At 48.9% G+C, this 142,831-nt stretch overlaps 3 protein-coding genes across 3 annotated transcripts in view; 2 read left to right on the top strand and 1 right to left on the bottom strand.

Moving 5' to 3' along the window:
- The window catches only part of VEPH1 (ventricular zone expressed PH domain containing 1), a 53,146-nt gene extending 7,308 nt beyond the window's left edge, over positions 1–45,838 (bottom strand). The window contains 13 exon segments of the mRNA XM_050308741.1: positions 2,331–2,465; positions 4,269–4,408; positions 13,015–13,403; positions 14,176–14,385; positions 19,093–19,199; positions 19,201–19,311; positions 23,538–23,747; positions 24,827–24,993; positions 38,155–38,329; positions 41,655–41,870; positions 42,360–42,640; positions 44,354–44,520; positions 45,785–45,838. Of these exon segments, the coding sequence (XP_050164698.1) occupies positions 2,331–2,465; positions 4,269–4,408; positions 13,015–13,403; positions 14,176–14,385; positions 19,093–19,199; positions 19,201–19,311; positions 23,538–23,747; positions 24,827–24,993; positions 38,155–38,329; positions 41,655–41,870; positions 42,360–42,497 (1,998 nt within the window). The 5' untranslated portion in view covers positions 42,498–42,640; positions 44,354–44,520; positions 45,785–45,838.
- Positions 29,501–34,090, top strand: PTX3 (pentraxin 3). Its single transcript, XM_050308732.1, has 3 exons — positions 29,501–29,668; positions 30,150–30,677; positions 33,477–34,090. Exons 1-3 carry the CDS (start codon positions 29,521–29,523, stop codon positions 34,088–34,090), a joined length of 1,290 nt encoding a protein of 429 aa, XP_050164689.1. The 5' UTR covers positions 29,501–29,520.
- A 14,233-nt stretch (positions 45,839–60,071) lies between the features above and the next one.
- LOC126636356 (lysosomal amino acid transporter 1 homolog) lies at positions 60,072–142,227 on the top strand. The gene is given in 11 exon segments (XM_050308446.1): positions 60,072–60,086; positions 60,741–60,820; positions 60,822–60,894; positions 61,147–61,241; positions 62,881–62,944; positions 62,947–62,997; positions 63,639–63,732; positions 64,471–64,493; positions 64,666–64,698; positions 64,700–64,852; positions 141,988–142,227. Coding segments are annotated over 11 exon segments (921 nt in total).
- Positions 142,228–142,831: the final 604 nt, after the last annotated feature.

The following is a 142,831-nucleotide window of genomic DNA, read 5'->3' as shown; positions in this document are numbered from 1 at the left end:
GAAATCTGGGAGCATGCACATCTGGAAGTGCTTTGCTTCTGGCACATCTTAAGCCCTGTTGGATAAATATTTCTCTGTGGCACGAGGAGGCTGCCCAGTGAAACACAGCGTGCTCTGTGCGAGCCAGGTACTCGCTGCAGTCCCGGGCCGGCCTCAGGAGTCGCGGACGGTGATGAAAATCTGAAAACATTTCTCAGAATTTAGTCTGGAATAAGGCACTGATGTAATGGATTTTTCTCCAGGTTTGAAAAATGCTTTAGAGTCCACACTGGGAAAAAGAGTAAATTAATATGTTCTGGGTTAGACACAGGAGCAGAGGGCAAAACGTGGAGTGATGGCAGAGCAGTGCTGCAGCACCGTCATTCCTGCTGAGTGCTGGGGGTCAAACCTTCCTCACCTGCTCACAGAAACTCATCATCATCACAGAACAGCTTGGGTTGGAAGGGACCTTACAGACCATCCAGTCCAACCTTCCATAGACCAGGTTGCTCAAATTCCCATAACACAATGCATAAAACTTAATATCAAACATACCAGGCAGGGTTGATGCCGCATCGGCATCGTCAGATTCCAAAACATTTCCAATTAAAAGTGCTGCACTTAACCAAGCAGCCACCCCCCCAGCATTTCGCTTCCTGAACTACTGGCATTAACAACTACAATAATTTAGTCAGATAATTCACAGTATTTGAAGTGCTGTTACAAATGGGAAGAACTTCTGCAAATGACAAACTCAGATTAAGGCAGAAGCTGAGCTTGTCAAGCGGAGTTAAGGACTAGGCCATGACAGGAATTTCCCAGGCAGATTTTTTGGGAATGTAAAAGCCAAAGAAGACCTTCTTTATGGCAATCCTAGACCTCATCCCCAGGAAACTCTGGCAATGCACTTCTCTCAAAAAGCTGAATGGGAATTGCACTAGAAACAAACTCGGATTCTTATCAACAAACCAACCCAAAACAAACTCGGGTTCTGTGTCAACAAACTAAAGCAAAGCAGAAAGCAAATCCAGCAGCAAACTGTGGAGCCCCAGAGTGAGCTCCCTGAGCCTCTCCCCGAGGCAGATGTGTTCCATCTGCCCGGCTGTCCCAAAGGCTGGTGGCCAATCCGAGCTCCGGAGCTCCCCAACCCCGATTCAACCCGCGAAGATCGGGATCTCATTTCCCAGCTCTGCTATTTTGGGAACTCAGAGATACTCTGGCTGTCGTGGGGTGATGAAAGTTCCCAAAATAGGCCAGACACTTGTATCTGAGCACTAACAGGGTTATGCAACCACGTGCTGGAGACTAATCCCGTTTCCAGGGTGCTGGATGTGTTTTGTAGACTCTGTGTGTCTGGTGCACCACATCCAATCTGCCCACGAACCTGCCATGAAATCTTCCCTAAGCTCTTTATTCACCCCAAGCTCCTTCACACTCCACCAGCTCCGGCTGTTGACGAGCAGATCTCGGCACGGGGCTCAAGCTAAGCCAGTGCTGAGCAGCAAAGCTGTCCTAATGCCTCTGGATGAGTCAGGCTGGGATTTCAGCAGCAGCTAAAATGCTTAGCACGAGCTCCACTGTGTCGAAGCAAAACTGGCCCCAAAACTGCTCTCAGTCATGGGGGTCCCCCACCCCTCTGACCAGCCACAGCACGAGCTCCCACTTCAGCACAGCGTTATCCTGGGGGTTCAGAAGGTGTTTCTAACAAAACTCCTGGCTTCAAATCAGCCACAGCCCCGATGATTTAATCTTATTCCGTGAGACATCTTCATGCCCACAATATTCCGGGAGAGAGTATTTTAAAATCACGCTTGACAAGTCGTTTCATCCCGTTGAGCTGGATGGGGACGCTCAGGAATAAATAGATATTTGTTTTACAATCCTCCAGCTGCCTTTTCCAAGAAGTCTGATTAATAGCTTTGGAATAGCACTCGCTGAAATCCCGGAGACAGTAAACAGCTTTGAGCAAGTAATCTTTGAAACTGAGGGGGGCAAGGAATGGCACACGTGCAGGCCATCATTTCCATAAGATCCAAGGCCCTGTTTAACCAGGTGAACTTCCCAGTGGCTGCCCAACACCCCACAGTGGCAGCTGATCTGAACCTCGAGTTGGAAGCTGTGAGCAGGAAAAAAACCCATGGGCAGCATCCCTAGTTTTCATCAGCTCTGGGAGCAGTTCAGGTGGAGAACAAGCCTGGAGATCTGTCAAATGACAGCACAAAACCCCCCTGTGCACCCTCTGTGGAGCAAGGACTCACTGTAGTTACTGTCAAGGTCTTTGCACAGTTGTTCCAAAAGGCAGGGCAAAGTCCTTTTACCATTTTTTCCGTGGGAGGGAGATGAACTCTTACCTTTTGGTGGGGGAACGTTGACTGGATCATGGCAGTTTCGAAACTGTGCGTGCCCTTGAGCTGCGTCTTCTCCCACAGGGCCTTAAGGACCTGCACAGAACTGCTCTGGATGGACAGGGGTTCTGCAAACAAGCTCTGGAAAGATGGTGAAAACAGGAGGTCAGGCACTTTCTGCTTGCCCATTGACAAAGAACACCTTGGCCTTGCCATGAGAGTACCCAGGGACTGGTTCAGCTCTGGGTAAGGAGTTCTGATGGATCAATAGACACACAATTAGATACACCCTCAAATATTCCATTTCCTCTGGGGCTTTTTAAATGGATTGTGTGTTCCATGTCTTTGAGGTCTGTGGCTCACCAAGGATTATCTCCCAACCACCACTACGCAACTTGCACGTCATTTTTGCCTTGAGATGCTCATCTATCACCACATGAGCAGCACTGGCCTCCAGCAACCAGAGATTTTGGGGGTGTGCGTCTCTTTGGGAAGACGTGGCATTTACCAGTCAGTGGGAAGAGATGCTTCACTCCAGGTCTGTGTATGTTTGTTTGGACCTCCTCCAGCTCTCGGCCCTTGTGCAGGGAGGAGTTAACAGGGCAGTGTTTGTGCCTGCACTGGACAGACAGTGAATGAGCTCAGCACAGGGCACAGGGGTTTTGAGCCCCTGCACATTCACAGAAGAAGATGAAACCTTGCTGGGTTGGGTGCTCTCCCCTCCAAAGCTCCCTCTGCCAAAGGACACAACTTTCTACACCTGGAATTATTCTCACAACTCAACAATTCTCACAATTCACCGAGTTCTTCAGTTCCAAACTGCCCCCAAAGTCCACGGAACGAGGACACTGTGGCTGAACAAACATAACAGTTCTGCCTCCACTGTACCTACTACGTGACCTTGGAGTTAAAAAATGCATTTACATGAGGAGCCAAGTGGAGAGCTCACACACAAATCTGATTTTCCACACTGCAGCTATTTGATTTCACAATCTGAGCAACGTCCTTCGAACGGAGGGTTCCTGGATGGACGTTCTGTCTCCTCTTTCTAAGCAGCCCCATCAAGCCTAATCCCGCTGTCCTGCACTAATAATTTCCCAATTTCCATCCAAGGGTTTCGAAACACCATGTAAAAGTCCTCACTGATATTTTTTCAAGTTAACTGACCAGGGTTTTTGAAAAGCATTTTTTTGTGCTTATTTCTAGGAATACACACAGGGCAGAGCCACCCAGGGCTGTTAAATTCACAGCATCCCTTGCTGTGGATGTGTTACACTTTGGATAAACCCTTGGTGTTTCCAAGGCTGCTTTAGGGTGGGATGAACTGGAAGAACAGTAGGTTAAAAAACTGAGCCTCATATTTTAACTCAAACCTCACCTGTTTCACCTTGAAGTGGGATTGTAGGGGTTTCTCTTACAGTTTAATACTATTTGTAACCTATTAGGAAATCCCACACCTGTCCAGATATTGGGCTGGATTTGGAAACAGTATTAAACACGAGAAAATCACTTTAGGGGAGGTTGAACAGTGCTGACCAGACTGACAAATCCTGCTCAATCAAAACTTGTGCTCTAAAATATCCCAGTGGGTTCTGCACCTCCAGCCTCCTCCTGCAGCCCGGGGGTTGGTTCTGCTGCCCTGAAAATCCACTGCTGGACGCTTGCAAGGCACCTGGGACCCACTGGAAGTCTTGCCTGAATGAGGACAATGTGGTTTGGTCCCACTTTTTCATCCCCAGCCAGCTTGAACTTGGGGCATTAATAGAAATATAAAAACTCATAAAGTGCAAAATCACTTCAGCCCAGCAGAGTGACTTTCAGAGGCATCACAAGGGTCACAAATGAGGTGAATTAGAAGCATGTTCAATGAGATTAACGACTGAACATTTCTTCCAAGTGCAGCAGGGACGCCCCAGAGGCGCCACTGGTTTGTGTCCCACGCACCTGCTGGAAGAGGAACATGATGTGGATCCACAGTGGAGGCTGATGGCTCACCAGGGTGAAGCTGGATTTGCTGTACAAGCAGTAGTGGCCCTTCAGGGCACAGCTGAAGAACAGCTTTGCTACACAGCTCCTGACGGTGTCTGGGGAGAAACACGAAGCACATTAAAATCATTAAAAATGAGAGAAACCAAAGCCCACCCCCAGGGCACGTGTGGCCACACAGCCTGTGGGCAAACAGCTCCACTCTGGGGGTCCCTCCTGGGCCCTGCTGTGGCTGTACCCCCAAAGCAGGACCCAAACTCAGTCTAATCGGGCTCCTTTATCAACTTCAGTAGTGGTATCATTTTATAGCCCCTTGGAACAGGAACAAGCAGCTATCCAAGGGGAAGAGGCATGGAAAAGGAAAGGAGGAGATCCCTAGATGATGCCCTGGATGCCAGTGCAGGAGAGAGCTGCACCCTCAGCTCACTCGTGGGGAGATGGGGCAGGAAGGAGGGAGAGAGCCAGGACTGTCCGGGCAGATGGGGCAGGAAGGAGGGAGAGAGCCAGGACTGTCCAGGCAGATGGGGTGGGAAGGAGGGAGAGAGCCAGGACTGTCCCGCAGCACCCACAGCGGGGAATCAGCCCCGAGAAAGGGGCCAGGCTGGGCAGGGCCTGACTCACAGCCTCGTGCTGCCCTGGTGAGTCACTGTGAGGGGACGGTGCAGGAATAAAGTGCTGTCAGAAAATTTCCCAGCTGGAAAAACGAGCTGTGAGCTTTCAGAAAGCGTGGCTGATGGGGGGCGGTTCCCGGATCTGCAGACCAGGAGAGTGGGCAGCGAGGGGGGCTCAGGGCACAGGGCAGCCTGGCTGTCCAGCCACACACCAGCTTGAAACACTTGGGGTTTTAACATTTTCACCTGAGCAAGATGTGAAAGCACAGGAAAGGAATGAAATAAATGCAGTATTTCACAGGAAAGCACAACATTGGAGGAATGAGTTTGCCAGAGGTACAGAGGGATGGGTCGCCAGAACAAAGTATCAGTGGTCAGACTGTCACTGAAAATGCAGAAAATTCAAGACTGGGCAGTTGGAATCTGCCAAAAATGCTACAGAGAGGCCAGATGGCTGTGAGGGTGGGAGAAAAACCAGCCTGGGATGCTCCAGCCTCTGGTAACAACTAAGAGAAGGTGCCCAGTGCCAGGTGGGACTGGGAATCACAGAATGGTTTGAGTTAGGAGGGACCTTAAAGCTCACCCAGTGCCACCCCTGCCATGGGCAGGGACACCTTCCACCAGCCCAGGTTGCTCCAAGCCCTTTCCAGCCTGGCCTTGGACACTTCCAGGGATGAGAAGGAAAAAGGTGCTTTTAAAATCACTGCAGTATTTACAAATTGCTTGTAACTCAGTGTAATGTGCAGCTTAAGATACATTTTTGGGCTTTCCTAGAACACAGGTGCATAAATGGGCTCAGTTCTAGGTAAGCAGTGATCCATGCTTCTCCCAGTCCATCGTGGCAAGTTCTATAAACACTATGGACCAAATCCTCATGGATTTCAGAGATAAGGCAGGAATAATTCAGCATAAAAAGGCCTACTCACAACAAAACATTTTTGGTAGGAAGAACAAAACTAAATCACTTGCAGTCTTGAGTTAGCAAAAAAAAAGGTAAAAAGAAACCAATCCCAGCCTGGGAAGGTGGAGAAAACTCAGTTCCCTGAATTTCTGTGTAATTCCACTACATGTAGCTGCTCACCCTGAATTCACCTGGTAAGGAAAGATTAATTGAGTCCCAGGAAACTTGCAGGATATCAGTAAGATACAACACACAGCGTCCTGTCACCAGAACACACTTGCTCTGCAACTGCTCCCCCGGCACAAGGCACGTCCTGGCGAGTGCTGCTGATCCAGTGTTGACTAAAGGCCCTTTTGATGTGATTTAAAGCAATGAAGTCCAAATTATGGCCAAGATGGATCTGCAGCTCTTTAATAGAAATGGTCAGAAGCATGTAAGGGAGAGAGGAAGGGAAAATGAACTGACTTCCCCCAGGGGATTGAGCCTATTATATTGGTCTACATTTAAGCTACGTTTTTACAGGCTTCAGAAACAGTTTTGTACTTTAAAAACTCCTGTCAATTCTAAATCCTGAGAGCAAATTTGGAGCAGGGTTTTTATGCCAGTCTGTGTTTCCCTGTGTAACCTGTCCCATCTGACCTGAATTAGGATTTATGGAAACACCATTTATTCCATCCCCTGGCTCTGTGGGTGTAACAGCACTTCTGCACTGCCAGAGGTCACAGAGGTGGAGACTGAGGAGAAGGGAATGGAAAAATCCCAGAGACAGACTTGCCTTGTGGCTGTTTGGGGTGTGAGCTCTGGAGCTGGACGATGGATACGATGGCTTTGCCTGGGCCAGGACAATCCCTGGCACCTGTCAGTGCTCCAGAACCTCCTGCATGGGGAGGGAAGGGGGTCCCAGCCTGTGACCCCCTCCCAGGTGGAAAGGAGGCCAGGCTGGAGCTGCCCTGGCTCAGCCAAGGAGGGTTTATGGGGTGAAAATCTGTGTGAGGAGCTGAGATCTCGTTTGGACTCAGCAAAGGAGAGGAGTTCATGGCTCTGCTTCACCTCAGCAGCAGCAAAGCCAAACCTGCAGCTCAGGGTCTGGGTAACACCAAACAGGCACAACAAGGGCCTGTTTTATCCAATTGCTTGGAATTATCCCTATTGACGAGCTCTGGGCATCCCTCCATCCAGCAGCTCCTCATCTCAGCATCCCCCAGGCACTGGACCTGCTGCACCCCCGTCCTGCTCCCCTGCATCGCTGGCAGCACCAGCTGGGGACACCTGGGAACATCTCTGTGAAGGGAGAGTCCATAGGAACGTGGAATGGCTTGGGTTGGAAGGACCTGAAAGCCCATCCAGTCCCACCTGTGCCATGGGCAGGGACACCTTCCACCAGCCCAGGGTGCTCCAGCCTGGCCTGGGACACTCCCAGGGATCCAGGGGCAGCCACAGCTTCTCTGGGCACCCTGTGCCAGGGCCTGCCCACCCTCCCAGCCAGGAATTCCTTCCCAATATCCCATCTACCCCTGCCCTCTGGCAGTGTGAAACACTGCCCCTTGTCCTGTCACTGTCTGCCAAGTTCTCCCTCAGCCTGGCTGGGCTTGGCTTGGCTTGGGAGGAGAGTCCAAGTAACACAGGAGAAGGATTCTAGAACATGAACACGTGAACAGCAACACAAGACACAAACCCAGCCCACACAGGCACCAAATGCCCAGATGGCTGGTCAAGACCCCAAGGAAATGTTCCTCGGTCGAGAAACATTCCCATCTCCTGGCAAGTCTCTGAATTCTAGCAAGAGGATAAGCAACAACTTGTTTTTCCTACAGGAAACAAGAGGATATATGTTGCAATTTTAAAGTTCACAACTAAGCGGTTGTGCCTGGGGAAAAAAAAAAAAAAGAACAAAACAGAACCAGAAGAACGTCAGTAGAGCTGTTAATTGTTGCTTATTCCAGCTCAACACACTGTGCTGAACCAGGAGGGTACAGAGTCACTGGTTCTGGGAACAATCAATGCATTATTTGATTTGCATTGGTAATCCTTCACTGTTAAATAAAATCTGTTAATAGGAGTAGAAGTATGCTCATAAATTTCCTAAATAGAATCAAACCCACACACAAACATGGAAATAATAAGAAATGGATATGACTTTTTAAATTTTGGTCTTAAGCTTTTCAGCTTCCTCAGTTTCCTTTGCCTGATCTCTCCAGTTTGGGTCACACAAAGTATGCAAACAATAAATGCATTTATGGGAGAAAAGGGTAATTTTTAGAGCAGCCAGCTTCAAGAAATGCTGATTTACACTGTTTTTACCACTGCTAGCTTTGTGTGCATGCCTTAACTCTGTCCAACAGACTTCACCACTCATCTCATCCCACCCCCTGCCACGGGCAGGGACACCTTCCATTGCCAGGCTGCTCCAAGCCCCACCAAAGTCCAAGTGCTCCTGTTCATGCCACCACCCAGCAGGAGTCTCCCAGGTCGAGCCCATGTGGGACCAGCCTGTTCCCAGTGCTGCTTCCAGAGCAGATGTGACACACCCAGGTCTGTCACCACCTGCGTGGGGGCAGCAGGTCCAGAGCTGTTCCCCTCACGCTCCTGGGGGGGTTTCCTGGTCTGATGAGGATCCCCAGGAGCAGGAGGGCCATCCCCAGTGCCAGAACACGTTCCCACTGCCTGCCCTCACGGGTGGGATGCCTTTGGAACACCAGTCCTGCAGCAGTCCCTGCCAGCTCCTGTTTGCTGTGGCCCAGCAGCCCCAGCCCCGCTCCCTGGGAATGCTCTGTGATCCCACTGAAGGACCAGAGGCCCATCTGTTCCAAATCAGCGCTGGGCTCGTGGAATGCTGGAATTCCTCAGGCCGGTGCAGGGTGAGCACTGCAGGGGAGCAACGAGCCTTTCCATCCACACCGTCATCTGGTCCCCATTACCTCCCAGTACCCCATAAAACATAATAACTACCACGTTTAGGGCCAGCACGCTGCAACCTGTTTCCCCTGCTGCCTCCTCCTCTTTCAGCATTCTGTCATTAATCCCTTGAAATGTTTGCTGGATGGATTTCCTCCGGAATGGCACCGAGGAGCCAGCAGTGACTGCTGGAGAAAGGCTCTAATGCTTCTCACTGGAGCACACTGTGTTTGAATGTGGCTGCAGTGACAGAGCGTGGAACGATTCCATGGTCTCCCTGGGCTCTATCCTTTCTAAAAAAGGCTGGGCAGGCTGGAGATGGCAAACCCCTCAGCATCATCCACACACAGATAGGATCAGGTGCTTCCTTCCAACAGCTCACTGGACACTCAGAGCTCTGGGCTGTTGGCATTAATGGGGGGGTGTTTTTATCCAAATTACCTAAAAAGCAGCCAGAACCACAGTGGAAAACATTCCCCTCATTATAACCAAACCCAGCAGCCGTCCAGGTCTGTGTCTGGGAATCATCTGCAAGCAGCCCCTCCCAATGGCAGGGTACACATGGCCATGGATCTGATCCACCATCCCGGTGCATCCGGGAAACAAGAGTGGCTCAGAAGCCCTCTGACCTGCAGGAGGTCCAGGTGAGAGCCAGCAATGCTGGGGCAGGAGGGGGCTGCAGTTGCTCCAGAGCCCTGTGCTGCCTGCAGGGACAACGGGGGCCACACCAGGTAAAACTTGGAGGGCTCAGTTCCCTCCTGGATGCTGCACCCCTCCCAAAACCAACACCGGCAGGTCTGAACACCAATAACCACAGAATCATTAGAGAACCACGGGATGGTTTGGGTTGGAGGGACCTTAAAGGTCACCCAGTGCCACCCCTGCCATGGGCAGGGACACCTTCCACCAGCACAGGGTGCTCCAACCTGGCCTGGGACACTTCCAGCCATCCAGGGGCAGCCACAGCTTCTCTGGGCACCCTGTGCCAGGTCCTGCCCACCCTCAGACCAGGTAATAACAACACCTGACACAGGAATTCCGTCTTGCACCAAAGCCTTTCAAAACAACTTCAATCACCACCAGCCCCATCTCCCCAGAGGGGTTTGGGAGAAACAGGAGGGCCTTTTGGAGAGCACTGGATAAAACCAGTGGAGAAACTGAGGGACCTTGACCTCAACCACAGGGACCCCAGTGCCACTGAGGCAGCAGAAATCCCACCCAGTGCTCACTGAACAGCCAGAACCAACCTTGGGAGCATTCAGGAATTTCCTGAGGCACAGCCCAGGCCTCTGGAATCTGCAGGGTCCTGGAGGTACCGATAAGATACAGGATCACAAACCATCTGGAAAAATATGGGCTGATGAAAACTATTTGCTTAACTCCATGAAAGCTGAAGGGTATGACAAATATGGTGGGGTTTTTCCCTTTTTTTTTTTAGGAAAAGATCCCGAGGATTAAGGAGATTATAGTGATGAACACGGTGTAAAAGAATTCCTCCAACTGCTTAAGGAATGGCAGAGATGTGGATCTGGGCACAGTGCTTCAAACTAAGCAGGAACTGACCCAAACCATCTCCACCAAAGCTGAAACAAGCTCAAATAAATGGATTTTTGTGGGTTTGGGTTCCTCCTTTCTGCCCAAGCTCAAATCCCCTCTCTGACTGCAGTGCTATCCCCCAAAAATTCACTCATACACGTGAGCCTGGGGAGCTGCTGGAGCTCCTCTGCTCTTTAAAACACCCTCAGCTTGGCCATTTTCTTAGGGCAAGGTCTCCTGGCCAACAGCCCGGTCCTAACCGTGCTCCTGCTGCGGGATCATCACCCACTTCACACCTCTCCTCTGCCCAAAGCACATCCAGCCAAACCCAGCAAATATTAAATGAGATAACAGAGCTGACATGGCGATTTTTCAATGTCTTTATGAGGCATCTTCAAACTGTCACAGGCAGTTCACAGCTCCACCCTGACAGTTCTTCACCTGCATCCCCTCAGAGCTGTAAAATCCAACACTTCAGCTGATATTACATCAACTGGGACGTATCATATAAACCCAACGGAGCTTGTAAGTCAACAAGGGGGCTGAAAATCACAGCTTGTAAAGCACAAATGTTCTGTGAGGGTTAAGACCTGCACGGCAAATGCCTGACTCGACTGTAAAAAAAGCCAATTTGCAAATCACAGACAATTTTGCAGAGCAGAGGAACCGATTTTGTGTGCTCTGAATTTGCTTCTGACAGCTTCAACTGTGTGTCCTCCAGCACCTGTACCTGGGCAGACCATGAGCCACCCTCAGCTGATGCTCTGCCATCTGAGACACTGCAAATCTGCATCAGCCCTCTCTTTTCCAGACTGAGGAGTCTCCATTTCTCTTCACATGGAGGTCTCTGATTTTCTCCTTTATCCTCCACATTCAGGCCCCAGTTAATGCAGACAACAACAGCCCGGTTTGGGTGGGAAGAGACCTTAAAGACCAGCCAGTTCCAAGCCCCTGCCATGGGCAGGGACACCCTCCACTGTCTCATCAGTGCCCAGACCTGACAGGGTTCCTACATGATGACTCTGGATGCACCCAAAGGCCCTCTGTCCTCCCCAGCACATCATCCTTTGGAGATGCCACCCAGCCTGGGTGCTGAGCAATGAGGAACTCACCCCGCTCCCAGACAGTCTGCCCCAGTCACCACCACCAGAAACGGGAGCAGGGGGGGGAATTCTGGTTAAGGGAACTGAACTTGGCCCATCATCACTTAGGAATTCTTACCAGTGACACGAACACTCCGCTGAGCTCCGGGAGCTGCCACTTGAAAGCCCAGGAAGGGCCTGACTAAGGCAAGGCTACGTGGGGAACGTGCCCTCGCCCCCCTCGCTCACCACGGGGCTGGTTCCTTGCAACACACTTTGCCCCTGGTCCCTTCAGATGCTCTGTTTCGTGAGGGATTGCTCAGCAGTTCTTATCTTTCCACATTTTTCACGGCTTGCATATCAAATGTCCAGCTCAGACTCCTCCAGAACCAACAGAAAATTAGTCAGCTGTGTATACATGAATATTTTCTGATTTTTCTTTTCCCCCCAAACGTCTTATTGAAGAGTGAACCACAGATTTGAATGGGCCTTGTTAGAGTTTGGGAATCGCTGAAATCCAAGAACTGCAGGTTTTTGGAGTGGTTTGTGCAATATCTGGAATATTGTCCAAGCTGTCCCCCCGTGCATTGAGCCAGGCTGCCTTTCTTCAGCAGATTTAGAATGAGTCACATAAATCTCCTGCTCTGCACATGTGTCCCTACTCAAAGAATTTCCCTAAGAATGCTGGTTGAGGATTTTCAGGAAATTACAATAGTTTGAATGAATTTGGAAGCAGTCACGTGCCTGGGATGTATCATAGTAGGCACTGCAGAAAGGAAGCTGAGCAGTACCTTTAAAATATTCAATGTATGGCATTTGATTAATGCAGGGTCATAACACTCTGCCCTTCAAAAGGCAGACTGTTCACTCTCATGTTTCCACTGCCATTTGATGAAAAAAACCCAACCAAATTATCATAATTCTACCAAATAACTATTTCAGTCACTAAACCTGGGATTTAAGATATTTAGGAAACTCTCCAGAAGCATAAGCTTTCAAAATATATATAATTATATTCTTTTTGTGAGTGGAAACTGCTTTTCCACTTCTTGACCACTGAAAAAGTAAGGAAATAAATATTTTATCAACTTAAGTTGCTATTTGTTGGAGCTGAAACTATGTTGTATTAGAAGATGATGTTTTAAAGGACTGAAATTAATTTAACTTATGGAATCAGATACTGTTTGGAATCAACCCTTGAAGGTTGGGCTGTAAATAAATAGCTCAGGGCCACCAGTGAGTGGTTGGATGCCCAGAAATTCAGGTTAAAGGGGATAGGCAGGAGGATCCCAACCCAACCCATCCCAACTCAAAGTACTCCCTTCAAAGAGGAGGAGCACCCACAGACCCATCTCATCCACCTCCCCCCCAGCCTCACAGAACCACCTCCCCCTCATCTGCAAACAAACCCCTGCCCTTGGTGGAAGCAGCAAACACCAAACAACCCCAGGGATGGGGGGATGGGATCCCACCCACCCCAGTGCCCGGGAATCTCATCCTGTGGAGCCTCCCAGGGCTTTTGTGTCTGGGCTGGAGTGTTGTTGGACAAGACTGATGTTCCTCCCCGTCCACAAGGCCCGTGCTGCAGAGTCTTTGCTGCCCCTTTGCCTGAGCCCTGAGAGGAATCTCAGTGGGGTGTCAATGAAGTTCTTGGAATGGGAAAGGCTCATCCCGCTTACCTTCGATCACACACTGCTCAGGGATGGGAATTTTCCTCCCCATCTCCGCCACATATTCCTTCACTTTACCCAGGTTTTCCTTCAGGTGCAGGTAGAGCTTGTCCTGGTATTCCACAGGTGCTGCCTCTGCACTTCCTTCCAAGGCCTCCCCCGGCGCGGATTGTGCCCAATCTGCCGATTCGGGGTCATCGACGCTCCGGTGCGAAACCAAGGAATCTCCCAGCGGCATCGCCGCGGGATCCGCTCCCAAGGGCGGTTTCTCATCGTCCTGGCTGATGTAGATCTCGGGGAAGGAGATCCCAGCAGGGACCTCCCCGCTCTCCTCGTCCTGCCCCCCCTCCGAGCTCGCCCCCTTGGCGCGCACGGCGTGCAGGGCGAGGCTCTTGGACCTGCAGGGGGGTAAGGAAAGGAGAAGGGGTTTGGAACACAGGTAGGGCACCAAAACCACCCCAGACCCCGCTCTGCCCCTGTGCAGCTGCCTCAGAGAGCCCAGCCTGGGACTCACTCAGCCAGAGATCTGCTGGGGAACAAGCACTTCAAAAGCCAAGCTCAAGCCACAGCTTTAATAAGCAAACTAAACCATATCCATCTATCCCAACATCTGCATTCCATGGGGGGAGCGAGGGAACCTCTCTGCAAGGATCTTATAACCCCAGGAGTGGTGTGTTTGCCTTGCTGATCACACCAGGAAAGTGCCAGCCAGCAGCACTTCACTGGTCCAGGGCTCAGCCTGCAGCTCATCCTGCCCTGCACCCACGTGCTGGGCTGGAGGGAAGAGTCAGGAGGGTAGAAGTGACTCAAAGGGCAAAGTGGGTTGTCCAGAGAAGCTGTGGCTGCCCCTGGATCCCTGCAAGTGTCCAAGGCCAGGTTGGACGGGGCTTGGAGCAACCTGGGCTGGTGGAAGGTGTCCCTGCCCATGGCAGGGGGTGGCACTGGATGGGCTTTGAGGTCCCTTCCAACCCAAACCATTCCAGGATTCCATGATTAGGAAATACCTCACCCAGCCTTTGAACTCATGGACAGGAGACTTGGTTAAAATCAGGCTGATGATGCCCATAGGGATCGTGCAAATGGACCAAATCCTCAGTGTTTGGATCATTCCATGGCAAAGCTGATATCCATGAAGCCCCTGTCACATTTTACAGAGTTTGACAGATTTACCTGTTAAATCTCATATCCTTCCTTTCCTCTTTGGAAACCTGGCCCAGGCTGTATCTCCTCACTGAGCCAGGAGTGCTGTTGTCAGCATTTATTTTCTCTTCAAAAGCCTGGATTTTGACTTGAAGCTTTTCCTCTCCTTCGTTTCCACCCACGACAGATTTGAGGTCATCCAGTGGCACAGCAGGTTCTGTTTCAGTGTCCTTTTCCACCCTAAGGAAGCAGAGAGCAGAGATTTAACCCTGGCCCACTGTGGTGCTGCTTTTCTGCCTGTGCCCTGTGTCGTGGATCTGGTAAAATAAAGATGTTTCAGCAGAGATTCCCTTAGATTATTTCCAGGACCATCTTCTGGATGAATTTCTCTGATGGACCAGAAACACTGAGCATCTCTGCCAACCCTGGGTTAGAAACTCCACGGGCTGTATCTGCATAAGCAAGCTCTTCCTGATTGTCCATTGTGGAAACTCAAACCATTCTCCCCAGTTTGCTAAACACTCTGACTTATTACATAATTTTTCACAAAGCAAAAGTCAAGCTATTTTCAGAGTTTATAGAACTCTGTGGTTTTAAATGTTTGACCAAAGTACATGAAGTTCTTACCGAATTACTGCACTCTGAGTAAGAAAAATGTAATTTAAAACTCAGCAGAAACAGGCTTGGGAAAAGTTCTAAGCAATGCCACTGTAGTTCAGGAAGGAGAAAATCGAGAGTTAAAATGAACAGGACAAGTAGTTTTGTTTTAAATTTGTTATGTTAGTCTTAAAATCCAGGAATTAAGGATTCTTAGAATGGTTTGGGTTGGAAGGGACCACAAAGCCCATCCAGTGCCATCCCCTGCCACAGGCAGGGACACCTTCCACCTGCCCAGGTTGCTCCAGCCTGGCCTGGGACACTTCCAGGGCTGGGGCAGCCACAGCTTCTCTGACCAAAACCTGTGCCAGGGCCCCACCACCCTCAAACTAGAGGAATTCTAGAGAACTAAGGGGTCCTGGACAGTGTTTACTTTTTAAACTCTACCCACAGCTTTAAACCAAGTTTGTTTTGTTTCTGACCATTTCTTTGTTTGATTTTCTTTTTTTTCTTTTTTTTTTTTTGCTATGTTTCCTGATGAACAAACATCTGAATAGCTAAATCTGTAAAATCTGGATATATAAAACCACCAATGAGAGTTTTAACACAGCACTTCCAAAGCAGCAGAGTCTCCACAAGTCACGCTCACAGTCGGGGAGCCCATTAAAAAAACCTCCCCAAACTGCAAATTACCAATTGTACAAAGCCTGTTTTTAAAGAAACAACCAGAAATGCTGCAGCACAAAATGCACTTTTTCATTTGTTTTGATAAAGGCAGTTCAGGATATTTCTCTGGGGAGCTTGGCAAGTTTTGTCTTGTTTTTAATTTAAGCAAGATCTCATAATATATTAACACTGAGGAGCACTTGAAAAATATTCTTCTGTAATAAAGAACCTTGATATGACCTTTGCTAACAAATCTTTCAGGGGATGTAGGACAAGATTTAATTTATGGGGAAGCTGTCACTCCGAGAGAACTCCCAACACTGCTCCCATTGTGGGAGCTGAGCACTGAGGAAAACCTCTGTTACATATGGAAATACATGGAAAGCCTCTGCTCACAGAGAGGGGATTGATGGACTGGTGGGGTTTGTGAGTGACAGACCCGGCCCAGGCAGCCCTGGTGAAGTTTGGAAATAAAAACGGTGCTTTAGAACAGCACCTCTTTGTTCCGGTGTTCTCCTGTCGGGCTCCGCCGCCTTTGGGAAGGGAACACGAGGAAATACTTCTCCTAAAGGATCAGGGAATTGTTAAGGTTGCAAAAGACCTCAAGGAAACACGTTAATGAATCCCGCTTTCCACAGGTGGGGCAGGGAGCAGTCACTCCTCAGGGTGTGCAGGGTGCAGTTCTCGCTGCCTGCTGCTCCTCCAGCCACCACCTGGTTCTCGAGCCTGGTGGTGCCCAGGATCTCAGAGCAGGGATCCCAAGTGCCCATCCCTGGGGACCATTTGCTCTCCCATGTGCCAGCTTTGCACTCACACCAGCCCCTCGGGAGGCCAAGAGCTCAAGCCCCACGCAGGAGGCTCAGAGGGGGCTCCGTCCCACGCCCAGGGGGGTGCCTGGCAGCCCTTCCTGCTGGGCCCCCCTCCCAGCCCCTGCAAAATGAACCATTGTTTGAGATCTTGGCAAGAGGCTTTGGGGACATTGCTGAGGTTGCTGAGCAGGATCAGTTTACACCCAAAGCTCAGCCTGTTTTCGAGATGCACGAGCTCGTGGGGAAACCACAAGGACCTGCCCTGAGAGAGGGCACCAGGCTGCTCATCACTCCATGCTTTGAAATTCCACTTCAGAGAGACCCCAGGGCACAGGTCACCGGTTCAAGGGCGGTACATGAGCATGAAGGACATTTCTGCAGACCTGGAGACCATGATCAGCATCAGAAATTGGGTGTTTATGATGGGAAAAAGAGCATCACAAACAGAGATTGCTAAAAATACACTCGAGGTGGGGTTGCTGCCAGGGCTTCACCTCTGAGGGGATGGAGGCAGCAAGAATGGGTTAAGTGTGGGTCCTTGTGGTTTCTCACTGGACAGACATAATCACAAATCACCTCCTCAAACACGACAGAGGTTTGAAGAAGGCAAGTGCTGGAGAAATGATCAGACTGGTTTGGGTTGGAAAGACATTAAAGCCCACCCAGTGCCCACCCCTGCCATGGGCAGGGACACCTTCCACCAGCCCAGGTTGCTCCAAGCCCTGTCCATCCTGGCCTGGGACACTTCCAGGGATCCAGGGGCAGCCACAGCTTCTCTGGGCAAAACCTGTGCCAGGGCCTGCCCACCCTCAGAGTAAAGAACCTCTTCCTTGTGTCTAACCTAAACCTCTCCTCTTTCAGTTTAAAAGGTAATTTCATGCAGCCACAACACTGAGATGGGCAGCACTGGTGGAGCCAGTTGTGCTCAGTTCTTACCCAGATCCAGGGCTTGGAAGTGTCTCCAGATTTCCTTCCTTGCCTCCCTTTAATTGACTATATTATGCTCCTAGGCTGGATAAGTCCATTAAAACTCTGTATGTTCTTAAAAAGCACCTCTGAGGCTGAATAACTTGCAATGTTGTGACAGTGAGGGGCACCAGAGCATGGCCTGGTTTTAATTACGCTCTGCACTCCCTGCATGTAAAACTCCCTGTGTCCAACCACCCCGAGCCAGCCGTGGCTCCACAGAAATCGGCTTCCTCTTATGTAAACACACGAGTTTTGGAAGGAATGGTTATAATCCAGCCACACATCTTAAAACCCTCTTTCCCTTTCACAGCACAAATACTCTGCATTGCTGCTCTTTCTAAACCTCTGAGTTCGGTGGCTGCAGCAGCTCCAGGGCTGGGAGGGCATTTCCACGTTGATGTCTGCACCCGTCCCACTCACCCAGTATAAATCAGAGTAAACTCAGCTTAAATCAGCAGAGAACTCTCATTTTAGCCCTATCTGATTGAGCTGCTCCTTTGCTGAAATAGGCTGAGACAGAAAACCTGAGAGCTAAAAACTGCAACTGTGAAAAATCAGGGTTTGTTGTGATCTCTCCCAGCCACACTGAGACAACACAAGGAACCAGGGGCACAGAGGGCTGGGGAGGGAATCAAATTTAAAAGAAATAAATCAACCAATCAATAAATAAATAAAATCAGGGAGCAGATGGAGAATAAAAAAATCATCTGTAACCACACTCACAAAGATGATGAAGCTTCTACTCCTTGGCAAAGCAAGTCCTTAACAGAGGGAGTTTTAGAGAGAACCAGGGAAACACAGCAAGATTTTAATGGAAACCTTCTCTCGTGTTTAACTGTGGGTTTTATCAGCTCTACAGATAAATGTTAAGCACAGAAGATAATAAGGAGTAGGAATATGGGAATATTTTAACAAATAAAGTAATTTTTCAGCCACAAATTGAGGGGCCGTGATGGGTTGTATAAATTATTACTGTGCCTCAATCCCTGCCCTGCTCCTCTGCAGTTCCCAGAATACATGACACCCCTCTGGTCCCTTCAACAAGTGACATCTGGCCTCCTCTCTTCCCCAGTAAACTTGGTTAGTTTGGAACAAGTGTGTTGTTTCATGCTCACTCTGTTATCTCCACTTGGCTTTGGCATCATCTCCAAGGGAATTTTTCATTTCAAAATGCCGAGGGCTCCTTTCCACTGAGGCCTTTCCCACCAGGTGAAGTTTGAACATTTCCCACAGCCCTGCAGTAAAAGGAGGGACCCTCTCCTCGTTCCTTTTTCATTTTTAACTCCCTCCAGGACACCAATTCCTTGTTTCTCCAATGAGCTCAGTGTTTTGGCTCCAGCGCTCCCAGCCTGGCTCCAAGGCTGTCCTTCATGGTTATGGCTTTTCTGACATCTGGGTTACATTTTTCCACAGAATCACTATTCCTCTGTGCCCTCCTGACCTGTGTCAGTACACACAGCTCCAATTATGAGTCCCTCCCTAATTAAAAGTGACTACCCCTGTGTATTTAAATAACACTAATATTCTTACCCTGAGGAACACCACAACGCTCCCAGCCCTTCAGCCTTAGGATACACACTCAGAAGCAGCTGAGTGAGCAGAACATCTCTTGGTAGATGCCTGAGAAATTTTTTTCCCAGCCTGTCCTTAGGCAAACCTTTACCAGGGAGCCAAACCAGTCGTTGTTCCCATCACCCTCAGTGGGTACTTTCCAGAAAAACTCCGTGATAATCGAGTAGCCTGACTCCCCTGACTGAGTTTTGCCTGAAGCTTCAGTGTACTGATCTGAGATGTGGCTTTTTTCTTGGTAATTTGAATAGATTTAACATGAATTTCTGTTGCCTCACCCAGCCCTGGAGGGCCTCTGTGTCACACACCCACTGAGGCTTTGTCACACCAACCCCACCTGGCTCCGGGCGCGCTGTCCTCGAGCTGCCGGACCAGGAGCTTGGCTATGGCAGTGAAGCTGTTGCTCATGCGATAAATGTCCCTGCTCTGGGTGCCCAAGATGCTCGGAGAAGGTGTCGGTGAGGCTCTTGATTTCCAGCAGCAGAATGTGGTGAAATGAGTGCTCCATGTTGGCCAGCTGGTTCACCAAGTACAGCAGGCAGGTCCTGGCTGTCTCCTGGGCAAGGCGAGGAGATAAGAATGGTTTTAAACACATTAATTCAGTGTTTGCTTGTGCAGGGAGGTTTGTGTGGTGCTGCCTGAGTCACTGTCCCTGGGGAAGAGTGGCTGCCCCACGATAACCAACAAAAAGGCAGTGCCTCAAAGACAGTTTATTTGTGTGTGCTGCTGACGTGACTTTTGTTCCTCTCGGTATTACCTAACCCAGCCTAACTCAGTACATCTTGTCTCCTCCTCAGACCTCGAGCCAGAGTCCCTAAAGCCCCTTTGAAGGGCCCTACATTCTTCTGGTTGGTAGGTCAGCCTGGCTCAGGGATCAGGGCACCAGCAGCACTGAGCTCCCCTGTCATCCGTGCTGAGCCTGGCTCAGCTACTTCACCAAATCACAGAATGCTTGGGGTTGGAAGGGATCTTACAGCCCATCCAGTCCCACCCCCTGCCACGGGCAGGGACACCTTCCACTGACCAGGTTGCTCCCAGCCCCGTCCAACCTGGCCTTGAAAAGAAAAGGGCCCAGAAACAGAGTGTAGGGAGGTGAAGCTGTGGCTGCCCCATCCCTGGAAGTGTCCAGCGTGGATGAGCAGTGAGGGGCAGGAGCTGAGGGGTCTGTCAGCATCTCCTCTCCCTAATGGTGAGAGGTTAAAGTACCTCATAAATCACAGGGGTTCTCTCCTTCCATAGCATTTAGTGCGACCCCAGACCCAGCTGGGTGAGAGCACAGGGGGCACTCAGGCAGGACACGGCCCCAGAGTCACCAGCAGGGCAATTTATGGAGGACAAAGTCAAGGTCCTTCAAACAGAGCTCTGCTGGGCCGGGCCAGGACAGGGATAAGAGGGAAAGGAGCATCACAAAAACACACCAAACACATGGGGGAAGGGCCAGATCCACCCTGGGCTGGGCTGATGCAACTGGAGGAGCGTTTTCCTCAATGGCCTGAAAGAGGTTGACTTTTTGGTGCATCGTCACCAGTTTGTTTGAAAGACAATCCTCCCTCCAAGAGATAAACACAGGCTCAATTAACATTTAAAACACATTTTCTGTTTCCTAAACAAACTGCAGCAGACAAACTGGAGGAGCAGTTTTGACCATTTCCCTGTCACTTTGATCCAGCTGGAGTGTCTCCAGCCTTGCTGAAATGCTGCTACTCGCCTGGAGTGAGGTAAAAGAACAATAAACTCTGAGTAACATAATATGTAACTGTTATACAAAACAAAATTGCAGCAAAATAGCTCAACATGAAAGCAGTCATTATCCCTGCCCCAACTCTTATCCAAAAATTCTTCAAAAAGCCTATCTGGATGTACTGTTGTGATTTTAACAATGCTTATTTGATGTATTCACGTGGGTTTTTTTCATAAGCAGCCCTTGCATTTTATGGCATTACATCTGCCAGAAGGTGAAGATCTAAAACACAAGCAATGAGGTGTGGCAAAGTGTTGTGCTTTAGCTTATAATCAGGCTCAGGAGACTACGGAAAGAGATCACAAGGCTTTCAGAAGTTGCTTAAAACTCTCAGTGGGTTCAAAACATACAGTTAAGGGAAGAAAAAAATACATTCGAATGTCCCATTGCCCCCTGCCCCAAGATGGTGTTTTGCTTTGCACAGATTTATGGTTAAGGGACGAGTTCTGATTTCAGCCTCACCCCTGAGACCGTCCCTGACATCAGCAGAAGTGGGGGGTGTAAACAAGGGGCAACCTTTAGAATAAAGGGATCTCTCTTGAGCCAGGGCTCTCATCTCTCCAGGGGTCCCTCGGCACTGCCAAGGTGGACGGAGCGGCTCAGTGGCAGCACAGGAGGTTGTTTTTTGGGAGCCAGCAGAGAGGGTTTGCTGCTCACACCCACAATCCATACCACAGAGGGCCAAGCCTCAGCCCTTGCCATGTCTCTTCCCCAGGCAGACCTTGCAGTGAAATGAAAATCAACCCCTAAAATCCCAGCGCTGCCATCACCGTTCCCTTCCCCGCTTGTTTTGCTTGGCCGGGGAGGAGATGCCGAGTCACGTCCAGGACCCAGCGGCATTTCTGTGACACTGCCCCGAGACAGGGGAGGGGAGAGGGGCAGAAGTGAGCAGGGAGGGGTTCAGGAAGGCACTGACACGAGGGGGAGGGTGAGATACGAGAGCAGCAGCAGCACTGGTGTGTGCAGGGACCGCTCTGCTGCCTGGCCCTGAGCGAGACCAAGGGAGCGCAGGGTGACTGAACTCTGCAGTCACACCTGCAGATCAGAGTATTGCTTTAAGTCTTCCTCACTGCCCTACAGGAGTTTCTAAGACCTGCCCAGCTTTGATGAGGCCAGATGTGTCTGTGCCTGTCTGATGGCAGGCTGGCTGCCTGCACTGCAGTGAGTGATGCCCCCGTGCCAGGGATCCACAGCATTTCCTTTCAGTCACAGACTCACAGGCTGCTTTGGGCTGGAAGGCACCTCAAAGATCACCTCATTCCACCCCCTGCCAGGGTCACCTCCCTTAGACCAGCTTGCTCCAAGCCCTGTCCAACCTCGCCTTGAAAAAGAATCATCTCCTCCTAAAGGAGAAAGGAACACCTCCATGGCTGACTCCTGAGCACAGGTGAGACCACAGAATCATCAGATTCTGTCATCGAGGGATGGAGTGAGAAGAGCTTTGAAGTCCTTTCCAACTCAAACCACTCTAGGGTTTCACCACGATCCATAATTCAGAAACACTCACAGCTTCCATCTTTTCAGGAAGGTTCCCCCTGTGCCACCCTTTGCCTGTTGCTTTTCTCTACGTTTCCAAGTGCGAGGTCCCCTGGGTGTCACTGCAAACACACGACAAGGTGCCATTTCCCTGGGCATGTGGCACTGGAGCTGCAGCCTGCTGCTGAGCCAGCAGCTCCCGACAAAAATAACACCCAGGACACAGTGCCAGCTCCTCCACACCTACTAGAGGTGAATTAATCACTGCAGGCTGTGTAGCTACGTGTACCCAACAAACCAACAGATTAAAAATATTAGGAGAAAAGATTCCTCGAATCATGTCTTTTGTAAACTTTACCTTAGGCTTTAATTTCCAAGAATATATGAAATACAACCTGGCCAGTGGGTTCCCTGCTTGTTCTTGGTATAAAACAATGACAATAACAACAAAAGGCAAAATAAATAAATTCAGCCCCTTTGAAGTAACAAACACGGCAGAAATGGAGCCTCAGAGACACTCAGATGGGAAGGGCTGGTTCCACATGCTAAAACACAGAATTAAACCCTCAGTTCTGGTCCCAGCTGTGCTCAGCTGAGGCTTAGCTGCTTATAAATTGTAAAGCTTCTAGGAGATGCTGACTCCTAAATATTAAATGCAGAATTAAACACGGTCACCTGCAGCTCTGATAAAAGTCAGGCTTGCTGGAGGGATGGAAGTAAACAAGGAGGCAACAACAAGCTGGATTTGGCTCCCAGTCTTCCATGGGATTTTGGCTTCTCCCCCCACACACAACAGAAATGAGATTTACAAAGCCAAACCAAATCTGGTTTTGATTCTTACGAGATATAAATTTAATTGTGAATGAAGACAAAGCTCAAGATCAGTAGAAACAGCACAGGCAGTGTCTCCCTGTGCTGCACCCACAGTGACCAGACCCCCATGGCACGGCCAACACACACCCAAAGTGAGATCCAAAGGGGGAAGGGTTGGGATTATTGCAGCGAGGGGAGAGGTGTGGGACATCCCTGAGTGCCAGTCGAGCTGTGGCACAGCCACAGAGCCAAGCAGCAACACCCAGCCCCAGGATTTAAGGGAATGGCTTTGAGAAGGGGCCAAAAGGAACTGTTTTCTCTGGGGGCAAAGGCTGCCCTGGGGATTCTCCAGGGCTGTCACTGATGGGCCCACAGCTTGTCTGTGACTAAACACCTTCTCACAGAGGCCTGGAGGGACAGGACACAGGGAACAGCTTCAAACTGACAGAGGGCAGGGATAGATGGAATATTGGGATGCAATTCCTGGCTGGGAGGGTGGGCAGGCCCTGGCACAGGGTGCCCAGAGAAGCTGTGGCTGCCCCTGGATCTCTGGGAGTGTCCAAGGCCAGGTTGGAGCAACCTGGGCTAGCAGAAGGTGTTCCTGCCTATGGCAGGGGATGGAATGGGATGAGCTTTAATGCCCTGGTGGGACAGTCTGGCTACTTGTGAAAAGAAGACATTCAGAAGTATCATTTTACACAGGATTCAGAAAAAACACCAACCCCCAAACCAACTTCTGTTTCCAAACTCACCTCATCAATATGCCCAACAGCTCCAAAGATCTTTGCTGTTTGCCCAATCAAACCTGGGAAAGTCTCCCCAAGCTCCTTCAGCGTCGGAAGGAAAGGGGCCAAGGCTGTTGGTTCGTAGCTGGAGAGTTCTGTGAGGATGTTTAGAATCAAATCACTGTGGTTGGGGTCCCTCAAATGCCCAAATAAAAAGGGTAAACACTCTTTCAGCACCTATTAAAAAAAATCAGACAGAAACAAACTGAATACATGTATTTTAATTGGGAACACAAATAACCCAGAGAGACTTAACCAGGGTGATAAAAATAAACCACTAGGCTTTGATTTAATAAAATAGTTTTCCACCCTTGCTGACCTTTGCACAGAGGTCAATCCAAGTTCAGCTCGACATATGGAATAAGGGTAAGCTTTAGCCTTGAAATATGGCAGTTATGCATAAATAAGTAAGGAAATGGCCAATTGTTCCAAAAAAAAAAAAAAGACCAAAACCCCACCCTTACATTTCCCTCGCTCCAGGCCAGACTATATTTTATGGATTAAAACAACAGAAGACTCAGCCTTCCCCAATGATACTGTAAATTAAAGGACTTGTAGAAACTTTTGTTTCCATAGGAAAGTAAAGAACGTGACAAGGTCAAGAGCTGCAACAGAGGGGAAAGCAAAGGGCAAGATCCTCACTGCCCGAAAATATGCTGTGGGTGAGTTGTCATTTCTTGTAACAATCCAATTTTGGGGGGGGCTGAGGCTTAAAATCATCTTACAAACAGGATGGAGTGTTTACAACTATGCACTGAGTAATTAATTCTTGTGTAAACACACATGCACAGTAATGCACCTCAGATCCAATGAGAGCTACATCTGTGTGAAAGACATTTCAACACAGAAGTGGGGCATAAAACACCCCTTTCTTCTGGTTTTTCTTGTTGAGGATCATCAGTTCTCATCAGTTCCTAACTCATTTTAATCTTCCTTGACATGTATTTCAATACAGCTCATGTTCTCGGACAGAAACACAGTTATGGGAATTCACACTCAGCTGACGGAGGAAGAGCCAAAATCATTGAAAACAAATGGTTTAACCCAAACCTTTTGGTCCAGCAGAGTCACTGTTACGTTCTCATTGTGACTAGATGGAGAATTTGGAACGGAATCCCAGAATTTCGTGGAATTAGCGCAGGAAGTCGCTGTCTGCCTGTTATAAGGACCCCTCACTGCGGCACAGACCCCACTGAGTCATCCAAACACACGAGCCCCTGCAAAAGGGGAGCAGTGAGCCACCCCCAAGCGCTTACCCCAAGTTCTTTGTTCCTGGCCACGGCCTGGAGGAGCCTGAGGAGGTGGTGCTGCTCAGCCTGGTCCAGCTGGGCCGTCAGTGCCAGCAGGTCCCGCAGACGCAGCGCTATCGGCCGCGGCTGCTGCTCGTAGAGCGCGGGCAGGACACGCAGCAGCATCGAGTTCCCTGGGGACACAGCAAGGGCAGGGGCTGCTGCTGGGCAGTGCCCCACACCTGCAGAGAGCCCTACAAAATCTGCACGCACCCACACACTGGTTTTTAAGAACAGCAGCCCCTGTTTGGGTTCAAAGGACCTCTTAAAGATCACCCAGTTCCTCCCCCTGCCACGGGCAGGGACACCTTCCACTATCCCAGGTTGATCCAGGCTCCAACCTGGCCTGGAAGGATCATCTGCACAAAACTAGGGGGGCATAAAATGCACTGTAGAAAATTATATACTTGGCCAAGAAGCCCAGTAAATAACCTAAATAGAATAAACCTGGTGTAACAGAAACGTTAAAAAAAAAATCCTATTAATTATAATTTTATTTCTCAAGTGCAGGGTCATGAGGATGCTGCTTAATGAGCCTCCAGATTTGGATGATGCTCTGTTGAGCCCTAGACCAAACTAACTGTGATTTCAGTTAACAAAGAAAGGAGAAAGAGAGGGGAAAGGGAGACATAAAAGCTCTAATTCTCCTTTGTTGAGATTCAGGCTTTCACATGAAATAGGTAGCACACGGAAAGAATAGTTGGTTATTAAGAGAACTGAATATGCACTTGCAGAGAAATAGTTAAGGATGCCATTTCCAGGAGGAGAAGGGAGCCAGGGAGAGTCAACTGCAGGCAGAGCTGAACCCTCTCTCACACAGTTCCTGAAGATGTCTGTGCATAATTCAATTTGAAGGCCAGGCTCATACCAAAATCCATAACCCCCCAGTGCTGTACACGCCTGCCTCCGTGGATTTAAGTTTCACTTGAGCAACATATGGAAAACATCTGCCTGTTGCAACCTAGTGTGGCTCCTTTCTGCAAAGCCTTGGAAGTGCTCTCGGTCTCTTTGGATCGGTTTCCAAGAGGAACTGCTCTCTGGCCTGCTGCTTTTTCTCCCATTTAAACCTGAGCCGTGTAATTTGGGAAGATAAGCAGATCTGCTCATGGATGGCAGAGAAAGGATGTTTGGGTTCAGGTTGGAGCACGTCAGGCTCCTGCCAGAGACACAGAACGCACCCCAGGACACGGCTGGGCCTTGTAACGTCCCCCCTGGGCCAAGAAACGAACATAATTCATTGCAGGTTCAGACAGCCGTGAGTCAAACAGCTCCTAATGACCCCTCAGGGGTCCTTAACCTTGGGGGAGTGTCTCCAGCCAGCCACACTTCTGCATCCTATCCTGCCTGGAGAAGCCCTGGCTCCTCCCTGAAACCACTCTGAGCTCTCTAGGCAAGGTCAGAGCCCACCTCTCACCCCATGGGCATGGCAGGTTTGGGTCTTGTCCTGTTCTATACACAGGCACAAAGGCCAGTGGCCAAGGAAAGGGGCTGGTTGATGAATGACCCTAAAAACCTTAGCAAAATGCTCTGTTCTGGCCATTTTCTACCCACGTTCTCTGGGCAAGCCTCTTCCTGATGGTACAAGTGAATCCATCTGAAAAGTGTCCCCACCAGGGCACTGTGGGCACCGATCCACCCACACTGAGAACCTGGATCTCAGGGAAAGGCTCTTCCCCCAGAGGGTGGTTGGCACTGAACAGGCTCCCCAGGGCAGTGGGCACAGCCCCAAGGCTGCCAGAGCTCCAGGAGGGCTTGGACAACGCTCTGAGGGACAGGGTGGGATTGGTGGGGTGTCTGTGCAGGGCCAAGGGTTGCAAAAGATGAAACTCCCCTATTCCTGGACAGGCAAAAGTCACCTCAGCTATGGAAGTACAGTGGGAAGGAATTCAACAGAGAGCAACAAAAAAATAGCAGCTTTAAGCAAATACAGACACTAAAAGCTGAGCCACGCTATTGCCTAAGCTGGGATGTCACAGATAGGAAGGGAACTGGAAAGTAAGACTAATTATTTAATCTGGGAAAACAAGCCTTTGAAGTGTCGGGTGTATCGGGGCAGTGATGCAATTGGATGTGACACAAGGTGATGGATTTCAGCCACAGAGCCTCTCTGAACAAAAACCACTTTGTGCAAACACAGATTTGGGCAGTTTCCTGCAGCAAACACTGCTGGGTTTATATTCACTAACCAAGATAAATGAAAAGCAAAGGCAATTTAGGAGCAAGCCCATCCCTTTGCAGCGATATTGAAGTGACCTCACTGACAGGGAATTGCTTTTAACTGGATAACCTGTGTATACACACGTGTAAACAATCCCCCAGACACCACAGCTCGTGTCTGTTCTCCACTGAGCTCCTGAAAGGTCATTAGGCACAACCCAATTGGCTGTTCTTTGGTGTTTCCATGTTTGAGTTAGCTAGCTCCGAGTACCTCTTGCTCTTTGTTTGTCACACCTTTTTTGTCTCTGAGGGATTTACACACACAGCTCATCAACCTTTTGATTCTCAGATATCAGGCAGCCAGGGGTGATGTTGTGTATTACAAATAATGCACTTTTCCCCGATCTTGCTTCATCTGTCTCACTCTAAACCAAGAGCCTGAAAACATGTTTGTCGTCTGAGAATGGAAAAACATCCTACTCAGCTCCTTAATTACCTTCCTTCCCTCTTCCATCCCCACCTCCTTTACCCCCAGTACTTTCCAGATTAGATTTTCTCAGACTTTCCAACAGACCACACACTGGGTGAATTATGCAACTCAGGCAGAAACCAACCTCCAGTTGGGGACAGTCAATGGTTGCAGGGCAGGCAGGAGGAACCACGAGGGCGTGTGGTGGTGCCAGCCCAGCCCATCCCACACCCCCTCTTTTTGGCTGCCCTCCCTGCACCCAGAAATGGCAAAGGCTGCCCTGTGCCCCAGCTCTGCTCTGCCCATCCCAGCAGCACAGGGAGCCTGGGAGCACATGGCAGTGTCACACGGACAGAGGAGCTCTCAGTGACACCAGCTGTGTCCAAAGTGGGCATTCAAAGACAAAGCCTGTGCACCAACAGTAACCCTACCTGAAAATCCCAGCATCACTGAGGCTGGAAAAGCCCTCCCAGCCCATGGATCCCCCTGTGCCCCATCCCCTCCTTGTCCCCAGCCCAGAGCACTGAGTGCCACGGCCAGGCCTGCCTTGTGACACCTCCAGGGCTGGGCACTCCAAACCTCCCTGGGCAGCCCCTGCCAAGGCCTCACCACCCTTTCCAGGGAGAAATTCTTTCTGAAAATAATTATCACCTCTACTTTACCAGACTTCTCAGGTTTCTAAAATATTGCTTTGATGTTGCTATTTATTATTTACATTCAGGAGAGCAGCTATTTATTATTTACATTCTCAGGAGAGCACCTGGAGGACCCACAGTGGTAGGAAACCCCATATCATAGAATGAGAGAAGAGTTTGAGTGGGTTAAAAGTCATCCAGTCCCACCCCCTGCCATGGACAGGGACACCTTCCACCAGCCCAGGTTGCTCCAAGCCCCATCCAACCTGGCCTTGGACACTTCCAGGGATGGGGCAGCCACAGCTTCTCTGGGCACCCTGTGCCAGGGCCTGCCCACCCTCCCAGGGAGGAATTTCTCCCCGATATCCAAGGCATAGGTAGCCCAGGTTTGCATGAGCAAAAGCAGAGACACAAATGATGAAAAGGGAACACAGATTGCAAGTTAGATAGAGTTACATGGGGTTCCTTTTTTGCTATTCTCTGGATAGTTCATAGGCAATACATAATTTGTACCACATTATCCCTCACCTCACCTGAGAAATGCACCTCTGGAATGATTCATGACCCACTGAACTGATAAGATTATGGAATTCAAACCAGATTAACACCAATAATCCTTCCACTACATTAATGTCTCATCCAAAAGCGCCTTGTTTGGCCTTTTCAAAGGTGACAGACACAGCTCTGATCCTGCAGTTGCTGATTTACACACTCCCAAAACCAGATCCAGCACTAACAGATTATCCACATAGTTATGGGGGGTTAGGGGTAATTAGGGCTGGAAAAGTAGAACTCTAACAAGTTGTCCTTAAGAGTTCCCTTTTATTGCTTTTAAAGCAATAAACTGTGAGTATATAATAGAACTTATTCTCTAACATCACGTAGCCATCCCAAAAAGCTGCACTATTTAGTTAAACCAGCCACGTGCCTCCAAAGCAGCTCCAGGTACGTTTGTTTTCCTCCCGGTCCCCTCCCCAGCCCTGGCACACACCGAGCACAGACTGAGTTTGCAGGGAGCTCTTTCTTCCCTTCCCGGCACAGCCAAGCCCGGCGGTGAACTCCGAGCGCTTCCATCCCTGCATTGCTGCACGTCCCAGGAATCCGCTCCCGGGGGGAAGCGGCGGCCCGAGGAGCGGCTTTCCCCTGCTTTTCTCCCTCCACGAGTCAGCACATCCCCCAGTGGAACCTGGAAGGCTGGGATTGAGCAAACTGCACGCCCCCTTCTCCTCTTCCCAGCCAAAAGCAACAGCCCCGGCGCTCCGGTTACAACCCTGGCACGGGCGCCGCTCATTCATTCGGGCTGAGGCGCTCGCAGCATTTATTAGGGGCTCCCTCCCAGCCCTGCTGAGCCCCAGCGCAGCTCCAGACAGCCCAGGGATCTCCAGGAAGCAGCTGGGAGAATGCTGCCCCAAGAAATCCTCTCTCTGCTCACGCTCTTCTGTGTTCTCGGGGCTTCTGGCTCCCCTCTGGACGAAGACAACGACTACGACCTCATGTACGTGAACCTGGATAACGAGATTGAGGCTCCAGCCCCTGCTGCCGAGGAAAGTAAGTGAATTTAAACCAAATTTGTGGAGATGCAGAATCGCGTTCTTTGTTGCCCAGCTCTTGCAATAGTTATTATTACAAGCATTTTTTTTGCAGAGGGAGAAGCCTGTGCTTGTGCCAGCGGGTTATTGTGGATAATAGTGCTAAAGCACTGGGATGAGGTGCCTTGGAATTTGCTTTATATTCTTAATTTTTCAGCTTTCCTGCAAAAGACTGTCAATGACAGTTTTAGAATTGCTTTAAGACACGCTATTTTACTTTTCCTTTTCTGCATAGAGAGAAATGCACTGACCCCCCCTCAAGGCAGGGGAGTTGGAACTACATGGTCTTTAAGGTCCCTTCCGACCCAGCCCAAGCTGTAATTCCGTGATTCTGTGACTGTCTGGAGCACACAAGCCTTGCCCAGAGCCAGATTTTGTCAAACTCCTTCTGTTTAAAGCTAAGTACAAAGGAACAGCAACATCTGTATCTTCCCTTCCAGCTGCTTCGTGCGACTGCCAGCGGGAGCACACCAAGTGGGACAAGCTGTTCATCATGCTGGAGAACTCGCAGATGAAGGAGAACATGATGCTGCAGGCGGTGGACGAGCTCCCCAGGCTGGACCTGCAGACCCTGAGGGCAGAGCTGACCCAGCTCACCACCGACCTCGCGGGCTCCTTCGCCGCCACCCTCGACAAAGTCGCCTCCCACATCGTGTCCCAGGTAGAGCAGGTGCTTGTGAGGACCAGGGACCGAGCTGAAGAGGCCAAGAGGCTTCAGGAGTGCGAGCAGGGAAAGGTGGTGGAGCACGTTCTGCAGCTGAGCCACAACCTGTCCGTGAAGCTGGGCTGGCTGGAGAGCGCCTGGCTGAGCAGGGCTGAGGAGCAGGAGACAGCTCTGCAGCAGGATAAACTGGATGCCACCAGAGGGGACAACCTCATCCTGACCTCGCTGTGGAAGGAGCTGCAGCAGACCCGGGCGGAGCTGAAGGTGTCGCAGCAATGGGCAGCTCAGCGCCTGCTGCCAGCAGGTGAGTCCACCAGAGCTTCTCCAGAGCTCCCTGGGGGTCTGTCCAAGCAGGGACCCCACAGACACCCTCCCGAGCACCTTCCTCTCCACAGGACTCCAAAGAAACCTCGGGAACAGCAGGGCAGCTTTAAGCAGTCTGTGCAGAAAGGGGGGAAACCCATTAACTTCTGGGAAAAAAAGGTGCTGAGCTACTGAAAGGTGGGATCAAAGCAGGGCTTAATCCAAGTCCTTACACGGGGTAAAGCCAGCCAGGGTCCCACCTCCAGGCTCTCCCAGGTCAAAACAGCTCAGCAAACATGTCTTCAACATCCAAACTGTGCTCTCACACCTTTTACCTGCCCAGCTGGCAACACCCCTGGCTGTGCATCAGGGAGCTCTCCTGTTCTCTCCCTGCGTGTTCCCACTCCTTCCTCTCCCTAAATTAACACCTCCTCACCCACTCCAACTGCCCAAGAGCAGAGGGCTGATGTCAGCCAGCCAGGCACACCTCCACAGCAGGGAGGGCACACCCCCTGCACCCAGCTGTCAGGGCAGAGTCTTTCCTCTGGATGGATAAATTAAGAACACTGGGGTGGTGTTTTGGGGGTATTCTTGCCCTTCCAAAGCGTTTGCACTGCTCAGCAAGCGAGGTGACCACAGAAAGATGAGCACATGCCTCAAATTCCACATCAGTTCGCTGTGCAGTGCAATGAGACACCCAAAAAAGCGACTTGGCTATGGCAGAGCAGCCCCTCATCTGGGTGAGACGTGGGTGCAGAACTGCTACAGGCAGGTACATCTACACTGAATATCAGTGAGCTGTCACTACCTGGCCTCTAAGAGCTGGTTAATGGCTGTGCTTTCCACAAATCTAAGTTATTACAGTTTAAAAGCCCCACAGAAATCCACAGAGTCCTGTGGGAGTGGGTGTGTAGCTACACCAGCCTTGCCAGAGACCTGCAGCAGCATCTCCTGAGTGAGATCCTACACAGGGGAGCAAGAAGGAACAGCTTGTAACTGCTAAACTTCCACAGACACAACACAATCCACATCAAAGCGCTTTATGACCTCACCTGAATCCGTCCTTTCATGTAGGACACCCATTCAGAGCTAAAGTAAATGGCTTTCACTCCCTTATCACAACACCTCAGGAATCTCTGTGTACTGGGGGTAGATCTCACAGCATATTCCTCTTTTCCCCAAACACAAATCTCCTGCCTTCCAGAGCATGATCTCATTCCTTATCTTCTCCTGTAGCCCCACCAGCCTCACTCAGCTACTCTGCACTAGGTGAGAGCAACAAACCCGGTCCACACCGAGCACCTCATCAGTGGAAATTCACTTTACTTCCACTGGTTCCTACATGGTTTTATATAAAACCTTCATATTTTTCAATTTAAAGGCTACATTTTAAGTACTTCCAGAGCCTCTCTCCGGGTTTAATTTTTTTTTTTTTCCAAGGGAATTTTTTAGCAACTGACTTTAATTTCTCTCATCTTGAATTCCTGCCAGCCATATTCTCTAGGGATTTTCTAATCACACTTTTTTGTTCTTTGCTGAGGCTGGTTTTAATTTTGTTTAGGCTTTGATAATAAAGCCTGAAAGCCCGCTAATTAAAAGCTTTTTCACAATAGTGCTCCTAAGTAGCGTTTTAAGGAGCATCCCCAGCAGTTGCTTCGCTGACCCTGCCCCTCCTCAAAAGGGCCAGCGGAGAGAGGGAAAATCTGCTGGAAGCCGGAGGAAAGCAGCCCATGAAATACCAGAGCAGAGCAATCCTGGGGGCACAAAGGGCTCCTTCATGCCCTGGAGCACAGATTTCCACTCACGTTTTAGGCATTTCAGACCCTCCAGCTTCTTTAAACGGGAAATGAAGCGGCTTGATTGGAGAAGGGGCTGGTTCTTCCCCCGTGTCACCTCGGGCATTAAGCTATGTACAGCTCGGGAACAGCGCATAAGATACCAGAAGTGTCTTGGCCTCAGTGATCATCAGCTGCTTTTCCAAGTTTCACTGATTCCTGTCAGTGGTTTTAACTAATCTAATTTCTATTATCAACACAGTGATTAATGAGACGTGAGAGATGAACTGCTTTAAAAATACGCGTTATCTTATACATTTCCCACATTTACCCAGTGCCCAAATGTTGCTGACCAAAAAACCCTAAAGGCAGGGTCAGGACAGGGAATCATTATATTAAATAAATGAGCCCATCTCAGCATGTTCCTGCTACTTTTTGGTAGCTCTTGTCCTCCCCTGCTGCCCAGTTATCCAGGAGACAACCCCAGGACACAGCCCAGCAATCCCCTCCTCCAGCCACAGCCTCCACTCTATCCCGGGAATGCCACGGCACTCAAACCTGCTGCTTGATGGCTCACTGACCCCAGCCCCTCACCACAGGGTTATTTTCACTATTTAATACTTAAAAAGAACTCAGAGGCTAAACCAAGGCCTAAATGGCCCCGAGGGAGGGTCACTGATTTAAGTACCCAGTTTAAGGCTGATTGCTTTAGGTGAGGCAGCAAAAGAGCTGCTCTCCCAGGAGGCAGAGACCCTTGGGAAGCACAGTCATGGAACAGTTTGGGTTGGAAGGGACCTTAAAGCCCATCCAGTGCCACCCCTGCCCTGGGCAGGGACACCTCCCACTATCCCAGGTTGGTCCAAGCTCCGTCCTGGACGCTTCCTGGGATGGGGTAGCCACGGCTGGGTGACCTCAGAGGTCTTTTCCAACCTTAACAATTCTATGCTATATCAAAGGTCCCACCTGTGCACACACAAACAGACCAGTCCCTATTTACCTGACGCCGCGTTTAACTTCCCCACCAGGCTGCGAAACCGCCCTCCTGTTCCCCATGCGCTCCAGGAAGATATTTGGGAGCGTCCACCCGACCGCCGGGATGACCCTGCGCTCCTTCACCGCCTGCGTGTGGATCAGGGTGACAGAGGCTCTGGACAAAACCATCGTCTTCTCCTACGGCACCAGGTTCAACCCCTACGAGATGCAGCTGTACCTCGGCCGGGGCTCGGCGGTGCTCGCCGTGGGGGGCGGCCAGCACAGGGTGGCCGCCCCAAACGCGGTCGTTCCCGGCGAGTGGGTCCACCTGTGCGGCACGTGGAGCTCGGAGAACGGCTCAGCGGCCCTGTGGGTGCAGGGGCAGCTGGCAGCCAGCGCCCTGGACGTCGCCAGCGCTCACACCATTCCCGACGGGGGCATCCTGCAGCTCGGGCAGGAGAAGAACGGCTGCTGCGTCGGGGGGGGCTTCGACGAAGCTTTGGCCTTCTCTGGCAAACTGACTGGGTTCAACCTGTGGGACAGGGTGCTCAGCGCCCCGGAGATCGCGGCACAGAGCGGGGAGGGCTCCTGTGGCACCAGGGGCAACGTGGTGGGGTGGGGGGTCACGGAGGTGCTGCCCCACGGAGGAGCCCAGTACGTGTCCTAAACCCTGGCACGGCAGCTCCTGCACAGAGAAGGGAACTCCCAAAGAGCTGAGCGCCAGCACTCCAACCAAACTGAGCTGTAGGAGCCCATGTCCCAAATTCCCAAGGATGATCGGCATTGCAAGTTTACAAAACGAGGCCCTGTGGAGAGATGGGGTTGGATCTCTGCCTGCTGTTCTGGGAAAACCCTGGAAAAAGATCCCACACGTCAAGGCATGACATTGGAAAAGCTGTTCCTGAGGTCTGGCAGCTCGGTGTTTCTGGTGTCTCAGAGTGAGGGGCACTGTGGACACTTGGGAGTCAAAGGGTGCTCCCAACAGCCCTGCTGAGGGAAACCTGACCCTGCTCTGCAGAGCCCAGGGGTGGATTCCCCATCCCTGCCCAAGGCCAGGAGCACCCTGGGGTAGTGCAAAGTGTCCCTGCCCATGGCAGGGGTGGGACTGCATCATCTTTAAAGCCCCTTCCAACCCAAAGCATTCCTGATTCCATGATCTTCCAGGCTCCTCCAGCCCCTGGGCTCTATAGCATCAATGTGAATTGTACAGAGGGACCACCTAAGTCAAGAAATGTGTTATTAATCGTCGTTAGTCATTTGTAGACTATAACAAAACTAGCTCCTTGTTTAAATCATTATTTATGCCATGGATTGATATCAAAGTAATATTCCCCATCATAATCTGATGTTACATTGGGAGAAAATGCAGCTGTATTATATTGTAAATGGACTTTGTGATAATTTTATTGAAATTATTTTTGTAAAGTTGTTCTGTAAATAAAGGTACTTTACTAAACTAAAACTCTCCATGCTTCTCATGAACCAGAACTCTGAAACTAAGTCCCCATGTGGGAATTTTCCCATGTTTTGACCCATACAGTTTTAGCTGCCAAGAGAAAAAGAATATAAATAGTGACATCCCACAGAAACAGAGGGGTCCTCCTGTGCACTGAGTCGAGGCTGTGCTAAGGCAGTGCTTGGAGGCTGAAGGAAGGGTTGGTTTGGGACATCCCCAAATAAAAATCCATCAGTTCTCCCCCATAATGCTGCCCTCTGAGGTCAGACTCAGTTTTCAGGTGCATTTAGACACCCAGAGTCACCCAATCCTTTGCTGCTGACGGGAGGTTTGTCCAAGGAATTGCTGCTCAGGGCCAGTCATTTTCTCCTCTCACTCTCACAAGCTCATCCAAACCCCAGTAAAAGCCCAGGGCTGGATACAGAGCACAAGCAGCAGGTGCAGAGCCCAGACAGAGGGGTGATTTCCACGTGCAAACCAGAGCACAGGCAGGGGGTGATGAACAGCCACTCACTGGATACGGAACCATTTACAACATCAACAGCACTCGCTGCCTGCTGAACCCTCTGACCAAGCCATCACCAGGAGTGTCTCGTTCAGAGCAATTCTCATTTCCCCTGGAAGCAGCCCATCCTTCTTCTCTATTCCCACGTTTCTCTGCCTTTCTCATTCCCTGCAGATGTCCTGAGAACACACTTGGAAAAACCTCCTGGCACGTTGCTGCTACAGCTCTTCCTGAACACCACTCCAGGTCCTCGTTCCAGGACACAAAAACGGTGAGGAAAAGCTGTGACAAGGTAAATTCCCCTTTACTGTGCAATTCAGGGGGGTTTGTGCTTCATACCCAAAGTTACGTGACCTGCTCCAAATTTCTGGCAGCACTGTTTATTTAAGGGAAAAATAATTGCTCTGATTGCTGGAATTTCTCCTGTTACCCTGTAATAAAACTGGATCTAAGTTACAAATGCTTAGTAGCAAACTGGACAGAAATCCCTCACTAAATAATATCTGTGAATAACCTTAACAACAGAACAAAGAAATATTACCTGTGGTCATCTGCTGGCAGCCAGAAAACAGATCCTCAGTTACAAAAACACTTCAGGTCCCAATATTGTACAAGGGCAAAATCACTCTCAAATCCCCTTTCCATACAGTTCCCTCCATTAAATGGAAACAAATGTCCATGAAACGCAACAGAAAAAAGGAAACTCCTCCAAAAGATCACCAGAAATCCTTCCTGGCTGCTTTTCTTACTGCATCTCATACCTGAAAAGCTTTGCCTGGGAAGGAGCCTTCTCCTATCTCTGCTCTGGTTTGGCAGAGGGCCAAGGGCAAAGCCAGTCCTTCCATTCTCCCTGACTCAGCCGGAAAACTTTCCTCTTTCCAACTGCTTTGCTCTCCCTTTGTCACCTCTGTGGAGCAGCAAAGCTTTCCCACAGTCCAGCACCACAACTAACTCACACTTCTCCCCTTCCTTCTTCACTTCACTCCGTTTCTCTTGGTCAGCAGTTGGGCTGTTGGGAAAACACCAAGTAAATAATATTTTGGGGAGTTTGGGCTCCGAACGTGGAAGAGCCACCAAGACCCTGCTCTTGCACTGCCGATGGAAAGCAGAGGAGTTGGCAGGTGGGGAGCCCAGCTCTGCCCTCTCTCAAGACTCTCTGCTGGATGCAGCATCCACCTGGTGCCTCTGGAAGGTGGAGCAGCCACGGGACTCTGGGATCACAGGGCGGTGTCGCTGCTGTCCCCTGGAAGAGGGAACAGCTCCGTGGGAGCCCCGGTGCCGGTGGGAGGTGCGGGCACGGGGCTGTGGCGTGTTTGGGAGCTGAGTTCACTGCAACAGAGCAGTGAAACACTCCTTCCAGAGAGCCCTTTTTTAGTTGAGGAGATAAGAACCTGACTGTGCAGCCAAAGAGTTGCCCCAAGTTATCACAAAATCCAGCTGGCTCCAGCGCCCGCGGGCAAGGGGCCAAAGCCGCTCTGCCCTGGTGCCACGAGGCTCAGCCCCGGCTGGGCAGCCCCACAACGAGGCCCTTTGTCTCCAGAAACTGCTCTGGAAACCCCTCCTCAGCAGCTCATCCTCTCCCCTCAGCACACAGCCTGGAAGGGCAGTTCTGAGCCCGCTGCTTTTCGTGCCCGAAACGCGAATTCTGCGCAGAGCGATGGAGCCGCTCTGCGAAACAAACCCTTGTGCCTGCTCAGCGCCCTCTCCCCGCCTGGAATCCCCAAACCCGATATCCACAGCAACATCTGCTGGTGGAACAACATAAGTACACGACTCAGCCGTGCTGAAACCTTCAGCTGTGCAGCGCTTTTCCCAAACCTGTGGCTGAATTGCCTCTATTTCTTTTATTGCTGCCTCTGAGTTACAGTGCACGAGGGCAACACATAAATACTGATGTCGAGTCTTAAAAGAATATAATAAATAATAACTTAATAAAGAATGCACACATTTAGTTTGAGTGCTTAACATCTCCATAACAATCTTCTTTTAATAGCAGTAATTAGCGGTAACTGTCTAATTATTACCCACACTTGAAGGAAAACAGTGGATTTACTCCTGCAGTAGCACTGTACTACAACAAATAGCTGGAACTTTATTACTTAAATTAAATTGGATTTCCTTTTATAGAAGAAAGAATATTTTTGGCTTTTCAAACCACAAAAATAAAATGTAAGGAGATTAGCAACAATGTTCTATATAAAGCTAACAATGTAGGCAAAATTAAAGAACCACCACAAAGCTCTTCTATCTTACATCTGACTATTTTGCCACAGAATGGGATTAATTTCATCCCCATTTCTATTTTGGAGGCTTGCCAGGGACACTAATAGAAAGGATAAGAGCTCCAGAACTAGTGCCTCGTATCATGGCTGATAATTTGAAGTCCATTAGTCAGGAATATTAACAAGAACAGCTGGATTTCCTGCCCTGGGGGTCACCCAATCCATAATGAAACCTCCACAGCCAACAAGGTTCAGTAAATTCCCATATTCCTTGATAATCTGTTATTAGAGTGTGTCCAAAGTGTTTTATCACGTTTATAGGTATTTCCATATGTCTGCTTTATACAAACACGCCTCATATTTCTATATATAATGTGTTTGCTAATGGTTATACTCGGGGATCTTGGAGGCCTTTTCCAACCTGAAGGGTTCCAGATTTCAGGGATTCCGGATTTTTAAGGATCCCATACCGTGCCCAGAACACATCCTAACTGGTGCAGTGCCGGGCACAGCGGAGGACTGAGCCCCAAAAATCTCCCCGTTCCTACCTTGGAGGACGCTCCTGACGATGGTGTCCGTGTGCTCAGCCAGCAGATCCACCTGGGCAATTGCAGCCAGGGACAGGTAACTGGACATGTTCCTGCACAGCTCCTTGTTGCCCCTCTGCAGAAACTTCACTGCCACTGGGACAGCCAAGGCCATGACTGGGGGGCGGTTGTAATTCTGCAAAAAACCAGCAGCAAGCGGTGAAAAAGAAGCAGCTGAAAAAATTAATTTGAAAAGTCTCGTGCTGAGCAGAGGAGGAAGAAGAAAATTAGAACAAGGGGAAAAGAGAAAAAAAAAATAAAACCACACATCAAGGAAGGTTGTGTTCTGGTTGCACCACTGAAGGGAGATGTGAGAAAGAGCACATGAAGAGGTTTAAAATTATTGCACTGGGAAATGTTCATAATGCACCTGCTTTTTGTCTTCTGCTAGAAGAGGAGCAAACCTGATATGAAGTGCACTAATTAAATGTTAACTGCTGAACAATTCTAATGGGACCTTCTGTGACTGATGCTCTCTGAGAAGACACCAGGAGCTGTATCCATCCTCCACACAGAGCAGGGAATTCTCATCCCAAAGCGTAGGAAACACCTTGGAGCAGTCACTGCCAGTGAGTGCACTGGGACACTTGCTCACAGTGCAGTAGCTTTGGTTTTGATCATTAATTATCCTCTCATAGGTGAGATCTCCATTTTTTTTTAAACTCACTGAATTCCAGGATAGTTTGGGTTGGAAGGGACCCTAAAGCTCATCCAGTCCCACCCCCTGCCACGGGCAGGGACACCTTCCACTAGCCCAGGTTGCTCCAAACCCTGTCCAGCCTGGCCTGGGACACTTCCAGGGGTGGGGCAGCCACAGCTGCTCTGGACAAGTCCAGCAATTTCTCTGAATCCTTGAAATTTTTCAGGATTACAAACTTCCCTTTCCAAAAGGGCACCAACCTCAAAAAATCTCAGGATACACTTGGGTTTTGACATTCAGGACAGAAAAGGGTCTTCTGCTACTATTTATACACAGGAAATCTTGTGTACAAGCTACACACATCACCATATATTCCCCCTTAAGTTCCCACACAACTGCCCTGGGAACCAGTAGAGTGTTCTTGTGTCACCAAGGACCTGCAGCCTCTCTGGAGCCTCCTTAAGCAGTGCCTTCCTCTCCTCTCCACTCACTTTTGAGCAGCCCTTTGAAACTGGAGCACATCCCTGGTTTTGAAAATAACCCTGCAATATGATTATATTTAATTAGCCTCTGAAATCACAGGCAACCACTGGAACCCAGATGTTGCAGGAGGCAACAAAACAGTGCAAAGCAAGGCAGGCCAGACTTTCTGGACTTTCCTTCTGGAGCAGCACTTAAAAGACTAAATTTAGACTGAGGAAAACCAAATCTGTTACTCCTTATTCCTCAGAATTTAAGTGGCTCTGAGGATTTTTCCTTGAAAGAGAGGCCTGCCAAGCTTTGGACAGTCCCTTTCAGAGACCCCAAAGGGAGAAAGGGCTGCAGAAATGTCCTGATGTCATGATAGATCATTTTGGCAACTTCCATGGGACCAAAAACTGTGTCTTTAACAAGAGAAGCCCTTAAAATAAATCGAGCTTTGTGCAGCAGCATGTTTAAATCAACATAATGCCTCGTTATGTTTGGCTGGGAGGCACCACTGAGCAGGAGCCAAATGCTGCCTCCAAGTTCTACTCTGCTGCTCCCCACAAAAGAATGGGAAGATAAGGTCTGGCCCTTGTACTGGGATTTAAAAGATCTAAGAGAATTCCAAAGAACAGCTCTTCCCCCCTCCCCCTTCCAATAAAGATAAAACACTTAGTTAAGGAAAGGCTGGAATTCTGCTGGAAGCAGAAAGGTTTCATTTGTTCCATGATAAATATTGGGGCATGAATTACACACTCAGAAAATGGGAAGGTGATAATAAAGACCACATTTCAATATTGTGATCTAGTGATGCTTGCAAACCTCAGGGACCTCCCTGCTGTTCATATCAACAGAGACCTGCTGGGAGAGTCAGCCCAGCTGGCAGATATTCATTATCTTCACCATAGCTTCAACCATTGCTCACATATTATAAAAAACTCTCATTTTATGCCTTCTTTCTTTTTTTTTTTAGGCAAAGGAACTTGCTATTAACAGCTCTCTTTCAGGGAGCAGCAAATGTACTTTTACATCCAAGTTGTGGCTGCCCCTGGATCCCTGGAAGTGTCCAAGGCCGGGTTGGACGGGGCTTGGAACAACCTGGGCTGGTGGAAGGTGTCCCTGCCCATGGCAGGGGGTGGGACTGAGTGATCTCAAAGGTCCCTTCCTACCCAAAGCATTCCATGATTCCATGAACCACCTCATTTCATTTCAGTTACTTCACAAAAGGAGGAATCTGCAACTCAGTGTAGTCCCCAAAACTCTGGATATGAGCTGGCTTGGTTTAGCCACAGAGTGAAAGTTTAGAGCAGCCACTTAACGCTTCAGTGTTCTTCTGAAATCTGATTTCTAAAGTGCCACGAAGATAAACTGGGATTTCCCAACATACAGTCTCTCACCTGGAAAGTTTAAGCTGTGGTGCTGCTGGTTACTGTCTCACATCCAGGGACAGGAGGAAAAAGGGAGACAACCAACCCCTCCAGGAAGGCATTGCCCACCTCAAAGTGTGCTCCCCACCAAATCCAACCCCTCCAGAAAGGCACTGCACACACAAAGTGTGCTCCCCACCAAATCCAATCCCTCCAGGAAGGCACTGCCCACCTCAAAGTGTGATCCTTACCAAATCCAACCCCTCCAGGAAGGCATTGCACAAAGTGTGGTCCTCACCAAATCCAACCCCTCCAGGAAGGCATTGCCCACCACAAAGTGTGATTCTTACCAAATCCAACCCCTCCAGGAAGGCATTGCACAAAGTGTGATTCTTACCAAATCCAACCCCTCCAGGAAGGCATTGCCCATCTCAAAGTGTGCTCCCCACCAAATCCAACCCCTCCAGGAAGGCATTGCCCACCACAAAGTGTGATCCTTACCAAATCCAACCCCTCCAGGAAGGCACTGCACACACAAAGTGTGATCCTTACCAAATCCAGCCCCTCCAGGAAGGCATTGCCCACCTCAAAGTGTGATCCTTACCAAATCCAACCCCTCCAGGAAGGCACTGCACACACAAAGTGTGGTCCCCACCAAATCCAACCCCTCCAGGAAGGCATTTCCCACCTCAGAGTGTGGTCCCCACCAAATCCAGCCATTCCCAGAGGCAAGTGGAGGGATCACAAACCCCTGAAGCACCACTGCCCCTCAGAGGACGTGTGACTGTGCTCTGTATTTTCACATTTGGGGCCAAGCCCTCGATTTTCAATACAATCCCTGCCGTGCACCCCAAAGAGCACAAAGGCATCCTAAAGGCACAACCCCAAAGAGCACAAAGGCATCCTAAAGGCACAACCCCAAAGAGCACAAAGGCATCCTAAAGGCACAACCCCACCGTGCGTGGAGGGCACCCCCAGCCGGGCGTTACCTGCAGGATGCAGCTCGTGATGTCCGAGGCGATTTTGGCGTGTGGAGCGTCCTCATCCCTGCCCGAGGGGCTCAGGTTGTGCTCCAGGCAGGACTCCCAGAGGGCCACGAGGGCCGGGCCGTGCCGCTCGAGGGACGAGGTTTCCCTGAGGGCCGTGGTGATGCGGGTGACGCAGATCTCCACCACGGCCTGGTCGTTGTCGTTGCTCTGGTAGTCCTGGCGCCAATTAAAAGACATTTCCCCATCAATCCCAATCAAGGGCCTCACAAAATTAACCCAAAGACACAAAGGTTTTGTAACAGTGTCCATTTTCCCACTTCCACCTTTACAACGGACGTTTAGTGGGGTTAAACACAGAAATCAGTTCATCCCACTGGTTGAGGTCCTAATTCTCATTACTGTGAAGGTATGGATTATGCAACCTCATGTGAACCTTTAATAGGCTTTAAATAACTATTTAGTGAAAATTATTAGAAAGATGAACTCGAAAAAGCTTTAAAGGAAATCCAGCTGGGGGGGAACTGCTTTTTGTTACCACATTTTTACATCTTACACTTTTCTCTTCAGGGTTGGGTGTTTTTTTTTGTTTTGTTGGTTTTTGTTTGTTTGTTTTTTAGAAACTTAAATTGTGTATGTCCCTGTTCTGAATATTTTATTCATACATTTAATCTCGTGACAAAGTGTCCTGGTCGGTGCTTCACTTACTGCAGCTGAACTAATTATCCTGATTTGCTCCAGAGCTTCGGAGAGGCTGCCTTCGATCTCAGCATCCTCCAGGGAGAAGAGATCCCCCGCCCGGGAGAGGTCCTTGTGTGCCAGAACCAGCCCCAAGAGCTGATGCATGGCTGTGGCAGCCCCCCCTCCCAGGGCACCATGGGCACCAACAGCTCAGATGGGGACAGGATGGAGGCAGCCCTGGGGAGCAGGGATCAGGTGAATATGAGGAACAAATCCCGGGTGGGTTTCAAGACTTCCTTGGCCCCAATCTAAAAGAAAGAAAAAAAAAAAGAGAGAGAGAAAAATCAGCAAATGCATCGAGTGTCATATGTTCCAGTTTAGCAAAGGGTTTTAAATGGTGTGTGAAAGCTTCAGACAGGATCCCCTGAACCAGGGACATCCTGAAACACATACACACAAAGTGCATCTTGAAGGACCTTTTGGAATCATAAAATCCCAGAATTCTGGAGGAGACCTTTAAACCCATCTTGTTCCACCCCCTGCCACAGGCAGGGACACCTTCCATTATCCCAGGTTGCTCCATCCTGGCCTTGGACACTTCCAGGGCTGGGGTAGCCACAGCTTCTCTGGGCAGAACCTGTGCCAGGGCCTGCCCACCCTTTGCCTAGAGATTGTTTTGCCCTTCAACACCAAATAGCTTGAAATGAGCTAAACAATACACAGCTTAACAAATAAACCTGAGCTTTTTCCATTTGAATAAATATTTCCCGAGCAGGCTGGTGCCTGGACCAGCTAATAAGGGTTCCAAAGCACCTTTCCGTGGTCAGCAGCAGAGCAGAGCTGCAGGAGGTGGGGGAAGCCCCTTCCTTTGCTTTGACTCCAGAGAGCCATTATTGGCGAGATGGAGAAGATAACGACTCTTTGTTTAGCAAAAAACAGTCCCTTTTGTTGCCAAAACGATTCCTGTGGTCTTTTCACCAAGCAGAGAGGAGCTCCTAAGGCTGCAGAGCCCGAGGCACACGGGGCTGGATCCTCCTGGCAGCCCAGGATGGCACAAACCACCCCCCAGCCCAAGCGCCGGGGATGCTGCGAGCTCACATCGGCCCCGTCGCTCCCACGCTCGGCGGGTCCCGAGCTCAAAACCAAGAGCTCGAAAAGCCGCGGGCACAAAGCGATGGTTTTACCTGCTCAGGGTTCCCCCGGGCCATCCTCAGTGATGGGGAGAGGCGCTCCGGGGACACAGCCCGAGCCTCGGCTTTGTCCTCCCGCCACCCCGGGGCAGCATCCGAGGGCACAGCGGGCCGAAAGCTCCGGGCTCGGGTGGCAGGCAATGAACCTGAGGCTGCTCATTGCGGTGCCAGCAGGGAGGCACGTCAGGAATGCAGAATAAAGCAGCCTAAAAGTTCCCCGTGGCTCTGTCAGGTGACTGCAGGAACCCGAACGCAGAGGGGCCTTATCTCTGAATGAGCTGCTCTGTTTCCAGGGCTGAACACAAAAGCCCACTCCACTCGAGGGCAGTTGTTTTTAACAGAGAAAACAGAACTCTCTGTGTTGGTGAAAGCTATACTTCCCTGGGAAGGAGGTAAAAAAAACCCTCAGTGAGCTCAAGCTGCTTGAAAGAAAAAGAACAAGTGAACAGACCTGCTACAGAGGAGGATTTCTGGCCAGAGGAATAAATGCTGTCGTTCTGCAAGCTTTACACGAGCACAAAAGAGGGGCTGAAGCTGGCTTTGGCTTTTAACATCACCCTCAGCAGCAGCACAACAAAACGTGCCCACAAGATGCAGAGAAACGCTGCGGGAAGGAAGATCCACTGAACCTTCCCTTTGCTCAGCTGCTCTGAAACGCAGCAGCCCCTTCCTCAGGAGTTGGGCTCCACGGTCCTTGGGGTCCCTCCCAGCTCAGGATATTCCATGATCCTTGGCCTTTGGCAGGCTACACTCAGCTCTCCACCTGAACAGACATTTTGATGTGAGTTTTATGGACAGTACTAAGGACAGGGCAGAAAATCGTTTACTTACTGTGAGCTCTTTGAAATGGAATTACAGCAAATCTTCTTAATGCCTACGTTGTGCTGCAGTGCTGAAAACACTTCCCTTGCACAGGCATTGAAAGGAGAGAGTTGTTCCTTCAGCATCTCCCTGCTCACTGCAAGGTTGGGCTGTTTGCTCCTAATGGGCTGCTGGCACTGGGGAGAAGGCAAAACAATCACGTGTCTTATAAAATATCATTTTTACTTACCTTTTTTTGTCTAAATAGTCAGTCTGGATGATAAAATTGCTTCAGGGTGGGGCTCCTGAGATGTCCCATCACTCTGAGGCCACATCACCCACCCCTTCCCATGGCCAAAACACAGGGAACAAAGCAGCAACTCCAGCTCTTGGAACCACCTTCAAGTCATCACTGTGCAGGAAAAAAGCCTCAGTGGATAACACAGGCCATTTCCTCTGGTTCCTGGTGCAGTCCCACACCTAATTCAAAGGTTTGATCAGATTTTTCAACACCTCCTTTCCCTTTTCATGAGGAGCTGAAAGAGCCACACGTTCCCTGGGCCCTTGAAGCTGCTCCCCTCCAAGGTGAGAGTCTCCACTTGCTGCAGGCACAGCATTCTTACCAAAGCTCCTTATCACAAGCAATCACAATGAAAGGCAGCCTGACAGGTTTCAGGGCTTGAAGGGACTGAATTGGTCTGTTTGCAAAATAATTCCCCCAATAATAGAAGATTAACAATAAAAATTCCATGTAAAAGGGCCCTTGGACCTAAGGGCATCCAAAAGCCAATTGAACTTTGAGCTAAAAGGCTGAGTTTCCCAGTTTACCAGGAGCTCAGGACCTGCAGAATGACATTAGAAGGACAGGAAAAAATATCTTTTAAACCAAAGTGGAAGGGAGAGGATAAAAATTTTTATATTTTCAGTGAAGGAGATTCTACACAAAAATAATTATTTTCCTGAGCTTCCAAAAGACTTGAAATGTAAATGTGGCTGCTCAGTTTTATTTATTAACAAAATACAACCTTTCAAAGGACTGTGCAATAATGTTATTAATCTAATTCCATACTAAGCAACATAAATCAGGGAAACCTTCACAATATTTAAGGAATTTTAGGGATCCCAAGCCATTGGAGTTCATGTTTAGTGACCCTCACAGGATCTTCTGGTTTGTTCACCTGCTGGAGTTACAGTGAGCACAGGGATAGTCAGGGTAAGATTAAAGAAACACTGAAGAAAGGAATCCAAAAGGTCTAAAGCGAGCACCAGGCTCAAAAAAGGGAACTTGAATTACATGGGAGAGGAGAGTGATCTGAGAATTCCCCTTAAATGGAGAGTTTGGTGTCAAAGGATTGGGAGGCCAAAGGTCCTGCTTTACCGTGGGGATCTTGGGCAGAGCAGAGCCCAGGGCTTTGACCAGCTGTGAAAAGGAAAAGGAAGCAGTAAAATGCACTTCCTTACCTCTCAGACACCTGTCCATGCTCAACACACTGCGTTATGGGAAGGGCTTGGCATGCCTTGGAGGAAAGATCCTACAGGAAAGCAGAAGAAAAAGAACATGAGTGACTCTTTGCCCTTTTGTTTGGATTCCCATCCTCCCAGAGGGTGGGGAGGAATCTCTGCAACAACTGCACATTTCATTTTATTTTCCTTTTCCATGAATAGGAGGAAGATTAGAATCCTCTCCGAAGAAAGCTTGGAATTTGAGGTAGAATTCCCTTCTCTTGAAATTCTCCCTTCCCATCTCACAGCAAAAATCTGTCCTGTGGAATTTCTGTCTCAAACAGTTACAGAAGTTTTAATATCATCAAGACTGTTGGATACTTCCTTCCCCTCCTCCCCTACACCCACCCAGGGGGAAAAGAAATGGCCTGGATATATTTCCCAAGAACATTCACAAATGCAATTTATGGCCAAAATATTACAGATATTTCAGAGAACCTTTCCCCTCCACGTTATAAAAATAAATCTAATTATTAGTGTTCTTGAAAAGCATTTACTCACTAAAATAGAGCATTCTTCCAAAACTTGGAAATAAAGTCCTCACATTTTTCAGTGAAAGAAAAGGATTAAAGATTATATTGAAAGAGCATCATTTTCACACAGGGTGAACAGACTGCAGCAGTTCCCATGGGATCAGCTGCATATATTTAAACTCTTCCCACAAGACAACCATTGTTTCCTACAAGCCTCTCTGGTTTTTTTTCTGTCATGACAGGTTTCCACACTTCATGTCTTGAAATCCCACGGATGCTGAGCTGGACCAGACGATGACACAAGAAATTATGAAGTTTACTAATTAGGCTGGGGGTTAAAAACGGGGTTTGTTAATGAAACACCTTGCTCAGTCCTGGAGCTCTGGGCTGACCTGCTCTCAACATCCAGCTCTTGCACACAGGGAAGCAGAGTCCTCGTGGAGGAACTGCAAAGCAATCAGAGGAACTGCACAGCCTTTTGGGATCATCCCTCCCTCCAGAGTTCCAGGGCTGTGCCACCACCACAGTCTGGAGTGAGTTCAGTGCCCTTCAGGTGGGTGAATAACTCCCCCTGTGATAAACTGCCTTATCCTGCAGGTTTTGGGGGGCAGGAGCTGCTTGAAGTGACGCAGATTTCACACCTCTGAGGCAATTTTGGCTGCACAATCCATGCAGAACCCACTGATGCAGAGGGGGAAGAAGGGACTTAGGAACTTCCCAGCTGCTAATTTTGCAAACAGATAACTGGATCGATTTTTTTTTTGTAAATATCTACTTGACAATTTATGTGCTGCCAGGACAGCTTCCTATAGTTTTCAGCACATAAGGAATCCCAAAGGTTTCTGTTTGCCTGCTGTTCCAGCACACACCAGTGCTACACATAACACTTCATAAGACTTAGGATTTTTTAACATCAGGAGGACAGATTTGTAAGAGTTCCATGCCTAAATGCCTTAATGATATTAAAATATTTCACTAAACTAAACAGCACACTGCCAAGATGGAATAAATTGCTTCATAACAACCACCAATTCACTCCCTGTCACGGTGGTGCTGTCAAAAGCTGCTCAGTTTTAAGTGTTGCTTAACAGGCTTTTATATCTGTGACATATTTTCAAGACTGCAGAGATGTTACAGAAAAAGAACTCCTTACAGCATTTTACAAAGGGAATAATATGTATTTCTGTCTAAAGGCTGAGGGAGGCAGAGCGTGAGGGACCACAGGGTAGGGTCAGAATACAGGAACCCTGTCATAAAAATGCCACTGGCAGTGAAAATTGGACCAGAGCAATAAATAAATAAATGCACAACCACTGAACCTCAAAGTCTCCTGAAACAGCAGCCACTGAATAATCATTGAACATCCCGAAGTTCCTCCCAGGTACCTGGGAATCCACTCCAGTGTCCCTCCTGCTCACGATTCAATGGGACCAGAGTGTCAAAGTCCCCCAGAGTAAGACATCAGTTGTACAGCAGAGGGGACAAAGTGCCCCCTGAGCGAGGGCAGGGAAAGGAAACCCATGGGAGCCCCAGGATGCTCCAGGAGCGCTGCAGGTTCCTGTCCAACTGTCACACACACACACACAGGCACTGCCTTCCTTTCCGTGGCACTTCCAACAGCACTAATACATTTCCACATCCAACAACCACAGCTCTGCACTCTGAGAAAAACCAGCAACAGTCCCACTGTTAATGACTCTGTTTCCTCAAAACCCTCTTCCATTATTTAATACCTGGATCTGCCGCTCAGCTTCTTCCCCTGCACTAATTTATTCATCCTTGCAAACGTTACGTGAGCACACATTCAGTTGTTCGTACCTCTCAGAAGAGAAACCCCCGAAAAACATTAATAATTGAAGGCAAATTGTCGCTCTTTAGAGAAATCCGGATCGGATCCACTGCAGTTGTCAGTGCCCCTTCCATCCCCCTGCCTCTGGAATGTGAGGCTGCTGGCACAGCCCTGTCAACCCAACCGTACAGTCTATTCAGTTACCCCGGAGTTGTCATGTGGAATCAAGCAAACAAATATCTCCTCTCCCTTTCCCCCCGACTCCGGCACTCCAAAACAGCTCAGGACTAATTCCTCACCCAGCTCCACTCCAGCAGCAGCTCCAGTGAAAATGCTCCCAGCTCGGTATGGAATTTGAATTAGTTAAAAGGATTTATCAACAGCCAGTGGTTACATTCAGTTAATTAATAACCTGCTTAAGAGTAACAAGGAAATTGCAGAAGTTAATATTACTTATGGGGCCTCTTCCCAGAGGTGGGGAGGGGGGAAGGCTGGACCCTGTCGGTGTCTGTGGAGGAAGAGGAGCCAAAAGAAAAGTCAGGAAGCATCGGGACACTGGAGGGAACGCATCCTTTCACCTGACACTCCCAGGCCTTCAGCCAGCCCTGCCCAGGTGGAGCTGCCCAGGTGGGAGCAGTGCCCAGGACGTGTCCACCTCCAAAGCTTGGCAGCTGCAGTGCAGAGATGACTTCTAAGTCACTCCATGGCACTCTGCACACACCTGACTGTGCTCCCCTGCCACGTGAACCGTGCCTGGATGCTTCTCCCCTCAACTTCCCTCTGATAAACAAATCCCAGCTTCCCAACAAGTCAGCCTTAACTCAGACCTCCCCTACATCCCAACGGGTCCTGTCCTGGGAGGGCACAGGAGCAAAGCCACCCTGGGAGTGCCCCAGCACTGACATTTTTCTAAGAACAGCCAAAGAAATACCAAACAAACCAACTCACAACGGCCAAGCGGAAGGTCAGGCACTCTCAGCCAACTGCTGGGAGAAAGGAAAGGCTGTTTGCCCAGAGATAATGAGGAGAAATGTTTGTAACATTCTGGTTAGGGCTTTTTTTAATATTAAAAGAGCTTATAAACCACACAGGTTTAGGAGATCTGCTCCACGGAATGCGCAGGCAGACACACGAGGCCTCAGCTTGGATGGCAATTCCTCCAAATAGCTCTTTTGCTCCTGTTTGTTGCACCACAGCCTCTAAATCAAATACAAAATTAATGGGGGGTGAACACATTCTTTTAATGATGTTAAGTCCTTGCTGTTGTTCTTTAAGCAAAATGCAATTGGGTGTTCTCTACAGCTTGCCTTTAACTTAGTAAGTACAGCTGGCTCCTCTCCTTCCCTTATGAGACTGTACAAAAATGGAGATAATGGTAGAACATAAATATTCTCACTCCAAAAATCCTTTTCTGAACAAGAGATTTTAAAATAATAAATTCCAAAGGGCAGCACGATCTAGGAGAGCAGAAATGAGAGGCTTGGATTTTACCTCTGCATCCAATAACTGCTCGAGTAAGCACAGAGCAGGAATTAAGAGGTTGATTCCTTTGCTCACTGAAAGTCTCCTTTTGACTTTATTAGCAACCAAAACTGCCCAGAGAGGTTGTGGATTCCCCAGCCCTGGAAGTGTCCAGGGCCAGGATGGATGGGGCTTGGAGCAACCTGGGATAGTGGGAGGTGTCCCTGCCCATGGCAGGGGTGGCACTGGATGGGCTTTAAAGCCTCTGTTGTAATAATAAGACAAACCAAGATATTTGGATAATAAAAAGACTCACACACGTTTTTCACCAGCTGAAAAAGGAGAATTGGCTTGATGAAAATAGTTTTTCCCACCCTAGAAAAAAAAAAATAAACTGGTTTTAGCTTTTAACTTTGATTATTGTAGCTGCAATGAATTACACCCTTTGTAAGGAAAGCCCTGAAAATATTTATTTTGTTAGACTCTTAAAAACAAACATCTTGTTAGGAAAGAGACACGCCATTGTTCTCCCTCTAACTGGTGAAGAGAAACAGAATATTCCATATTCATTGCCTTTCACCAAAATGAGTCATGTTATCTTCCACCCAGACAAAGCACTTTTAACTTTAATAACGACAATGCTGACAGCTACAATACTGCTCTTGCAGAAGTTTGCTTGTAAATAATTAACAATTGCTGTATAATGACAGAGAGGTTTTTGATAGCTCTATTAATTTCACAGTCAGGCTGGAGTCTCTTTAATTTAGGGTATTCACGAAAAACCCACCCCCTTCCCACCCTACCGACTTAAAAGGCTAAATGGAAAAAACAGGTTTGTGTCCCTGCTGCTTGTCTGGAGGCCAAAAATCTGCTGTATGCCAAGAGTCAGCCATGGGAAACTAAGGAGAAGGCAAAAATCACAGATCACACCTCCAAATGGCTCAGGTTTGGCTAATCATTGTCAGGCTCTGAGGCTGAAATCTGTGGGGCAGTAAATGAGTTTAAAATCCTGCTCTGTGCTGTAGGATGTGGTGGCTGTGGCCTTGTCAGCACAGGCTGGGGCATCACCCATTGATGTCCTTTAAACTTAGGACCTTGTGCCAAGCCAGACAGGGCTGAACAGTCCCCTAATCCACTCATCCTTGAAATCAGGCACATCCCTGGCTCTGCTGGGATCAGCCAGGACAGGAACACCTGGGGGACCAGGTAAAGCTTTCCCTTGTCAGCAAGGTCTTTGTGTCTCATGCCTTAGAGTTCCTCAATTCACATCTTTTACAGGCAGCAGGAATTTCACCCAAGAATTGTAGAACTGCATGCAGTGTTCCCTCTGTCATGACAGCAGATCCCACAATTTGATCTCCCACCCCCCTTCAGATAACACATCCCAGTGTTTCCCTTCCTGCCAGAATGAAATATTTCACTCCAGAAAAAATATCAGAGCTTCTCCAAAGCTCGCTGAAATTAATGGAGGGATTCTTATTGCCATTGCAGGGATCTATAGTCTTTTATTCTCCCAGCAGGTAGTTCCTGATTTTACCTTATGCTGTCCCTGACAAACAAGTGGATAATGCCACAGACATTGATGAAGTAGTATTTGATTTCTATAGGGCCAGGTGAAAAGAAGCATTTCTAGGCCATGCATTTATAGAATCATAGAATCATAGAATAGATTGGGTTGGAAAAGACCTCCAAGATCATCAAGTCCAACCCCTGATCCAACTCCAATTACTATATCATGGCACTAAGGGCCATGTCCAATTGACTGGCAGCAGCCCAATATTTAGTGTATTTGCATAGTTTCACACACTGAGTGGATTATTCAGGATTGTAACCACAGCCAAATAAAAAACGTTAGATGTCAAACTAGCATTCCTATCAAATTTTGTATTAACTACTAAACCTATTTTAGAATCACAGAATCCCAGAAGGGCTTGGGTTGGACCTTAAAGCCCACCCAGTGCCACCCCCTGCCATGGGCAGGGACACCTTCCACTCTCCCAGGTTGCTCCAAGCCCTGTCCAGCCTGGCCTGGGACACTTCCAGGGATGGGGAATTCACAACCTCTCTGAGCAACTATTCCTCATTTTTTCCCCCCCATGCTAAGCATTGCTCATTCTCCAGTTATTTACAAAGCACAGCAATCTGGTTTGACACTTTCAGAATAAATGTTTACTTCTAAAGGCCAAATCCTGTGCACCGGACAAAGTCAAAGCTCCTGCTGAAATTAAAAGAGGTTTTCCCTAAAAGCTCCGGGATTTGACCCAAGTCTCTGAGGAGCCAGGCCCTCCCCCAGCCCCGCAGGGGATGGTTGGGCAGGTTTGTAGATGGGCACTGCCTGGCAGCCCTACCTTCTGCAACACCCAGAGCTCACTGGCAGCTGCAGGGCTCCAGAGGCTCATCTGCATCCCAAAACACAACATCTGCATCCCAAAACACAACATCTGCATCCCAAAACACAACAACATCTGCTGCACATCCTGTGGATAAAGGACGTCAGGAACAGAAAAACTTTGGATACTCATTTCTTCACAGCCACTGCTGGTTCGGAGATGGTTCCAAAACACTCATAAGCAACAAAAAAGGCCACTTCAGATGCTCCACGGTGTCCCCTGCTGCGATGGACAAACTCAGACACACCCAACCTCTTTTCCACCTCCACACACGCTCTCCCATTCCCGTTTTGCATATCAGATAACACTTTCATTAACCACCTGCATCATTTTCCGACTGAACCGCATATTTTATTACTTCAGGCATCCATTCCCATTCGCTTTGCTTTCCACAGACAGACAGGGCTTTCTTAATTGAGCTGCATAGTTTATGAACTGTGCTAATTGAGCTGCAGAGCTCTGCTGCCGCCGGGGTTTTATACCCTCAACCAGGAGGAATATCGAGTGCTGGGCTGGTGCCACCGCAGCCACAGGCTCTGCGAGCTGAGGAGCACTCGAACAGCTCCGCTGCATTTTTCACCTCTTAAGATTCCTGGATGTTTTTCCCAGCTTTGTAACACCCAATGGGGTCAAACCCCGCGCTTGGCTTAAGCGAGTTTTCGTAAGGACAGCCAGGACGAATGAATTAAGGTGGTGCTGGCAGCACAAGTAACCCTCGTGCTCTGTCCCTGGGAGCAGAAGGCAGGAACACTCACCCCACGGGAGCAAAGGCAGCCACTCCCACGCAGAGGAAAAGCTGCCCGACTGCAGGGACTGCTCCAAGCACACTCCCAGCTCCTGGTCGGGAGCCAGGAGCCTTTGAAAGGGTCCTGGAGGCAGGAGGGAGGATAAGGAACCACGAGGCTGTGCCGCTCCCAGCTGCCCCCAGTGAAGAGCTCAGCAATCAGAGCCCAGGCTGGCCCTGCCCAGCATCCAGCTGCTTCTCCCCCTAATTAAGTCTATAGGCTAAGAGGGATTATTAATATTAAACACCCAGGCTCTGAGGCTGCTAATGAAAGCAGCTAATCCGGACCAGGGATCCACACTGGGAATGAACACAGGGATTTGTGTTGAACTCCAAGGTGCTCACACCCTCCTGGTGCACGGGTTCTCCTCTTGGCTGTGGGGAGATAACACAGGAAGGCACTAAAACCCACTAAAACATCTGTTCAGGTGCTTAACAAGCTTTCCATTGTTAATGCTGCACCTCAGATGAGCACAAGGCTGTGGAAGAGGAACATAACTTCCACCAGAAACTAATTTCGTAATGGAATCAGAGCTAAGCAGCAGCAGATATTTGGGAGCTTAAGGAAACCAGTCAGGGAAAAAACAGAAGAGAGGCAGCACCCCGTGGGATAAGTTATTTAAATTAATTAATAACAGCACTCGTGTGGTATGGAAATAGCTTTCCAGGCAAAGGTTTGTTTGTTTGATTTATGGAAGAAAAATCTTTATATAAATAAGAGCTTGAAACTGTAGAAATGTAGGTTTGGAAAATCCTCGAGGTTACCTCACCCATGTCCTGGTTCTGATTTTGCTTTCCTAAGCAAAGCTTTTCAACACCTCACAATCAGCAATTTACCCACGAGCCAGAGACTTCTTCCTACTCCATTAGAAACAGAGGACAACAGATCACTGGTTTGTCCTGGTGTTTGACTTTATGGTTCTGTGCTCTCTCAAACATCTCTTCCCACTTCTCACTCTGCTCACATTGTCCTGTCGTGTTCCCAGTGTGAAAACAACTCCCTGAATTTTCCAAACCTGTTGCAGGGAAACCACTTTTCTCTCACAACCTCAAAATTTAAACCAATATTCTCTGCAACATTAAGATGAGATCCAGTCCTTTGTGCCCAGACTGTGGTTCCCAGCTCCTCCCCAGCAGGTCTGAATTTATCAAATCGTGGGGTGTACACGTGGCATTAAACCCAAGTAATAGAAAACTCAGTGTTCACCTTTCAAGTCCAACTCAGCAGGAAGCCAAATCAATTTTGCTGCCAATTACGTTAGGGACGAATAGGAGAAAATAGAAAAAAAAAAAATCAGATAAATGTGTTCTGAGATAAATGGTGTTTCAGAGAAGTTTAATCTTGCCTTTCGAAGGTGCAAACTCATCGTGTGCATCTACGTGGAGAGCTCTGCACAACCCCTGGAGGGCTCCACACCAGGACAGTCACACCATCATCTAACTGGATTAGGCTTTCCTTTTTTCCCTCAGCAGGACTCGTGGGAAAAGACAAGAATTTAGGCTGGGGCCTGAAAATCCCATATCCAGTCTCACTGACCTTAACCATACAGGGAATTTTCTCCCAATCATAACTTAGATTGGCCCTTTAGCCTACCTTGTTGGGCTGTAAATTGATGTTCTCTTCTTAGAAGGACCAGAATGAAATAAAGACAGCATGGAAAAAAGACTGAAAGCCACAGGAACTAGAGGGAGATCCCAGGAACTTAAGAAGTGTTTTTAGGAGGTACCTGATCTTCATTCAACGGATTCTTGAGCTTACCTTGAACCATACGAGTAACAGTCTCACCTTTTCATGATTTTTTTTAATTATTCATTGTCCCATTTCACAGAGGTTGGAAGGCACCTCCAGTGACCATCAAGCCCAAGCCTCTGCTCAAAGCAGGCCGAGCCAGAACAGGTTGGTCAGGGCCACCTCCAGTTGGACTCTGAATCATCTTCGTGGCTCTTCACTGGATTTGCTTCATATTCCTGTCTTTTTTGTACTGAGGAGTTGTTTGTCTCTTAGAAGTGAAGTGGATGTATCACATCTCATTAACAGAAAAGCCTTCCTGAATGTCTTCACATCTTTCTGATTAATTAGCAGCATTTCACCTAAAAAATTATAAAATCTACTTCAATTTTCCAACCTAAAAGTACCTTCACCCACCCTATTTATGCTCCCAGAAAAGGGCTCATGTCACACACATACACCCACCAAGGAGTTTTATATTTTAATAGCAAGGCAACAAAGAAATTCACTTAATGACAAGTCCTCGGACTAATGTATTATTCATTTTGTTATGTGACAGCAGAACAAAATTGTAGCCATAAATATATAATGTTATACACCACTTCTTAATGTAGTTTACATTTATGGAATAATTGGCTGTCTCTCACATTATCCTCTCTTTAGTCACTTCCTTTTTAAGGGGATGTCATAAAGTGCAGCCTGTGACATCGAAGATGTGTTTATTCGGGAACAGACACAGCAACAGGCCTGGATAAAGCTGGGAATTTCAACCTCTATTTCTGGAAAAGTTTCCTAGTCTCTGGAGGTGATTTTCCCTATGTAAATTGGGTTTTTTTACTCCTTTTTCCTTACCATTAATGCCATGCATTTTTAAATACACCCAGGAAGAAAAGGAGACAAGGTCAGAGCCAGGACCTGTGGTAAGGCTGTGTGGCTGCTAAAAATGTTACAAATCCTCCTGCTTTCACCCACCGACAACAAGATGAGTCTCATGGATACAAACAGGGAATTTCACAGTGCCAGACAAACGCTGCTCAACTGCCAAACCCAACCCTGAACCGTTGCTTGAGCAGCAATTAAACCAGAACAATGCAGATACCCCGAGCCTGCCTTTAATCATCCTCCCAACCCTGTGTTAATTAGCCAGGCTGCAGCGACCACAGAAATGATGAGCCTGCGTGAGAATAAAAAGTAAAACTGTATTAAAAATGCAGTAAATTATACAACACTTTTTTTTCCCTATCAAAATATTTTAAAATATTCATGCCCAAGCTTTCCAGCACCTAAAGGGGGCTTACAACAGGGCTGGAGAGGGGCTTTTCAAAGAGCATCGAGTGACAGGACAGGGGGGAATGGGCTCAAGCTGGAAGAGGGCAGGGTTAGGTGGGATATTGGGAAGAAATTGTTCCCAGTGAGGGTGGTGAGGCCCTGGCACAGCTTGCCCAATAATAATTCTTAATTCATACTTTTTAATTCATAATAATTCTTAATTCATACATTTTTAGCAAACAAAACGATTAATGTTAATTGTTTCTAAATTATATCGTTCTCTTTCATCAGTTAGCATTCTACCTTCTGCTGGTTATTAACTCCTCATTTTCCATAACAAGTAGTCCATATCTTTAGTCTTTTTAGTACCTTTTCCCCTCCGCTGGGGTTTTCCCAAGGCAAATACTAAGCCTTTGTTCATCTTCCTCCTTTTCGAAACGTCCTTCCAGCTGTCCAGCCTCACCAATATCTATTTCTTCCCCGGGCTTCGTTCTCTGAAGCCCATCAGGGTCAGTTCAGCCAAACTTGAAAAGTTTTAGGGGTTTGCCCGAGCTCCGCTCTCCCAACAGCATCTTCACTTAACAGCTCTTTTGCTAAAGGCGGGCTATGAATAACTCAGAGCCTCGCGCAGCTTATGATTAATTCAAGGGGCTAATTAGAGGGTTTAATTAAGACCATTAACACATTAGCGAAGCGGTGCAGTTTGCGGCAGGGGGATGGTTTTGGAGCTGCGGGCGGGCTCACGGTCCCGCACGGTCCCGCACGGGGCCCGCAGAGGGCGCCGCGGCCCCGCCGAGGGGAAGGGAAAGAAGGGGAGGGGAGGGGAGGGGAAGGGAAGGGAGGGAAAGGGAGCCGCTCATCCCGCTCCTCCCGGCCCTCCCCTCTCCCCTCCGCAGCCCGGAGCAGCAGCCGCAGCCCCGCAGGTCGGTGCGGCCCCGCTCGCTCCGTGTGTTCGCCCCGCGGGTCCCTCCGTACCCAGTGCCATTCCCGGCGCTCGTCCCCTTTCCTGGCGCTCGTTCCCCGTTCCCGGTGCCGTTCCCCGTTCCCGGCCTCCCCCGTGCCCGTTGTTCCCCCGTGGGACCCCCTTTCCCCGCTCCGGGAGAAGGGAACCCGCAGCGCCGCCGCTGTTCCCGCAGCATCCCCCTCCCGGGGAGGTGATGCCCGCTGGGCTCTCCCGATGCACAAAAGCGCTTCCCTGTGTTTCGCTGGGTTTATTTGGTTTATTACTTTTAATAAGATCGTAGATGCATAGAATCACAGAGTCCCAGAGCGGTTTGGGTCGGGAGAGATTTTAAAGCCCATCTCGTTCCACCCCCTGCCACGGGCAGGGACACCTTGCCTAGCCCAGGTTAAGAGAAGCTGGGATTGTTCCGTGGGAACTGGGATGGGTTTCCAGGTGGAGTTTGCCCGGGCACCATTCACAGTCAGGAGAGTGTAAAAATGCTTTTAGAGGGTAGTTTAAGCCAAAACCCAACGGCCAGGTTAACACCGGGATGTGTTTGCAGGAGCCCTGATTTACTCTGGAGCCCAGCTCCACTTTTGCTTTCCCCCAAGAGTAATTAATGGTGAAGATTGTACAATTGAGCAGCTTTTGGGGGGTTTGAGCTGGTATTAACAGCGATTTAGAGCCCTTGCAGGTGTGCCAGACACACTTATGTGACATCCTCACCCATCACTTGCAGCGTCTGTGTTTGACATCCAGGAACACACAGGGATGTCAGAGCAGGTGGAGAGGCACAGGAGCTGGGGCAAGGCTCCCAGATTCCAAGGAAAACCTGCTTTTCCTCATCTACACTGTGGAGCTGTCCTTAATAAAGTGGATTTCCCTTCTGAACCCTTGTGTATTTCTATTTGCTTATTCCACAGTAGGGTGTTAAAATGGGAAAATGCATCCAAACAAGAGTCTCAAGTGACTGATTCCTCATTCCTAAATATCCAAATATTTACCAAACCAGTTTTATTTTTAGCTGGACAAACACTAAACCTTTGCAGAAAGGGATGATGTCAAGGTTCCAAGTGAACTGTTCTGTGAAAATAACACCTTCACTGGAACTTTCCCAAATGGTAGTAACTGCTATTTCTAAGAGAGAATACAAAGGCAAAGAATCGTTACAGGAACATAAATCACCTCTATAATGTCATTTTATTATTTGGGGGTTTGAACTAAATGATCTTTAAGGTGCCTTCCATCCCAAACCCTTCTCTCTGGTTTCCCAGAATAGCTGCAGGGTTTGGAGCAGAAGAGGAGCTGCAGTGCCTCCCTTGGACTCGCTGCCACCCAGTCCTGGATCTCACTACAGAACTTTTGTATGTGTGAGTCCAACTTTAGTCATGATATTCAGTCATGGCTTTAAAAAACACTTGAAGCCTCATTTTTTCAGACACGGATGTTATATTCATTTTTTGAGGTTTCTCCCATTTTAGTGAGTCTGCTCAGCTGCAGAAATGAGATTACAAAAAAACTTAAAATGTTACTTTCAACATTTTCTTGAACTTTTAGAGTTATTTTCAAAGGTGGTTACAGAGTCTTATAACTTCACCAGCATAAGCTGAATAAACTGAAGATATCTTGCAGGCTCAGGTGATTTCTCAGTGTGTGAATATGTGTTGTATTTGTATTGTTTAATTATTTTAGGTCCAGTGATGACAGTTCTCTGGAGAGGGAGCCAGTGCCTGCAGAAAACTTGTTCCAGCATTTAAAAAACACACAAACCTGAAATGTCATGAAAAGAAAAGTTTCTCACTGACTAGCAAAATAAGTCCCAATTTTGCAGGGAATGATGTTCTATGAAAACAAACCTTGAAACTTTATCAAGACTTGAGAGTGGTTTGATGTGTAATTGTGGTTCCAACCTGGTTCTGCATCCACCTGCTGCTCTAGCACTTGGTTTTTTGGGTTGTTTTTTTAAGCAGTGCATTTGCTCTGTGATTTTTCCCCTTAGTCTCCTCTCTGTGAGGAATTATTACCCTTGAGAGGACTTAAATTATCATGAGAGTGAGTAGGATGTCAGCTGGGTTTTGTCAGCAGGAAGTTTTGAGGTGTAGTAATAGATAATTCTGCATTTTTGTTAACATTTTGTTCGGTTCTTTAGTGCTGAGCCTTCTAAGCAAACATTTCTTATTAATATTTCAGCAGGAACAAAAAAAAAAAACCACCAGAATTATTATAATTCACTACAAGAAAAGATTTTTAGAGGTCTAAGCCAACCATCCCTTGCTTCAAAACTTCACCTGTATGGGACTGTTGTGTTCCATTCTGGGGGTTTTGGGGGCAGGATCACCCTACATTTGCCTTCTGCAAGCTTTTCATGCTTTCCATCTCTCCTCTGGAGTATTAAATAACACAGACTGTTTGTGTTGAATCACTGGTAGGTGTGATGGGCTGACTGGAGTTTAGCAGATTTTAGAGCTCACCTGGCACCTGAGTCGTAAATTAGTTTGTTTTCATAATGTTACCTTGAGATTAGCTGCATGGAAGGCAACAAATATATAAATACTTTATGTAAATATATTTTGTAAGAGTGAGTAGAGTGTTCAGAATCTGGGCTGGTACCTTGAAAGAAAATATTGTGGCTTTATTGGCATCACATTTAATGTGAAAATCAGAGTTTTGGTCTCAAATTCAAACAAATTCCGTGGTTTAGCTTACCCTGTAGCAGATTTCTGGCCCCTCGGTGTCACTGCCAGTCTCATCTAAGACAACCTCAGTAATCTCGCCTGGAGCCTTTTGCAAAAGCTGCTTTTTTTTTCTTTTTTTTTTTTTTGGTTGTTTTATCTTGGATGTGTTCCTCTGCCTGCATAATACAGATATATAATATGCCAGAGAAGCGTGTTGTTCATGTTTGCAAAAATATTTGGTGGTTGACAAATGAGCTTGATGTACTGTGCCGTTGTACTGACTTGACACTAATCTCTGCCACTTAGAGCAAATGAGAATAAATCACCTCTTCCCTCTCATCTCCTGCACCCTGAGTTGTGTGTGTGCACTTGCAGCAGGAGCTGCTCAAGGTTTGTTTCAATCCCTGTCACCAGTCCTGTCGTGCTGGCTCCTGCCAGTTAAATTTGGGTGGGGAAAAGGTCAGAAGCAGCACCTGAGCTGGAGCTGAATCACTTGCTCTTTGGTCACTGGTTTCACACCTGTGGGTAGGAGATGACAAAGCAAAAGTAGGAATGGTCCCACCAGGTAAAGATGCCTGGAGAACAATAGGACTCCAAATCTGTCCCCATGAGGGGGATGTGATTTACTGCACTGATAACGAGGGCTGTGGAAATGAGTGAAGTAAAACCAAGCTTAGGGAGTTGTTGAGCTTCAGAAAGGGGTGTTGCGTTAAAACTGACGTGTTAGTGAGCATGGAACTCATCCAGGTGTGTGTGATGGCCTCAGGTTTGGGATTGCTCCCTTCTCTTCCTCGTGCAGCTGAATCACAGCTCTCCAGTTCAGAGCCTTCACTGGAACTGTCAACTCTCTGTTCATTCCCAGCCCTTCTGTGTGAAATAACAGAGGTTTTTCTTACTGCAGCCCTTGAAAGGCTGGTGTTTACAGCAGGGGGGTGTGAAACACTCGGGGTGCAGTTCTGGTGGCCAGAAAATGCTGTTCCAGTGCAGGCCCCCAGCAAGGAGCTCGTGCAAGTGTTGGGCTGGTGATCTGTGCCCTCTGTGCTGGTGATCTGTGCCCTCTGTGCTGGTGATCTGTGCCCTCTGTGCTGGTGATCTGTGCCCTCTGTGCTGGTGATCTGTGCCCTGTGTGCTGGTGATCTGTGCCCTCTGTGCTGGTGATCTGTGCCCTCTGTGCTGGTAATCTGTGCCCTCTGTGCTGGTGATCTGTGCCCTCTGTGCTGGTGATCTGTGCCCTGTGTGCTGGGGCAGCACGTGGGGAGCTGCACTGACCTCGAGTTCCTCTCCAGAAGGCAAGAGGAGCATTGCTGGGATAGTTCTCCTGTGGCTGCAGTTTGATTCTTCCTTCTTTCACGCTTTGGAAGATGAAGTTCAGAGCCTTTTCAACCTTTTTTTTGCTTACAGTGTTTTACAATTTCTTCTGGAATTTGTTCCAGCCAAATTCACCTTTCCTGCCAGAATGGGAGAGTGCATCGAGCACTGTCCTGTGCTAGGCTGGATTGCTGGAGATCTCACCAACTTCACAGGCTGCTATTTAACAAATCAGCTGCCAATCCAGGTAATCTGCCAATATTCCTGCTTTTTCATTTATCCTTTTCAAGCTGCAAGAGAAAACAGTTCTGTATTCTGCTCACCGATGTGCCATCCACAAAACAAGTCATAATTTCCCAAATATTCACACTGATACTGTTTCTCTGGCAGTGATTTGGTGTTTATCATTCCCATTATGATTATGAAGCGACATTTCCGTGCAGTTAAGGTGTTTCTGACTATTTGTCTACTGAACAAGCAAATGTATCTTCTCTTTCAGATTGTCACTGCTGGTTTTTATGTTAACATGGATCTAATTATGATTTCACAATTTGCCTACCATAAGCTCAAGAATCAGAAGGTGACAAAATGCAAGTTTTTCAATGATTGAAATGTTCTCCAGGATGTAGCATGGTCTTTGCTGACATATTTTCCTCCAGCATTTAAAGGCATTTTTTTCAGAGTGATAAAAAACAGAGTGTACAAATTGTGGTTGGAGTTGTCAGACCTATGGCTTCCAGTTTTCCCTTTCTTGCCCCCTTCCTTTTCTTTTCTGACCCACATATATCTTTAAATATTTTCCCTGCAGTATTTTCACTTTATACAGACATAAAGAAGGCAGCAGATTTGTGGAATCTGGCTCCATATTTTAACTTATTCCCTGTTTTTTGTGGAAGTCTGCAGAAGCTGAAAGCAAGCCTCATTTCTTTGTGGGGTTCAGTTGGCTGATTGAAACCTGACTTGATTTGCTTGCAGCATCGAATATCTTGACATCTTCACGTGTTCTGTTTCAATATCTGCATTTAACAAAACGTATTCAAGGGGGATGAAATTACTCGAGTTGTGCTTCAGAAGACCTGGCAGTGGTTGGAGTGCTCAGCCTGCCCATGAACTACTGTTTTGACTGAAATGGAAGACAGAAAGCTCAGTTCAGATTGGATCAAATCAAAACCATTAACTCATCAATCTAAAAAAAGGAAAAAAAAAAAAAGAAAGAAAATCCGTGGTACAGCAGAGGTAACAAAAAGCTGAAGCAAAACAGATGCCTCCCAGCAGCCTAAATAGGGATAAAGCAGATTCCTTCAATATGGAACTGATAATAAACCTGGAGATGGGTGGGTGCTGAGGGCTTTCCTTCCTGCTGCCTCCTCTGGAGAACAAGCCCAGGCTTTGGTGGGTTCTGACTGTCAGCTCAGGGGTTTGCAGAGCTGGAGAGGGAGGAATTAGACCTTAGAGAGGCTCTTCAGTACCCACTTGTGGAGCAGCTGGACACAAGTGGGTCGGGGTTGCATCTCAGAGTGCAGCCTGTGCAGCTGAGTGGGTGTTGTTTGAACTGCAGCTCTTTGGGACAGGCTCAGTGTCACTTCAGCACCGTTTGTGTCACTGCTGGCAGGCACTGCAGGGCCGTGGCAGCACCTGGCACACACAGAGGATGCTGTGGCTCCAGATTTCTGCAGCATTTCCCACCAGTTTTGAGTGTCCAAGAAGACTTCTGTGAGTCTCGGTAAGGCTTGATAACCAACTAAGCATGGACACAGAGACTGGGCCAGCACCGCCCCTGGATTACAGAAATCTCGGTCACAGAAATGTAAATAAACTTATATCATCCTAAATAAGGATATTTTAGTCTTTCCCATGTCAAATATCCTTGCTTTTGCAGTTTTTAATCAAGATATTTTGAAAGAGACTTCAGCTCAGCGGTTTTCTGTGTATCAGCTGTTATTTAATGATCAATTTTTAGGGGTTAATGCAGGAGATAAGGTGAGCATGAACATTTTCTCTCTGTTCCCTCACTGCTACTCAGTTGTTGCACGAAGCACAACTGTGACAGTGAGCAGGGGTGGGCACAGAGCCCAGGGAAAAAAAGAGGTGGGACTGACATCACTGCCAAGAAAAAGAGACATGAAATTCTACCTTTGCATTTACATATTTGTACTGCAAACAGAAAGCCACCTCAAATCAACAGCAGATGTTATTTTTTCCAGCTAATTTGTTTGTGTGTCATTCCAGGCAGCCATAACCTGAGGAATTTCTGCATCTCCTGGGTCGTGGAGTGTGTGGAGCTCTGTGTGGCACTGCCCTCTGTCAGCTGAGGAACCAGGAGCAGGGCATGGCAATCCCAAGAAATAATGTGAGTTCTTGCTTGTTTCTATTCCAAAACAACAAAACAAAACAAAAAACCCAAACAAACACCCAAAAGTGTCTTGAAAAGTTTGTGTCCTTCAAAGAAATCCGGACTTTTTAACAGTGGCTTAGAAATCCACGTTATGTGGATGTCTCACCCAGAAATGCCCAAATAAAGGAGTTCTAAAATAAAATTCTTGTAGCAGCTTCCTGGGCTTGTGTTCAGTCCTTTGGGTCATCTCTGGGATAATGTGTATAAATCTTGTATTTCTGCTGGTGTGAAGTGCTGTAAACATCCATGTGGAGCCCACACAGTCCCCCCCCCAAAAATCAATAAAAGTGGAAAATCCCCATTGTACCTGCTGCTGTCATTCCAGCAGGAAAAGTTCACAGGCTATTCCAGCAGTTTGATGGCCTTCCTACTAATGCCAGGGAAATAATTGTAATCCAGCAGCATGGCCCAGCAGGGAAGCAGCTTATTTTCAAAACACAGCCAGAGTGAGAAAACTCTTAAGCTGTGAAAAATGAGTATTTTGCTTTCTCCAGACAGGATGATGCATTTTTTTTTTCTTTTTTTTTTTTTTTTTCAGTGGCTGGAGCTCCAGTTGTGACTTTTGGTTTGAATTATTGTGCCTGGGCTTTTTTTAGCACGGATTGATATCAGTGTCAGGTGTCATTTGTGGCTGCATGTCCTGTGTGTTTTACCTGGGCAGCAGATTCCCTCAGCTCTGTAAGAACACGAGTGGGTTTGGGGCTGAGGGTTTTACTCCCTGTTGCTGTAGATGTTGGGTTCTCCCTCACAGTGCAGTTCCCCTGGAACTCAAACCCCACTTTGCTTTTGGGACTGTAAAATGGGAAAGAAAAAATACAGTTGTTTGGGGTTTTTTTCTCCTATTCAGAAAATTTTAGGGAAATGATGGTCTTTGATGGCTGGAAGAGGATTGATTGGCAGAGGGAGAAGTGAAGTATTTACAGCTGCATTTATCAGATGGGAGCAGGAACATGCTTTGTATGATTGTTGTCATGAGCAAAGAACATCTCCCCTTTTCCTTCTCCAGACTATTCCACCTTAAGTCACCAACCATGGGAATAAAAGTTAGAGGTCATTTAGTTTAGAATTTTAGCACAAAGGTGCTGTTACTGTCTTCTATTTTTTTCATTCTTGGTATATTTAAAAAAACCAACAAACACTTCAAAAGACCAGAAGGTTTTCCATTGTCAATTTTATCCAGACAGTTGATTATGGAAATGGTTAATTAATTACTGAGCTTATTCATATCCCCCTCTCTGCCTGTTCCTTCACTGGGATGCCACACTATTTGCAAACAGATCTATTATAAAGACTGATTTCTTCACAGAGTCCTTAAGAACTAGTTAGCATTTGGAAGCAGATTATCCTCGCTGTTTGCACTCCCATAAAAATGGCATTAAGTGGCATTAACCAGAGCTCCAAGAACTGTAACAATCCCTGTATTTGCAGTGATTTGTGCTAAAACTACTAAAGTGAGAAAATTCAGAGCCCAGGGAGAGGTGGAAGAGCAAGTCTTTGAGGGTGTTATATACACTACAGAATGCCAGCATTATCTAGAACTGGTTACTGTGGCACAGAGAAATGTTAAAATAAGTATTTATAAAGTACCTGTTTAAAGAGCATGTGTACAACATTTGTGTTTAGTTCCAAAGAAGGTCCTCAGAAGGCAACTCTTACCTTGCTCTTTGCCTTGGCCATGATGGGAAACTGCACCTATGGACTGAGCCTTGCCTTAAAGATGCCCAAAACCAAATCCTCCTGAGGCCTCTGCTTTGTTCACCACCTTCCTTGGCTCACTGGCAGCTTTGGAGTCTTTTTTCTTGACAGTTTTGTATCCTTTTCCTGTTATAATAGAGATTCTCAGCATAGGCTTGTTAATAAGTGGGTCAGAAACAAAGTGGATTTCTTTTAAAATCACTTTTTTTCCTAATCCCATCATAAAATCTTCATTCTGAGCAATAATTTGTGTGATTTTTATAGTGATAATTCTTGATGAGAATGCAAGTTTATCTAAAATCCCTGCATTGCACAGGGTAATTTGTATCTTGGAGACAATAAGTAGATACTGCAAGTTGGGGGTGCACATTGTGCTGTTTTTCTTAGGTTTGTTGTCTGATAAATGCAAAGAAAACCCCTAAAAACCCAAACATATCAAAACAACCCCTAGACTTCCCTGTTTTTAAATGCAAATACAGAATCACAGCTTAATTTGGAATTGCTGTTGTAGGATGGTGTTCGTGTCAGAGACATGCAATGAGAGTTTGGCAGATTTGGGCTCAGAAAATAGAATGTAACAAAGCAAAGCTGCAGCAGCCCTTAATTTTGCAGAATTTTGGGCAAATTTTGGGCCTCTGAAAACCAGCTCTGCTCTCTGAGTCATGAAGGGCCAGCCAGCTACACAGTTCTCCAGGTTCATGTGCCAGTGTCTTGAAAATCCTGGGCAATCCTAACCCCCTACAGCTGATACATGTTTATAATTAATGTATTCATACCTGATTCCCACAGGATATTAGTTATTGTGCTCAAGAAAGGACAAGCAAAATCTTCAGAGTCACGTTGTGCCTTTGCTTTAAAAGCCTTTGCCCAGGGATGCTCTCACTGGGCATTACTGGTTTGTAGTCACCTGTGTTGCTGCTATGGCTTGGATTTCCACTTGAAAGAACTTAAAGGGGAGATATTTTGATTTTTTCCTCAGGTAAGAACTGTAGGTTTGTGTGTGGAAACCTCTTGGTGCTTCACTCAGACCAGGCTGAAGTGAAGTGATTTCAGCAGTGCTGCAGCACACTGAGTTAATCCATTCCAGATTAAAGGGAAGCTCTTTCCCAGATTTACCTGGAGCTGCTCCAGAAGTTTTGATTCCCAGGCATCAGTCTTGTCTTTCTGATTAAAGGAATTTCACAAGCCACTGAAACGGGATGAGTGACTGGAGAGCCAGACCTGGCCTTGGGATGCCCCCTGAATTCCAGTGTTATTCCAAGTCCCAGGCTCTGTGAGTGCTTAAAACATCCTGCACAAATACCCCAGACTGAGACCAAACTGTGCCTCCTGACCTGTCCTGAAACAAAGTGTGGTTTTATCCTGCATGGGACAGTCTGTGAGCAGACTGTGGGGATTCAGGATTTCATTCCATGAGCAAAGCAGTGACTTTGTTCTGGAAACATAAACCTGTATTTATTTACCCCCCCAAAAAAACCACCTAAAACTTGATCTTGATGACCCTCACAGTACGTTCTGTAGGTATTTGCAGATGCCTTTCTGGGATGTGCTCTGAAAATCAACTTTCTATTGGCCCCAAGGCTCCCCCCACTCCATCCCCTGCCCTGGGATGGCTGTGCCAGCCTGCACATGACAATAATTCCTGGGTTCCCTCTTGATTGGGGTCTGAATCCAATCTTGCTAATAAGTCCTCCAGTTCAAATTCTATGGAAAACAGATGCTCCCAAATCAGGGTGAGGAGCTCTGCAGGAATCCAGTGGAGCACACAGTGTTAGCTGGAGATGGCTGAAGTATTTGTAATCAAGGGAAAACAAAGGCAGACCTCCTGCTTCGAGAAGCCCTGAAGGTAAGGAAGGCAGGGCTTTTAGAAAGAGCTTCATTCCTGTCTCTTGCCAAGCAAGAAAATGAAAATCCGACAGTTGTACATCACTGGAGTCCAGAAAGCAAAGAATGGGATCACCTGGGCTTTGGAAAACAGAGGAATTAACCCCAAAAAGTCCTAATTTCTAAGAGAGAGATGTTTCATAATGGGTATTTGTGTACCAGTCTGTGTTTTTGAGGAGTAGTTGCAGAAACTGCCTAATTCTAGTGGACTTTATTCCTGATTGTGTCCAGAGTTTCATTAGGTGGAAAATAAACCCTCATTTCTCAAGGTCCAGGGCAGGATTAGGAGTTCACTCCCTCTGTGTCTGCTGCTGTTCCTTGGCTTTCAGCTGCCAGGGCTGGCAGTGACTGATTCTGGGAACAAATGGGCTCCTGCTCCCAGCTCCAGTGCAGGATTACCCTGGAGTCTGGGTTTACCAGGGTAACATTCTCATCCCATTCCTCTGGTTGCACAATGAGCCAGTGATTTCCATAAATAATGCAAGTGCCCAATTGTTTGTAAAGCAGGAGCTGTCCTCCTTTTCGTTCTAAGAGGAGTTTCGTGGCATTACACGCTGGAATTATAAATTAGACACATTTTCTTTTCCAGTAAATGTTTCCTTCCCCTTTGCAGCAGGAGGGGGTTGAAGTTTCTCAAGATCCTGAGGAGCTCAGGGTTTAAAAGGGTCTTGTCAGAGATGCTTCATCCAGGTTTGGATCTTATTAGAGCTTTATTTTCTGGGCATGGTTATTAAATATTCCCCTTGCCCACCAGGATACAATGCTACAGATTTTAAAATATTAAATCAGTCAAGGAGCAGTTCTGCCCTTGGTTTTGCAGCAGCCATCACTCAAGTTTCTCTGGAAAACTTCCTCTTTTTCTCTCCATCTCCTGCTCTGTGTCCTTCCTCCCCTGCTCCCTCCAAACCCAAACCACTCTGCTTTGTGTTCAGACAGACAGAGCCCTAAACCAGGATTTTTTTTGCCTTGTTCCCTTTCCTTTGCCATCAGCCATTGTCAGGGCTGTGTTCAGCTCCTCCTCGTGTTCTCCTTTCATGAAGCACAGCCAGGCTGTTCCTCAATAGCCCAAGTTTATTCAGCAGGAGTCTGTACACAGATTTCTCCTGCACCTTTGCAATCCTTTATTGTCCCTCCACAAAACACCACGCTCTGGAATTTAATTATTGTGCTAAAAATGTTCCAAATTCAGCCAGGAGAGCTTCCCAGCCAAACACACAACTTCCCTGCTCTCCTGTAAATGCCTGGCTTTGTCCTGAGTTTTTAAAACTCAGTTTTTAAAGTCATCTCCGTTCTCAAATTGTCCTTAAATACCTTAATTTGGTGGAACAAATTGGATGTGTAGCTCTGTGGCCGTCAGGAAGTTTACTGTGGGACTCCCCTTGCTTGTCTCCTCCACTTTGGGCTGCTCAGATCTCAAAGTTTCCCCCAGAAAGTCAGGCTTAAGCAACAAGTTAGTTCCTGTATTAAGTATTCTTGGTAGGTGAGCATTTTTTAAAAAAATAGAGGCAGCTGAGGGCATTTGCTCCAAAGTATTCTGGAAATGCTCTTTGATAAGCTCCACATAACTTGTGTTTATCATTTATTCACCTTAAAAGCTTGGTGGCCAGGGGTGATGATGCCCAGTGCTGCTCCACAGCCCTCTAAACCTAATTCCATGCAGGAATGAATTCCCTGCTCAACCTCATCCATGACCCCTACCATAAAACAAAGTGGTTTGTATCAAGTTCAAAACTCAAATATAACCCCCCCAAATATCCAGCAAAACATCTGAAGAATTCTGATTTTTTTTTCTATAATTTATTTTATTTAAAGCCTGGCTGTGCTCCTAGTCAATAATTTTACTGGAGAGCTGGACCCATCAGGAAAAAGGACAAGTACATACTTGTTAATTCTTTGTAGATCAGCGCTGTTTCCAAGGCCCTGGTTTACAATGGGAATAAATAATTATGTCTAATTGCACAATTCCTGTTGAAAACAGCATTAAGTGTTGGGTCATTTGTTGTCTGGGTGTCAGTACCTGGAAGTTGAACTGCCTGGACTTTTGCGGGAGATGAGAATTGTGTTTTCTCCTCAGGCCTGGATCCGTTGCCAAGAAGAGTTTTTTGAATAACTTTTTAATAACCTCCCCTCCTTCCCAGCCTCACCCACCCCCCTGCCTTCAGGGCACTGATGCTGGAATGCTGCAGGGCAATGTGTTTTATTCCACATTTTTCCTAGATGAACCTTTTTCCCATCCTTCTCCTCTGGAATTTCACACTTAGGACCCTTGCAATACTGGGAACAAAACTTTAATAAATTACCTCAAAGAATAAACTTCTTGTTAATATTTCACTGAATATGTGTATGATGTGTATAATTCACTAAGTTCCTGAATTACAGGGCTGGGTTTTGATAGATCAGAATGAGCTTTTCATACATTCGTGGGCTGATTGTGAAGCTCCTTCCTCTGAGTTCAGGTAAGTTAAAGGGATTCAATTTGATTTTGTTTTTAAATAATAAAACCTAATAAATAATATTGCTAAATAGTGTATAAATAAATAATAATATTAAATAAATAATAACATTATTTAAAATAATAAAAGAAACTAATGACTTCAACTGATTGCATTTAGATTCCTGCCAAAAGCACTAAAACTGAAGTGCTTTTCTCTGGGAAGGGTTTCTGAGGATCCACCTCAGAGAACTGTCCCTTTATGAGTTTCAGTCTGTACTTCCCCTGGTTTCTGAAGTGAGTGAAGGGTATTAAAAATTAACCTTTTCAGTCCAGGAATTAATCTGCAGTTTGTCGTCCTGGCAGATTTATGTGCTGTACACACGAGCTTAGCAATCCTTTCCTGACTGGTGATTGAAACCATGACTTGTTCCTTCTTAATGCCCTTAGAATTTGTTCTTCCATCACTTCTTCGAAGATTATTTCCCCTTTTATTGCTGCTCTGTGTAATCCTATTTTGGGATGGCTTTTTATCCCCGTTTCAGACTGGTTAGTGGAACAGCCAAATATGGGGTGTAGAATGAAAGTTGCTGTGATTTGATGTGAGGCTTTTGAGGGCAAATAATTTGAATTTTTAAGTGTGAAGCAGTGATAGTTATTTATTGATAGGCCATATATAAGTCCAGGGGTTAAGAAAATGCTTATAGTTGGAAAAAAAATGTTATTTTCATGCCAAAATATTCCAGGTTAGAGGCTGAAGGGCAGATCCTGATCACCTCTTCCTTAATCTCAGGAAAGCACAGCGTGCAGCTCCATCCCAGCTACTTTGATGGAAAGCAAAGTGTCTTAATCTTCTTGATTTATTTTACTAATTCTTCCCTGGTGCTGCTTGTAATCCCAGATTAACGGCATTGTGTGCTAATTTTATTTTTATAACTATCATGGAAATCTCATTAACTAAGGGAAACATCTAAAATGTCCCCAGGGCTTTATTTTTAAACAAATTATCACATCATTTAGCTCAGATCATTCTCTGCTGTCCTCAGAAGACTCTTCCAGGGCTGGAGTTACTCCTGGCTGTCACACTCCTCTCGTTTCAGTAAGAAAACTGTGTTTAAAATCAGAAAAATGTGCTTAATTTGCAACTTCTGGCTGCCTGTTGGGATGTGAGGTTTCCCTAAATTCACCCTCGTGTTCTCACTGACAAAACTGACGTCAGCCCAAAGTGCTCAGCTCTGCAGCAAGGGCTGCTCCAGCTCCTCCAGATCCCAATCCCTGAGTGCTTCCCAGCCATCCTGAGGGCCATCCCATCACGCCAGGAGAGGCAAATCCAGCCACTGCTGGGCTGTGTTTTATGGAAATCTTAACCTAGTAGGGATGACTCACAAATATTGATAGTTTTGTAGTACCTTGGTGACCACGTGGCTGCTTGGGAGATGCTGCTGGAAATGTATGGGATGGAGACAGGGCATTGATTCCTTCCAGGATGAGGGGGGGTCATCCAAACAGCTTTTAAATGATGGCTGTGGAGGAATTAAGACCAGTTTAATCCCACTAAATAATACTCCTAATGATAAACCATTAAAATCGAGTTGACTTTTAGATTCTTGCAATTGTATGAGACAAGGTGATTACCCTCAGCATCAGGATTGATAATCATTAAAATAGATTAAGCTATCGACTGGGAAATAAGAAAGGCTGGTTGTTACCCTGCAGAAGTGCTGGTTTGGCTCCACAGCAGCAGCTCCTCCTGCTCCCTGGACCTTGTGCTGCTCCCTGGAGGTTCAGGGACCAGGTCCTGTTCTTGGTGAGCCTCAAAATTAACAGCTACTGGAAGAGTATATTTTATGTTTAGATGTCTTTGGAGGATGAGTTGCAAACCTAAGGAAGGAAGAATTTTGTCTGGCTTTCTAGAGGGTCACAGGCTTGTACCCTCCCCTGCCTGGATTCCCAGGCTGGAGAAGGTCTGAACACAGGGAAATGAGCTTTTGTTTCCTTCAGCAGCACCCTGAACTTCCTCCTCTTAAAGGAAATCCTTGTAGATATGGCCCAGAGGGAAGGGCTCTGTTCTCCTGAGGAATCTGAACACACAGAGCTGCCCAAGCCACTTATGGGACCATGGGTGGGCCCGAGGTAGCCCCTAAACCCCCCAGTCCACGGGGTTGGAACGAGATGGTCTTTAAGGTCCCTTCCAACCCAAACCCCTCTGTGACTCTGTGATAATGGGAGGGAGCAGAGGAAGCCCAGAAAGGGGGTGGAATGCTGGGGGGGAGGAGAGGGAGGTGTGGATGAGGGGAGGGGAGTCCCCCTCGTCAGAAGTGATCTCTCAGAACCCCATGAGCTTGATGGTAAAAATACCTCCCCCACCAAGGAGAGAAGGTGAGAGTGGACGATGCAGGAGAGCTCTTGGGCACGTTGGAGGAAGAATTGTTCAAAGAGGCTTCTTGGAAAGGGAATATCCCCCTGCAGAGCTGCCTGGGAGGCACCTTGTCCTCTGCCAGAGTCTGCTGTGCCGGGGGGGCCCCGATGAAACGAGGCTGCAGCTCTGCCGTGGGAATATTGAACACTCACTTGTCTGTGCCTTCCACTGCAAAGGGCTTTGTAGAATTGATTACTGCTCTGGCTCAGGTTATTGTGTGACCCTGTAAATACCGAGCCAGGACGGGCATTTTATGATGTCTGACTTCCCTACAATATTTTTTTATTAAGTAAAGGGTAATGGAAATATTGGGTTTTCATCCCTCGCTTGCTTCTTTCCCAACAATTGCCAGTAAATCAAAGTTGCAAAAAGCTGTCTCTCCCCCCCCGTGCTGGCAGAGCTCACGGCAGCCCGGTGGTCACTCACTGGTGAGATGATATCCCCTCATATCTGGGCACTCAGCAGACTCCAGTGCTGATGGATTGACACTCCCAGCTCTTGGAAGTAGTGCAGGGGAGCATCTGCAGCAGAGAAATGCCCATATTTTAAGGTAAGGACCAGCGGCTGCAGCAACACCAATTTGCTGAGGTACAAAAATGCCACGCTGAGAAAGCAAGGAAGTATTTCTTCCCCCTTTCTTCCAGCACCCAGGTTTGTCTGGGCTTGTCCTTCCAGCACATCCGTGGGGTGGTGCAGAAACCCACCGTGAGCCCCTGGCCACGGGGCCAGGCTTGGGCCATCCCTCCCCATCACACACGGGGATGGTTTGACACCTCCTGGGGCAGTTTGGCATCTTCTGTGGGGATGTGATCCCTTCCGGGGAGGTTTGATTTAGCCTGGGGCAGTTTGATCTCTTTTGGGGTGATTGATTTGTTCCTTTTTGGGGCGGTGGGAGCCCCTCCCGTGCCCATCCTGGCCGGGCATCACCGCAGCTCTGCGGCAGCTCCGCTCCCTCATCCCCACGCCCCGGACCTTTCCCAGCAGATGGAGCAGTTGCTGTTCCAGCGCTGCCGAGCCGGGAAAGCCCAAACCCAGCTCCTGTTCTTTTAGTCCTTCACGTTTTCTGCCCGCGGCTACTTTCGTGATGACCAGGAGAGTTAGAACTTGACAGGTTTCCATCTGAGCTGCTGGAGGTGAATCTTGGGGTCCAGGTTACCCCCGACAGCTGGAAGGCTCAGCCTGAGCTCCAGATGTTGCATCTCTGGTGAAATACAAAGGTGTGATTTATTACTGCAAGCAGAGTTAATCCGGTTTTACATTGAGAGTAATATTGTGTTACTTAATCAGATCTCATTTGTTATTTATTGCTTTCCCTCCCTGCGCAGATGTGGATGCCTCACCCTCTCTCCTGGTGGATAATCTCTGTGGTTTTCCTGCTGGGGACCCAGCAGTGCTCCCACCCATGGGATGGAGGGATGGGACGGGGTGAAGTCTTTGCAAAGAAAAACCAACTTTTTGGGTTTTTTGCCTGTTTGTGCCTGGAAACAGAAACTTCTGCAAAGGGTGAGCTCAGAGCAGCTGGGCTGGCTGGCAGCAGGATGAGAGCCAGGGCTTGTCCTGGGATATGAAATATTTGGATATTGAGCTGCTGCTGCAGCAGAAGACCACCCCAAAAGGATGCTGTTGACCCCAAAAGTCACTGTTGCTTGTGCAGGTGACTCTCCCATGCCTACCTGCTGCCTTTTCCTGGTGCTGCCATGGGAGAGGCAGGGTAGGCAAAGCCACTCACAGGATCCTGCTGTGCTGCCTGGACACGAAAATACAGATTTAGGTGCTGCCCAAGTGCAAACCTTGCTGCTCAGTGCAAGAAGAACCTGCAGCACAAGCCCTTTCCTTGCCCCCCCCTGCCCAGCAGCCTTGCAGAGCCCAGGGAGTGTTTGGACAGTCCTCTTGGGCACATGGTGGGGTTTGGAGGGTGACCTGTGCAGGGCCAGGAGTTGTCTCAGCCTTTGGAGCTGTCTTTCCTCCCCACCTTCCCCGTGCCCACACCCATCAGTTCAATTCCCCTAAGCACAACAGGCATTTTATTTTAGTGGTGTTTTGGATCCCGACACAACCCACAACAGATTTAAACAACCCTGGAGGCTGCAGCACCACGTGAAGGTGCCCCAAGCACAAAGCTGGAGACAGGTTTTATTTTAAACCCTCTTTATCCAATATTCCGTTTCATACTTAAAAGCAGGTGTATGATGGGGACATATTAAATGTTGACCTTCCTGCTCAACTCTCCGCTAATGCGATTTCTGGTGGAAAATCTGAATTCTTGCAGCTTTATGTAAAAGTGCTGTCACAAACCCTGGCAAGTTTTCAGTCTGATGAGACCCTTGAAAAAAAAAAAAAAAAAAAAAGAAAGGGGGGATTTTTGTTGTGTTGTAGTTACTGGTGTGCTGAGTGGCTGGGATGGCTCCTGCAGGGAAGGGAGCCCTGACAGTGATGGATAACTCTGTGACTTCTGGGCAACTGCCTGGGCTCCTCCTGCCTTTGCTCTGGGTTTGTTTTTCACCTGGGACCACGCTCAGCTTGGCACATGCCCTGCCTGCCTCCCTCCCCTCCATGGGCAGAGCGGGCAGAGGGGGGTGGGCACTTTCCCTGCAGCCCCCCAAGCCCTGGGCAGCCCCTCAAACCACACAGGAAAGCCCTGAGACACCCACTGTGGGCAAGGTTTTGCTCTCACCAGTGAATTGGGGTACAAGAAGGCTCACTGATTTCATTCAGGTGACCTCCTGGTAGCCAGGAAATGTGTGCTGGGCAGTGAGGATTTCAGGGGGTTGCTTTGGGGTGTTTGAGGTCTTGGGGAGGGGACAGGTGAGTGTTTTGGCCGTATTGCCTGAGTAATAAACCAGTTATAGACATGGGAAATGGCCTGGGAGACTTTGTGAAATCACTTAAAAGGGACTGGTGAGGCTTTAAAAAGGAAAGAAGAGAAAGATGTGGGAAGAGGATTGATGGGAAGTGGAGTGAAGGTGCTGAGACAGAAGGTGTTACCCTTGAGGTTACCCTTGAAGTCATTTTGTGGTTGTCCTTGAGACTGTCCTGTGGTTATCCTTGAGGTTGTCCTGGCTGGACCCCCACCTGGGGGAAGCCCAGCAGGGGTGTCCCCTGGGGGATCCCCCCAACCTGTGGGCAGGGCACCCAGGTTCACCCTCTGGTGACCAACCCCACCAGCAGAGTCACCAGGAAAACACCTGATGCCAGTTCTTCTGTCCCACGGAGGGCAGGTATTTCAGGGCAAGCCCACCTCTAATTAATAGCAGGATTTGTTTAGAGGAATCAATGCCTGTCCTTGACCTCAAGGCACAATTGAAGCTATTACTGCATCACCAGACCCGAAATGAGCTGTGATACATGAGAGGCAAACCACTGATATCGAACCCAGCAACACAGAGGAGGATCTGTTGTTCCATCCAAGGAAAGCTGTGTGGTTGTACTTAAACACTCCCCCTGCCAAAGGCTGCAAGGCAGGACTTTTCCATGGCTAATTAAGGGGGGAGCGTGGTGGAGGCTGAGGCAGGGCACAGCATCTCTCCCAGGCAGAAGAAGTTGTTTTGGAGTGAGGAGCTCTGCTGGGGGCGATGAAGATGATTCACTCACTGGATGCTGCAAGTAGTGGCTGCAGGAATATAAGAAATAAACCTCAGATATAAATGGGAGAGGGAAAGGTAAAAGTGAGGTAGAAGACCTGGGCTCTGTGGTGGTGTCGCCCAAGGCACAATAATCAGTGAAAAAGCAGAGGGTTGGACCTCAACATCCATCAGAGATTCATTTAGGTTGGAAAAAGCCTCTGAGACCTTGGATTCCAACCATTCCCCCAAGCACTGCCAAGGCCACCGCTAACCCCTGTCCCCAGGTGCCACATCCACGTGGCTTTTGAACACTTGGCACCCCGTGCAGCCAGGATTCAGGGAATGCCTGCAGTGGGAGCAGCAAACCCCGAGCTGTGACAGCAGGCTCGGCCTCACAGCCTGCTGCTAATTAGCGGCAAGTTTGGAGGTCTCCTGGAGCACGTGGGTAACCAATATCTGGGAGTGATACAGGGCTGTCAATGATGCTTTTATGTTCAAAAAGGCCTGCACTGTGCTGTGGGTCAATGGGAAGCTGGGAGGGGTGAGGGCTGGTCAATACTCATGGCCCAGGGTGTGCAGAAATCTCCATAATACAGCGCTGGGCTCTGCAGGGACGGGAGTGCTGAGGGGAGGCAGCTCCACCCCGGGCACTCACGGCTTTGCTGCACCATAAACATCATCATTAGAGGGGCATCTTTATGCTTTCCTGTTGTTTGCTTGAGAACAAAGGAAAACCACCCCAAAAAAAGCCAAGTATTAGGAAAAGAAGGAGCTCTGCTGGTACTGGTGTGTGCCCTCGGTCAGGCTGGTTCCCTGTGAGGGGTCCCTTCAGTCACTGGCATTGTTTCCATGGGTCTGTCCTATATTCTTGTGGGGTTGTCCAGAAATTCCCCCCCCCCCCAGTTCTGTTTAAATTCTTTGTTTGTTTTAATAAATTCACTTCTATAATATAGACAGACATTTCTTGCCAGCTTTGCACTGCCTGTATGAACTCCCTGGTTCCATTAAGGTGGTAGCAAGGGGCACAGGGGCAGTTTCCCTGCCCATGGAAACCTTCCCTCCAGGAATGCTCTCCTGGCTCTGGCTGCTGCACAGCACGAGGGTTTTTCATTTCCAGTCCCAAAGGTAAAGTTGTCAGTGAATGCTTGATCATTCCTCTTTAGTCTAAATTAATTAAATGACACAGTATCTATTGTATGAAACAAATGGGGATCATTTCACAGGGTACAGTGTACACAGCAATTAGAATGTGTGATCTTCCCAGAGAAATATGGGAAAACAATGTCCTGTGCAGGAGCAGGGGTGGCACTCCCCTCTCTGCCATCTATCTCCCTGTTAGGGGGTAGTGCAGTGCAATCCCAGCCCTAATAACCAGCGTGACAGATGTGCAATCCAGAGCCATGGAAAGCCTTGGAAGCACCGGCTGCACGTGGCCATCCTTCATCCCAAACCTGTGGGAATCTCCAGCATTCCCGTGCCCCTGGCAGCAAACAAAAGCTGGTGGAAGTGCAGCCCATCAGCACATGAGCCCCCAATCACTGCTCGTGTCTCCAGCCCGTGCTCAGTCACTGCACAGCCCGAGCCCCGGCCGTCCCCACACCCCAAATTTATCAGACAGTTGTTATAAAACAAGTCTGGCTTGCTGAGGGTTCCTCCCTGGCTGCCTCCCAGCCAGCACCACAGAATCATGGAATGGTTTGGCTGGGAAGGGAACTTAGAGCTCATCTCATCCCAACCCCCTGCCACGGGCAGGGACACCTTCCATAGACCAGGTGGCTCAGGAGCAACCTGTACCCTTTGAGTATTCCAGGAGAAAAACCTTTCCATTACTGAGAGCCCCCTCAGGAGCACTCCAAACATGCATTTACTGAAAATTCCAATGTTTTTTACTGAAAATGCAGGCACCAGCCAGGGGAGAGGGGTGATGGCTGCTCTTGGACCAGAGGTTTGTCTTTGGAGCAATTATTGAATACTTAGGAAGTGTTGCTGAGGGAGGAGCATCAGGCCAAATTCATCATAAATCATTTTAAGTAATAAGACCACAGTCAGTAAAACACATGGAGGAGGAGGAGATTTGGAAATTCCTTTGGAAAAGATCTGTCTCCTCTCAGAATTATCCCAAGATGTTTCTACACTGGAGAGTAGCTCCAGGGGTGTGGGGGTTGCAGTGCCCAGAGATGTGCCCAGGACAGGATGTCCTGCACAGGATGGAAGGAACAACTATTCAATCCTTTCAAAAACAACCAAACAAAGGTGGTTTTGGACTTTAGGTCATTACATTTCCAGATTTTAGGAGAATGGTTGCTTCTCACCAGGCTGCTGGTGCTGCTGTTGGGGCACGCTGCTCTCTGGGTCCCCTCATCTACAGGAGTTTGGGGCTCCTGGATTCTGCTCAGGGTGGAAGGTGTGGGGAGAGGGATATTTTTTTTTTATAATTCTATTGATAATTTTGGGGTTTTGCAAAATTCCTCAGCTCCTGATCACTCACACTGCTGGTATTTGCTTTCCAAAGGAGCACAATGGGTTTTGCCTTTCCCAGCCACACAGAACTTGGGCTCCTGATACTCAATACAAACCCTGTCCCAGCTGAGCTCTTCAGTTGCCCTGAAGGAAAACCAGAATCTGAAGGGAATGTGGAAAAAGGGAAATCAAACAGAGTACAAAGAAATGAAGAGCCAAATTTTGGGGAGGGATGATGAGCACTCCTGCACACAGTCCCTCCCTCCTCTGCTCCCTGTGTTCATATATTCTTGTTTTGACTCATCCTGTACCTCCAGCTGTGGCAGAAGCTTCTGAGAAAGCAGTTCAAATACAAATTTTGTGTTAAAGTGGAGGAATCAACAGAATTATTCAAGTGGTGCAGAAACAGCCTCAGCAAAGCGAGTGTGTGCAGCATTCCAGCTATTGATGCATTATTCCCTGACAGCATTCCTCATCCTTTGAAACAGCTGAAATGCCTGATTTGGAATGCCCCAGTTTATATAAGGATATTAAATATGCAAAAGCTCTTCCAAATAATAGTTTTATTAGTCCCTGGTGGCATCCCACAGGGATTTGGCACATTGCTCCTTCTCCTGCAGCTCCCGGGTCCCCTCTCCCTGCAGCTCCCAAGCTGACCCTGTGCCCACACAGGGGCTGGAAGGGCCACTTGGTGCCTCATTTGCATAAGAACTTCATTAACAAGTAATTAAGTGGCAGGAGCTGATGGGTCCCAGACCTCTGGGCAGGCAGGGCAGCGGCGGATGGGCAGGATCCCCCCAGGATCCCACTGTGGAGCTTTTCATGGGAGCAGTGACACTGTTCCACGTGCATCTTCTTCCAGTGATCTCTGTGACGCCCCAGGACCACATTTTGTAGGTTTTTATCCATGTTGCTTTTAAATAAGAGGGGTTTTGTGGAGTGCCTTGGCCACACGTGTTTGGAGTGATGGCACGGACCTGGATGGGCTGGGAGAGGAGTCTGACTGTGACACTGGACATTGGACCCTCCCCCAGTCACTGGCACAGGGGACAGAAGGTGCTGCTGGTGCTGGGCATTGCTCTATTGGCACAGGTTTGGCAAGTTCACAACTTTCTTTTTAGTTGTTAGCTTTGAGTCAGGGCGTGATGCCTTGTGCTCCTTTCCCCATTCCAGGAGCAGTTGCTGGGAGTTCCCACATCTCCCTCATCTCCCTCATCTCCCTCATCTCCCATATCTCCCACATCCCCTGGCTGGTGTCACACCACGCTCCCAGGTCCAGGTCTGCTGTTGGAGACAGGCTCAGAGCTGGTATTTGGAGCTACTCAGTATTCAGTGGCACCACTTTTCTAATGCACACGGATTTAATTCATTTCTGATTGATCCCATAATTACAAAATTTGTTTAAAGCTGTTATATTATCTCCTTATTTGACACAATATGGCACAATTTTGTTATAGTATTGAAAACCAAATAAGACAACTGCAGCTGGTAGCATTTCAAAGAGCTCTTCCCTTTAAGATGAAATCAATCCTGTTTCAAGTTTATTCCCTTGCTTTACGATTGAGGCTCTAGGGGTGTATTTTGCTGAAAAACGTCTTTTTGATTTTTCAGAAATTCTTTAGATTAATATGCAGCTGTCATTGCAAGGCAAATCCAGCCCTGCTTTCATGTGCCTGCTCTCTCCCCAGGCTGTGGGGAGTGCCCACCCCTGCCGGGAGCTGCCGTGGTGCCCACGGGCAGCCCTGGGAACGGCCCCGGCCCCCGCTGCCCCCTCGCCCCCTGCCCAGCCCTGCCCATCTCACACCCACCACCCATTTCTGGGGCAGGGTTAAGGCACAGCCCCGTGACAGCACAGAGGGTTTTGCTCCTTTGTGTGTCCCCCCGGTGTGTCTTTTGACAAGTTGTTTAACTTGCAGATCATGTCGGGTAAACTTTCCTCCGGGAGCCTTTGGAGCAAACAGGCTCTGAGGCCCTCAGTGAAGCCTAAATATTTATATCAATATTTAACCACTTGTTCTGCCAGTGCCATCAGTCACAGAGTCACAGGTTGGGTTGGGTTGGAAGGGACCTTAAGGATCATCTCATCCCACCCCCTGCCATGGGCAGGGACACCTTCCACTGGCCCAGGTTGCTCCTGCCTGGCCTCGGACACTTCCAGGGATCCAGGGGCAGCCACAGCTTCTCTGGGCACCCTGTGCCAGGGCCTCCACAGCCTCACATCCACATTGGGTGGAATTTCTTCCCAATATCCCATCTAACCCTGCCCTCTGCCACTGAGAAGCCATTCCCCCTTCTCATATACATGTCTGTAGAGACCCCGCTTCAGTTAGGGGACATCCCTGCTATTCAGGAAGGAGTTCTTCCCATTTTCTTTCTCCATTCCATCGCTGCAGAGCCCTCTGGGCTGCTGAGGATGGGGATTCTCTCAGCCCAGCATGGACCCAGGGTTTGCCAGGGTGGGCAGAGGCGATGCTGGAGCTCCTGCTTTGCACAAACCACTGCGACTGCTCCTGACACGTTGTCAGAAGAAAGGAAAGAAGTTCTCTATTTTTTTTTCTTATTCAGCTAAGCAGGAAGAAAGAAGGAGTAGGAAAAAGGAGGAAAAGGGTTTTTCAAGTGCTCCCATGGACTCCTGAGCCTCCCACCCCCATCGTGAGCTCAGCCCGGGCAGGTGAGGCAGCGGCGGGATGGCCGCGCTCTGGGAAGGGATTGGTGCCGGTTTGGGGGTGTTGTGAAGCCTTTAAAGATCCTGAGTCTCTGCACAGGGACAGGAACAGTCTATTTGCTTGAATCTGGCTTCACAGAGAGCCCCGTTCTCCCATGGCATCTTCAAACACGGCGCTGGCGCAGCGACTGAAACGGCGGCTCTCGGAGCCACGGCCGGCAGGGACGGGATGGGGAGCAGATGAAATGGGCTTAGAAGCCTCTCCTGCCGCTGCCTCCCACCATCGATCTCTTTCAAAACAGGATTTCTCTGCTTTTTCCTCCTCCCCAAACCCAGCCTCGGCTTGTGCAGGGGCTCAGGGAGCTGGGGGGCACTCCCGGCCCAGGCTCCCCCGGCCTGGCCATGGGCGTTGGGGGTGCTGGGGATGCTGCAGGTGGGGAGGGCACTGAGGGTTCTGGGGTGCTGAGGGTGCTGGAGGTATTAGGATGCTGAGGGTACTGAGGTGCTGGGGGTGTTGAGGATACTGGGGTTACTGGGGCGCTGGAGGTACTGGGATGTGTAGGGTGCTTGGGGTACTGTGGGTGCTCCAAGTGCTGATGTCACTGGGGACACTGGGGGTACTGGGGACACTGGAAATGCTGGGGGTGCTGAGGGTGCTGAGGGTGCTGAGGGAGCAGCAGCACAGGGTGTTCAGACACAGGTCTCAGCCCTGCCCTGCTGGTGCCCAAGTTCCTCCATCACCTGCAATCTGAGTCCCCTCCGAAAGATCCCACGGGGACGTTCCCACGTGTGCCCAGCCGAGGGTTTTCCAGGATCCCGGTGCTGAGCAGCTCCAGCCTGAGCTCAGCCTCCCCCTCCGGAGGTCACTGCACCGGGACACGACCCTTCGGAGCCAGGCTCACCCCGGAGCCGCCCTCGGCCCTGCCCCTCGCAGGCAGGGATGCAAATGAACGGGTTTGGAGCTTGTTGGATAAATACAATGTTTGTTCTTCCTAATGGATTTCAGCAAGATATGGTAAATATTAACTCCCAGGTGGGGCAAATGCATAATTCATGAGCAGGCTCAGCCTGCTCTGCCTCACTCCTGATTAACGTGTGCTGGCTCTGGCTGGGGCAGAGTTAATTTTCCTCCCAGTGGCTGGGATGGGGCTGTGGTTTGGATGTGTGCTGGGAGCAGGGTTGGTAACCCAGGCAAGTTGTTACTGCTGAGCAGGGCAAGGGCTTTTCTGCTCCTCGTCCCACCAGTGGGGAGCTGGGGGTGCACAAGCAGCTGGGGACACACAGCCAGGACATCTGACCCCAGGTGACCCCAGGGAGATAATCTGCTCGCTCCCAAAACCCCTGGAAAGGAGTTAAGTGTGAATCTGAAGACCTCAGGTGAGTGGTCGAGCCTGGAGCAGTTTGGATATCATTTCTGGGGAAAAGGATAGTTTTCAGTAGCTAATTAATCCTCTCCCCTCTGTCTGCACACCCCTCTCTGCATCAGTTCCCCTGTGCAAACCAGCCTGCCCCAAATAACTCCCTGCTCCTCCCTTCATCTTCCCAAATCCCAGTTATTAGTAGGTGAGGGCTTAGGAAAGGGTTAAGAGGTGAAAACCTCCTGCATCGATCCTCAGATGTGTCATTTAACCCAATTAATTCCTGCCAAGTAGATCGGGTTTAAATTTCTGCTGAAGTGATTTGATAAATACGGGCCTTCCCCTCCTTGCCCTTGACGAGATGTCAATCCCTGGACACGGCGTTCGATGCCACGGCAAAAACTGCCCCCAGAAGTGATCAGAGCCTCTCCTAAACACTCCACCCCGTGCAGGAAATCCCTCTTCCAGACTACTCTGGCCTTCTCCTTCTTCCTGGGCATAAATTAACCTCCTGCCCACGCCTCAGCAGCCCCCGTGACCGCCGTGGGTGACGCCGTCGCCTTTGGTGGCCCCGTCTCAACAGAGCTGCTCCATCGCCACCCTCGTGCTCAGACTGGATTTAAGCCCAAGATTGAGAAGTCAAGGCTGGTGCACTGACTTGCCACTTCCCAATTTTTTTTTTATCCCTCCCTTGAAGTTGTCTTTGCCTTCGCTCTTGTGGTGACAGCAGGACCAAAAGCCATCTTCCCAAATGAAAGGAGTGACATTCAGCGATGCGATTCCAGGCCTGGGTAAGTCAGATGTTAAACACCTTGGGGGTATAATCTCCTTTTAATGTGAGCACAACTCCCATTAACATTAATAGGGGGTTGTACGGCGGCTTCAAAAGGAGAATGTGCACCTAAAAGTGCAAATTAGCACTTACAAACTCTATTGATAAATTATTAAAGCGCATCATTAAAGCGTGGCCACTCCCCCAGATCATTAGAGCAGGTCCAAACCAGCGCAGGGGCATGCGCAGAGCTCCCTCATTAAACCGGGACTAAAGTGCCATTTAGTCCCCAAAATGAAGCCAGTGTAAATATTGGCTCATCAGCCCCAGCTCCACTCGCAGTTTGGAGTTTTAAGAGCTTGAACTTCTCTTCTTCAAATGCAAATGAGCACCAGGAGATGCTTTTAATGCAGGGCACCGCTTAGAAATCGGTGTTTAAAAGGTAAATGAAAGCCCAAGCCCCCTGAACCTCGGGGACTGCTGTCACCAGAGCTCTTTGTTGTTGTTTGTGTGGCCCCACGACTGGGACAAACCAGCACCTCCCTCCTCTGGGTTCAGGCCTGAATTGCCAGGTCTGCCTCAACCCATTCTCCTCTGATCACTTGCTCCAGTGAGGATCACAGGGGACACGGTAGGATCATGGGTGACACTACAGGATCACAGAATCCCAGGCAGGTTTGGGTTGGAAGGACCTTAAAGCTCACCCAGTCCCACCCCCTGCCACGGGCAGGGACACCTTCCATGGACCAGGTTGCTCCAAGCTGGCCTTGGGCACTCCCAGGGATGGGCAGCCTGCAGTTGGGAAGGAAGGATGCAGTGCCCACCTGGAGCACTGGGACTGTTCCCACTGGCAGCACTGACCCCAATCTCCAACAACAAGAGAAAGCAAAGCAGGACCAGGAAACAATCCCAGTCCTTCCAAACCCTTCCTGTGGCACCCAGATCCTCGGACCTGCCCCAGGAGATCCTGTCAGCCCCGTTACCTGTGGCTCTTCAATTATTAACTGTATCTGCCAGCTCATCCACATTAATTCCTCCCTTCCAGGACACTCTCCATCTCCTGGATGTTGCCCTTTTACTCTCCCTTTTGTCACATTAACCAGGCCTGGGTGTCTCCAACTTTCTTCATAATTCATGGCCCAAAGCAGAGACACTTTTTGGTTGCCCCCCACAGCCCCTACAACCCCAGTGATGTCTCCTGTTCCACGGGGGGAGCAGAATTGTCAGCACCAGTCTCAATCAACCTCTCCAAGCTGGATATTTAGAGGATTACAATCACCCTGTAACTCTGGGAGGGGGTTCAATAGGACGTTGCCATCCTTTCCTGAGAGGGATTTGCTCATCCTGGGATGATTTTTAATGCACTAAAATAATATTTCCTCCCACTCTCCAATATTCAGATTGACATGGTTTGCAGTAACCCAGTGATCAACATTCCTAATTTACAGGAATTGTCTTCAATTTATATCCGTAATTTATAGGGTATTGTCTTCAACCTTCCTGGGATATTTTTTTTTTAATATTGGAAACACGGGCTATTTTTTCATCAAGGTTACATTGCACAGTGTTAAACAAACCCCAAACACTAACCCCATTCCTGGAGCCATTAACCAAATTATTGTTGAAAACAAGAGTTGTATTAATGTAGCTGCACAAGGAGTAAAGCCCAGAAAGCAGCACCTCAGCAGTGATCCCGAGTTTGAAGTGATGCCAGCTCTTTCTGCTGTTGTGAACTTTGCAGCAGGTGAAGTGAGTGCAAAGAGTCCCAATTTCTGGAGCTAAATAAATGTACAGGTTCATCTGAGGAGGTTAAAACAGATCAGAAAAAGTGTCCTTTATTCCTATGAAGAAAGGCTGTAAAAATAAATATACAAATTCAGCAGAGCAGGTCAAAACAGGTAAAAAAAGGTGTCCTTCATTCCTGTGAACTCAAACTGTAAAACGATAAAAAAGGTTTCCAGGAGGCCTTGTAAAATTCAAATAAAAATTAAGCACAGTTTGGTTTTCAGACTAGTTTGGCTCAAAAAAATAGTCTTGTGAGTGTAGGGCAGCTGGACCCCGATTCTGGAAGGCCTGGAGGGGGCAGCTCCAGGTGAGCTGTGGTTCTGCACATGAAACACAAGGCAGGCTGAGCTGGGAACAGGAGAGGCAGAGTGAGATGAAGGGCAGAGTGGCACCTCCAGTGATGGCCTACGATGAATTTTTTAAAGTTCTCCAGCCAAGAGCAATAAAGGTCAGCTCCCTTCGCCTGAATTCAGCTAATACTTTATTAAACCTGATCAAAATGACATGAATACAGTAAAAGAGACAAGTCTGTCTGTGCTTGGCTACTGCTGAAATCAGGGTTGTCAAATCCCTCATCCTGCTCTCACCTCACACTCAGTTTGCTGCTTTTGGCATGGCCTCTAAAAATGTGCATTTTTGTGATGGCAGCTTGAACAAGCAGCACCAGAGGATGGTTAAACAACCTGCAACCTCTCCTGGGTATCTGCTGGAGGATTTGCTTCACCCCAGCCCCTGCCTTGCACCCAGACCTGACTGGTGTCTGCTGCCCAGCCCACAAATCCACAACCTGTTGCCAAGCACGTGGAATGCCATCTCCACCAGCTCCTGCCAGCAGAAGGCTGGGACACAACCCAGGAACTGAACCTTTTCTCCGTGCCCTTCCTGGGGTCTGTTTGGGGACACCCAGAGAGGGAGACCAGAGAAGGGGTTGGGGCACCACCGGTTGGTGGCTGGTTCTGGTGCTGCTGTGATGGTACTTTCCAGGAAAGTTGAAAATATGGATTTTTGGGCTTGGGTTTTAGCAAATTCAGCTCTGAGTAGGAGGCTCCAGGTGAAGGACCTGCCCAGGGACCTCTCCAGCAGCCAGGGGTGTCACCAGCAGCCACTGGTGGCCACACCAACCCCCCCTCAGGAACCCAGGCAGCCTCATCCCCATTAAACGGGTTCTAATTATTCCACACATTACACTGAAAACACTCTTTCCTTTTTTAAAAATAATTATCCTGAGAAAACACGTTTTATCTCTCTAATAAGAAATCATTAATTAGGAGATGTTGACCCAATGAGCTGTGATAGTTGGGTGGATGATGAACACTGCCTTTAATCAGACCTTTTACAAGCTAGTGGATGTTAACTTGTGGCTGTTAATTATTCACACCTTCAAGTATTCCGGTGGCTGGAATATTTCACGAATGCCCTTCTTTTCTTTTAATAGCAATGTTGGATTTTATGAGCCAGGAATCGCACTTATTAATTTACCGGCGTTTTGCACTTCCATGCCAGTCATTTAGCATTAACTCTGTGTTTAAAAATAATAAATGACCCCTGACTCTCTATTGTCTGTCCTAATTAGCATATTGTCTTTTAAAGAGGAAAGCATGTTTTCTCTTCATTAACAGTAATATTACCTCGCAAGACAATCAGGAGGTCCGTGATCCAGAAGCTGCCGTGGACGCCAAATTACCTCCTCTAGCAGGACAAAATCAATTAACACCACCAGGGATGTCATTATTGTCACATTATGTCACGGGATATACTCCGGGGTAAATAAATGATTGGTGGAATTTTTAATGCCGCCGCTGGGGACCCGAAGTGGAGCCACAAGGGTGGTGGGACCGGCTGGCCAGGGGGTCCCAGAGCCACACGGCTCTGCCCCTCCCCAGGGGCCAAACTGCTCCTGGGGGGAAAAGGAGGGGGAAAAGGTCGGCTGAGCGTGGGTTGGTGGCTCTCGAGTCCTGCCAGCCTTTGTGGAGCATCACCCGAAGTCACTTGGCACCACAGACTAGGCCAGTGCCGTGGAGGGGGCACAGAGAGGGCTCAGGGGAGAGAGAGATCGAGATCGTTTTGTAAACAATTTTCCTGCCAGAACTCCATCCGTGTGTTTGCTGCTCCTTCGGGCTCCTCCAGGCTGGGCCCTGGCAGAGCTTCCCCCCCTCGCACAACACCGTTCTTAAAAGTGTCCCCAACTTCTGCGTTTCGCCCTGTGTCGGGGGGGTATTTAATTAAGTCTGCTCTGTCTGACACGATCTGATGTCATTGTACAAGGAGATGTTCTTTGTTAGCAGCGCGCTTAGTTTCGGGCTCCTCTGTGTATTTGAAACCATGGCAACAGAAGAGTAAGCTAAAGCCAATGAGATAATGAGATATTCTCATTGTAATTGTGTTTCAGGAGGGCACACGCTCCCATGGGTGGGATCCGACTGCCTTACAACTGCTCACAGAATTTAAGGAACAGGCACATTGTAGCGCTCTGGTGTTTTCCACGACATCCCCCAAAACACCCCCCACGCGGCTTTGCTGTTGTTTCCAGCACGTCCCGGCGTGTCCCAGGCACGGTTGTGTCTCAGGAAATAACGCTGCCAGTAATGACCAGCGTTTTTTAAACCCTCAGAACTTCAAGGAACTTCAGGTTTGAAAGGCATTAACGAGGCTGCGAGGCGCTGGTTTGCATGATAATTGCGCTGGGGGGCTGGAGGGGAGGGGTGGAGGCAGGGGGAGAGGGATGGGGGCTGGAACTGCCACAGCCCCGGGTCATTGGGGTGACCAGGGAAGAACCCCTGTGGATCACAGCCCATTGGGGTTCATCCTCCTGCTCCCTGGGAGCGAAATCCTAAAGTTCGGTCATCATTTCAATTCTAAAACTTTCTGGAGCACCTCAGCGTGGGGCAGGACCATTGGGGATGCGCCCATAGAACATGGGATGGTCTCCCGAAAAAAAGGCCCAAAACATCAGGGAAAATCCATTTTTCCTGGAGCAGAAATAGCGAGGGAGTCCCTGGGAGCAGTGGTGGGGTGATGGATCCTTGTCCAGCCCAGAGCTGCTCCAGCACCCAGGGCAGGCACAGGCAGGGGGGCAGCCACAACGTGCTCCACGCTGTAGTCAGGGAGGATTTTTATTAATGTTATTATTACTGTTACTTCAAAGAGGACACTTCTGATGTGGGGACAGCTGACAAGATAAATTATATCTGTTGTCAGCTGCATGTATAGACCTTTGTGAGATTTTAATTAAAAGCAGGCTGCCCGTCAGCCCCTTGTGCATCTTCACCAAGGCTGAGGCCGCCAGCACTGGCACCCACACGGCCACCACACCATTCCAGCTCCTTCCCACGCCACAGGGATTTTGGGGTTCACTCCTGCACATCAAGAGTTACTGCCTGTATTTGTCTGGGGTGAAACAAAGACCATGAAATGCAATATTTTAGACACGATGGGCACCACTTCTGGGAGCATTTCCCATGAAAGGTCCCTGAAAGTCCTCACCAAAATGGACATAATCAGACAAAAAGATCATCCAATCCCACCCCTGCCATGGGCAGGGACACCTTCCACTAGATCAGGCTGTTCCAAGCCCTGTCCAACTTGTCCCTGGATTTTGCTGATCCCATATTAACCCCTGTGTGACACTGCAAGGACTTTGTGGATTCACTGATTTAACCATGCCCAGGGTAATCACAAGCCCCCAAACCCCAGAAACTGCCCCCAAATACCCAAAGCAGTGCTGAGAAAGAGTTCAATTCACCTTCACCACACCACAGTTACTCATCACAGCAATTTTTCCCCCCCAGTTTGTTGTTACAGCTGCGAGTCCCACTTCAGCCCTTGCAAAATAAATCTGTTATCAGAGCTTGTGTGTAATTACTGCTAAATGCATGTGGTTTATTTCCAATATCAGCATCCACATTAGGCATCAAAACCACTTCAGATGCAGCTATAACTGCACTTTATGGCTCTGTCATTTGCTGGCTCAAAGCAACAAATATTTAATGTGACAGTGACACTAAAACACGGCTCAGCCTGTCCTGTAATCTGCATTTTCATGATGCACACACTGACTGGGATGCAGCCTGTCTGCTCTGGGAAACCTTTGCTGCTCAGACAGGGGGAGCCAAGGCCTGTGTCACACTGGCAAGGGGAGGGCAAATATTTGTCTGGGATTTTCACAGCACTCCTGGGCTTTGGTGATGCCCACAGGTCACCCCTGGCACCAGGGGAGAGGCCATCCAAGCCCCAGCTCCATGTTTCATCCCTCCTGGCACCAGGGGAGAGGCCATCCAAGTCCCAGCTCCATATTCCATCCCTCCTGGCCCGGCCCAGCACAAGGACAGGTCAGGTCCTGCACCCGGAGCAACCCCGAACTGCCCTGGAAGGGGACACGGCCTTTGGGATGGGCTCATGTGCAACCCCTGAAGTTGATGGGCTTTACAAAGTTTCAGGAGTTCTAGGGGGTTTTATGAGGTTGGGTCCAGGTTCCTCCAGACTTCAAAGGCACCTGGAGGTTGGGACACGTTCAGAGCATTTCCCAGATCGGCTCCTGCCCCCTGGCAGGGCTGAGCAGGGACTGCAGTCACTGCCACCACCCTGAGCTCATGCTGGCCATCTGTCACTGCTGTCCCCACCTCCTCCAGTGCAGGGGGGAATATCCTCCAGCCCTGAGGTAGCACAGAGCACCTCCTCCTCCCCGGAGATGTGGAGCAGTGGATGGAGGGGATGTGGTTTGCCAGTGGTGAAAATCATCCCCAAATTAATTTTAGAGGCACGGTTTGGAAAGTTTAATTGCAGCACTGTGCAGGAGGAGTGCTGAAATGACCCACAGCTTGGGCACCTGGGTGGGCATAAATGTTTCTTCAGCAGCGAGGCCGAAGCAGAAGGACCCTCCGAGGTCCAGGTGTGGGGCTGGGATGGTCAGTCCTGCCCTCTGAACCACCCACACCCATCACCCTCCACCAAACCCCAGGCCCTCCCACGTGTGCAGATGCACCAAGGAGGAAGATTATTTTAACTCTGCCCACAAAGAAACACGACCCAAATGCGACTGCAACCCCTTCTTTCCCTTTCCCTAATGTGCCCGTGCACAGAACAACTTGCCAAGAGCCTCCTCACAGAATTTACTGCAGCAAAAACTCTGACAGCCTTGTACAGGAAACCAGAGTTGTGTCGTGGCTTTTTTTAATTTAAGCAATACACACAAATCAAGTGCATTTATTAAATCAATGTATAGTCATTTTTACAAGGAAGTGTAATTTAAAAACAGACATAAAAGATTTCTGAAGTAACGATACACATCTCTCTTGGACAAATGTTATTTCAGGGATTTATGATAATCCCTCTTCTGAAAGAAAAACGGAGCTAATTGAAGCAAACTTTGTACTTTCTATTAATGCCATTCAAACACAGCCTGTACTGCCAGTTATAAAGTGACACTGAAAGCTGATGCTGTTCTCAACAACACCACGGCTCCTCAGTTTTATGTACTTTTTAATTTCCTCTGTGGAAAATCTGTTCTTCATAAAAGGGCCGCTAAAAAAATGTGGAAAAAGTTGATTCATTCCATATTTACATTCTTACTGGTACCTGGAAATGAACCAATTATCAACGTGAGCCAAAAGAGAAGTTAGAGAAGTCATTTAGAAAAGTCATCTTCCGACAGGCTCCGCTTCAGAAGTGCCCTGGGAAAGTTCTGCTCTGATGGCAAACACCTTTCATCCTAATAGGATTTGGATCCTCAGCCCCTCACTCGTGCAGCTCGTCCGTGCCACCACTCCAGATCCTCCTGAGCTGGGGGTGGCTCTGGGGAGGGGCCTGGACCCATAGCCCAAACCCAAATTCACACTGGAATGGGAAATTCAACTTGGACTGGAACCTGAACACGTTCTCAAACCAAAACCTGAACAGGAGCTCAAATCCAAACCCAAATCCCAAACCTGAACACAACCTGACCCTGAGCCCAAACTCCAGCCAGCCTCAAAAATGAATTCAGCCCAAACCCAAACCCAAACCTGAACCTGAGCCCTACCCAAACCAATCCCAACCCAACCCAACTGAACCCTCCGCAAACCCAAACCCCAAACCAAACCTGACCTTTACCCCAACCCAAATCTCCTCTCAAACCCCAACATCTCCTCAGCCCAGCACACCAGGGCAGGGCTGCCGTGGCTGCAGGAGAATGCACTTCCATTAGACCCTCAGCACCACCTGTACTAGTTCCACTCACAAAGAAAAAACCCCAGTAATTCCCCAAAAGAGGATGCAGAAGGGGCTTGCTTGCTTTAAACCTGAATTTTGGGGTTGCCGATATCCACCCTGTTGGAATGGTCTCTGGTTTGTGATCACTTTTCCCAGTTCCACCATGAGAGCTGGCAGAGGTGCCTCACCTACCCTCCAGCTGTGGCTGCTGCCACTTCCATCTGAGCAGCTCTTCCCTCTTTCCCTCAGAGTTTCTCACAGGCAGATGCAACTTGCTAAAAAAAAACAAACCTCCTCTCTGGAGGGGGTTTGTTTGTAGCTTCTGTGTCTCCAGTTCGTTGCTCAGTTCTGCAGGAATCCCCTGTTTTCCCTAGGACTGGGTTTAATAAAGCCTTGCAGTGGTGTCTGTGCCGTGTGGCCGCCCTCGAGGTTCCCTGCTCGGGGCTTGTGCGGCTTCGGCGCCGCTGGGGCCGGACAAGGGTTTATTAAATTCTGCTAGAGGAAGGAAAGTAGAAAGCTGAATTTCCAGCACTAATACGAATTTTATTCTTTTGTTGTTGTGTGGGGTTTTTTTATTATTATTATTTCTGTTGGTTTTTGAGTCCCATTTCAGGCAGCAGCGTGATGGACACGACGTGGTGCTGCAGCTCCTTGTCCCCGGAGCAAAGCCAGGACGTGGCACTGCCAGCCCTGCCCTCCCCCAGAGACAGGGAGAAACCTTGTGCCACTTCTTGCTCCACACTCATGTCAGTGTGGATATGATGAGCTGCAGAGTTTTGCCTCGTGGACTCTGGTCTTCACACCCCGTACCTGCAATCTCTGGTTGGGTTTGTTCTGGTGAGGAATTAAACTCGGCATCAGTGCCCGGCAGCCCCACAGCAACACCTGGAGGATGCAGGGAGGATCAACCCCTCCTTGCAGGTGTGGGTAGAACACTTACAGAGAAACTTCCCACGTTCAGAGAACTGGGAAAGGAAGGATTTGAGTCTCCTGAAGAGGGAGGGAAAGCCATTCCGCGGTCCTGCCCCTGCCCTGGCCACGGAGCCCTCAGGGGGTTTGAGGTCCTTCATGCAGCCCCCCTTGTGTGGCTTGGGGTGCAAATCCTGGCTCAGAGCCCCCTGGAGATCCCAAGATGCCCATCCAGAGGTGGCTCTGGGCAGGCAGGATTGATCCATTGATCCAGTACCCGATTCCCAGAGATCCCATCACAGCAGCTGCACAATAACCACGGTCACAGGAGATATACGAGCATTGATCTGACACTAATAATCTTCTGCACTTCCACAGGGCTTTTAGGCACTCCCAAGGGTTTCTGACACTGCTGTTCACATCCACAGCTCTGAAATAGCCACTCCCATCCCTGGGAGCACCCCAGACCTTGGGTTTTTCAAGCAGCAAAAATTAAAACTGCTTAATATGCAACAGGTTTCTCGGGCTCCTTGCCCCAAATCCTGTTTGTAAATCCAGCCCCTCGTGTTCCTCACAGCAAGCAGTGAATGGGAAAGTTGCTTTGTGGCCTCCAATTAAGTTAGGATTGATTTTATTTTATTTCTTTTTCCTACAGGCAGACCGAAGAAATATCTCCAGTTGAAATTGCTTTAACCCCATTTTAAAGTATGCACATTTGTACTGCATTTAGCACATAGGCTGTTGGGGTTGCTATTTTAAATTAGCTTAAAAATCAATTGGAAAAAGCAACTTCCATGCACAGCTGCAGAAAACTGTGGGAGCTCCAATATCTGCTCCAAGGACCCATCTGCAACTTCTTAAATATTACAAGAGGTTACATGAAACACTGAATGTGGAGGCTTTAAACTCACTCAGCCAAAATACACCACCATGGCATTCATTAAATATAATATATATATATATATATTTCTGTCAGTGTTGGGTTAACAGCTGGACTTGATGATACTAAAGGTCTTTCCCAACCTTAATGATTCTATGTTTCTTTTTTTTTATATATATATAAAAATAAAATCTATCATAAAGATATCACAGATCTAATATATAATATATAATATAATTATATAATTGCATATATAATATATAATATATAATATATAATATTCTTCATCTTTCTTCTTCTCCTTCCCTTCTTTTTTTTCTTCCTTGTCTTCTTCCTCTTCTTCTTATCTTCCTCTTCTCCTTCTTCCTATTAGTATTAGTATTAGTATTAGTGTTAGTATTAGTATTAGTGTCAGTATTAGTATTTTTTCATGTCCAGCCCTCCCACTCCTCCTGCCATCTCCTCCTGCCCGTTTCCATCAACCAGACTCCGAGCACAAAATGTTTGTGTTCCCTTCTGGAGCTTTTCCTGCCTGGTCTTATCAAAGTTTCCAGGAGACAGGGCCCAGGTAATCCGGGGGCTAATACGGCCCTTCGGTATTAGGGCTGACAGATGAAAAGCTCTAATATGTTTGCAAAATTTAATGGGAGAAGAAGAGCAAACTCTTGGCTAAAGCAGGGGGAGCCACCGGCTCTGCCAGATGTGCAGCTTCCACTTCCCCCTCGGAATTCCCACCCCGGGAAGGGTGGAGGTTGTTCGTGGGATTTACGTGCTGGCCTTTGTTTTCAGGTTGATTTGTGCGTGCTGAGGCCGAGCTGAGCCCCTGCAGTGTCTGCTCAGTGCCAGTGGGATGGATGGCTGCCGGTATTTATTGTATTTGCTGCGGGGCCGCTGTTACACGCTCGGATATAAAACCATTGACAGGAAATCAATGGGCTCCGTGTAAAATATCTGGACTATAAAGATTTTTCAGCTCTATCACACACACGGTGTGTTTGCTGTATCTCCAGGCTGTTCCCTTGACATGATCATTGTACTAATTGTCCAAGTATCTGATTTAATTTGCCGTGGGAGCCAGGAAGGGGCAACAATTTCTACTTAAGGGATATCAGCTGGAGTTCAGGGAAAGAAAATTCTATGTGCATAGGCAACCAGGGGATAGAATCCCTTCCATAAATTTGGCAAGACCAATCTCAGCCCCCCAGGCTGCTTCCCCTTCTGTTCTTGTGGATGGGGTTTGCAGCAACCTGGGATAGCAGGAGGTGTCCCTGCACAGGGCAGGGAGTGGGACTGGATGGGTTTTAATGGCCCTTCCCACCCAAAGCAATCTGGGACTCTGTGACCCACACAGCAGGGCTGTGGGTGCCCGTGCACTGGGAGGTGCACATGTGTGTGGATGTATCCTGGCATCAGCAGAAGCAGCTTCCAGGGAGCTGTGAGGAGGGGGAGACGCTGCTTTCCCAAGCGCATCCCTGGTTTAAACAAACCTCTGGAGCCACCACACCACGTGTGCTGTTTCAGCGGACACCGTGGGGCTGGAGCCCGGTTAATAGGAGGTTAATTGTGAAAGCAATGGCCTGTGATAAAGGAGGGAAGCGTTTCCCCCTCGCAGCAGCCCCGGGCTGGCCACTGACACCTCACCGTGCTGTTTGGATAGGAAGGAGCAGAACAACCCCAATATTTCAAACAGCACTCAGGCCGCTCTAATCGCTGCCTGCTGGACCTGCCTCTGGTCACTAATGCATTCAAACATTGCTAATGACACCGGGGGATGACAAGATAAGGCCGGGCTGGGAATGAATGACTCCACAAAGGCAACGTGGCAAAAGTAATTATAGAGCGGCTCCGGCGCCTGGCCCCGCGCGGGCGCCGACATCGGATCCCACGTCCCGCTCAGACCCCCCCAGATAACCCCTGGGTGGGGGGAGCCCCCCTCTAATTCAGCTGGCGTGGGCTGCCGTTAACATGAACCAATTTGCAGCGAGGAAACAACTTCCATTCCCCCCGATTAATTAGACAAATTAATTAAAGCGCTCTTTGGTGCTGGGAATCCGTTCCCTATTCAGGACGAGGATGCTGCAGAGATTTCGTTAAATGGTTCAGAGAAGGCTTATTAATCCTGAAAGGAATTCTATCGAGCCCCATAAAGCCCCAACTTCAAGTGCATTTGCGGAGAAAAAAGCTTTGCAAATCAGATAGGAAAGCTACAAAAGTGCTGAGTATTATCATAATCTGGGTAGTGTTTAATTTGACACTCTTATGTCAAGATATTAGAAGAGAATGAGCAAATGGCCTGATAAATATGTACTTAAAGAACAACAATCCTTATAATCAGTTAATTTCTATTTATCTTATGATACCCTTTTCCACAGAAACTTGTATTAGAACATAAATAAGATTACAGGGTAATTCTGAGAGCTCTGGAAACATAAAACACTCGTGTGCCTCCAAAGGCAGAAGTAGTGTTTTATTGTGCAGCTCTTCAATAGCAACATCATCCACACTGTGACATTGGATTGGCTCCTGCAGTGACTGGTACCAGTCAAATCCCTCACCAGGGGCACCTTCTCCCTGTAACCACCCCCCAGTGCCCAGGGATGGGGCCTGATCCCAGCACAGAGAGCTCTGGAATGCATCCCAGCCCCATTCCCAGCCCAGCTCTGCTGCCAGGCACTGCAGGGATGGCATAGGGAAGGATTGGGGAGGGGGTGGGATGAGGATGAGATGGTGACGCGCTGGGGACAAGAAACACCAGGACAGGGACGGGACAGGGACAAGGATGAGCAGCAGCCACAGCAAGGGGTTGAGCCCAGGCAGGGTTTTAGCCCAGTGAGCAGCCACAGAGAGGGATCAGAGCTTGGAGAACAGAGTGACTATGACAAACCTTGGTGATTTCTTCTACAAAATACATTCCACTGAAAAACAGAGCCTGTGTGAAGGGAATCTTGGTTTGTGGGTCTGTGCCTGCTCGAGCACGTGCCTGAGAGGGTTTTAAGGCAAAATTCCTAATCATAGAGGCCAAAGAACAGCCTTAAAGGCTTCAGGATGTGACCCAGGCTAGAAACAATAGCCAGCCCAGAAGAAATGGGTTTATTATCTGCTCTAAAGGGATTTTATTGACTTGCTGAAAAAAAAAAAAAAAAGAAAAAAGTCGTATTTAATATTGAAGTATAACTTTTAAAAACAGAGATGCTGACTCTATAAAAATGTGCTCTCGAGCTGAGACCTTGACTCCAAAGTGTAATCCAGAGATTTTTTTATAGCCGTGCTATAAATCATCAAAATTAAATGTTTGCATTAGCAGCGGCGGGAGAAGCTTATGCAGAGCGTGGGGATGCGTCACCCAGCCCAGAGCACGGGAACTGCACAACCCCTGGGATGGTTCTGACCCCGGGAAGGTGTGTGGGTGCTGCAAGCCTCTACTTCTGCTGGGTTTGGCTCTTTCTCCGTGGGGTTTCCCCTGGGGCAGGTGAGGCGTGGGGGAACCCCCCGATTCTGTGGTTCCTGGCACATCCTCCCCTAGGACTGCACCCCACGCTGCCAGGGATGGGTGCTGGAGGGATGAGGTGGAGGAGCAGGATGGTGAGGGGCTGCCCAGGCTGGAAAATGAGGGTGTGAAAAGGTAAATGAGGGGTTCTCCCCCTGCTTCACATGGTGGGGAGCAGAGCTGTTTGTCATCAGCCATCAGTGGAGTAATACCATCTCTTAACAAGTCACTAACCAGACCCTCCTTGCTAACCAGGGGGTTTTCAGCCCCTGTCCTGGCTGCAGGAGGGTTTGCAGCCCTGTCCTGACTGCAGGAGGGTTTACAATCCTGTCCTGGCTGCAGGAGGGTTTGCAGCCCTGTCCTGGCTGCAGGAGGGTTTACAATCCTGTCCTGGCTGCAGGGGGGTTTGCAGCCCTGTCCTGGCTGCAGGAGGGTTTGCAGCCTTGTCCTGGCTGCAGGAGGGTTTGCAGCCTTGTCCTGGCTGCAGGAGGGTTTGCAGCCCTGTCCTGCACGTGAACCCCTTCCCGTGTGCCACCGAAAACGCTCTCCGGAGTCCGGCCAGCCAACCTGTTAACATCCCCTCCTTCACACTCCCACACCGAGCCAGCTGCTCTGCCTAGCAAAATACAGCTGGAGAGCTTTATAAATAGTAAATTAAGGCTTGCTCCAGCCGCTCCAGCTGGGCAGTGCTGTAGGAGCCAGTCATTCATCACCGGGGTGTCATCCCTGCCCCGATGTGCTGCCCACCGGGCTCAGCTCCTAATTCAGTGCTCAAACCTTTGCTCACAATCAGTTTTGCCAGTGTAATCTGACTGGCCAGGGAAGTGTGGGTGGCAGATCGCTCACAGAGGCTGAAGTCCATCCTTCCCAGGGAGGGGTGGGCACTGCAGGTTCCCAGGAACCCTCCCTGCCCCCAGGTCCCCACTGAGGGTGTGTTTGGGGCTGATCCACTGCACCTGAGCAAGCTCCATCTCCCTGGGCAGGAGGGGATGGAGAGATGAGCCCGGACATCTGACACATCCTCCTGCTGTGACTTTGCTTCAGGGAGAGGGGAGAGAGGGCTTAGTCCCTCCATCTGGCGTGTGCATCAGCCAAGGGTCTCCTGGGGGTGTATCCATATCAAAACTCAATTAGGAAATGAGACCTGGATGTGAAGGACTATTGTATTTCAAGTATTTTTATAATTAAACCTGAGAAGGTGGAACGGGGTATTTATGAAGGGCCTTCAGAGAGCGTTTCCTCGTGCACAGAGGAAAGGGGTGTGGAAGAGTTTATTTTATGTGTGGCTACATTGTTTTCACAGAGCACAATGGGAAAAAGGTCTCTTAGGGGTCAGGATCCCAAATGCACATCATCACCATCATCATCACCATCATCATCACCCTTCACTGCTGCTGGTTAATTGTACAATACCCTACGGTTGCTGACCAGAGGTTCCATCCCAGGAGATGGTGGGATGTGATGGGGACCCTCAGCCCCACCTCACGGTGCAAACCTCCGTCCTCACAGGGCAGCCTCTGATGGAATTGCCTCTGGAATCACCTGGAATCACAGAATCCCAGGATGGCTTGGGTTGGAAGGGATCTTAAAGTCTCTCTCCCTCTTTTTTATAAGCCCCCTTCGAGTACTGGCAACTGTGGGGCTCCAGCTTTGCGCTGCTCCCCTTGAAGTCCTGCAATCAGAAGAAAGTTATTCCTTTTCCACAGCCCTGACTGAATTATTTCCCACTTGCAGAGCTGCTACATACAGGATATAATCATGAGCACAGTAAATCACTGCAGCTGTGTCAGACTGCGAGTGGTTTTGGAGTTAGATCTGGAGTTTAAATCTACGCCTGACTGTGTATTTTATCTCAAATGTGCTTTTTAATTTGTCCATCTGAAATTATTCTAAATTTAAGGGGTATCCAGCAAGAAGAGGAAAAGTTTTTCTAAGCAACTGTGGTTATTTTTCCGCCTAAGTCTCTGCAAGAAATCTCAGCCCTGGAGCTGGTTCAGGACTTGGCATCCCATTCCTGCAGACACAAACTCTCCTCTGCTCTGCCTGTGTGAGAACACAAAGCATACACACAGAGTCCTCATCTGCCATTTTGCATTTCTGTTGTTTGCACAGATATGTTTAATCCCCACCGTGCTTTAAATAGTTTTATAAATCCACTTCCACTAAAAAGCCGGTGTGTTGGATACCGTTCATCATCCAAATGAGTGGGTGTTAAATGTTCTTCAGAGCAGGTGAGTTCTGGGTGTGCAGGTGCCACCTCCTCTGGTGGCTCCGTGCTGGGGACACTGGTGCCAGTGTGAGCAGCGGGAGGGGAGGGAGGGGGACGATCCCTCAGCCCTGTCCTTGAGGCTCCCCTTGCCGGGTGCCCCGGGCGGGGGATAAGGAGGACTTGGCGGGGCTGACGCAGGCACAGAACAATCCAGGCCCCAAACCAAGACGTCTTGGCGGTGTCTGGGCTGCTCCCCGGGCTCCTCCGGCTGCCAAGGACAAGGAGCTTCGCCGCAGTGACATTCATGCCTCGCAGTTCTGCATTGTCTTCCGAAAATAATCTCCCCTTCGTAATTCCCCCGGAGTTTCCCACATGGGGGTCTCCGCTGCAGAGCCAGGGATGGGAAGGCAGCTTTCCCACAGCCGGGGCTCGGCTCTGCCGGCACCAAACCCGGTGCAGAGGCCTCACCCCACGTCACTGGCCAGGGATACCGGGGTCATTACTCCCGAACATGCACCTTAAAAAATCACATCATGGCAGAAGGCGCTGTCTTTAAACCACAAACACCAGAAATAACAGTTGTATTACACAAATACATTATATGTGTTCAGGAATACATAATAAAGTTCAATTTGCCATTATTTACTGTGATACTTAAGATTAAATTGAATTCATAGTGCAAAAGAAAAGAGTTTTGTGGGCTCTTTTCGAAAATAATGCAAAATCTGTCATGCCGTTCATGAAGCATTTGTATTAGCACCACTGTATACAGATTAATTTATTTATTGTCATTAAATTATCGCTGCTTCCCATTGTTCCTCCACCCTCAGGGACAAGCCTCCTTCTTTCATGTATTTTTTAAGAGCTGAAGAGTCACATGGACAAACAATGTGTTAAAGAGTCGCAGTGGCCTTGGTCGTATTTGGTTTTGGAGAGCTGGAACAGCAAGAGTTGGGCGAGGGTGCCACGTTGGGATGGGCATCGGCACTGACATTGGTGCTGATGTTGATTTTGGTATTGGCATTGGTGTTATTTTGGTATTGGCACTGGTACTGGTGTTGGCATTCGTGTGCTGGGGCAAGGCCCAGGAGAAAGGGAGGCATCACAACAGAGAATGTCCCCGGTGAGAGCTGGGCTGTCTTTGGAGGCAGACGGGCAGCAAACCGTGGTCCCCACTAACACACACCTCTGAAATCTCAGGAATTCCAGCTGCCTGGTGTGCCCTGCACACAAACACCGTGTAGGTGTCAAACAGGGGCTGTGCAGAACCAGGAGCAAATGCCAGCCCCAGCCTCCCCCCGCCCGGCTCTGCCTTATCGCCGCCGTTTGTGCGCCGGCCCAAAATAATCGTCGGTGAATAGAGCTCTAATTACATTATGCCTAATCCATTTTCCTCTCTGAAGCTGGTAGTCAACAGTTTATTCTCTCACCTCAGAGATGAAACCGAATGTCAGTTTTGGAGATAACATTGACGTGAACTTATGTATCAGGCAAGTAGACAAATACCATTATAATCACTTATAATCCTTTAAAGCTGTGACTGAGAAGTGGCATTTGGACTGGATTTAAACTTGGCGTTGTCCGTGCGGAAGATTAACCACTCCATAAGACTTTGATTTCTGAATATTGCCCATTAGAGAGTTTTGACATAGGAAATTGAAGTATTATATATCGTTTTAACGTGGTTAACAGAGTCTGACACAAACAATAACATTCCAACTTCAGCTAATTCTTTCGCATCCCATTTACAGCAGGGAAAACTCCGCTGGCCTCCAAAAAGCACCCCGGGAGGACTTTGAAGATTATTCCTGCTGGATGGGGATGGCACATCCCGAGTTCATTTCTGCTGTTGCCGATCGCTATCGATGCTCTCCAGGAGCTGCTCTGCCTCAGCCAAGGAGCTGTTTGTGCACCAAGCCCAGGCTCCCAGGACCAGCACCAGCCCAGGAAATCCCAGAATCCAAACCCTGAGGTTGGAAAAGCCCTCTGAGGTCATCGTGTCCAGCTGTTCCCCCAGCACGGCCAAGGCCACCACTAACCCACGTCCCCAAGTGCCACAAGGCTTTTAAATCCCTCTGGGGGTAGTGACTCCATCACTGCTCTGCTCAGGTTGTTCCAGGGCTGGACAGCCCTTTCCTTGCAGATTTTCCCTCATATCCAACCTAAACCTCCTCAGGCACAACTTGAAGCCTTTTCCTCTCATCCTGTCACTTGTTCCTTGGGAGAACGGCCCGACATTGGATTTTCCTGTTGGTTTTTGTAATAAAACTACAAGTTACAAACATCAGCAGTGCAGAGGTGAAGAGCCAAAGCCCAGCAGGGAACGGTGCTGTGGCCCTGCAAGGGCAGGGCTGGATGTTCCCTGGGCTGCAGCTGCTCCAGGGAAAACAAACACCAGGATCACACTTACAGCTTCCAGCAGGAAATCAGTGATTAGTGTTTAACACTTTTTATTGCCACATCAGAAGCAGCTTAGGAAGGATATAAAGGAAACTTCAGTGGAGGTTCCTGCTAGAGGAAGAGGAGGCAAAAGGAAGGGTGGCCGAGGGAGAGGAGGGAATGCTCAGTTTTGGTCTGTTTTAGAAGTTCTCCAAGGCACAGGAATATGCCAGGCTTTTGGTGTGGGCTGGGCAGGGACCTGCCCTCTGCAGCCTCTGGAAAGCTTAAGGTGTTTTCCACGTGCAGTTCACGATTTCCAGGACTGTGCCCCTGTTGGAAGCCTCTCCTTTTGCTGAAGGAAGGGAGGTGAGTGACTTCAGGCAGGTCCCAGGTGTGCAGGGCTGCCCAGCCCTGCTCAGACAGGGGTGTTTGGGGCACTGGAGGGGGTGAGTGTGCATGACCCACCCAGGGCCGTGGGTGCCCCCACCCCACATTCCCCCCTGGGTCCCCAGCCCGGAGAACAGGGTGTCTGTTGGAGGCACATTCCAGCCCCTGCAAACAGCTCGCTGTCATCTGGGTTCAATCTCGGGATAAATGGGCTCCAGAAGGTTTGGAATATTTGTATAAGACCACAACGCTTCTTATCAAAACATTTCCCATTATTATTTTCCAGCCTTTCCTCCGTCCCCAGCTACCTCCTCCTTGCCTTCGGTGCCCTGGGTGCCCCAGCCATCAGCGGTGCTCTCGTTTCTTCTCTCCACAAGGGAAGCAGGAGAGAGCCTTCCCCTCCAGAGGGCAGCCCCAGCCCCCCCGGGGCTCTCCCCCCATCCTCCATCTGCGGTCTCACAAGTGTTTCCTCCGGGGCATTATCGCTGGAAATGCAAGAATGTGAACACGCCGGGCTCATTTGTTCTGTGTGTTTAATTTCGGCGTGGGTTTGTGTAAGTACTTAGCGTCTCCTCCTCGGAAGATAATCGAAGACAAATGTGCAGGCGAGAGGCAGGTTTAACAAATGGAGCTGCCTCCCCGAAAAACGGGCTCGGTGGAATAAATGGGAGCACCGGAGAGAAGGGGGGATCCCAGGGAGCACAGCAAGTTATGAATGCAGCCAAAATCATCATCAATATTCATACAGCCCAGACAAAACATCTCATATTGGAGCTGCTCATAAATCAGAGAGGGAAGAGCGGGGAAAAGGCAAGAGGTGAAGATATAAAGGAAGAAACGGCTGGGGGACGAAGGGATGGCGAGGGGGGACTCGGCTCATTCAGGGTAACATCTGCTGGGTCTGAAGTGGAACCACCTGTTAGTTTATTACACTGTGCAATTAATTTCTGTGGAAGGCAGGGAAGACCACATCTCATCAAAACTCTCCTCTTTCAGTCCCGTTGTCCGAAAGTGAGCTGGGTAAAATCAGCTGCCCGTGCCAGGGGTGCAGGGCACCCCTGTTGTCACATGGAAGGATGGGCACTCCACCACTGCCCTGGGCAGCTGTGCCAGAGCTGGACAGCCCTTTCCATGAAGAAATTTTCCCTGATATCCAACCTCAACCTCCCTTGGTGCAACCTGAGGCCATATCCCCTTGTTCCCCCCCCCGGCTCCCCCCTCCTTTAAATGGAGGATGAAGATGACAGAGCATCTCCACAAGGAACCTCATCATCCAGACCATGCAAACAGGGGCTGCAAACAGCTGCTCAAACACATCCCAAAAGTTTTGTCTCCAAAGTGCAAACGGCCCCACAGCAGCAGGGAAAGGGTTGTGCAGGAGAGGCTTCATCCCAGCCTCTTGCAGCCTCACCCTACAGCCCTTATCCACGTCAAAACACTTCAATTTTTCATTATAAAAAAAAAAAAAACCACCAAAGATTTCCAGTATTTTATTTCAGGCATCTCTTTTGGAATGTGCCTGAATGGCCCCTTCCTGCAAGTCCCCATCAAAGGAGGGACTGGAGTCCTTGAGGGGGACACGAGCAGGATTGGGCTCCAATTAAGTGTGATGCTCTCCAGATTTGGTTCCCATTATTGTCTTCCTTTGGCATGACCGGCCAGAGCACTTGAATTGGAAAGGCTCCAGAATCTTCTTCAGTCTCCTAAAATATTTTCAATAATGCTGAGAGCAATTCTCCTTAGAGCATGTAAGGATTTCAGCGGAGGAGCCAACTTTCCCAGAGGAATGATCCAATTACGAGCACTGGATGCTCTTGTCAATCTCTCCCTCAGGGACGTGGAAAATCAAAATTATGATTTATTTTTTTCCATGTGACAGGGAGCGTAAAAGGCAGAACTCTGTTATCTCCCCACACACCCCCTGCTCCCTCTCCTGGTGCTCTCAGCTAAAAATACCCAGTGGTTCGAGGCAGAACCTCCTTAAATTCTGCTCTAATGACAGCACCAGCAGGACCCAGCCCTGGGAGCAGCTCTGAATTATGACTTTTTAATGGTGACCTTTGCATGTAAAAATTGAGTCAGAATCGCTCGGGTTCTGCTAATGCAGCGAGGGGAACGTGGTTTGAACCCCGTGGTTTGAACCCCGTGGTTTGTGTTTAGGGACAAGGAGGGGGGGAAAGGCACCAGCAGTGCCCCCAAAGCTAAAAATAGGCCCTGCAGGGTGAGGGCAGTGGAGGGGCTGGTGGTGGGGAGGGGACAAGGCAGCAGGGAATCTACTGAGCCTGTGAGTGGGATGCTGCAGGTGATGGCCCCGAGATGCCAACCATGTCTGTGCCAACTGGGATGAGACCCTGACCCCAACACCTCAACAGCCCAACACCCCCTCGTCCTGCCCTCACCATCCCTCAGTGTGTGCACCCTGCAGGGTGTAGGAGGTTGGGGTGTAGGAGGTTGGGATGCAGGGGTGTAGGAGTGTTGGGGTGTAGGAGGTTGGGGTGCAGGAGGTTGGGGTGCAGGGGTGTAGCTGTGCCATTTCCCAGCCCCAGGGTGCCAGGAGCATTGTGCTGGGAGGAAGGAGCTGCCTTTGTCTGGTGGGCAGCAGGGGGCCTTTGTCCCCGGGGGGCTGCCGAGATCAAGGGTGGGCAGTGGGATCTGGAGCTGCCACCTCCCCCTTAGAAGTTGTTGTTGCCATGGGGTCTATTGTTGGCAGCTTTCCCCCGGTGCTTTACATCCTGCACCTTGCTTTTCACAGGGTGAACAATAATGCAAACTCTTTTTGCTCCTACAGTTGCCTTTTCACATTCCCCCCGCCCTCCTTGCAACCTATTGTGAGGGATCACTCTAAAGCACCACACAATTCTCCGGAGATTTCCCCCCCCAGCTCCCACCATGCTGCTCGTAGGGTTGCTCTGCCCAAAAGGCCCAGGGAAATCTGCATATCTTGGGCTGTATTAATTACCCAGCGTGGCATCTCTACCTCTGCAAGGGCTGCTCCTGGCTAATGAAGCTGTCAGGGCAGGCACGCTGCTGATGCCACCCTGCCATGGCCAGCACTGCTCCCGCTATTCCCAACCCCAGCCAGTGATCCCAGGAGCAGGATCCAGCCCTGGCACCTCCCGGAATCACCACAGCACATCCATCTTCCAGCTCTTCTGGATCACCTCTGCAAAAACAAAACAAAAAAAAACAGGCTGGAAATGACTCCCCTTTGGGGTCTGTCGATTCCTTGAGGTTGAACCTGCGATGGGAGGAACACACGAACATTGATCCTTCCAGGCTGTGACCTCACACCCCTGCAGACCCTCTACCTGCTTCTGCAAGGCTCTGGGGGAGTCTCTGTGGGGGGAATACATTTAATATTGTGCCAGGGATAGCAGCAGGATCCCTGACCTGGGTGCCAGGGGGCAGAGGATTGGCAGGATCAACACACCACGGATTTCCTGTGCCTCATGGTCAGATTCCCATCCCCTTTCCAGCAGCATGGAAACATCCTGAGGGGTTGGTCCCGCTCTGGGAAACCTCCCCCTGGCAGAGCCCAACCCCAGCAGTGGGATGCTGCTCTCATCCTCCAGGGCTTTCATGGGACACGTTGTGAGGGATAAATAACCCCTGGTTGGGAGCAATTTTCCATGATGGGCCGTGATCTTTCCTGCTGACACAGACCCGTCTCTCCCTCAGCTAAAAAACCGAGCCGTGCAATTCCTTAAATGGCAATTGATATTCACGTTGGAACAGATTATTTTATTGGTTTGAAAATTCCTAATGATGAGGAGCAGGATCACGCACCAGATCGTCTGCTGCTTAACGACAAATGTTTTAATTAAAATAATTCCAATTAAATGCATGTCAAAAAAATGTTTCAGCTGGAAATGCACTTCACAACCTCGCATCACATCCTATCAGGCAACAGAGCTCATGACAGAACAGAAAATAAACTGAGACCTTTAGGCAAATATTCCTCAAAGAGGCAGTGGTAATTCCCAAAGTGCCTTCACCGTGCTGGCTGAGGATGGTGGGGTGGCAGGGCCAGCTGTCACCTGCACCCCAGTGAAAGCCACTCTTAGGGCTTTAGTAGCACCAATACAACGTGTATTTTTAGGGCTTCAACTCTCCTGGCTCTCCCCAGACATTAAGGAGCCTCCAGACCCCAGGTGGGCTGCAGGAGATGGGAATCTTCCCTCTCACCCAGCACTCAGGGATCCAGAGCCCAAGGCTTGCTCTCCTCCCACCCAAAGTGGGTTTAAGGATGGGATTTGGATACTTGAGGGCATGGAGTTGGGGCTGCCTGCCCTGGCTGCTGCTTCTAGGGAGGGAAAGAAATGCCAGCAGACTGCCACGTGGATGTAGAGCAGATGCATTCCTAAAGGCACCTTTTTTCCTTTGGAATGTTGGCACTGGGATCACAGAGCCATCCAATGGTTTGGGTTGGAAGGGACCTTAAAGCTCCTCCCATTCCACCCCCTGCCATGGGCAGGGACACCTTCCACCATCCCAGGGTGCTCCAACCTGGCCTTGGACACTCCCAGGGCTGGGGCAGCCACAGCTTCTCTGGGACACCAGTGGGTGGCCAGTGGTGCAGGACAAACCTGGGAGAAAAGCACAGCCTGGTGTCCCCATAGCACCCAGGTGCTCCCTGTGGTCAGAAATGCTGCAGGAGGGAACAGCTGGGAGTGAGAGACACCAACATCAACATCCCTGGGACAGCTTTAAACTCCACTGCATGACCCAAAAGTCACGTAACAGGACTTGAGGCCAATTACCATTTTGTCCCTCTGACCCTTTTAATTTGACATCCCAGGAGTATTTTCAGGGGGATCCCCCCAGCCCCTGGCAGGTGGACCTGGCAGGAGCCATCCCACGTGCTCCCCCACCCCCTGTCCCACATCCCACCCTGCACAAGGCAAGGCCGCCCCTCCAGCAGGGCCAAACTCTGTCATTGGATCTTAATTACATGGCTCTGCGAGAGGTTATTTTTATTTCTTTGTTTGTTAATGCAATTATTTAGCTGCCCTATTTTAGCCTTGACCTTGCAGGAAGAGGGTATTTTCCAGTCAGCATAATGCTTTATCTTTGAAAGCTCCAATCAATAAGGATAATTAATGATGCCTGCTGCAATGATAGCCTCAGCAATCATTATCCCACATTAATCCCTGCAGTCAGCCCGGGGTCAAGGCCATCTAAATCATTCACCTGGGGGTGGAGAAATTCAAATAATTTACCCATTTAAATCCAAGGAAACAAATCCCACCGTATTTTCCGGAGCCGCTTCCAGTGTCACGTTTGGAGCCTGTTGGGGATGTGGTTCTGCAGGAGCTGTGGATCCTCCTTGCAGGAATCCAGGTGCCCTGGTGGGGGACGTGCCTCGGGGACATGCCACAGTGTGCCACTGGTTTCTCCTGGGCCAACACCAGTCCCAGAGTGGGGACACCAGGTGTGGTGCCGTGGGAGCAGGAGGGGGGTTGGGATCATCTCCCAGGGGCAAAATGTGTCTCCCACCAGCGCCAGGAGGGGGGATCTGTCAGCCTTTGGTGTCACTTCATGCTGGGGATGACTCTGTACCCCAAGGGGACCCCCTGCCCAGGGGCTTTTCTGCACCCAAGGGCATCCAGAGAAGGGACAAGGCACCCCCAGGACACCTCCCAGAGGAGCAGAGGTCTCTCCCCAAAACCCTGTCCATGCCTGAGCTCCCCAGGATAGCCCCCTGCATGGCTCCTGTCCCCCCAGCTGCTGCTGCTGCAGCTGCAGGTGTCCATCCCTGCATACCATTCCCAGCCGGGATGGAGTGGGATGCAGGGAACGGGTGCCAGGTGTGAGCACGAACTGCAAACCCTGGGATGTGTTTGACTCACATCAGCCCGTCCTTTGCACATTTATGAAGCCTTTGGGCCAGGAGCACGGCGGGGATGGGACTGGAAAGGCCAAGGGAAGCACTGGGCGTGTTCCCCATCCCAGCCCTCCGGCATTCCCGGCCATCCTCGGGGCTGGTTCAGCTCCAGTGGTTGCTGTGCTGGGCTTTTTTTAACACCCCCTATCAGAGGGATGCAGCTTTTTGACATCTCCGTGCTAGGAGTGAAGATATCCCTCCCTCTGCTCCCTGCAAAGATAATTTCTGGGATACAGCCAGCACTGGGGGCGCATCCTGATACCTCCCAGCGTTCTCAGCTGGGGTTTGGATCCCTCTCACCCCAAGGTGAGCAGGAGGACAGGGATCCCATCCAGCCCTACCCACTGGCTCCGGCCAAAACACCCACCCCAGTGCCCGCTGTGGGGACAGAGACACCAAGGACTTGGTCAGGAGATGGGAAAACCCACAAAGCCAAGAGCTGGTATTATTAGAGGAAGGTTGCAGAGCAGTGTCCTTGGCCAAAAAAAATCATCTTTGTTGATAATCAATAAAGTTTTGCTGATCTGAACCTGCTCCTGGTGGCTCTCTCAGGGCTGGGTTTGTACATTTGGGCAGGCTGTTTGTTGTAACATCCCCCTCAGTGTCCACCATGCAGGGACCACCATCACCAGTGGGGTCTCAGGGCTCTCTCTGCCTCCATCCCCAGGGCTGGATGAAGTTGGGGAGACACCCACAGAGCTGTCCCAGCACTGAGTCCCTCCACCAAAACACAGGGGAAAATTTGGGTTTGTTTTGATTTATCCCTCTATTATGAACAAGTTTGTGTTTTCACCATTCTCCCTGCCTGCACCGAATTAATTACAGCTTATAATTTATACGTGGACATACACAATAAGTTATGGCCTAACTATATAATTCTACAGATATAATTAATTACATTAAACATCTACATTTTAAGCCTGCAATTAGATCGCCCTGAGAGACAATCCCGTTAGCATTTTTAATAAATACTTGTGTTTGAAGCTGTTTAACAGAGCACCTGATAACTGATATAGCAGTGTTAACATCTGTTCCATTATTTCCAGAGGACGTTAGTTTAACGTAATGCTTCTCACATAAAATATGCATTTGTTCTTGACTGTCAAGTGCCTCTATTATTTTATTAAAAAGTCAAAAAAGAATATAATCAGACTTCATAATTTATGTGTGACATTTTCATTACAGAAAACTTTATGCAAAATCGAATTCTAAAATTTAATTTCCTGTGATGTTTAAATTACTTACTATCTGGCTCCTCTCCAAACATTGTGATCACTCCAGGCCCCATATGAATTCCATTAAGGATATGTTTAGCTGCTGCCAAAATGTATGGGGTATTTTTCTACGTAATTCCAAGAATATGCTCCTTGCATTTATTTTGTGCCAGTTTAAATAGTTTCCCTCATGCAGGAAAGAAACACAAGACATTTTTAACAACTGTCATGGCTTTTTTTGTTGTTGTTTCCCTTGGGTTTTGGTGCCCACCCCGGTCCTAACCTGTGGTCCTTCAGTGCCCTTAGCTGGGAATTTCCAGCATCCCAGGATGGAGACCTGGGCTTTCAAGGTGTCCTGCTCACCACACATTCTGGGTGGAAATTAGCACGTGCAAATTGAGTGCAATGAGTGTGTGGCAGCAGGAACGTGGTTGGTGCTGCTCCAGTTCCCAAAGCCCGGGTCTCGTGTTCCCTCCACTCCGTGTTATCTCCCTGGGAATGTCCTCAGCATCCGTGCAGGGAACAGAAGGCAAAGCTCAGGGCCCGGAGGAGAGCAGGAATTTGGTTGTGTGAGGGGCTTCATGTAACTTGGGGTGTCAGAATCACAGAATCCCAGAATATCCGGGGTTGGAAAGGACCCACAAGGACCGAGCCCAGCTCCTGGACCTGCGGCAGCGGAGCAGCAGCGAGGGGTGTGGGACACCCCAGGCAGGGGCAGGAGGGTGCTCCAACCCCACCAAGAACCACAAGAAATCACCCACTCCCCTCCTCCTTTGGTCCCATCGCCACCACGGACACCCAGGCCACACATCTCACCCTGCTCTCCCACCTCACCCCTCCCTGGAGCGGCGTCCTCCAGCCATGCCCGTGGTTGTGGACAACACCAGCTTTGAGCACAAACACTTGACAAGTGCACCAGGTGCCCCTGCCATCCCTGCAGCTCCCCCAGCTCTTCCTGGCAGCTCTTTCTAAAATCAATCTGCGTTTTGCATGCCCTCATCCACCTGGAGCCGAGGCTGGGGATCAATACATCCGTGCGGACCAGCGCTATCAGGTTCGGTCATTTTCTGAGCAGAGCATGTCAGGGAAACTCAGCCTGCCTGGGTAATGCAGCCTGAGCTCGTGGATCTTCAGAGAAATTCAGGGAAAACCTGAGGGCAGGGTTTGGGAAATAATTCCCCTTGTTGTTGCCATGAGGTTCACGGTGTGTCATGTGCCGTGACTGACGGTGATGTAAGAGCTTCCAAAATGAAGGTGCTCTGCCAGATTTGTGCTTCCCTCCCTTTGTCTGGCATCTGTGAGCAGCAGTCACATCCTGGTGCCTGTGTGTGCCTGGGGGAAATGTGAATAGGAATGAAGAAATGGTGGGAAGAGGGGGATGTTTGGAGGGAGCTGTGCCCGTGCCCTTCACAGCTGCCCTTGCTGTGGATCTTGACCAGGGAGCTGAGCACGGTGGTGCACATCCCAGCATGTGTCAGGGTGTCCCAGCTGATCCCAGTACATCCCAGCTCATCCCAGCATGTGCCAGGATGACCCAGCTCATTACAGTACATCCCAGAACATCCCAGCTCATCCTAGACCATGCTAGTTCATCCCAACAAGTTCCAGGATGTTGCAGCTGATCTCAGCACATCCCAGCATGTCCAAGCACATCCCAGCTCCTCCTTGCTCATCCCAGCATGTGCCAGCTGATCCCAGTACATCCTCAGCAAGCCCCCAGCTTGTCCCAGCTCTTCCCAGCTCGTTGTCTCCTCAGGGACATTCTGGACATTCACTGACTCCCAGGCAGGGTGTTATGGAGAAGGAGAGCAAATCCAGAGCAATCCCAAGTGTTTGGATAGAGTGGGATTTTGTACATGCTGGGGGGTGTAATCCCTTCCCCAGGGACATGGTCCCTTTCCCTGTCCCTGTGCAGACCCCTCCACCAGGGCTCCCTTTGGACCTGATCCCACCGTGGGAGAGGTGGGAGGAGGTGCTGGGTGATGCCAAGGGCAGAGATGTCACTGCTGGGATGGGCCCATTCCCATTCCCACACTGCCCACCTTTCCTTGGGCACTGGTAGGACAAACTGGTGGGTGGGAAACCTCCCAAGTGCCGTTGGGTTTTCCGGTAACCGGATCCAAGCCCGGCCAGTTGTGAGTGCAGAGCTAATAAAAGATGCAGCCGGGCCGATGCCGAAGGAAGCCTGGGCAGGAATGGGATGACAGAGCAATATCACAGGAGGTAGGATCCTGCTGAGTCTGGAAGTGCCTGATTTATTTATATTCAGCTAAACTGAAACGTGCAGAAGGAGAAGATCTCCAGGCCCCACCCTTTCGTTGCCTCCCCGTGTTTGGTGTTCACCAGGTACTGATTCTCACCCTGAGCCTCCACCAGTGCCCAGCCCCAATTAATTCACACAGCACCAACCCAATATGAATTTTCTCTCTGATACATCCCAAATTGGATGAGGACAAAGCCAGATAATTTACTGGCAGTATCTTAATTTATTTATTATTGAAGTCTTTATTAAGCTGTACACTCCACTGCCCACTCATCTTTAGCAGGTTTATACCACAAGGATTAATTTATTCCTGTGTGTGAGTTGGTACCTTTGGAATGCACAGTTGTTAATTAGAGTGCTAGAGTCTTTGCTTAAGGGTGAAACACTAAGTGAAGGTAAAGCACATTCTCATTCTGCAGAGCTGCTTCTCTCAAAATCCACTTCCCAATTCCAGGAGCAGTGGCAGGTCAGACCTCCTTGCCTGGATGGGTCGTGCATTTATATGAAGGCCAGATTACTGCATTTGGAGCCAATTTCCAATCCTTAATGGATCAGAACTGTTTAGCAGGGCTGGAATAAATCTGGAGAAGTGGGTATGGAGGGTTCTCACCATTCCCTTATGCTGTTCATAGGATAGAACCATAAAATATCCTGAGCTGGGAGGGACCCACAAGGATCATCAGTCCAACTTCTGACCCTGCCCAGACACCCCAACAATCCCACCCTGCCCCTCAGAGCACTGTCCAAACCCTCCTGGAGCTCTGGCAGCCTTGGGGCTGTGCCCACTGCCCTGGGGGAAGAACCTTTCCCTGAGATCCAACCTGAGCCTGCCCTGGCACAGCTCCAGCCATTCCCTGGGTGCTGTCCCTGTCTCAGAGAGCAGCAATCAATGCCTCACGTTGGGCCATCAGCGCTGTTGGTGGGTGATGGAGGCCTTGACACCCATGAGAAGGTGCTCTCTTGCAGGTAATGGTTTATGGCTTTGAGCTGCCCTTTGCCACCTTGGCAGCCAGTGCTGGTGCCTGGCAGAGGTGAGTTTTGGGGAGGATCAGGCAGTGCCAGGGCAGGAGGGGTATTTACAACCAAAAAAAAAAAAAAGAGGTAAAACCGGGCATCTCCAGTGCAGGCAGTAAAAAATAGCAACGTGGGGATGGGGGTGGTGGTGGGGGTGTGCTGTAATAAGAAACACATTGGGATGGAAATAACTTAATTCAGTCACAAACACCAGCTTTAATGTACGCCCTTAAACTCGGAGCCATATAGGTTTCCCTGCAACATCCGCCCGTATCGGGAGGATCTGCTCCAGCCAGACACTCTGGTGCCTCGCACCCCGCGCTCGCAGCGCTGCGCCGCACCAGCAGCATCTCCTAACGAGCCATTTCCCTATTTATCTGCTGTCGCTGCTTCCCCGGCAGCCCTGTACCCGTCCTGTCCAGTAAAACCCATTATCTCTATTAGGCCGCCGATTGCCGGCTCCCTAATTGCCGGGGCACACTCCTGCCCGCGCTGATAGATTACCCCGGGCTAACAGCCCCCCGCGCCGATTCCCCAGCTCCCAGCCCGGCCCCGGCTATTGGCTTCTGCTTTCAGGAATAAATCCTGGCCTATCAATATATAATAGGGCTTAATAATCAACAGCTCTAGACGTTGTCTGCTCGGGAGGGCTCCGCAGCGCCGAGCAGTTTCCATCCGCTATAATTAGCAGCAGTCGGAGCCCGTCTGTGAGACTGGCCGGGCTGTGCAGGGACGAGAGCGGGTTTTACGCACGTTCAGACGGGGTTTAATCGCCTGCTCTGACTGTCTCGATAATGTGCAGGGGGTGTAAGAAAGTCCAGCTGGCCTGGGAACGTGTGGGAAACGTAAATACTGTGCCGGGCGGCTCTGGAGGGAGCTCTGCCCTCACCGCTGCCGAGGTGCCTTATTCCTGATAGCACAGGAGCCGTCGTGGGATAAATCCTGTGAGAGGATCAAGGCCAGCTTGGATGGGGCAGGAGCAACCTGATCTAGTGGAAGGGGATGGAACTCGATGATCTTTAAGGTCCCTTCCAAGCCAAACCACTCTGTGATTCTACACTCAGCTTGGGGGCTTTGATAGGAGGGGCTTTGCATCCGCTTTAGGAGGGGCTTTACATCCAGAGCAGAGGATGCTCTTGGAAAACATCCCCATCCACGTACAGTGGGGTAAAGTAGCTGCCACCAACCACGGAAGGGGAGGAAGGGAAGGTGCCCCAAAACAAGGCAGTAAAGCCATAAATTTAATGAGGAACCCGTGTACTTCTTTACAGTATAACCCTTTACAACCCCCTCCTCGGGAGCCAGGCTTTCAGGGTAACACAGTGAACGCCATAAAATGGATGTTTAATGTAGCTGGGGGCCAAGAAAAACATTGTATAATTGTAGTAAGCAGCTTGCTAAGTAAAATGATAGCTTTTAAAGGATGAAATATAGCGGAGGCTTGCAGGGCTGCACAGGCTCCAGCTCCACATTGCCTCGATAGCAGTCGCTTCATTTCACTTACTTATCTCTGGGAAGATTTGGGACAAACATCTCTGGGCTTGGAAATCAGATGCTAACTAGGTCTCTGCTCGCTGTGAATAAATGACCTGGGACCCTCAGCCCTCGCCTCGCTCCTCAGCCACGCCTGCTTGTGCCAAATTTGTTTGGTTTCCATCCCTTTTATGCAGACAGGAGCTGTCCTGCTGTCTCCCAGCAGGGCTGAGGTGCACTGGAACAGTGGGGGATGCTCAGCAGGAGAAGCACCCATGCTGCACCCACCCTGGAATTTGGCTGGGGGTTCCTGGGGGTTGCCTGGGCCCCCTGTGCCTCCCAGCCCACCAGCAGCACAATCCCACTGCTGGCCAGCCCTGGGGATGTGGTTTGGGCTGGGTTTCTGAGGAGAAGGGGCACAGGGAGAGGGGCTCTCTTTGGTTTGGATCATGCTGGTGGATGGAGTCAGAGTCTCCCCAGTCTCCAAACACTCCAGGCCAACAGTTGCTGTTGCTGTTGTGCTTCTGTAAATTCAAGTAAAGGGGTGACCATGGCTTAGCTGTGCTTGGTAATGCACAGATTAATATTTGTTGTGGATAATGTATGTCCCCCTGAGGTGGGAAGGGGAGGGCACTGGTGGGGATTGGTGTTTCCTGTCGTGCATCCTCCCCCCCTGCCCCAGTTGTTCCCTGGTTCCCCTCTCCACAGTGTTGCCACATCACGATGCCCATCCCGGGCCATCCTCCAGGCTCAGCAACTTCTGCTGGAAAAACTGTTCACATTTCCTGGGATGTTCAACATTAAAAGGTGATGAGGATGCTACTGGCAAGCTCTGTATCAGCGAAACAAGGTGCTGAGCCTTTGTGGTGGCAACCAGAAGGTACCACTATGACAAAAACCAGTCTGATATTAGAGCCACAATACTCTGAATTCTGGCAGAGAAAGTGAGCTTCAAGCACAAAACACCCCCCTTTTGGCTCCCAATTCCGGGGTCTGTTCAAACTGAGGATAAAGACATGCACCTCTGCTTTGTGTATCTGCACATAATGGGAAATTTCATCAGCAGCAATATTTTAGAAGACAGGAATCCTGAGATATATCACATGTAAATGGACATATCATCTGAGCAAGGCACCATTCATCAATATCACTTTGAAATGCAGTGGATGATCTGATGGGATTATGTAGATCTCAACTATCCATGGGTGAATGAAATTGGGTAACCTTAGCAACCCCAGGTGCGTTTGTGCAGCTATGAATCAGCCGTCAGCCCGATGAGCTATGCACAAAATAAAGGAATAATTCCCTGAAATATTCATAACAGTCTGCAGTGTATTAGTTTATAAGGCTCAGCCTATTATGCATTTTGGGAGCCAGCTTTGAAAAGAAGCAACATTAGCATTTACATACCCCACGCTGGCATAAATGCTTATAAATAAAGCCAAGATGAAACACAACCAGCAACTGCAACAACTCCAGGTTCCTCCTCTTAATGGTGGAAAGGGCATCTCCCACCAAGCAAATACTCCAGCTGGAAGAACTGCACAGAGGAGGATTATTCACAGAGCTTTGGAACAGTACCTTCCATCATCAGACTGGAGAAAAACAAAAGTCACACCCCGTAGTTTCACTTGTGTTAGAATAAATTCATCAAGCTGCTTCAATGCCAGGGGAAAAAAAAGTGGGAAAAACTGGAAGTCTCCCTTAAAAGTAGATGAAGTCTAGAAAATGTATGGTTTGGGGTATTGTTTATTCAGTTATATGTAAATATTTTGGAAGACCACGAGATACTTTAAATATACCCTGCATTGGAGTTGAAAAAACAAATAACTACATATGTATTTGCAGAGGTTTCCATATGAAATTGCAGAGGTTTCCACAAGCATTGGCAGAGATTTCCACATGCACTGGCAGGGATTTCCACGTGCCTGTGCCCAAAGGCTCATACCTAGACACACAAAGTGCTTGTGAACGCTCCATCTTTGGTCTCCTCCACAGTGAAGCACTGAAGTTTTCAAAGTTTCCTGGCTCTACCCACACGGAAAGCCATCCCTTAGTCCTCTCATTGTAGTTCTCAGCCTGCAAATTTATTTTTAATTAATTAGTGGCCCCTGCACTGACCTGAAGCAGTCGAGATCCCCCACTCCAAGACAAGCAACCTCTGAGCAACCTGGCCTAGTGGAAGGTGTCCCTGCCCGTGGCAAGGGGTGGAATGAGATGATCTTGAAGGTACCTTCCAACCCAAATCACTCTGGGGTTCTCTGACAGGCCAGGGAAAAGGCAAGGGCATGGCCTGGGTGGTGGGGTCCCCACAGAGCTGCTCTCCAGGCAGGATGCTCAGGCACCTCCAAGCTGCTTCTCCAGCTCGGTGCTGCCTGCAGATGTGCCAGGGTTTATTCGGGGTAGAATCACAGAATCCTAGAAGGCCTTGGGTTGGAAGGGACCTTAAAAATCATCCAGTTCCAGTGCTCAGGCTGGAACTCCCCAGTTACAACTGTGAAGCTGGGACAAGGCAGCCAAAGTTTTCCTTTAAAGCCTGAAAACCGGAGATTACATCGGTAATTAAGAATCTTGGCTTTCCTTGAAAATAATTCCTAGTGCTTGTGGTCCATGAAAAAAACCCCACACATTTGACTCTTGGGCTTCGATTCCCTCTTGCTCTGCAGGTCCTGAACACTGAAGAACTCGGGTTACAGCTCCCCAGTCCTTCTCAGCATCACATGCCACGAGCTGCTCTCCGATTTCAGAGCGGGGAACCACCCATTTATTTATTTTCCTATGCCCAAACCCACCCTCACGCTCGGGCTGGCAGGCTCCGCGCTCTGATTTTTATTTATTTGTTTTTTTAATTTGCCAGGCAGCTATTAAAGAATTAGCGTTTCCATAAATGCTTCCCGTCCTCATTAAACATTTTCGGGCCGCGCTGCAGAGCTTGGCAGTGGCGGCACCCTGAGAATTGCAGCGGCACATCTGAAGGCAGGAGGCCTCGCTGATTCCAAACCGCCCCCTCCGAAGGCTCCGCCGAACGAGCTGCATTAATTGTTCGGGACCCAGAGCACATGCTTCAGTGAAAATAAATTACTTTATTTCTATTACACCACCGGTGGCTGTGTAACTTAATTTCATTAGCCCGAACCTGTTGAGGGTGTTCAGATTTCCATGGCAGGACGCACTCGAAATGAAAAGGCGCCTTCGATTCTCAATTAACAGAATCGCTCCCTTTCAACCGAAATGAATGTTATTGAAACCAATTAGCATAGACTGGAAAATCTCTCATTAATGAGGGGAGTGTGGGTGAGTAAACAGCAATGAAAAGATGAAATTAGAGAAGAGGCTCTTCTTGTTGGCCTGAATAATTACATGCTTAGTTGCCTAATTGTCTGGTGAAAAGCCTTGCCGTGCTAGTAACAGATTGCCATGTTCATTAGGCTGCAAAAGGCCACCTGCTGCTGAGGCTCATTTTCCTGCAGTCTATATACACGTGTTGCTCCCCGGGGACTGTTATTTGGACACAACACTAGCTGTGAAAAGCAAATGAGCTTGCCAATATGCTGCAATATTGTGTCCTTTATGCCAAGATACAGAAGCTTAATATGTCAAATATAATGAATAAAACCAACAGCGCTAGCGAAGTTTATGAGGGAAGTGACCTTCCAACACGTCCCGGTGCAGGAGTGCAGGGCCTGGGTGCCGGGCCCTCCGTACAGATGTTCCCTTCTGGCCTGGACTGCTCCAAATTACGGAGCACAAAAGATAAATTACAACCGCCCCGGCCCGAGCGGTTCCTCAGACAATGGCAGAAATGAAAGCACACAATGGCAACTGTTAAAATTGGAAACAAATGTGAAATACCCAACGCTGAGAGGGGCTCATGAAGCCCAGCATTGTTCCTCCCCGCTCTGCTGTGGCAATAAACATCAAAGGCAGGAGGCCTCTGCTCCAGCCCTTGCTCAGATCGCTCCGTGTCTCACAATTGCTGGGTTTAGGGGTCTTTTAAGCCGGGCTTTATTGCGTGGGGCTGTTCTGTAGAGAGGAGTCACCCTGGGCATGGAGGTGGGGGGTTCTCTCCCCTCTGAGAGCCCCTGAACGTGCCGTGGGTTCCCACCTGCCAAGGGTGGGATGGTGGGGTGGAGGCTGCCGGAGATGTGGCCGTGGGATGTTGCAGGAGCATGTCCATGGAATGGGAATGGGGCTGGGGAAGGGGCTGGAGCAGCAGGAGCAGCTGAGGGAGCTGGGGGGGACTCAGCCTGAAGAAAAGAGAGCTCAAGGGGGACCTTCTGGCTCTGCAGCTCCCTGACAGGAGGGGGGAACCAGGGGGATGTTGGGCTCTGCTCCCAGGGAACAGGGACAGGAGGAGAGGGAACGGCCTCAGGCTGTGCCAGGGGAGGGGCAGGTTGGATATTATGGAAAATTCCTTCCTGGAAAGGGCTGTCCATCCCTGCCACAGCTGCTCAGGGCAGTGGTGGAGTCCCCATCCCTGGAGGGATTTAGAAGCCCTGTGGATGTGGCACTTGGGGACAGGGGTCAGTGGTGGCCTTGGCAGTCCTGGGTTAATGGTCAGACTCGATGACCGTAGAGGGCTTTTCCAACCTAAACAATTCCATGATTCTATGATTCCATGTTATGCATTGAGCAGGAGGAAGTGCCAGGGTCCTGCAGGTTGGGCAGAGGTGGCTTCTTGCTTCATAGTCACCAGCAAAGAAATCAGGGACGTATGGGTGTGAATATGGATATGGATATTGATATATTTGAGTGTATTATACTACTGCAACAACAATTATTGCCCTTTTAGAGATAATAATAATAATAATAATTGCATGGGGAGGGGGCACATCCCATCACTTCCAGCAGAGCTGTTCCCACTCAGGCCGTGCCAGGGGCTGGTGCCACAGGGGTTAAAAACCTCAGCCCAAGGGCTGGGGGGGCAGCACAGGGGACACAGCAAACACTTCTGTTTGGCCGGGGCTTTGATTGCTTTCTCTTCCAACAGGCCCCCCTCATTAATTCCAAGAATGGGAAGACGTGATTAAGAACTGGTTTTGTCCTTTTGAAAAATGGTAATGGGCCTGGCAAGGAGCGGGAACAGCCGCGCCGGGCGCTCCCCGTGCCAGCCGGCACAGCTGCTGCTCCAGCGGAGCACCGGGAATGTGGATCCTGGGGGTGAACCCCAGGGCATCCCTGTGCACTGCTGCTTCCCCAGAGAGTGGCTGGGCACTGAACAGGCTCCCCAGGGAAGTGGTCACAGCACCAAACCTGTCCTCAGTTCGAGAAATGTCTGGACAACGTTCTCAGGCCTATGGTGGGATTTTTGGGATGTCCAGGGCAGGGCCAGTAGCTGGATTTGATGATTCTGATGGGTCCCTTCCCACTCAGCATTCCCAGGGCATCTTTATGTCAGTGCTGGGGGCAAATTAATGCACACATAAAACCAACCCGGACAGTGACCGTGTGACAAGATCCAGCTGTGAAGCAGGCCAGGAACTGCTCTTTGACTCTCCCAGGGAGAAAAACTCCTCTTGAAACCTCCAGTCCCATGAAAATCGTGGCTTTACATCTGTTCTCCCTTCACTGTGGGGGCTGAGAACTGACACCAGGGGGTCAGTGTTTTGGGACCAGTCCCAGGGTGTCCTGGTGAAGCAGAGCCACTCTGTGAACAGGCACCTCCGAAATCCTCCTGTGTCCCATGGAGCTGGGAGTCAGCGTGGCTCAGCAAACCTGGGGGGTCTGTCCATGAGTTACCACCGCAAGAATCCATTTACAGCTGCACCTGAGGCCATCTGCCCACCTGAGCCACAGGCCTGCACAACATTCCCAAGCAAAATGATAGTTCCCTGTTACTCCAGGTGATTTTTACACCTTCCTCAGGTTTTATTCCACGGAAAACCCCATGTGATTGCATTATTTAGGCCACTTGCAAACTCTTTAAATATAATTGACTACATTAATTACTAAGATCAGTTTTCCAGCAGATTAGGATAATTTATTGGGCAGTTTGTTGTTTTCCTAATAGTCTCACCTGATTGATGGAGAGGGTTGGCTATAAATGTTTTTTTATGGCTGAGGAGCAGCAAACACAAACTTAATCAGGTGTTCCACTCTGGATTGAGGAAACCCTGTGTGCCTTGGGGAACAGGAAGGTGTAATTATTTGGAATGCCTGGGGAAATTTTAAGTGATTAAAGGGAAAATAGCTCAGAGAGACACATCTTTTTTAAGCAGTTGGCTCAGGAGGCAGCTCCACCTCACCTCTGCTGAGCCCCGGGGTGATGGGGATGTAGAAAACTGCTGGATCTGAGGATTCACCCCAGGGAGATTTGAATTTCTACTGTATTGCCCCAGCATGGATAAACTGGCACCTTTGGAGACTCAGTCTCAGCATCCAATACCTTTTGGGGGGGGGGGCAAAATTTATTGTTAGTGACAAATAAACAGCAGAAAATTAGGAAACAACGACCCAAACTTAATGAAGAAGTTCAAAGAATGAGGAAACCTTTTACAGTTCTGCATTAAGAGGTTCAGAGTTTACACCTCCCATAAAGGTCCCACCTGCAGAGGGGCTGAGGCAAAGGATGCTAATTTGATTGCACCGACTCCTTTTAATGCATAGAGTGAATTGTTTTCGGACTGCTGATGATTAATGTGGTTATTGATTAGTTGATCAATAAGGCCATGGTGTCTAATTATTGATAATCCTTCCCCAAATGAGAGATCGAGTGTAAGGAGTGCTACTTACGGAGCTGCAAACGGAAAGTGATTCAGTGTGAAGCCTGGTAATTGAAAGTCAAACTAATCCCATGAATTAAATCACAGCAATCCATAACATTTACCTGATAAATCCTTTGGAAAGCTTTATTTAACTCTCAGTGCTCGCTGGGGAGGCTGTGGATGCACCCAGAAAGGTGTCCCATTTGGGGATGAAAGGCTGGGTTTGGCAGTGCCTTTAGTAAATCTATGCTTTCTGGCCCCTCAGCACAGGGCAGAGACCACGGGGTCTCACCCAGTGTGGGGTTCAGCGTCCTGCAGGTGTAATTGTCTCTCAGAGTTTCAAGGCTGAGCTGAAGCACTTCCAAGCTCTTTCCTCTTGCCCAGGAGGGCTGTTTCCTGGATGTTTAATTGATGATGGAAGAGCCAAATGGATCTCCAGAAACTTCCTCCGGTTCCTAAGTAGCAGGGAGGAGTCCTAAACCCATATACACATATTTTATCCACTCTTTTTATCATTAACTGTGGGGGAAAATTCATAACTCCTGCACTAACAACCAGTATAATGGTAAGTGTCCCACCTGGAGAGGTGATGGGCACCTTCTGGGGGGCCGTGGATGCCCACCCAAGCAGATGAAATGTTTCATGCAGGGGGATGATGAATTTGGATGTATTAAAATGCTCTGCCTGGTCTTGGGCTGCATCTCTGCCCAGTTCTGTGAACTGAAGCTCTTCATTTGCCCTCTCCGATGTTTTTCTCCCAGTGGAAAGGAAGGAAAAGAAAACAAAATAAACAAAATTATCTTTTTTTTTTTTAGGGAAAGGAGTCTCTCTTTTAAAGTCTGCCGCTGGACTGTGCATTGGAACAGCATTTTGAAAAGGACATTCATTAGGAATTTGTGTTAAATACAAATGTAATGGTCCCCAAATGACAGCAGTGATTTGGTTCTAAAAATTGCCCCATATTTAATAACGACATAAATCACGTGTAAAAGATTCTTCACACCAGGCGAAACTGCTTTACATACATAACCCTCATAATTTGTTTTTATTGAAAAGATTCCGACAGTCGAACGTTATTTATGTTTTTAATTTGTCTGCACCACTAAATAACTCCCTCCTGGGTGTGCAGCCTCTGATGGGCACAGGGAGACAGGGCTGCTGCTCCGGGGGCTTTGTCCCCAGCTCCAGCCTCTGGTGTCCCCAGGATGCCCAGGGATCCAGCAGGAGCAGCTGAAGCTGCAAGGACTGAACATCCCACTCCTCTCTCCAGCCTGGAGTCCAACCTGGGGGTTTGGAGCGTGTCCAGGGAAGGGAACGGAGCTGGGAAGGGGCTGGAGCAGCAGGAGCAGCTGAGGGAGCTGGAGGGGCTCAGCCTGGAGAAAAGGAGGCTCAGGGGGGACCTTCTGGCTCTGCAATCCCTGACAGGAGGGGGGAGCCGGGGGGGGGATCGGGCTCTGCTCCCAGGGAACAGGGACAGGAGGAGAGGGAACGGCCTCAGGCTGTGCCATGGGAGGGGCAGGCTGGATATTGGGAGAATTCCTTCCAGGAGAGGGCTGTCCATCCCTGGCACAGCTGCCCAGGGCAGGGGTGGATCCCCATCCCTGGAGGGATTTAAAGCCCTGTGGATGTGGCACTTGGGGACAGGGGTCAGTGGTGGCCTTGGCAGTGCTGGCAACAGTGTTGGACTCGGTGACCTTAGAGGCCTTTTCCAGTCTGAATTCTGTGATTCTATGATTTCTTAAGTGCAGAAACATGCCGTAAACAGCTGTGCTGCTCCTGCAGACCTGGGCACGAACACACTCGGTGCTGCTCGGCTGGTGATGGGGCCAAAACACTCCAGGGTGTCCCCAGTCCCAAAATCCAGCTGGGTTTGAGCCTCCTGCCCCCCAGGCTCCCCAGCTGGCACTGTGCCAGGGCACGGAGCCCCAGGCAGCACTGGGACATCAGGGCTGCTGCTGGGGAGCAATCCTGGCATTCCCCCTTCACCAGGGATGGGCTGTGAGGAGAGGATTCCTGCGGATTCTGGCTCCATTTGGGATGAATGCATTGCAGAAACCCCGTCTTGCCCTGAACCAAAGAGAGACCTACCAAAAAACCCTGCTGTCAGATGGGACACCTCTGGGTCCAGGCAGCAGCTGAGGGTTTGATTTAACCCTCCTGTTTATGGAAACATTAATAAAGTGTTTGCAGACCCCCATCAAGTCTTTTCTAAGCCCTCTCACCCCGTGCCGTTACACCTGAAGGATCCTAAAAATAATGTCCCTGGGGGAGCTGCACAAAGCAGCCCCAAAAACCCAAAATAGGTGTTATTTAAATACCAGTGGGAAGCTGTCCTGGAACACCACGATCTGCCCTTGGGGTGTGAGGTTTGGGCTTGGGGCATCCTGCCTGGTGCCAGCCCAGGGGAAGGCTGTGTGCCCTTCCTGGGTGGTCCCACCATGGGATGGGGAAACTGGGGGCATCCTCCGGGCTGTGCTCAGCCCTGGGCCACCTGGAGGAGGCACCCAGGGTGTGACCTCAGGTGCGCTGGGGCATCTCTGTGGGGCACAAGCTCCCCACGGGAGCGCCGGGCACCCCCTGCTCCCCATCCAGCCGCGCCTTCTGCCGCCTAATCCCATCAGGGGTCTCGGGGGGGAGCCGGACAATCCGATTTGGCGCAGGGAGAGCCCCTGTCGGGCTGGGTCCCAGAGCGGCTCCATCCTCCATCCTCTCCCGGCGCGATCGCGGCTCCTCACACGCGCCGGGCATTGTGAGCCGTGACAGCCTGATTTAATCTGCGGGAGCCTGAATGCCTCTGACCACTGCGCCGAGTCATTAACCTTGACTCGCATAATTGAATTCAAGGTTGATTGCCTGTGACCCTCCTCGGCGAGGTCCTCAAAATGTACATATTCATTATGAGGCGCGCGGCTAAATGGATTGCACAGTGAGAGCTGTAGCAATCAGCCTGCTTGGTATGCGGAGGGCGAGGAGGGCACTAATTGCATGTTAGAGCTGAGGATTAGATTATGAAAAGAGTGAGAAAATGAAGATAGATCCCCGTGACACTGTCAGATTAAGGGCAGCCACGCGCAGGAATATGACATGGAAATTTACGGCGCCGTTAAGGGAAGGGACGGTGGGGAGGGGGTGTTGGATGTCTTTTTTTTTTTTTTTTTTAATTCACATGTATTTGCTCAGTTATGAGCTATTTGAAGGCCCGAGCTGATAAATGCATATTTTAAACCTCGATAAATTAAAGCTGGAGCGCTCTGGGTGTCTCTGGATGGCTGCTGTGATCCTCTGGTGTGCTCTCACCTACCTGTTGTTTATAGCACAACCCTGAACAACCTGGTCTGGTGGAAGGGGTCCTTTCCCATGGCAAGGGGTTGGAATGAGATGTTTTTAAGGTCCCTTCCAACCCAAACCATTCCTGTGGGTTCAGGTCGCTGCCGTTGCGATAACTGGGGAGGATTTTCCCATGTTTTGCTGCAACTCCAACCAGATGTGATTTCTTTTTTATTTATTTATTTATTTATTTTGCATCAAACAAAAGATAAGTACAAAAACATTTTGGCCACAGGGGATTCTCATTCTCAATGTGTTTTTAATAACTGTTTGTAAAACATTTAGGAAAATCTATGGCAACATGTCTAGGAAGTGGAGGGGGGGAAAATCAAGTTATTCTTGCCTGAAGTTGTTATTCTGGTATCTAAACTTTATGAATCATCCTGTGTGGGCCAATTTCTAGTCACTCGTACTGTGGAAGAGAATGGAAGTGTCTGAATTTATTGCATGTAAAAATGTTTAATAAAGATGCTAATTGGCTTAAAATCTATTAATAACTTTGTACTAATTTGGATGTCCAAACCCCTGCAGTCTAACACAGCAAACCCAACCCAGTTCCAGTCGATGTTCTTGTTTGAATTGATCGCAATGTGTAGGCCCCCCAAATCTGTGCCAGCTCTTTAAGGCCACTCATGTTAAAATCAGCCTTAAAATCCCAGAAAGGGTTGGGTTGGGTTGGGAGGGACCTCAAAGCTCATCTCATTCCACCTTCCATAGACCAGGTTGCTCCAATCCCCGCCCAACCCGGCCTTGGGCACTTCAATCTGCCATAAAATAGTGTTTGAATTCCAGCATTTCTGGAAGCTGAATATTTAAACCCCAATCCAAAGGCTTTGCCTGTTGTTAGGCAGCAAAGTTCATGCTGCAAATGGGGTAAAAGCTCATGCAGGTTTTTTATCCCAACCCTACAAATGGAAACAGAAGATTTTTGGGAAGGCTTTCCCTTCCTATTCCCTGTTACTGTCATCTCATGATTGACTGAATTCCCAATGTCCAGAGCTTGTGGTCTGGTAATAACACCAGGATTGAAGGTGGCACCACATCCAGAAACACAAACCACGTGGGTTGCCCGGGTTTTGGGGTCTCTAATATGCTGAGGACACAATTAACAGGAATAACTCTGCGGTTTCAGTCAGAGGGCTCTGTCCTGGAAGGGGGTTTCTAACTCAGTGATGTGTCAGGACCGTGCTGGATGAGTCTGACCAGAATTTTTATCTCCTGCTCATTAAATTACCACCATGTATGACTTTATAAGCACTGAAAGTCAAGGCAAATCATTGCTGACTGACAATTTGGGATGGCTGGAGAGTGCAGGTTACCAACAGCTGTCTCCAGTTGAATAAGACTGACAAATTGGTCCTCCTGCTCCCTGGACAAGGCTGTAATGAAATCACCCTGCCACGTGTGGGTGTCTCCCGTGTCAGAAGGCGGTGGCACCCCCAGAGAGACAAAAATAGTCATTTATTCACAGGGGGGGGGAAAGAATTTAAGTTTAAACAGTCTTCAGATACAACAGCAGCACGTTGCTCTGCGCAGTTACACACATGCAACGAGACAGCTAAAATCCATTTGTCTCCAAAAACCCCTTTGATTGGTTTCAATTTATGAATGAGCTGCAGAGAGCTCAGGAAGTGCCCAAGGAATGCAAATGAGGCGGCTGTGCCACGCTCTGTGAAAAAGGCCCCCAGACATCTGATGGAGGAAATCTTCTGTGAGGGAACCCGGTTGTTGGCATTTTGTAAATCCTAAAAATACCCAAAGACAAATAGTCTAACTCACTACTGCTGAAATTTCATTTACTCACCAACCCCACTAATGAGCCACTGCAGAGGGACTTCTAATTAGATCCACTTTATTCCTGTCACTGAAATTAATTTATTTTCCGTCAGCTTCTAGAACTAGTTTGATATTTTCCTGATTTTTTAAGCCAGGCGGTACAAAGGCTAGAAAAGCTGGGACTGGCTCTGATGTTTATGTCCACCCCATGGCTGGAAGTGGAAGGTTCGGTGCAGGTTTTATCCGGAGCCAGAAGATCTTTTATCAGCAGGTTTGGGGCAACTCTCTGTGCTGACCACGAGGCCAGGGGATGGTGCAGCCCCCGGGCTGGGTGTCCCCAGAGCCCCGGGAGGGCTCTGGGTAAGCACTAAAGCAGCAATATTGTGCCACTTGGCGATTTCCTGCCTCATGCATATTCAAAGGGGGAAGAGGCTGGATGCATAATTCATCAGCCATTACAATTGCATTAGACTATTTATACTATTACTTCGGTAGCTGTTTAAATTAAGGGTTACAAATGGGCTCGTTTGTTTTCTGCTGCTCTGGCAAGAGGGTTCAGCTCCTCAAGGCCCAGGGAGGGCTTTGGCCAGGGCGAGGGCTGCAGGGGGGGCCCTGCTGAGGGCACCCACTCACTGAAGTTTGCAAACTTTGTGTCCTGCTGCTTTGCTTGGCATCAGCTTTACCCCACAAAATGGATGGAGCCCCCCCAGTTTCCAACCCTGGGGTGAAGCTGAGCCCCATCACTCGAGGATCCAGGAGAATGGACTGATTTGGACACTTGCAATGCCAAATAAATCCCAGTTGTGCCGGTGATGTGGCTTGAAATCACCCCCTTCACACCCTAATAAAATCCAGAGAAACATGGGAAATCCTCATCTGGTAACTTAATTGTCAACTAACTACCAAGCCCCAGCTCTTGATGCACATACTACGACTCTTGGTGCCTTTCCAAACATTATTTTATTAATATGAATAATATATTAACTATTGAACAGTCTGGACTTCATCCAAACCACTCTGTTGTAAGTGCTTTGCTCAGACTTACCAAGGATATTTACTTCTCTAAACAACGGGCAACGTTTGTATCGGTTTTGGTTTTATTATTGTTTTACTAAATAGTTGTGAGAGCACCGAGAGGGGGATCTGAAGATTTTCAAAACGATTTGAAAGATAGTCCATAAAGTGCTTTACATCTTCGGGAGTTTAAAAGGTGAATTACCGTTCTTTAATAATTTAAAGAAACCCCTCCAGAATGCATTTTTTAAATGTATTTCCAGCTAAACACAGGTTCCTGTGCTCTGTTCTCATCACCAGGGGATCACGTCAGGATGAATCACAGCGAGGGAGCCGCAGCCAGGGCTGTGTAATCTAAAGCAAAGCTGCCAAGGGAAGATCTGCTCCCCAGGGACAGCCAGCAGATACCGACGGATGATCTCTGCTCATTACCATGTGCCCAGGTCACAGACCAGAGACGGAGCTGATTCAGATGAGACTCAGAATTCAATTTCTCAAAGTTTACTTAAAATGACTGAGGCTCACAAACGCTCTTCTCGAGGGCTGGGGCATTAAAACTGAGAGGGGTTCAGATGAGATGTCACATCAGGCCTCCTCTGCAGGGGAAGGTCCCCACTGGAGCCCGGTGAGCAGGAGCTGGGCTCAGTGGTCCCTGTGGCTCCCTTCCAGCTCAGCTTACTCTGGGGTTCTGTGAGTGGGAGGAAATTGTTCCCTGGGAGGGTGGGCAGGCCCTGGCACAGGTTGTACCCAGAGAAGCTGTGGCTGCCCCAGCCCTGGATGTGTCCAAGGCCAGGCTGGAGCACCCTGGGCTGGTGGGAGGTGTCCCTGCCCATGGCAGGGGGTGGCACTGGATGGGCTTTAAGACCCCTTTCCACCCAAAGTGTTCTGGGATTCTATGAATAAAGGAGGAACTCTTTTGGTTGGGGTTTTGGTTTTTGGGGGCTTTATTTTGGTTGGTTGTTGATTTATGCATTTTTTTCTACCAAAAATCCATTTAAAGACCACATGAAGCCGTTGTCCAGCTTTAGTAAAATCAGAGTAAAAATCAGGTGGGAGTATTTACCTTCAGGCTGCATTCCTGGGGGGATGAGGGCAGGGAGAATCAGTCCCACTGAGGGAGAGGACAGCTTTGTGAATCTGCTGGGGCAGGGGGGTGGTGGTGCCCACCTCCCCTGGGATGATGTGCCCACATCCCCTCCTCTTCGCTGCAGAAGCAATTTCTGCTGTCCAGCTTGTTCAGATTTCGCTGAGCACCGTCCAAACTCACTCTGACACGAGTGTGGACAGTTATGAACATCCACTGGGATGACAGTGCTGCCTCTGCTCCCTGCACTCCTCCAAACTCAGCATGTCCATCGACCTCAGACCACGGATGCGGGAAGAGTTTAACCCTCCCCGGGCTGCGCAGGCACAAAAGATACCAGCAGCCAACTCTCATTTATAAACCCTCAAGTTCATGTCAGGCTTTCATTAACCCTTCCCTAAGTGTGCTTCTTGCCCAACAGACCCTTCAGGAAGCAGAATCTCCCCTTTCAGCTCTCTCAGTTTCTGCAGATTTCTGCCCCGCTGTTTCACCCCATCCCACATCCCGGGGTTTGGCTGGGACAGGGACGATCCCACCATGCCAGGGTTAACCCAGTGCAGCTGGAGGGAGCTCCCTGCTGGGGTCTGAGGATGCTCTTCCAGACAGCCCATCATCTGCTAATGGGACTTAAGACAGTTGCTGCCTCATCGGCAGGAGCGTAATGATCGCTGGGCAGCGAGAGGCCCATTATCCATCATCCATAGTCCTCCTCTGATGATAATGATTTCTTAGTTCAGCAGGAGTGCACAGGGACCTCTCTGCTTTGGGCACTGCTGCAGTTTAATGCCCTGAGCAAGACAAAGCTAGGCTGTGTCTGGGCTGCAGGGCCGGGCAAGCACAGCGAGGCTTCCCTCAGAACTCAGAGGATATCCCAAGAAAACCTGGGAAGTGCCTGTGTTTCGTGCAGCAGGGACAAGGTCACTCCCCTCCCTGCTCAATGCAAGAGTCCCTTCCAACTCAACTGTGGCCTGGGAGTCTTTGAGATGAGGATTTGCATGAAAACAATCAGACCAGGAGGGGAACAGAAGAAAATATCTAAAAGCTCTTCAAAATCCATTTGTGCTTCCTATTTCATTCTTCTCCAACCCAAACCATTCTCCGATTCCCTGATTATTGATTGAATATGGGCATTTCAGTAATTACAATTAATGGATTTAAACTGAAATAGTGTAGACTTAAATTGGGTATAGGAGTTCCCTGTGAGGGTGGTGGGGCCCTGGCACAGGTTGCCCAGAGAAGCTGTGGACCCTGGAAGTGTTGGACAGGGCTTGGAGCAACCTGGTGTAGTGGAAGGTGTCCCTGCCCAGGGCAGAGGGGTGGAACTGGGTGGGCTTTAGGGTCCCTTCCAGCAGCTGGTTCCCTGTGCTGGTGACCAGTGTCACAGTGATGCTGTGATCAAGGATGTGCTTCCCTGTCCCCCTTCCCAGCTGGAGGAGCTGCACTCTGGGCTGGCAGGGAGAGGGTGAAGGCACCTGGCTGACACTCTCAGGAACTTCAAGTCCAATAAGGGAGGCTCAGAAGGAATACAATAGCGGGAGCAGAGCCGCCGCTGGAAATTAAATCTGAAAGACAAGTATTTATTCTTCTCGGACCTCCTCGAGGAACACGGGCACACCAGCAGCATGTTAAGCAGGGCAGAGGGGCAGGGAGACAAATGTCCAGGCAGCTCCTCTGCAATATCCATTTGAAAGAAGCTTAGTGCCACGAGGCTTTCATCTCAATATTCCTGAGGCCGGATTTGAAAGTGCTTAAGGTTAAATATTACTCACTCTTGGAAAGAACGTCTCCATCTGTCTCATAAAAAAAAAAGCTTTCAGTCTTGGAGGTACTCAGGGAAACTCACCCATAAACACACTCATTAGAGGCTTCAGAGGGAAAAAAATCCAGGGAGAAATTAGCCTTTCAAATCCAGCAATGTTTAATCCCACAAAGCCTTATACACAAAATCTAATCCATGTTTCCTGTGGAGCTGAGCCAGGGGGTGAGAGCACAACCCTGCCTGAGGAGCCACTGCAGGGCTGGGTCCTGCACTCACAGCTGGGCATCCTGGAGGGCATGTTCCAGCAAAGCCACCTCACCCTGAAGGATCCCAGAAGGACACTCCTGACGTGGTCCCTGGCCTCAGGATGAAGCTCCTGGCTGGCTGGAGAACTCCTGCAGCATCTCAGAGACACCAGAGACTCTTGGGCTGCTAAATGCCCAATTCACTCTCGAAAACTGGATTCAAGCAGCTGGTTTTGAACATTTGCGGTGAAAGAGAGACCCGAAATAGCTCTGTGTGATTTGGGGTGAAGTGCCCCGGGGCCTGGAGATAATCACTGCACACTCTTTCAACAGAGAAAGGACATTTTTTTCCGGGCGGTGAAAGCAGACGACGACATCCCTGGGGACCTCCCACAGCTTCCCAGAGCAGAAATCCTCGTCTTTCCAGAGGCTGACAAATGACAGAGCTCAGCAGCTGGAACGTGGCTCCTGGAGTGCTGGATCAAACCCAGCAGGATGGTGGTGGTGCCCTTGTGACCACCACGAGGTGTCACCAAGCAGAGGGACCCATCCTAAGGGTTATCCCAGGGCCAGGGGGTGAGGTCTGAAGTATCCCCCGTTGTCTGGTCTGTCAGAATAAAACTGATCTCAAGACTAAGATGTATTTAATCTGCTCCTCATTCTGGAAAAAGCACATTGTTCTGCAGGATCTACTTCAGCTGGAAACCTATCCTCATTCCTGCTGTATTTTCCCACTGTGCTCAGCCCTGTAAAGCCCCACCACGACTTGGGGTGTCTTCTTCAACCCCCCCAAAAACTCCAGCTTAATGAGATTGGTCTGCAGATGGTGCTGCACTGATCACTGTGTGTTGACCTGGTGGCTGCACGGGGGAGGTTGCTGAGAAAATCTGGTTTTTAATGTATTGATCGTTGCTGTTTGATTACACCGGGAGAAAGGTCGGACAGAGAATGCCAATAAAAGTGCAAAGCTTGGAAGCAAATTAATGCTTTTCCATCCTCACAGTCCTGCCTCCCACCGGTGCAGAAGAGCAACAGGAAGCACAGCATCACACTGAGGAGATGTGGTGGTGGCATCTTCTCCTTCCTGCTCCCTGTGAAGTAGGGAAAGATGGTTTATTGTTACCAGTGTGGACTTGTCTGGTTTGAATGCTCCCAATCTGTGCCCTGGTCTGGTGTGCCCAAAGGTCAGACCACTCAAATGTGGGTGCTGGGACAGCCACAGGGGCTCCTCAGTCACATCCACACAGGGTAAATGATGTCAGGAACCCAAAGCCAGGACACATTTTTCAAAACACTGAGAAGAGGTCAGAAATAACAGCTCTGCTGTTCTGGTTTCAAGTGACTCAGAAAATTCAGAAAATAAAGTGCTATAAAAGTCAGAGGCACGTGCACCATGGATGGATATCCTTGACAGAAGGATTGCCATGGAGATGGGGATGCTCATCTGGAACCAGCTGTCAACCAACACCCCAAAACAGACCCTGGCCTGGGTGGAAAATAAACACTGTGAGGAGACCAATGAGAGATCTCCCAGAAACATACAAAAGGGAGAGAATCAATACCAATAAACTGCTTCAGATGGTGATTAATTAATAGCAATTAATTTTGAAAAGAAGAGGATATTGACCTAAATCGACAGAGGGGGTAACCTTTGAGCAATTCACAGCAAATGTCTTTAAAACAGAGTGATTAAGTTGTAGAAAGTAATAAAAAGGCTACACTGCCTCCAGGACGAGCTGAACCCAGCTTGGGAGTGGTGTCAGCAGAGCCTCTAATTAAACATTGGAGCTTGATAAGGTAAATTGACGAGCTTGGCTCTGCCAGACGGGAGTTAAACAGTCATTGGAGTTCTCGATGTGTCCTTGGTACCAGGACAGCCAAAATTCCTGCAGAGCAGCAAAAAATGCTGAAAGCTTTGCAATCCAGAGATGCTACAGCAAGGAAGGCTCCATGGCAGGAGGTTGGAACTGGATGGCCTTTGAGATCCCTTCCAACCCCAACCATTCTATCATTCCATGACGTCTCACCTCCTCAGGGGTCATGACCATTCCAAAACTTCCACATTCTTCAGAGAAAAAGTATCCAAACTTTAGCACCTCATCTAGGCCCTGCTGTTGGGATAGGGACCGATGCTTTACTGAAAGCCATTCCTGCAGGTTCCCTTACTCCAAGGGACCCTGGAATGTTTTGGCAAGCCTTTCCTTCTGACCCAAGCACACAGGTTGTCTTCAGGTGAGTGATGCTGCAGAGCCAGCCTGCACCAGAGGAAAGCCTGGCTTGGGCTGGGAGTGAATTAAATTAACTGTGAACTGACTTTACAGATGAAAGGACTAAACTGAGCTCTGATTAATTGCTGGTAATTAATTACGAGTAGTTGGTCACTGCAGGCCATGGCGAGTGGACACAGCCCATGTTCACAGCAGACATGAGTCAACCTTGGTCTTTTGACTTCTCGTTTTCATGAGAATGTAAATTAATTAAACACTTCGGAAAATGAAAGAGAGGCATCTGGTGTGGCAGGGTCAGGAGACACAACATCTCAGCAGGCCCAAATTGTGTTCTGAAGGTCTTCATTTCTTCTCCCCTTTCTTCCTCGACACTGTGAAGTCCTGGCAGACCGTTTGAAGTAAGTCCTAACCATAATCAAACAAAACTAATTTCCCAGTCCTCATAAAACACATCCCACGGAATGACCCTCCACCACAACAGGATGCTCGGAAATTCCTGAAAGCTCCTCCTGCTGGGAGCTCTCCCCAGCCACAGGTTTTCCAAGGAAGAGGCTGTTTCTTTTCTCAGTTGCTTTGCTCTACCTTTACTCCAGAGTTAAACCACGATTCAGGGCTCAGAGGAAATGGTTCATCACAGCCACGTTGTCTGGGATGCAGCGCGTGGGCTTGGGCACCATCTGATCGCTCTGTGGTTTTGGGAGAATGACCTGCTTTCCCAAAACGAGCAGTTTCCAGCTGGTTTCTACAGGTCTGGTGAGCACAGAGCCTCCAGGGCAGGCACCTCTGTTTACCAACAGCTATTTCCAAACAGATAATTAAAGCCTGATTTAGATAAAACTTTCAAAATAAAGGAATTCTGGCGACGCTCTCGGCTCGTTTTGAAACCGCTCCGTGAAATGTCAGTGGATGAAAATATCGCCCAGCGACAGGGAGAGCTGAGCCCTGCCCTGCCAAACACACAGCCCTGATTGGATTCAGCTGGGCCACAATGGGAACGCTGCAAAATCCCAGCCAGGGCTTCACCCCCGGGAAGATCCCGGGGCGGGAGGCAGAGCCCAGGAGGGACCAGAGCCCGGCGGAGCCTCCCCTCGTCATCCCCGTGCTGGGCAGAGCGAGGAGCAGCAGTTCCTGTTGGATTTGGGAGGGATCCCACGGCCTGACGGGGTTTCTCCCTCTGAGCTGAGAGGCTGAAGACAAACTCTGTCTGCAAGGGAGCAAATTATCATCGAGACTCGGAGACCTAAAATGACCTTGTGGAAAGACGGTGCTGTTGTGGGAAGGGCAGAAACCCACCCCGAGAGGGTCTATTGTGAATAGCTGGCACCACCATAAAGTCCTCAATTGGGAACTTATTTAAAGATTGGTTTTCCTCAGATTTTTAATTTTTTTTTTTTTTTTTTTTTGTGCAAATCCAGCTTGAAAGGAATGCCATTCTTTCAGACCTCGGCCAACACTCGTGTTTGCAGCCATGAACAGCCCCCAAGCTTGTATTTCAGCACCAAAGACAATTGAAGAAGCAGATCCAGATTCTGATAGGACTTTTTAAAAACAAATAAACATCCCCCAGTGGGATTTACAGCCCGTGGCTGCAGGACCAGGCTGATGAGTGGGAGCTGGAGAAGCTCATTTCTGGGGGCACAGGATGAACCAAACCAGTTCTTGGCTGTTCAAGCAGAGAGTGAGGAAAGGAAACCAAATGCAGGGCTCCAAAAATTCGATGAGGTTTCTAGATTTCTCTTGGTATTATTGGTCTGCAATGCTGCCTTTTAGCATGGGGGACCAGCATTTTAATACCATTTAACCTGGCACTGCTGCTGACAGCTAGGGAACTCTCTCAGGATGGGTTTGGTGTTGTGTTTTTGACACATTAACAAGTGAGGACACACTGCATCTCACTGCAACCAGACAGGAGGCTTCTTCTTGATCCAGTGATGGCAAAGCAACTGTGAGACCTCAGCCCCAGGTCGTGATCCAGCACCAGACCCCCAGAGAGCGACTTCCAATGTGGTGGAGCCTTGATCCATGAAAAATGAAGAAAGCAAAAAAAAAAAAAAAAAAAAAAAGTTGGAGAAGAAAATTGAAACAACAGAACATTGGACCCGTTTAAATGTCAGTTTATCTCTGTTTTAAATATCAGTCTAATTCAATTTTAAATGTCAGGGCCTGATTCTCCTCCAGCTCCCACTGAGGTGGTGTCAGCCCTCGCTGCCTGCCGGGCTGCAGAGCCCTGGGTGCTCAGGCTCACCCTGGGAGGGGGCTGAGGGGTTCCCAGCCTGCCAGAGCCAGGCAGTAACAGCCTGGCTTCCCCCACACTGGGGGGAAAAGGAGATGTGGGGGTCCCTGGTGCAGAGTGATGGAGCCCACTGACAGGACACCCCCTGACACCAGCTGGGGATGTGACAAAGCTGCTCCTGCCGGGGCCCTTTGGACCACGTGGGCTCTGCTGCCCCCCAGGAGCTCTCAGGAGCACGTGTTTGATAGCAAACTCTGCATTTTTGGGGTCGAGATTTGCAGCAAGGGGGACTTTCCCAATAACATTTTACTAGCTGTAGTATTGCCTGTTATTGCACGGTGAGGAGCGGGATGGGAACCACATGTGTAGATATTGTTTGCTGCTGCAGAAGTTGAATTCCACCGGTGACCACAGAAATATTTAGGTTTCTAGCTTTGTAATGAAAAACTGGGTTATAATTACGGATTTGCAGAGGTGGGAGTAAAATATCATTACAGCATTTGCAAAAAAAAAAAAAAAAAAGCGAATTCCCAATCCTGAAGCCCCGAGTCAGAGGGAATCTTGGAAAAGCAGGGACACCTCACTTCATAAAGTCCAGAATCCCGTTTTTTTATGATCTAACTCATGCACAGAATTTAATAAAATTGTATTTACTTTTCCAAAGGCACGTGAGTGCAAACATGTGGAGGGATATATAGGGAACGTCTGGGAAGGGGGGAAGGATGTTAAACTCCATCAGGGAGGGGGGTGAGATGGGAACCCAAAGCCAAGCAAAGCCTGCAGCAGTGAGTCCTTGGACCAGAGACATCAACAGAGACCAAGGCAGTTTGGACTCCTTGAATGTTTGACATTTTATCTCCAAAAGCTCCAACAGAGCCAAATTTTGCTTCTGCAGAGGCCTCTCCAAAGCCCTCAAACCGGGAGTTCAGAAAGTGGCTCCTCTGGCTCCGGCTGCCACACAAGAAGCTCTTGTTTTACAGGATAACATTCACCCCTCAAAACAACATTTTAAACACACTTGGGGACAGGGATATTTAATGTGGGCTGGCAGGGGGGCTGATGGGCAAGGGGAGTTACTGAGCTTGGGTTCTTTGGTCACATTGGTCCTTCCTGCAGGGCTGGGAAGGTGCAAAACCCTTCTGGGATTACCCAGGAGTTGAGGTGTTCACAGAGCCTCTCTCATCACCCAGCAGTTGACTCCAAAGCCATTTCAGAAAAGTCCAAGTGCTTGGTGTGGGTTCTTCTGAGAGGACCTGTGGGGCCACACTTGCCCAGCTCTGCTGTCCGAGTGATGATGCCCAAACCTTACTTTTGAAGGCTCAGATGGTGTCAGAATTTTCTTTTCAAAAATAGTTTAAATAAATATTATCATTGAATATTATTATTTATTATTATTATTTATTTTTTATTATAGAAATATTTAAACAACTGTTTTTCAGTGCTCAGTCTAAGGATATGGTAGCAAAACTAAGAATAACTGAACTCTACTGATGAGCCAAAAAATACTTGGGTATGGATGTGTCCAGCCCAGGGGTGGGTGATGGCTCTTTATTGATTAGGTGGAACAGGACTCCTCTCTCATTATGTGAACCACAGACCCTCTAAAAATGTTAAAGAAAACTTGCAATTGGAGCTACATGGCAGGTTATTAAACAAGATTTTTAGCACTGGAGGCCAGGATTTCCCTTTTAATCAATCATAACAATGTGGCTGAAAGGACTAATTGAGCACATTTCATTTTTCACACCATTTTGCTGCAGTTGGGTGGCAGAGGAGCCAGGGACCACCATGGCCGCTCCAAGAATTACAAGGAGCTAAATTTCCAGTGTCCCAGCCAGCTCCTGGAGCAGAGTTATCCTCCAGGCATTAGGGAAGAGCATTTTAATAATGAAACCCTTAAAAATTATAGATATGTGTGGGTCGAATAAGCTGTCACACCTTCAATGAAGATAACAGATTTGTACAAGCACCTAAAATATTCCTGCAGACTTGGGAATTTAGGCTTATGGCATAATAGCATTTGCACAATAATTCAATCTAATTGTGGAGGCAAGCTGTAAAGCTGCTCTATCTCTGATGGTTTACTGTGCAGGGGGAGAAAAAGGATGCTGTTCCACCTTTTTCGCTGACATCTAATGTTTCAGGTTTTTAAAAAATATTGTATAAAGACTGAGATTTATTTCCTAAGATGTTTCATTAATGGTTGTGGCAGGCAGCTGGCCTGAGGTTTGACACACAATAAAATCCATGTCAAGAATATTAAAGATAGTGCAAAAGATAACTATGAATTTACATTCAAACAGGCTTTTGACAAAGCCATTGCAACAGGCTCCTAATCAGGTCTTGAGACCCAGCCTGCCCTCTCTTTAAACCCGTGATCTTGAAAAGGAGCTTTAAATTGGAAATTATTACACATTAAAACCTCAACACGGGCCGGATCGAAGCGGATCGATATCTTGCCGAGCACAATAAATCAGCCTCCTGCTCCGCGGTTACTGTTTGCTGAACATATTTAAATTTTCTTGTAACAAATTAATTCCAACATTTTCCCTTGATTGAATTAAGGGCAAGTGTTGGAGCTGTCACAAGTATTTCACCGCTTCAGGGAGACAAATTGCTCGTCTGGACACGGGTAACAAGCCAAAGTGTTGAGTCCCTGATAATCTTTCCACTAATTCTCCATTACAGCAAAATGAAGCCATAAATCACGGTGACAGCTGATCGATGCAAACATTGTTTCCGCCGTGATTGCCAGCGCTCCCCGCGGACCCACTGTCCGCTCGCGAGCCGCCCAAATTACTCCCCGGGCAGGGCCCGCCAGCGCTCGAGCCCCGCTCCGTGGGCTCCTGCCGCCCAAGTAACCATCTCATTGCGGGGCCCAGCCCACCCCCACGCTGCAAATATTAATCAAAACGCCCCGTTTAGCCACCAGTCGGGTGATCCTCCCCAGCCACGGAGCGTTCCCAACCTGGTCGCTCTTCGGGCGGAAAGAGATGGAGTTTTAACCCTACCGTGCTATAAAACGTGTCAGGCTCCGGCCCTGTCGCCCTCCCTTAACTAACTAAGTGGCAACTTGGATGAAATTACTTGACCCTTTATCGAGTTCTGCTGATGTCTTCTACAGGAGAAATGAGAGCCCCCTCGGCGTTGCCCCGCGGCGGCTCCGCGCGTTTCGTTCCGGGGAAGATGGATTGAGTGGGTCTGTGTGGGACTGATTCACACGCCCGGGTGGCTCCGTGGTGTTCCCGGCTCTGACCTGCACCCACCTGGCTGAGGAACCTGTGAGGGAATGACTGGAAAACTGTCCATGTGGGTTGTCAGCCCCAGCCCAGACAGGGAATTCCGAATGGAGATGGGGCTGATGTGGGTGCTCTGAGGGAGGGGGGTTGTTGGGGTGAGGTTTCACCACCAAGTGGGGATGTGGCAAGGAGGAAAAATCCCAGGATCACTGAATGTGCCCAGTTGGAAGGGACCCACCAGGATCATGGAGTCCAACCCTCAGCCCTGCATAGGCCTATCCCCAGAGTCACCCCCTGTGCCCCAGAGGATCATCCCAACCCTCCTGCAGCTCTGGCAGCCTTGGGGCTGTGCCCACTGCCCTGTGGAGCCTGTTCAGTGCCAACCACCCTCTGGGGGAAGAACCTTTCCCTGAGATCCAACCTGAGCCTGCCCTGACACAGCTCCAACCATTCCTTCATGGGAGCCAGGGCTTCCCAAACCTGCTTTGGGACAGCTCCATGCTGAGAGCTCCACACAAACAAAGTACAGAGTCACAGAATCACTGAGGTTGGAAAAGCCTTCCAAGACCATCAAGTCCAACCATCCCCAGCAGTGCCAAGGCCACCACTGACCCATGTCCCTAAGTGCCACACCCACACAGCTTTTAAATCCCTCCAGGGATGGGGAGTCCACAACAAGTGTGTCCCTGATGTCACTGGTGAGATGCTCCCACTGCTGCCTGCAGAGAGGGGTGACAACAAGTGTGCTGCATCCAACGAGATCCCTGCCAGGGAATAACACGATATTTCAAAATATTAATGCTCCAGAGCTGGATTATTTTAGATAGCAGTGATGCTGCGTTATCAGCTCTGAAACTCCACTGGCAGGAGAAGGAGAAGAGGCACAGCCTTGCCCTTGCAAAGGATGGGCTGGTTATCTCCAAATAAAAAAAGGAAAAGCAGCAAGTGGGTGACGAGCTCCACGTCCTCATGTAAAACAGCATGCACCCCATCACATCAGCACCGAAATCTCTCCATTCCACATCAAACAGTGGAGGTGGTTTGGGATCATCTGTGTGCAAAAAGAGCCCCTTTGAGGAACCAAAATTCACCTCCCGCCCCTCTCCAGCAGCCACAGCCCCCAGGCCTCCCCCAGCCAGCCGTGCCTCGGAGCCAGGGAGTTCATCCCGGGATTGGATGCGAAGGGTGTGAGGGTTTCAGGGCATCCATCACTGTCCCCCTCCGAGCAGCTCCCAACTGATCACGGGCTGAGATCAATGAGGGATCGTTGGGGAGGAGGGAGAGATGCTGGAGGTGACCAGAGACACGGGAAAGAATAACAAACCCTGTGCTGCCTGGGGTATGATGGATCACAGAATTTAGGGATGGCTTTCACCACAATAACAACAACAACAACAACAACAAAAGCCACTTCTGCACCATCCCCTTATTTGAGACTTTTCCAGGCTGCAAGTCCCGCTTTGGAAACTCTTATTGTAATTGAAGTACACTTAATTGAGACACACTTAAGTGAGACTAATTGAAATTCCACTGCCACAGCAGTAAATTGAAAAAGAGGGGGAAAGATCAGAAAGGGTGTTTGCTTGACATGGCCAAACTCCAGCTTGTTCTGCTGCTCCAAACTGCTAATAAAAGCTCTTGTTCTTTTGCAACAATTATGCATTTTCAGATATTGTTTTTAAGAAATAGAATCTGTTATTCACAGAGAATCAACCCTAAAAAAAAAATGCCAGTCAGAGCCATTAAGATGTTTTCACTGATGCACCGCACGTAAATCTGATTTATGTTGGTTTAAACAGTTAAGAAATCCCCCCAAAATAACTTCATTTATTATTTTATTGTCTGATTAATGGCCCAGAGGAACTGATTTGTAGCTGAAGTTTTACAGAATGCAAAATTAAAACAAGAGCCTTTTGTAAAAACGCCCCGTATTTGTTCAATTATGTGTTTAAAAACTGCAACAAATATAAAAACTTCAATAAATATATTTTCTTCCAAGAAATGACATGCTGTGGGTTTGCTGTTATTGTTGGGCTTGATGTTTTTGCCTCTAAGGAGGTCAGCAATATGGAAACATAAAGGCCAATTTAATTTGGGCATCTGTGGCTGCCAAGTATTTTAATTCCGACAGCTGTGACTGAAGAGTTAATATTTTACTTGTCAAAATCCCAAAGAAGGCCAGTGAATCACTCTAATTCTCATTAAGAGGCTTCCCCCCAGTAGCACCCTAATTCAAAATAATGAAAGTAGAGACTGAGTGCCATTCTAATACCAGTTGAGACCTATCTTTTAATATTTCTCTGGTGATGGATTAGGGATCGGGGAAATTCATCTCAGATCATAGAGCCTAATTTAATAAGGGATCATTCCAAGAGTATTGCATTTTATAATAATGTCATTTAATGTGTCGTCTTCCATTTTTACTGTCCCATATGTATGCTTACATGATGGTGCCACAGGGATAAACTTTTAAAGGACCAGGATCATTTTTTTGTCCTGAGTTCCTCTTAACGAGGAAGTTTATCAGTGGGATGGTCTATTAGTGAGCTGTTATAATTATTAGAGTTTAAAAGAAACAGTGAAAGCCAAGAGAATGGTGACACAAACGGCACTTTCAAGCCCTGGAGTGGAGGCAAAGGGAGAACATTTAAAAGTAGGTTAAAATCTGATTTTAGTGTCTAACACAATAGTGCCATTGCATGAAAAATGTGGTCACCTGGTTGTTTAAAACTCGGGATAATAAAATAATATTCCCCTTTAACCACATCTCCATAAAACATTTCCCACTTGGTTGGTATATTCCTGGGATTATTTAGGTAGAACTAATTGCCTCTTTGAGGGGGGGTTATGACTATTTTCCAATGCTCTTTCCCCCCCAAAATGCAGTGATTTGCCATCCTGTGAGAGCAGCAGCAAACTATCAACAACCATTATAAAGGATCAGATGTAATTACTGTGTGTTAATATTTGGGCTCTATTTGAGATTTAAATTAATTTGTACTTCCTGGCATTGCTCTGAAGGGGAAATTCTGGGTGATTCCCACCCCGAAGCCTGAGCCCCTCAAGGTCAAGAAATAACCCAACCACCCAAACATCAATTTACTGTCGCTGCCTGCAAGTTGTAAAAAGCTGCAGCCTGAGCTCTGCGTAATCACACAGAGCCTTTAGGAAAAAATGGGCTTATAATGAGGATTTTTGTTCCAAATCCATTCCCCTGATTAAGTCTTTATTTTCAGGTAACAACTCAGCGGCTCCACTGTAAGGTTTGACAGAATTAGATCAAACACAGACAGGCTGAGCAGGGACCAGTTGAGTAATAACCTGCTGTAAACAATAATCTCATTACAGGAGTTTTCCAGCATTGAAATGTGTCGTTTGGAAGGGAACACAATTAATACAAAATGAGGGGTTTCATATTCTCTCTTTTTCCCTGAGTATTTTCAGGGTTTTGTTTTCTTCAGAACATTGGAACTCGTGGCATTTCTTGCACTTTTTCTCATACAACTCAGTTTTTTTATTCCTGACTTGTTGAAAATATTTTTTCCTCAGCATTTCTTTTGATTTTCTACTTTTCTCCTTTTGCATTTTGCACTTCCTCTTTTAACTCCCCGTTTATCTGCTGATTATTTTCATTCTCTTCCATGTCCTCTTCCTTCCATTTTATTCCCTTTCTCCTCCCTTCAGTTATTTCACGTTTCTCGGGTTTAATTTCTGAGCTGTCCTGTTGCTTATAAAACCCTTTGTAGAAGCTGGGAAAGTTCATGTAAATTTTATAGCCTGGATTTTCTTTTTCTCACCATGTTATCTCTTCATGTGTCAGTGTATTGCTTGTTAAACTTGTTGCTTTTGATTAAATATCAAAAGTTATTCCTGCAGTAGGAATGTTACACATGTACACGTCTGGCATCTGGAACTGCTTTAGACACTCACTTTCTGAAGAGAAAATTATATTTATAACTGTTTTAAATCAGAAAAAAAAAAAAAGGGGGGGGGGTCCTGTTTGTATCGAAAATAATTAAAATTGACAAGTTTATATTAAAGAATTAGAAACAAGCAAACAAAAAGTTAAATAAACAGGTTTGGAGGGACTGTTTTGAGGGACTGTTTTTTAACAAGTGTTGCCTGTGTGGGTCACCTATTTCAGTTTCCAAGGCTTGTTTTTCCCATCCCAGCTTCATTCCCATCCCTGGAAGCGTTCCAGGCCAGGCTGGACAGGGCTTGCAGCAGCCTGGGGTAGTGGAAGGTGCCCGGGGAGTGTGGAGTGTCCGTGGAGGAGATGGGATTCCACCATCCACAGGCACCTTTTGCAGCTCCACAATAGGAAGGAGTCCAGAGCAGGAGGCTCCTCCCCCTTGGGCAGGGCTCTCCTGGTTTTTTAAGGGATGTTAAGCCAGACTTGAACTGGTTAACTGGGCCCCAGCCCAGCTGAGCTGCCCGTTCCACACCCACCCGTGCCGTAAATAGCGCTGTCTCAGTGGGGAAAGGTTGGCAGCTGGGTCCCACTCAGGCCCAAGAACAAAGTGCCATCAGCAAGTGAACTCCCTGCCAAAGAACATCAATAAAAGGGTGTTTCCAAACTTAGCCATTTCTTGCTTTTCATCTGTTCCTTCATCTCCCCCTCCCTCTTTCCTCCTCCCATCCACGAGCCCGTCCCACCCGTCCCTCCCAGCACCTGCTCCTGCTGGGGCCATTTTGGGAATATTTGCCCCCCATGGCCGAGCTCAGCCTGGCTGAACTAATTCCAGAGTGGGAGATCATCTCAGAGGAGAAATGTCCTCAGGAACACAGCGTAGGAGGAAGCCTCCCACACTGCCAGGGAAGGCAGTTTGGCTCCTCCCTGGAGCAGAGATATTCCCATCCCATCTGAAGCTGTGCTGCCCCATCCCTGGAAGTGTTCCAGGCCAGCCTGGAGGGGGCTCTGACAACCTGGGCTAGTGGAAAATGTCCCTTCCCATGGCAGGGGGTGGCACTGGATGAGCTTTGCAGCCCCTTCCAACCCAAACCATTCCGGGATTCCACGATCTGCTCATCCATGTTCAGCCCTCCATCCACACCAGACCTCTCCCTTCCAGCGTGCCAGGTGGTGGCCCAGCTCGTGGCTTTCCCTTTGTTTCTTTCCTGCCTTAAATTAATTAGAATTCATTTCTAATCTGAATTTCACGGTCAGTTCACTATCAGAATTTGATAGTCCATACTTAGGGTAATAGAATTGTGCATTTAAGTCTTAGAGCATTTTTCTTGAGCTGTCTGGGCAGGTATAAATCAGTCTCAGAAGAAAACCTCAGGCTGCCACAGCAAATCTTCTTTATTACAATACAAAACTGATTTTCAACAAATAAAATATGCTGTTGTGGTCAGTACTCCCCCAGATATCTGTGCCTGGGAAGCATTTGCAGACAGCAGGCACGGGAGAAGACAAACACCCCATGAAATGCATGTTTTAAAGATCAGCCCAGCAGCACACAAAACCTGCCAGGGGTCTGCTCTGATCTCACTGGGGCATAAAACAACACCAGCTAAAATCTCCCGTGTCCTTGGGAAGGCAGGGCTTGGGGATTTTCCTGGAAGTCCAGGTTTTTTGTTTGTTTTTGTTTGTTTATTTGGTTGGTGGTTTTGTTTTGTGTTGTTGTTTGGGGTTTCTTTGTAGTTTTTTTTAATCCAAATAATAAAGCCTGTTTAAATATGTTGATAAAAGTGATGATAGAAATGTAACCAGATTAGTCATAGAAATGTAACCAGATTAATGATCCTTTTCCCTCTGATATTGAAGGGATATTTTTCACTCTACAGCCACTTTGTTAAATGCCATTAACTTTCCATCAGATGGGCCAAGTTCCTGCCCAGTGGGGAGTGTCCTAAGGACACGAGATAACTTTGGTTCAGTTTAGAAGCACAACCTGCTCTTGCAGTCCCTGCACACGCTGAATTCCAGCGCTTCCAGGATTTATGTGCACAGTTATGGTTAACTTTTGTTTCCTGGTGGGCCTCCTGGGTTATTCCCAGGTGATGGGTCGAGCAGAACGTTGTGGGTGGAGCTGGAGATCCCCTGGGACGCTGGGAGCTCTTTGCTCTGCTCGCTGAGGAGAGGGGGGAGATGCTGGATGTGCTGGATGTGCTGGATGTGCTGGATGTGCTGGATGTGCTGGATGTCTCCATGTGCCCTCCCAAGAAGCTGCTCCAGCACGAGGCTTCAGATCCCGACACGTCCTCTCGGCTGGAACCCTCTTTACATCCCTCGGAACAGAATCTGTCGTCGTGAGTGCCGAATAAAGACATTAAAAATGACTAATTCAGGAATGTCTCCCCCTCTGGAAAGCCAAACTGAGCCCACAAAGGGCACAGTGAGGCCCCGGGAGCCCAGGGCTCTCTGTGATTTTTAGCAGAGCTCTGGGCAAACACAGCCGGTTTAAGTACCCAGGGAGGCGGCTGTCACAGCTCTGCTGACGGCCACATTTTCAGATGGAAACTGGAATTCCGCTTTGTTCTCTACAAAGCAATGTTTATGGGTTTGTGTACAAATAAAATCTAAACTAACAGTTTATTTTGGGCGCTCAGTGGCTTCGCTGAGAACTTAAGACGTAAATCGTTGCTTAGATTTAAAATGCTTTAAAATGGATGTCGAAAATAAAAGTTCTGCTTTGTGAAGTTCCACTTAATGCCAGCAGATCTGAGCCACAGAGGGTGCTGCTCATGAGACTCTCCACTGAGTCACAAGACACTGGAATATCGTCCATCTGTTGCAAATGAGGGAAGACAGCTGTAATTAAATGATATTTTGCATTAATTGTATTGAAAGGCTCGCAGTTTGCTGGCAGCCAGGGTGAGGTTGACTGTTCAGATGTGTGTTTGTGCAAATTCTGGTG

The sequence above is a fragment of the Myiozetetes cayanensis genome, unplaced genomic scaffold (assembly GCF_022539395.1).
Source record: "Myiozetetes cayanensis isolate MyiCay16 unplaced genomic scaffold, myiCay2020 scf13, whole genome shotgun sequence".
In the NCBI taxonomy this organism is placed as follows: Eukaryota; Metazoa; Chordata; class Aves; order Passeriformes; family Tyrannidae; genus Myiozetetes; species Myiozetetes cayanensis.
This window is presented reverse-complemented; position numbering and strand designations above follow the sequence as displayed.

What these genes read in the sequence shown, in the direction of transcription:
- PTX3 (XM_050308732.1), top strand. Translation starts at nt 29,521, where the DNA reads ATGCTGCCCCAAGAAATCCTCTCTCTGCTCACGCTCTTCTGTGTTCTC. An exon ending in AGCCCCTGCTGCCGAGGAAA is followed by an intron (nt 29,669 to 30,149) that starts GTAAGTGAATTT and finishes CTTCCCTTCCAG; the next exon opens with CTGCTTCGTGCGACTGCCAG. An exon ending in TCAGCGCCTGCTGCCAGCAG is followed by an intron (nt 30,678 to 33,476) that starts GTGAGTCCACCA and finishes CTTCCCCACCAG; the next exon opens with GCTGCGAAACCGCCCTCCTG.